This window comes from Equus caballus, chromosome 2, assembly GCF_041296265.1.
Source record: "Equus caballus isolate H_3958 breed thoroughbred chromosome 2, TB-T2T, whole genome shotgun sequence".
Classification (NCBI taxonomy): Eukaryota; Metazoa; Chordata; class Mammalia; order Perissodactyla; family Equidae; genus Equus; species Equus caballus.
In genome coordinates this window covers 112,669,802-112,813,980 of record NC_091685.1, presented here as the reverse complement: position 1 = coordinate 112,813,980, position 144,179 = coordinate 112,669,802, and the positions used below count along the sequence as shown (strand labels likewise).

At 38.9% G+C, this 144,179-nt stretch overlaps 1 protein-coding gene across 7 annotated transcripts; it reads right to left on the bottom strand.

Annotated features, from left to right (window-relative positions):
• Positions 1–33,398: 33,398 nt before the first annotated feature.
• Positions 33,399–133,641, bottom strand: TNIP3 (TNFAIP3 interacting protein 3). 7 transcript variants are annotated; one of them, XM_070259690.1, is made up of 14 exons: positions 133,543–133,641; positions 120,362–120,447; positions 83,931–84,039; positions 67,299–67,385; positions 64,007–64,087; positions 62,180–62,245; positions 60,653–60,784; positions 58,252–58,380; positions 53,080–53,199; positions 50,103–50,228; positions 46,226–46,276; positions 45,239–45,337; positions 42,126–42,186; positions 33,399–34,000 (listed from the first exon to the last, which is right to left on the bottom strand). In XM_070259690.1, exons 1-14 carry the CDS (start codon positions 133,543–133,545, stop codon positions 33,969–33,971), a joined length of 1,182 nt encoding a protein of 393 aa, XP_070115791.1. In that variant the 5' UTR covers positions 133,546–133,641; the 3' UTR covers positions 33,399–33,968. The 7 variants fall into 7 exon arrangements, with proteins under 7 accessions (XP_070115791.1, XP_014593483.2, XP_023492391.1 ...); XM_014737997.3 differs by lacking the exons at positions 120,362–120,447; positions 133,543–133,641 and adding an exon at positions 101,590–101,751; XM_023636623.2 differs by lacking the exons at positions 83,931–84,039; positions 120,362–120,447; positions 133,543–133,641 and adding an exon at positions 72,192–72,527 and having other exon boundaries at positions 45,239–45,352.
• Positions 133,642–144,179: the final 10,538 nt, after the last annotated feature.

Genomic DNA, 144,179 nt, shown 5'->3' with positions numbered 1-144,179 from the left:
AGGAATCCTTCAGAACCTGCTCATTTGGATGACAAAATGAGTAATTTCATGTTTACAAAATGTCCTATGTCTAATACTTCCCTTTACAAATTTTATCTAGTCTATTCTGTAAAGATACAGTGAAAATCACATATTTTCCACATTTCACAGATGAGGAAACGGAGGTTTGGGGACACAAGTGGTCAGATTGGCCTGAGAGTCCCTCTGCCTGCCTCTAAGGCTTCTCCTCTTAGCCAGTTTGCCAGGCTGTCCGGATATGTTACTTTTTTTTTTTGAGGAAGATTAACCTTGAGCTAACATCTGCCACCAATCCTCCTCTTTTTTGCTGAGGAAGACTGGCCCTGAGCTAACATCCATGCCCATCTTCCTCTACTTTATATGTGGGTCGCCTGCCACAGCATGGCTTGCCAAGCGGTGCATATGTCCGCACCAGGGAATCCCGGGCCACCGAAGCGGAATGTGTGAAACTTAACTGCTGCACCACCGGGTCAGCCCCTGGATGTGTTACTCTGATACCCTCTATCAACTATTTTTACAGATTCCTTTTTCTCTTTTTTGGTGCTGTAGTGTTAATGGGCAATATTAAAAAGAGGATTTTACCACAGAATTTGATTTGGTGGTGGCTCCTTGGCACTCTATAAGAACAAATTTAACCACACAAAAGTGTAGCAATCCATCAGTTCTGGACACAAACCTCTCAGGTCACATGTCTGGAATATTAACCCGAGGGAGATGGAGTGTCCAAACAGATTTAGCTGCCTGAGTCTTTTACTCAAAAACCATTTAATCTTCATCCCATTGACACAGCATGGGTCATAATAATGGTATATGACAAACTAGCTTGCCAACGAAAAAAGGGTGGATAGGAGGACTGACATACTTTTAAAAATCTTAACATGCGTGGCTTATAAAAAGTAGACATATGGTTATATATACCTTTGATTCAACCAGTTTCCATTACAAGGAACTTGTTAATCCTAGAGCTTAATTACTTAAAAAAAAAAAAAAAAACCATCCCACATTAACATTTTCACTGTTTATCCCTGTTATTAATTGAGTGGTTCCTACATGCCTGCTACTGTTACTGCCCACTAGCCCCATAAGAGCCATCTTCAGTAGATATCGTTATGATGCCCATTTTAGAGATGTGGTGACTGAGTCCTTCAGAACTTGTCATATGTCTTGCCAAGAAGAAATTTGAGCCTAGGTGGCGGTTTTTGCTATGACGTTCTCTCCTGCCGTTTTGGAATGGATTCAAGCCACTTCCCCACAAATGTGGGGAATGGACTAAAGAATTAAAGAATAAGCCGAGTACAGTCATATCAACGTCCGTTTTTAACTGTTTCCTAGTAGTTTGGCATATAAAAAATTTCCCTTTGAGAAAATAAAACCTTTCTTGAATTGAATATCATTATTTTACTATTCCATTAAGCTTCTTAGTGTGTGTTATCAGTCTCAAATATATTAAATTCCTTATTGGATCAGACAAGTTAACACTAGATTTTGTCACGTTTCTACTTTTAAATACCACAACTAGAAAAGAAATGTATTAATATTTACTTCATTGTGCCAAATCAGATTCTATTATAAAACTAGATCAAATATGACTCACCACTCTGTAAAATTCAAAATCTGTATGTGCGACGTAATGAGAAACAGAGGTGGTTCTCATTTTCTGAGCATAACTTCTCAACTCTCATTAATGCTTTGTTGAAGAGAAAAATTGCAGTACTTTGGATCATTTAAAAGGGATAAAGCCGTTTTTTCTGGATAATAAGTTGTAACTGCATCACTGAAATTATTTTGGGAAAACAGTCTCCATTCCAATAGTGTCTGATGTGACTCTGAAAACTCTTGGTGTTACAAAAGAAAAATTTGAGTTTTGCTGATGTAAGCTTAGATCGTCTGGTCTAAATCCTCTCCTTTCCTTCAGATTAATCCTTATATGTCGTTTTCTCTGCATAAAATATAACCAGGATGGAATTTTGTATTTTTCTCTTTTGTCTTCCCAGCCTTTTATCAGTAGCTCTCTAGATTTCTAAGTCCATAAATTTCTATCAATGCGGTAATGATAGTGGTATTCTATCACTTCCAATCCTTAAACCTTAAACTACTCAGTCAACTTGGAGGAAATTCCTATTGTGAAAAAACTGCAAATTTAGGGGTTGGACATCTTTCTGCAATTAGAAGAGAATAACGTCAAGAAAGTTCAAGTAGGTTGGAAACTCAAAGGTCATTGGAAACACTAAACTCCAAAGAACTCATTTGTACGTCTGTCAAAACATAGGAAAATCATTCCGATTTTGAAAGAACTTTTCAAAGACCTTATCTATGTGGAAAACTGCACACTGACCTATGAAGAATATGTAATTTGTGTTAAACAGAGTCTCATTCAAGAACTAAACATAATCTTATATCCAATCAATTCTAGGCCAGAATTTTTGTAATTTATTTTGAGTGAGAATGTTCTTAAGGGAATAAGTGATACATATCAAGCAGGATCCAAGTGCAGAAAGAACTTGAAAAGGGCTAAAATGTCTGACTCTCGTCATCTTTACATGAGCAAACACATTTACAAACCTCCTACTTGCTCTTCCTCTGTGTTTCCAGGCAAATCAAGCAAGACATATGTAGGAGAAGAAACAATAAAACGACGAATAAAGGCCATGGGAGATGGGAGACAAAGAGGAGAGGAAAGAGTGAAGAGAAGAAGAGATGGTGGTTAAGAACTTAAAATAGACAGAGATAAGATAAAGGCAGAGTTAAGGATAGACGGTGGAGGGAATGGAGGCAGAGGATCTGAGAACTGAAGAAAGAAGGAAAATAAAGAGAAGCAAGTACGTCAGAGGAGTGTAAGTCCAAGAGAAAAGGAGGAGATATGACTTAGCACGAGATCTAGAGGTAACATCCTAAAGCTAATATTTGTACAATGAGAAAACATAATGGAGTAGGGACAGTGACGTTACTGGGGGGCAGAGTAGCATATTTCAAGAATTCCCATCTTGTTACCAGTTAAGACATTTTCAGAGAGTTGCTTGATTTTCATGGGCAATTTGAGTGCAAGGAAAGATGACAGAAAGCTGAAGCAGGGAGGATCCTGAGGTCAGAGTGGTCCTCTTGGTAAAAGGAGAGAAAGTAAATAGGACTGTGCATTTGCATCAAGTGGGACTTGAGCCAATATGTCTTAAAGCAGAATTTCCCAAAAGTTTTCCATGTTTAAACACAGCCTCTACTATTACTTACTTGATTTGTTTAAACTGTAGACCTTTTTTACTAAATAGCTTATTTAGAAAGGAAATTAACAACCTAAACAGTAATGTCTGTTTCATGTGCTGCTTATGTGTTTTTTTTTTTTGTCTCACATGCATTAAAATAAATAAAATATTTACTATGGAACCGCCTAAAATAATATCTCATGCCACTGCTGCTCTGTATGCACAAGAAGTGAGATAGTCCTAGGCTATGAGGAAGGCAGGAGGGATCTTGTCTGATCCACGGCGGTGAGAAGCCCCTGAAAGATCCTAAAAAGGCAGGAAATACAGGAGAGCAGTGGGCAGTGAACCCCAGGGCCTGGAATGGATCAGGGCTGGACAAAGAGGGCAGAGATGAGGACAAGGCTCCTTGAGGTGTGACATGGTGATTGCGCACTGTCACTTCTGCCTCATTTTATTGATCAAAGCAACTTACAAAGCCAGCCCTGATTCAAGAGGTGAGGAAGGAGATTCCACAGCTTTTTTTTTTTTGGTGAAGAAGATTGGTCCTGAGCTAACATCTGTTGCCAATCTCTCTCTTTGTTTGAGGAAGCTTGTTGCTGAGCTATCACCTGTGCCAATCTTCCTCTATTTTATGTGGAATGCCACCACAGTGTGGCTTAAGGAGCAGTGCCAAGTCCATGTCCAGGATCTGAACCTGCAAACTCTGGGCCTCTGAAGCAGGGCACACAAACTTAGCTTAATTCTGCATCTTGATGGGGTGAGCTTAAAGAATTTGTGGCCATTTTTAGTCTACCTCAACTCTTATAATTGCAGGCTCAAAAACTCAACAGAGTCATCAATGTAATTCAAAAGAGGTGATATTGATTTGGAGTGTCGTTTTCATGTTCTTTTGAAGATAAAACATCTCTGGGGCTGAGTTTTACAGAAGTAGGTCAGGTAGAAGAGTAAGTATATGGATGGTATTATTTTAACTCTCACTTTTATTTTGGGATGCCAATTCTCGTAGATTCTGCTTGACCTAGGTACACACATTCACATAAACACGCACACGACCAGGTCTATTGTAGGTTTCTTGTATTATCTTTGTTCAAGTGAACTAGCAAATCATTTTTATAATATGAATGGGAAGAACCAAATTAAAGGCCAACTTAGTTTATTTTAACCTGACATAAACACAAAATGTCTCTTTTTTTCCTGGGGAAGATTAGACCTGAGCTAAGATCTGCCACCAATCCTCCTCTTTTTGCTGAGAAAGACTGGCCATGAGCTAGCATCCATGCCCATCTTCCTCTATTTTGTATGTGGGACACTGCCACAGCATAGCTCAATAAGCAGTGTATAGGTCTGCACCTGGGATCCGAACCAGTGAACACTGGGCTGCTGAAGCAGAATGTGTGACCTTAACTGCTGCGCCACTGGGCCAGACCCCCAAATGTCTTGTTTTTATACAGCATCTCTCAGTGGATGAAACACCTGATTCAAATATCTCAAGAGACAAATATTCATTTAAGGTGGAGGAATAGTTCCACTGTCAAGTGAGATGGAAAAGGATTTATATTCCACTTACTTAATTCTTAACTAAGAGTAATGTTATGGTGTTTTATTGAACACTTCTTGTATGTTATTGTTACCTCAAAATTATAGAAGAGGCCCGGCCCGGTGGTGTGGTAGTTGAGTTCGCGTGCTTCACTTCAGTGGCCCAGGGTTCATGGATTTGGATCCTGGGCGCAGACCTACACACTGCTCATCAAGCCATGCTGAGGCAGTGTCTCACATACAAAGTAGAGGAAGATTGCTGCAGATGTTGGCTCAGTGACAATCTTCCTCAAGTAAAAAGAGGAAGATTGGCAATGGATGTTAGCTCAGAGCCAAACTTCCTCACACACACACAAAGTTCTAAGAGAATAATTTATAAATTCTATTGACCATTTCACAGGCCTTCCTAAAACAATGAGAGACTTTTCATTTTTTACTTCATTGCTATAGTTTGGGAATGATTCTTTTTGTTTTTGAAGTCTAAAGATGTATGAGGTTCCCCTTTGAATATATAAATATATGTTATATATCCATATAATATATGTGTCATTTGGTGCCTGGTGTTAAGCTCTTTCCATTCCGTTTTGTAGCCACCTCTTTCTCCCTCCCCTGCATTGTGGTGTCAAGGCTGGGACCTGGAAAAACCCATTTCTGCTTTGCCAGGTGCTCCGGGTTAGGCTCTGCCAGTGGGGTGACGGAGGGAGAAGGCAAGGCTGGAGGAGGGGAGGGAATCTTGATCAACTTCTTCCCTCAGGGCTTCCTCTTCTCTTCTGGCTGCTTTCCCTTCCCGTTCCTGCCTCACCCAGCGCTGCTTCTTCATTGGCAGTGGTGGTATTTTGCAAGAGCAGCAGTTGACTCCAGATCACAGCTTTCCCAGCCTGCAGAGCCAGCCTCATCATACCTCCTTGGGGACACCAGCATCCTGTCTTCAGGGGTCTGGGTCGCTGGCCAAGAGGCCCTCTTTAGCAGCTCAGACACAGCAGCATGAGCCTAATGTGCCTCATCCTCCGAGACTGGAGTGTCGGCCACGCGGGGCTCCTCCGTGCTTCTAACGCCAGGCTCCCGGGTCTTAACAATTCCACCTCTTCTCTCTGTGCCCAGGGGCACCCACGGCTCCCTCAGTTGCTGCTTCTGAGAGACTTCCGTGTTCCCTTTTTGCCCTTAATGAGCCCTTTTCAATTCTTCCAACCCTGGTTATAGTAACTTCTCTCTCCTGAAGGAACAGATATGGTTTCCGTCTTCTGACTAGACCCTGACTGATACATACTGTTTCTTATATGAAAGAAGTCCAAATTTCACATGGGCTTCATTCTTATCGAAGAAATTTTATTAATAAGGTGACTAAAGAGTAACATAGATGATCAAGTAACAACATAACGTTAATCTTGATCCACTTGGGTACGATCTGGGAAGTTCAGGCTGTACCTACAGAAGGCTTTAAAGAATTTAATCTTTAAACACTCGTTTGAAGTCATTTAAGATTAGAATCTCTCTAATATTAAAACCACGTACTTAACATAATGTAGACTTTTCACCTAAAGTTTTGGAAGAGCTTTGTAATATTGACGTTCTTGGTTAGTCAGCACAACAATCTTGTGAATATGATAGGAAGTAAGTATCACACAAATAAGTCAGCCGAATATTAAGATTGCCTCATGTAGACTTGTTTCAAGCGAATATTGGGGAAAATCCAAATAAATCGTTTTATATGCATCTAAGTTAAGCAAGGACATGTCAAAGAAAAAAGTAAAAGATTGATTTTCAATGGATTGCAGCTTCCGTTGGAACGTGTGAGAATAGGGACCATTTAGTTCTTATGGCTCCGAGCAGAAGATGTAGCAACTTGGGCTTCACTAGGCTCTGTGCTCCCTGGGGGGATTGTTTGCTGAGAATGATGGCTTTTTCAGACTTGTGACAGAATCTTTCTCAGCACCCGAGTGACTCTTAAGAGTAAATACAGCTAACAGTGCAAGTAGGCCAACTGTAGGTGTCAGCCCTGGGTATTGCTGGTGTTAAGTGGAACCTTAGGCTGGAGGAAGGTGTGGTGGGCAGCTGGAGAGTTTTGTTAAAAGTTACATAGTAAATCACATATAAATATAACGTCTATGGAAGGATAAACAAAAAAGTGATAACATCTGTTGCCCGTGGTGAGGGCATCTGAGTGGCCGGGGGACAAGAGTGGGAGAAGGACTTGCCTTTCTCCGTATACCTATCTGTATTTTTCGAATTATGTGCAAAGTTTATATATTACCTATTCAAAATAAAAATAAAATAACTGAATGTTGAATTCATCTTTGTATTGCCCTTTGCAGTTTCCAGATGACTCTCACTTCTATAATTCCCTCTGCTTCTCACAAAAAGCCTGTGAGGCAAATATGGCAGCATTCTTCTCCTTTTAGGCATGAAATGCCTGAGGATGCAAATGTCTGACTTCCTTAGTATCATGCAATTATTTAAAGCTTACGTTAAAAACAAGGTTTTCTTGCTCCAAATTGTTCTTTCCATCATATCGCACTGTCTTAGGTGTACTGAGGACCACAAAACAGATTGGGTAGAAAGAAAAATCTTCCTGTACAGGATGGAGTCTACAGGCCAAGCTCTGGGCTGTGTGCCTACGCCTGTAGTATCTAGGCCTGGTGGAAAGACTGTTGCTGCAGACCGAATGCAGGCCAAAGCTCCCTACTCTAGGAATTCAACAAATACTGCATTAAGTAGCCATAGACCTCCTTTACTGAGGGCCTTGGGTGGATTATCTGCAATCTTAACGAAAGTATTACAAACAGGCATTCTCCCCATTTTGTAGATGGGGAAATTGAGATGCAGAAAGGTTATATAACCAAAAAATTAGGTTAAAAAAAATCATAAGGCTAGAATTTTGTCTTCAGTTCGTCTTTCCCAAAGCCCAGTCTTTTTTTCAAGGCACTAGGCCAATTGTTCTGGTGGATACAAAGGTAAGTGAGAGAGCAGCTGTCTCAAAAATAAGTGTGCCTTGCGGGGTGTGGAGAGGAGTGGATGGTGGGCAGAGAGGGGACAAGTACTGTGAAAACTGTAAAACTGATGAGCCCAAGTGCTATAAAAGAAGCCTGAGCAAAATGCCATAAGGCTTTAAAGAAGGAATCAATCTTGGCTTCCTTTAGTTGAGCTAGACATGGCTTCATGAAAGAGCTGGGATGTGAAATAGGCATCGGAGAATTACTAGGAACTCGAAATATGGAGTAGACTTGGAGTCATAAATGGGAGGAAAGTAAAACATTGCAGATGGAACATGTGAATGTTTTCGTGACTGGCCAGTGTCTGGAACATAAACTATATTAATTGAAAAAAGCTTGTCTCTTGGCTCCCTTGGGTCAAGTCTCTAAGCTGCAGGAGCATTAGCTGAGATACTGGTGACCAAAGCCCCTCATGGGAAAATAGTACAAAACAATAAATAAAAATGTAAAAAATTGTTAAAGGAATATGTGTAATGTGACAAAGATGGCAAGAAAGCATGAGAGGCCTCTCTCCAGATTTTATATCATTTTGTCTTGGCTGAGCTCTGAGTTATATTATTATCTTATCGTACCAATTATTTAGTGCTTGATTGTGGTAAAAAGAAAACCTCGACACCATTAAGACACAAGAATGCCCAAATAATGCCTCACCATGTCAGCTGGCTCTTGCCAAATCCAAGGGGAGTCGCGGAATCTAGAACTCCTGCCACCAAATATCCACTCCAGAGGAGTTTACCAGCTCTGCTGTCCAGATGGTTTGGACCTTTGAAAGGGCTTTGGGATTCCACAGTCAAGATTTAAATTGCCTAAAAATCTCATCCATTGATTTCATCTGTTTTTTATATTGTGGTTCCAGATAAGATCTCATTTAAAACATTGTTTTACAATCCCAGCTAGACAACATGTTTCACTGAAATATGTTCTCAGTGTTGCAAGGCTTAGAAATTCTGAGCTGGGATGAGGGTGTTCACACAAGGGGCTAATGAAGGGCAGTGAGGGCGGTCAGCCCCGAGAGTGGAATGGAAAGAGTGCCGCGTAGGAAGTCGTGACGAATGGGTTCTACTATGTCCTACCAACAAGATGGGAGATGTGCCTTTAGATTGGCGGTGACCTCAACAATGAAGCCTGACTTCTCAGGACTCCTTTTTCCTCATCTGTACACTGAGGGAATTGAAAAACCCTGCTCATCCAGCTAGTGCCAGTTAGGTACTGAACACTTTCTAGGCTTAAAGCTCACTGCTATTTATTTATTTCTCCTATGCACGTAGCCCTTGGGACAGTTAAAAATGTTCCATTTGATGTGAATCTATCAACTTAGCTAAAGAATTCACTTCAATTTGTGAATCACTAGAATTGTCCAGCACAAAGTAGTGATTTCTCCAGTAGTTCAGTATAATCTGTGATAAATTACTCCTCAAGATAAATTTTAGAGTGTGTAAATATACACACAGACTGGGTTTAAACTCATGGAGTGTACAGACTTTCCCTTGACCGACTCATTTATTCTAATCCTCTTAAAGGTCAGTGTTGATTACCACAGCATAACCGAATGCTATGATGTGGCCGTCTATGTAGATGTGAAAATACAATTTGATAGAATTGTCCTACTGTTTCATGATATGGCTTATGTGTATGACCATGTCATTGGCTTGCTTTGAGGAAATCATTGTTATCTTATAGTTAGTCACATGACCAAAACAAAACTGTCTAACCAACCACAGGAGGCTTTTTTGTCCCCAGTGTGGTAAGTTTGATTACTTTTCAAAATTCATCACACATTATGTACATTATTGAGCACTTATGATTTCTTCAACATGTATCGGTCACTGCTATGTGCCAGGCACTGTATTAGGCACTGTGGTTATGGCTGTGCACAAAGTAGACACAGTTCCTATACACCAATTCCTGAGCATACAGGTATGTAAGCAGGCAAGAACAATTCATTAATATATGATCCATAGTGTAAGATGCCACTGGAGTTACATAGGACAAATACCTGACCCAGGTGTGGTAGGTTAGTGGAGATTTGCTGGAGGAACAGAAGTATGTAGGTTGAGAGCCTAGGTAGTTGAGAAGGAGTTAATTTTGCAAAGGGGTTGGGTTAAGAGGTGGGAATAAGGGTGATTGGGATACCGGGAGCAGCACGTGTAAAGAGTTCAAGGTGAGAGAGCATGGTATGCTGAAGGAACTTGAAGACATTAGAAGAGCTGGAATGTCAAGTTTGAAGGAAGTGAGACCATAGATGAGGCCAGGAAAGTGAGCAGCAATGAGATTATCCACACTATTGTAAACTATCTCAAGGAAGTTGGACTTTGTCCCACACGGAGTCATTAGAGGGACTGATGTGTCTAACCAGGGAAATTATCAGATTTGTATTTGTCAAGTTTACTCAACCTTCAGTGTGGAAAACGGATTCCCAGAAACCAAGACTGGAGGTGGAGTGATAAGTTAGAAGACCGTGGCAGAAGTCCAGGTGAGAAATTATGGTGGTCTAACCACAGGATTGGGAGAGAGATTGGAGAAGAGCTACTCAAAAGCTTTGTAGTTGACAAAATTAGCAGGAGTCAGTGTTGGACTGAATATATGGAATAAGAGGTTGGGACAATCCAAGGAAGAAACTCTGGTTTCTGACCTGGAAAACTTGATGAATGGTACTATTTTTCAGTATGATGAGGAACAAAAAAACAAGCAACAGATTTGAGTGAAGTGAGAAAATGTGATAAGTTTGTCTTGGGATATGTTGGCCTTCGAGTGTATATGGACTATCCGAACAGAAAAGTCTAGCGAGCAGTAATAGGTAGATATAAAGCTCAGAAGAGAAGTCTAGGCTGGAGATAAAACAAAGATACAAAAGTCACCAGTCTGATGGCATCTGAAGCTGTGCTTAGACGACCATTCAGGGAAAGTGCGTAGACTTAGAACAGAAGAAGGCCAAGGACAGAACTCTGAAAGTCCACATTTTAAGAGATGGGTTGACACACAGGAGGAAATCCAGGAACATAAAGCGTCACAGAAGTTCAAGGGAAGAGGGCACTTGAAAGAGGAAAGAAAGGTCAATAGTGTTAGGTGATATAGAGAGGCCAAATAAAGAAAGGTTTAAGAAGTCCCCTTTGGATTTAGCAATCAGAAGGTCATTGATGTCTCTTGTGGGAACAGTTTCCTTGAGTGATGGGGATGGAAGCCAGATCGCATAGGGTTCAGAAGTGAGTGGGAGTGGTGGAAGTGGTGACAGCATGTGTAGAAAACCCTGTCAAGAAGTCTGGCTGTTAAGGTGAGGAGAGAGATAGAGTGCTGGTTGAAAGAGTGTCTCAGATTGAAAAGAAGGCTTTCGGAGAGACTTAAGCATGTTTGTATGCTGATGGGAAAAAGCCAATAAAGAAAGAGAAGAGAATAGCCAGTGGCAGGAGATCCATAAAGAGGTGGGAAGGAAGGTATAAGATACAGTGTCCTGGTGAAGCTCTAGCCTTTCCCAGGAAGCGGCAATCCCTCCAAGTAACAGGAGGAAGGAGTAAGGATGGTCCAGATGGGCACAGGTTGAGTAATGGGAGATAGTGCGATAAGAGCTTTCAAGATGCAAAGATGAATGTGTCAGGATCCTATTCCTCTCTCCATTTGAAAGAGGGAGATAAAACATGTGAAAATAATCCTGTTATTAAGTACAAAGTGATGCATGACATGAAAGACTTAGACATGAAAGACAGTGAATGGTAGCTTAGCAACAGGAAAGGTAGTTTCTGATTTGGGATGGAGTCAAATCTCGTAAAGGAGGTATGTCTTGAAGTATGTGAGGAACTTAGAGATGTAGACCGTTATATAGCAAGAGAATAGTTTAAGTAAAAGGGAAATATCAGTAAAGTGAAGGTGATGTTTAGGGAATGGTGAGTAGATAGGTTTGGATGAAATGGAAAATGCCTGGAATAACAGGCGGTAAATCTCCAAATGCAAGCTGGAGCTGAATTGGAGAAAACCAGGCTCTCAGGCCAAGGAGTTTGGACTTGGGCATGTTTTCAATAAGCAGTGGGAAGTTACAGAAGAAATTTTTTTTTTTAATGTTTAAAAAGCAGAACATTTGGGAATCAAATTAGAAAGGTATGACAGCATACAAAAAATAAAGACATGGAAAACTTTGAATACTAAAAAAGGTATCTTAGGAATTTGATACATCTTGATTAATGAATAAAGCGGTTATTGGATGGATGACCAAAGGAACACACCATCATTCTAACACTGGGATTTAACGCTTACACTGTTTCGCATTTACTACTGAAATAACTCCAGGAGGCTAACTTCAGTTCCACCTCTACCGTTTATACCGAACATCATCATTGCACAGTCTTTTTCGTAGCACGGTGGCCCACAATCACCTAGTAGACTGATTTAGTTGTGTAGTTTCAGGACTGGAATATGAGCTTCTAGATGTTTCAAAGTACAAAGATTTTATAAATAAAATTTACAGGGTGTGAACTGCTTTTGTATTTGTATGTACAATACAATATTAAATCAAAACCTAATGTTTGAGGGGCCGGCCCAGTGGCACAGCGGTTAAGTTTGCACATTCCGCTTCTTGGCGGCCCAGGTTTCACCGGTTTGGATCCCGGGTGCAGACATGGCACCGCTTGGCACACCATGCTGTGGTAGGCGTCCCACATATAAAGTAGAGGAAGTTGGGCACAGATGTTAGCTCAGGGCCAGGCTTCCTCAGCAAAAAGAGGAGGACTGGCAGTAGTTAGCTCAGGGCTAATCTTCCTCAAAAAAACCAAAAAAATCTAATGTTTGAAACTTCCTTTTGACAAACGATTTAAAGGAAGAATATAAAGTGACTGCTGGTTTTTGAAAATCTTGATTTATTTGCTAAATTTTACAGTTAAGCAAATTATGCAACAAAGAACATTTGCTCTCAAAACTTTAAAAAATACTTTTCAATTGTGAGGGCTTTGAAAAAAACTTTAAGAAAATATTATAACTATTTCAATTTCATTTAGAAAACCTCCCCTCAACTTTCATAGAGAAAAAAGGAACCACATCATTTTCAATGACATCATGGTGACCCAGGCTTGCTTTCTTAAATACTCTCGGACATTTCCAATTATTACCTCAAAGAGTTTGCCCAGGGGCTGGTCGGTTTCTCTTTATCAATTGTTGAAAGTACACACTCGTGGGAAGACATGTGGAAGAAGCTTGTCATTAAGTTGGAGATTTGAAGCCTCCAATGAAAATGCTTTAATATTGCATCATATCTTTCCTTCCCCAGAACTGTACTTTCTAAGGATGATAAATTAATAATTGATTCCAAAGCCTGTTTAATTATAAAACGTAATATGCTGTAAGACATTAACTAAATACTTTAAAAAACATTAGTCACAAACATTATAGTAAGAAGAAAAAATTGCTTTAGTAGCTGCCTTGAGTATATCAAACTAAGGGCAAACCATGACAAATTTCAGTTAAAGAGAATTTTTACACTCATGTCAACAACTGCAACAGGAATGGAATGTAATTTGCAACTTTACTATGCTATTTGCACTAGCAAGTAGTAAAATATGCACTTTAAATACAGTTGTGTGTATTGGGCAAAAACGTGTCAATACACAATGATATTGTTTCTTTGAGAACTTAACAGACACACCTAATAGGCACTCACATTTCATCTTTGTGTGTGTGTTTCCACACTTGAGCTTTTATCTTTTTGTTAAGTACAGTAGCCTTAGGGTTTTCATTTAACCTCTATGAATTGTGCTTTTTATTTCTGACTCATTAAGCAAGTTCCCAGCACTCTGATTTTAAGGCACATATTATAGCTAAGATATTTTAATTTGTTGTCATTAAACCTGTGAAGTATACAGGAAACAAAAAAGTTTTAGAAGGAGAAACCCCCATTGAGACATCTTAACCAATTCAAGTCTTAGAAATGCAAAAGTTTTCAGAATATAAGCTGTCAAATGGCATTCATTTTAAATGCTAATGTCATTTTTATAAAATGAAAAAAGCTAGTAAAAAAAGAAAGAAAAGGCCTCATCTATCAGTTTTTATGATGTAACTTTCAGTGGGAAAGTTTGAGAGGTGGGTCCTTTCCAAGGCATCGCCCTCGTTCTTTTGAAACAATAGTTCCATCTAGTGGACATTTTACTTAGAAACAAACCTTTGATTCCAAATGTCAGAAAGAGTGTTTCTTTTAATGAAATCAGCGTTAAAGGAAAATGGCAAGGATAATAGCAGAGATAATTTGTTTAAAATGTTAAATTCACAATGAACAAGCTATGAACCAAATGATTAAGTTGGAAAACAAACAAAAATATTTACCTGTAAGTAGAACACTTTCCGATGTTTAAGAACACGCTAGAAATTTGGTAAAAATTTGGCTAATTTGATCAGTGTAGAGCCAAGCTAGCCGACACTGCAGTGACTGTGATGAGAAACTAACTACAACTTGATTTAAAAAAAAAAAAGATCTGGTACAAATGTTTTAAAAAACACGGAGTAATAGAGATCATTCATTCATTCGTTTATTCATTTTAGCAACATTTGTTGGGCTTCAACTTCAACTGCATGCTGGTCTCTTTCTACAGCTGTGACACTGGCCATTGCTTTCGTCATGTAGCGCGAGACGGGCTGCCTGTCCACATCAGTGGTGGTCTGCAGTGGACTACTGCAGATACGAAAACCCGCCCTCTGATGATGGCTCTTATTGGCAACACAATAGCACAAATCTATTCAAGGTTTCATTCAAATATTAATCATCTGGATGATTTCAAAATATTAGCATGGTTGGATTTTTTTATTCACTTGACAGAGTGTTACTTTGTTTAGGGGAGAAATAGAAATAGAAAGTTATTGTTTAATGAGTACAGTTTGGAAGGATGAGAAATTCTGGAAATAGATAGTGATGATGGTTACAAAACGTTGTGAATATACTTAATGACATTCAACTGAACACTTAAAAAATGGTTAAACTGGTAAATTTTGTGTTCTGTATATTTTACCACACACACACACACGAAAGAACAAGGGAGGCCTTACTGAAGATGAGAGAGATTCGAGGAATGATCGAAGATTCTGGATAAACTCAGGAGCAGTGGAGGGGAGTTCACTGGGGGCTCACACATCCAGAAAAGTCAGGGCACGGATCCTGAATGTTTCTGGAAATGAGCTGGGATGGAGGGACTCCTCCAGGTCGGGGTACAGATAAGCTATGAAGCGAGGGGAGACAAACGGCGCATCAGCCTTCCTGAGAAAGGGCACTCACCCGTCTGTTAGGATCCTGACTGAGGGCTGAACCTGCTCCCAATGCACCGCAGGAACAGGAGACGTGTTACTTTGCTTTCCCATATATTATGAGCTGAATTACATCCTTTCCAAGTTCATCTGTTGAAGCCCTAAACCCCAGTGCTTCCAATTATGACTGTATTTGGAGATAAAACCTGTAAAGAGGTGATTGCTTTAAAATGAAGCTGTTATGGTGGGCCCTAATCCAATAGTATAAGAAGAAAAAATTTGGATACACAAAGAAACATCAGGGATGCTCATGTTCAGAGGAAAGACTGTGTGAGGACATAGTGAGAGGCAGCCATCTCCAAGCCAAGGAGAAGAAACCAAATCTGCTGATGCATTGATCCTGGACTTCCAACCTCTAGAACTGTGAAAAACTAAATTTCTGATGTTTAAACCACCCAGTCTGTGCTGTTTCGTTATGCCAGCCCTAGCAGACTAAAATACCATATAAAACTCATTTCTTGAGATATTCTTGTTCTATGGTAGAGTAGTTTTATAGATGTAAGAGCTAATCCTCCATATGCTGTGCTGAAGAAGCGCACCAAGGAGTATAACTGATAAAAATGGTCTTTGGGGGGCTGGAGACGCAGTTGCCTAGACAGGAGGGTGCTGGGACCATCTTTTACAGCTGTCATCCCTTCTCTCCCCTGAGCTTCACCCGTATGAGGACAACTTCCCATGTCCTTAGCCTCTTGCTGCTGACTGGATCTGCATCTTAAGGATCCAGCTTATTCATTCCCTGGTGCTGTTTCCATTAGACCTAGAAATGAAAATAAATGCTGCTCTTGACAAATAACAAGTGGCCTAAATATTTTAATAAACAAATTTTGCTACTAAACTGTGAGTCAGCAAAACAATCGATCAAGAGGGTATGGTACATTATTTCAGGCACAATAAGGAGAGATCTTGTGAGCATGGGTTTTTGAATTGATTGGAGTTTTTTACAAAGAAAACTTCTAGCCCAAGGCCCTCTGGGGAGGTGGCAGTTGCCGGCCTGCTGACTGCTTTACTCTCTGCCTCTTTGCTGGTGTGCACCTTCCTCCTTGGTTTCCTTCCACGTGAACTGAGTCCCTACTGTGAACCAAGCACTGTGCTGAGGGTACAAAAATGAAGTCTGGTGAACACAGTTCCTGCTCTCAAGGAGCACCAGTTTAAGTCATGGAAAGAACTGAGTCGGTCAGTGATTTCCTGCGGTGCATCAAATCCCATTGCACAGTGATGCAGAGGCTGTGAGAACACAGAGGGGGCGTAGCCAAATGAGGGGGAGGCTGGCGGAGCTGTTCTCAAGAGGAGGAGGCTTGACCTTAATTTTGATGGAGACAATCATTTATTCATTCAACCAACAAACATTTACTAAGTACCTATATTATGTATCAGGCATTCTAATGTTTCCAAATTTTCGTTTGCATCAGAATCACCTGAAGGGCTTGTTTAAACACACATTGCTGCTTGCTGAGGCAGGAGGTCTGTAGAAGGGTTCAACAATTTGTGTTTCTAACATGTTTCTAGGTGATGGTGCTACTGGTCCAAGAATGGTACTTTGAGAACCATTGCTTTAGACAAAGCAGTAAGAAACGAAAATGAGAAGCAGTGCCACGGGTCAGGTTGTGCCCTTTTAGAACGAAGCAAAGGCCCCAGGATGGGCTGTGACTGGAATCGACCTTGAAATGCAGCCCCTGTTGCACTTGTTAAGCCCTGAGGTCTACATCAGCCCAAGGCAAGGGCCACCTGCCTGTGTTTTGTCCACCCAGAGGGGCCACTTTATAAGATGTCTGCCCTGTGGGTGTGTCTTTTTATCACTGGTCTGTCCGAGGGACCATTTTTTGAAACTTGCACAAAGAAATGGGGAATGCCAGAGGCTGGAAGAGACACGCACAGCAGGTGTGTGCAATGGAATTGGAGATGGCCCAAAACACACAAGTGATGGAGAAGATATGGCTCCCAGCTGGCCAATCCGACTTCACCTGGGGTCTCTCATGCTCAGCAACCTGGACCCTCCTCCACAGATAGATTCTTTATTAAAATGTTTTGCCCAAAGGGGACTGTCTTCATCTCATCCTGTCTTGGCTCCATCCTGTCACTCTGGATAGCTCCTCAGCTTACCTTCTTACAGGCCAGGTGATGCTGTCAGATGGTAAATAGATGCCAGAAAAAGGCAAAAATAAGGGACAGGAAGGACCAATGGAAGGAAACTAATAAAATAATGACTTGGGTGGAAGACAATGAATGAATAAAGAGAAGACCACACAGGATCAAAAAGCCTGGCAAAGGTGACTGGAGGACGTGAGGGCTCAAGACATGAACTTGGGGATTAATGTGAGAAGATTAAAGGAAGTTACGGACATGTCAAATCAATAAACAACACCAGAAAAGATGATTAGAGTGGCTGTATTTAGAGTTGACCTGAGAGGATTAAAAAAAACTTTGCTTGAGAAGAAAGCCTATTAGGAGAAGGCTAGAGTCCTTGGGCAAAGTAACATTCTGAGTAAGAGATTTAGCTTCAGTAACGAAGAAAGGGAAAATCCTACAGATGAAGACTCTTATTTTAAAAATATTTAAGAGGCACACAGCCTGCACCTTCTTTCGTGGGAACCATGCTTGCTGCACACATCCATGGTGTCTCCACAGCCTAGTATTGTTCACTCCCTTCTTCTCAACCGGGCTTTCGGTTTCAGGGAATATGATAAATGTGTAAGGTGGATTTGGGTATGAGAAAGAAAATGTTGAAATTTCAACCTTTCTGTAGTAAAGGCAAAAGGCTTAGGAAAGATGATTTACGGTCTTCTATATAGTGCTGTGTTAAGATGTTCAGCAGCCTAAGAGAGATTCTTCTCTGCATTATTCAGTTAATATGCAGGTAAAATCTGCTGTGTGTTACGCATCTCGCACGTGAAAGCTCAGCTTGCACCAGCACCCCGGGAGGGACTGTTAAAACAGATCGGCAGGCTCCCACCCCCGGAGTTTCTGATTCAGCCTCTGCGATGTGACCTGACAGTTTGCCTTTCTAACAAGTTCCCTTCTGACTCTGATGCTGCCGGCCTGGAGACCCCCACTTTGAGAACCACTGTTCGTAAACATTACTAGTGTCATTTCTTGCAATGAGGAAATCAGGGTTTTGACGGCAAAAGTCACAGCTTTTGGACAGTTCACCAAGGTTTGTGTTAAAGCCACTGAGTTGACACAACACCTGACTAAATGTGTGCACCTCTCCCTCTGCCCCAAAGAGACACTGCCAATTTTGCCCAGCCTGCTGACGAAAGACTCCATCCACAAAGTGACAGGTGCCATCTAGAAGTGGTTCACAGATTTTACCTCTGTGGACGAGAGTTAATTACAATGTTAGGCAAGGCTGACTGGATTGTGCCAAGTAAGTGGAGGATGTGAAAAATACAGACAAGTTGTGCATTTTCTATTAAATAATAAAAAGATTCCCTCAAGGTAAATTTGAAGGCATATATTTGCTCCAATCACGAATCAGAGCAAGATTTGTGCTTCACGTATCTTTGAACATGCCACCACCTATTTGAAGAACGCTGTCGTTTAGAAACAGGCACAAAAAGAACAGCAGAGAATAGACTTCCTAGTGATGTCCACCAGCATGTCTGGGAACTCGTGCGGATCTTAAATCAAAAAAGCCACCACTGAGATTCAGCAAGCGACAGCGCACCCGTGCATCATTTAAGCACTCGTAGATTAAGTGCCTTATTTAGCCGCAAATAAATCACTGAAATAATTGGAAGCAGGACTAGCTTTTGCATTTTGTCCTTCTTTCTTCGACTGCTGAACACATCTCTTCAGTAACCAGGTTTCACCCAGTGAAATGATAAGTGGCTCTGAACTACTATGGAATGAGCTCAAATTGGTCAAGGGGTTTCCAACATTTACCAGTGAGTGACAAAGCGTCTCATTAGTATATATAACTTATATAAATTAGTCTATTAATATGTAACCTTCAAGCTACAAGCTAATTTGGGAAAGCAGTAGATGATGGAGTCCCGTGTCAAGTGGGATAAGTTTAACATAATACTGTTATTCCGAAAAGTAGCACTGTTGGTCCCGAAAGCAAAAACGGGTAGGCTCTGAATAAGTGTCATAGGCAAATGTTACTGAGTCTTATTAGGAATGCTGTTGCAAGTAGCTGTGGTGGGAGGGTGGAGCCCAGTTCCTTTAAGAGGAAGGTTGGGACTATTGAGTTCATGCTCAGCTCCTCTCATTAAAAGGTACTTAAATGAAGACTCCTGACTGCGAAGGGGAGGCCAGCCAGGCTAGGTGAAGGAGGGGGCTTCTGCTAACAAGCCTGGTATGGGGCCTTACACAGAAAATCAGCACAATTGACTTCCTTTGTTGTTTCTACGTGGACTGATGTGTGGGAGAGAGGGCCCTGATGGGTTAGTTAGGGATATCCCTTTTGAGGGGCCCTAGAAAAGGAGCCAGATGGTGAAATAAAGACTAGCTGAGATCAATGTGACACAGACTGTGCAGCACCCTTTCGTTATGGCTCTGTCATACTGGAAAAAATGTGTTTGTTCCCCTCCTCGTTACATGCTATGCTTGTGTGGTGTGAGTGTGTTGAATGTGCCCATATAAATGCAAAATGCCAAGACCAATGTAGAGCATGATTTAACCACACACACAAAGTGCCTCAATTAGCCCTCTTCCCATGATGTCAGTATTTTGATGGTTGTCATTCTCCGCTCTGCCTATGGGGTACAGCCAGGTAACCACGAATCCCAGGTGGACTGATAGGGAGGGACTCATCATAGCCCACTTTGGTCAAGTAGCTTGTGTTCTTTCAAGCACTGGATGTGCTCAGCACCCTTATGGACTCAGGGTTTGTCAGCATTTGGGCTTCCCCACCATGGAGGATGACCTTGTCCCTAAGGTTTATCCCCTACTGCTTGGCCTTCAGAAAGTGTGGTCATTGTAAGTGAGTCCAAGGAAAAGATCAGATGCAAAACTGGATAGTCATTATTGCAGGACTGTTTTCACAAGGAGAGTCTGAGGAAATCATGTACAAATTTGTTTCTCTCTTTTAGACCAAATAATATTTTGAAAAGTGCTGTGGAACCAATGGGATAGAACCTGGAGCCAAGCTGCAGGAGGAGGGCCCTGGAGGCTGGAGATGACACAAACAGTGAGGGCGATTTGCAGAGTCCACCTGGATAGCTTCAGGATTTTTCTTGCTTTGAAGGGATTCCCTAAAGAGATTTGTGTATTGCATCAAAGCAAGACAGCTGACTTTTCAGAATATCTATTATCTACACTAATACTGACTCTTCAATTTGCCAAACAAGAATTCTTGCCATATGTTTGGCATCTGTAAAGTAGCTTTTCTCTTTATCTTCAATCAGTGCCAGGAGTTCAGTGATCTGATGCCAATTCATTACAAAGCTGTAGCGGTCTTGGTCTTGGTCTTATTGGGTAGTATTGTGTCCAACCAGCCGTGTTTCCTCTCTGCTTCCATTTCAACCGTCTTTCAATGAAAAAGTTATTCTTGACATTGCTTTTTTAAACAAACTGTCTTCAGCTTTTTGGGGGTCAGTCTTAAGAATGTCATTCATGATTCTGTTTTGGGAAAGCAACATCCTGAGTCATGACATTGTGTATTTCCCAGGTAGACTGCTTCTCAGGACCCAGGAATTATTATCCATCTTGCTCTAGACAAACCTGAGCATCTGCAAAGGAAAACCCCCACCAACACAAAATACTAGCTAGGGAATAGGGAGGTTTCAAGGTCATGAGCTAAAAATAAACAAGCTATTCCAATAAGAAGATTCTGGAATGACTGAAAACAAAGTATTGGAAAAAACCTTGTTTTACATAACCTACTGTCACCAAAAGTCCTTATGGCTTTTGTTTCGTACTTCAAAATATCACTTTAAGCATGAAGATCTTAACTATTTGTTGTTCCAGCCATTCCTAACGACATCTGAAAAGACTTTAGGATGGAGTCTTTAGAAATGAAGCTCAGAAAGTTCAAATGTCAGGATCACATTGTCTTGCCAGGTGGTCCATGACAGATTTTCTCAACATGGTTTGGTTAACTGTCCAATATGAGCTGGACCAGCGATTCCCTGAGTCATCACCTTGAGAGCACCCTCTGCCCCTAACCTTCTCCAGCCATCACTGATTGACCTTCCACGCTGGCAGGACTTCTGCTGAAGGGAGAGCCATCCCAGCTGCAGGCCTGCTCCAAGGCTGTGTTCCCTGTGGTGTTCACTAGGGGTCTTAGTGCGTTTAGGCTGCTCTAATAAAATACCACAGACTGGGTAGCTTATAATCAACGGAAATTTATTTCTCACAGCTCTGGAGGCTGGAAGTCTAAGATCAGGGTGCCATTGTGCTTTGGTTCTGGGGAAGGCCCTCCTCTGGGTTGCAGAACTTCTGCCTACTTCTCACTGTGTCCTCACGTGATGGAAGGGCGAGCTAGCTCCCTGGAGCCTTTTTTACAAGGGAACTTACAAAATCAACTCCCAAAGGCCCTACCTCCTAATATCATCACCTTGGACATTAGATTTTCAGCATATGAAGTTTGGGGTGACACAAACATTCATACCATAGCACCAGAGTATCTTGAAGCCAGAAAGGGACACTGTTACGGGTTGAATTGCGTCCCCCCAAATTCACATGTTGAAGTCCTAACCCCCAACACCTCATGATATGACGGTTTGAAAATAGAGTCATTGTAGATATAATTAGTTAAGTTAGGATGAGCTCGTACTGGAGTTGGATGAACCTCTAATCCAGTGTGACTGGTGTCCTTATAGAAAGGATAAATTTGAACACAGGCATGCACACAGGGTGAATGCCTTGCAAAGATGAAGGCAGAGATGGAGTGATGTTTCTACAAGCCAAGGAAAGCCAATGATGGCCAACTAAGCACCATAAGCTGAGGAAGAGGCATGGAACAGATGCTTCCTCACAGCCCTCAGAAGCAACAGCTCTGCTAACACCGTGATCTCAGACTGCTAGGCTTCAGAACTGTGGGACAACACATTTCTGTTGTTTAACCCAGCCTGTGGTCCTCTGTTACAGCAACTCTAGCAAACCAAGACAGGCGCCAATACCTAGCAGTGCCTCGTTCGTGCTGATGCTGTGCTTTGGATAATCAGCCACACGTCAGGACTTGCTCTGCTCATGGTGGCTGTGACTTGTAGCATGTTGGGAATGATACCCTCAGGAGCAGGGGGCAGGGTTCTTCCTACTCACCTTGGTCAGTCCAAGGCTGCTAGGAAGTTTCTGAGGCAGCCTTATACGAGGATGTCAGCTCTGCAGGTGTTTTTGTTTCCTAGTTTCTCCAGGTCTGGGAAAAATTCTGTGAGGAATTCTAGACTGGAGCTGTTTACTAGGCCAGGGCCAGGGTCGGGGCGAATATTCTTTTTCTTCATTCCTTCAGCCCTCTAACTTTGACCCACATTGATGCCCAGTGACCCAGCCGGGGGGCTCCTTGGAGCAGGAGCACATGCACAGAGCGGTGGAGGCCTATTGCTTTGAGCACCATTTCTTCAGGCATGTTGAATTAAATCGTCATTTTTCCTGCCCCCAAGTTCTGCCCACTAGATTAGCTAATCTAAGCACATTTTCAGTTTCCAACTAGAAATTAGAAAAGTTAGGTGGAATTTGATTTGGTATGGAAATATATTTACCTCTAAAGTGTTAGATTCATAGTGCATTAGAACAAATTAAAATTAACTTTAGTATTACTGCTATTAATGTTAATACTCAACACTACTGTATCTATGCCATGGTGATAGCGTGGCTTCTGAGGCTTTGCTGAAACATGACGACTGCTAATAACTACTGTGTGTTGATGCCTACTATGTGCCAGGTGACTTACATACATTATTCATCTTCCAAAAATTCTATCAGATATATAAGCCTTTTAATTAAGATATAGGGACTCGGGGCTGGCCCCATGGCCAAGTGGTTAAGTTTGCACGCTCCACTGCAGGTGGCCCAGTGTTTCGTTGGTTCGAATCCTGGGCGCGGACATGGCACCGCTCATCAAAGCACGCTGAGGCAGCGTCCCACATGCCACAACTAGAAGGACCCACAACTAAGAATAGACAACTATGTAATGGGGGGCTTTGGAGAGAAAAAATAAAATCTTTAAAAAAAAAAAAGATGTAGGGACTCTATGGCTCCCCCTCAAAAGGCAAGTAAATTGCTTAAGGTTGTTCAAGTAGTAAGTGGAAGCGCTGGGCTCAAATTTAGGTTTGTCTGACTCCAAATCTGAGGTGTTTTCCACCACAGCACTACTATTATTATTAGGTTTTTTCTTTAACATGAAGAGAGAAGTGTGTTAATATATTTGAAAAGGGTCCTAGCTTTTTATTTTAAAAATTTTCAAGGCTGAATAGGGACACAATCTATCATAATAGCAAGTTTGGTATCCAAAACTCCAGGAAAATCATGGCTGCCTTCCCAAAGGATGCATCCATCATTCCCCACGGATTTCACATAGCCTTTCTTACAGCAGTCATCTCCAGAATCAAAATTTTTCTAGATTCCTAGTGGAAAATACCCCTATTTTAAATAAAACTACTTTATGCATCTCCTACATTTATGACACCAATTTTAAAATGTACTAATTAGTTTATGGATGTTGACTAAGGAAGTTTTCACCTTCTGGTAAATTATGTTAAGTGGTGGCACCTACTGACGATCTATGATATTGCAGTCTAACATCACTAGAAACAAATTCTTAAGATTTTAGAATAGGAGGAAGCTGTTTTGTCAAGTTTTGAAACTACAGAATGCATCTTCCTGTAGAAATATGGTATGTCTACAGTATAAGCAGTCACAGGATATGCATGGCACGTGTTTCTCAATTTTATTAAATATTTATATATGAAAACAAATATATATCATGACTTAGATGGCAAAATTGGCCTGAACTTTTTACCTATGATGGACGTCTTCCAAAAGCTTCTATGATTCAAACACGTTCATTTTGTCTTGCCATTAGAGACTCTTAAGTGGGAAACTTCTAGAAAAATTGGGTCGAGCTCATCCCCGTTGTGTGAGAGAGAAGAAAATGATGTCCCAGCTCTGGGTCTACGCTCGGAGACAAGTTCAGGGAAGACAGAGTTCCAGACTTATATTCTATGTTCTTTCCATCTGAATTCACCACAGGATCCACATTTGTATAGTATATACCCAATCAAAAATAGAAGAAATGTTCAATTGCAGGAATCACAAACATATGGTCAAAAGAATTTGGGGAATGTGAGAAGTTCCATAACCTGGGGGTCACTGAAAATTGGTGGCAATGCTAGAATAAAAATCTCCCAAGTGAGAAATCTCCACAGATTCTCAAACAGCTGTGAACACCTATCGGCCCAACAGCACGCACGTTTTTGAACTTGCTAATCAGTCTCTTTTTGCTGCAAGTTTTTAAATTCAGTTCTATTTGGAGGAGTTTTGGGTTGGGAATATACCTTTAATTTTATTATGTAAACCAACAAATAAGTCACCAGCATTAGCTTTATAACAGTCAATATTCTGAAATAGCTCTAGTCCATATAATGAAGGATACTCAAATTTAGGCTAAATTTTTAAGTTCAAAGAATAGCTTTGAAATAAGACCACAAATGAGTCTATTTATTATTCGATTTGTAGCTAGTTAGAGCTCCAGATTTTTTCTCATACATGCCTTTTGTGTTCTGCTTTGCTTTATCAGAAAGCAAAGGGACTTCGATGTAGGCTAACAATAGACAGCCCACTTCAAAATTTCCAAGTGATTGCTCAGAATGCAATCATAGACTGAGGTTGGCAAAAATAAGAACTGAAAACATGTAATTTTGCATTACCATAGCAAATAACCAAGCCTGGCTCGAAATGTGCAGATTAGCTGCTACCATGTTGCTGAAGAGGATGCCCTTGGCTTTTGCTCAAAGTGGCTTGGTCAACATGGAAACTTTGTTGTCAAACATAACTGGTGTTTCAGACATAGGGAGGCTCCAAGGTTTGTTAATTCAGCAACTCAAGAATGCCGTTAAATACCCAGAGTCATTGTTTTTGTTCTGTCAGTCTTGCCATCTTGGATAGGCCCTTTAATGTTTGCAAAATGACTGTCTGCAAACCTTACATCCTCACACATTAGTGTCCAGGGGCAAAACAAACACAAAAGCCCTCTCTCATCTGTTTCTTTTTTAAGAGCTTAAAATCTTTCATCAGAAGCTAATCCAGCAGATTCCCACTCATGTCTTAGTACTTAGAATTGGATCAAGCACCTCTCTCGAGCTCAATCTCAAAATGGCAAGGGAAATGGAACTACTATGTTATGATTGGTTGAAAGTAATCAAGATTTCCTTGGGGCTTAGACTGGGGTGGGACTAATCTTCCCTGAGACCTAATCCCACACCAAATATGAGTTCTACATTAAGAAAAAGGGCTCTTGGTAAACAACCAAATGTCTCCTACACAGAACATCATAAAGCAACAGAAACTAACATCCCCAAAGACCAATGGGGTAAAACTTATAGCATAGAAGGTACCAAGCTAAAATAGAAGATACATGCAAAATATACGTTTAGAGGGTCTAAAGAAAGGAAAACACATCAGGTCATTGTTTCCATCCATCCTTTCTGCTATCTGGAAATTTTATTTCTGACTCCAGATCACCAAAGGCAAAGGCAGCCTAACATCTTATGGCCACTTTCCACAGTCAGTGTGTACAAAAGTGCAAGAAGGATAAAGACCTGTCCTGCAGATACTGGGAGAGCAAAAAGGGTTTTGATCAAGCTGCTTCGTCCCCCAGCACAACTCCATGAGTTCTTTGTTCTTACACATACGCGAATCCATGACGGCTGTATCTGACATTACTGTGTGCCTGATCCTAGGGTTGTGGTCTCCTGTGCATTTGTTCTCAGGAAGGAGTCATGAGCTCTTTGGATTCCATGAACTCAATTTAAGGGTTCTGTCAAACAACGTAGATTATGTATATAATATAACGGAATTTTGTGTAGATAATTTTTTCCATATTGCATATTTTTATGATGTTCTCCATTATCCTTGGAAGCTAGATTATAGGATTTTGTTTTTCTCAGACAAGATTAAAAGGGTCAAAGTGATATTATTTTAATAAATCATTAAGCCAGAATCACATGATAAAATCATTATAAGGAGAGTTCCTAATTTTCTCTGTGGAAATGAAAAACATAAAAGAAAGGCAAAGCTCAAGAAGATTTTCTATTGGAAAACTGGTTATAAACATTTCTTAGCATAAGAGAAATCCTGTACTTGGATATCCAACTAATAGTAATTAATGTCCTAAAGTCATATTTAGCTAGGCCATATTTAGAGACACTAAAGAGAGCTCGGGCTCCTTCTAGATCTGGCATGATCCTGAGAATTCTGGGATCCTATGTATTACTTACTGCTGTTGTTCTCTTTGTTATTGAGGATTTCAAAATTATATCAGATCCATTAATTCAACAAATATTGATTTAGTGCGTAATATGTACCAGGCAACTGTTCTGAGTGCTTGGGATATATTTGTGAACAAAACAGAGGAAAGACCCAAGCCCGTGTGAGCTTATACTCTACTGGGGAAAGACAGACAATGAATGACAAACATAATAAGTTAATAGATATACTCTGATAGAGGGTAAGAGTGCAATGGGGGAACAGAGCAGGGGCAGAGAATCTAGAGCATGAGACATGTCACCTTTTCAAATGAGGTGGACAGGCCAGACCTCGTGGGGAAAGTTGTGCACATATGTTATAAAGCTGTGTCTCTCTACATAATATAATATATACTTACACGGGTATAGAAATGCAAGCTAAATTAAAACATTAACTTATATATATGTATATATGTATTTTTACACTGAAAATCCATTAATATATTTCCTACTAATTTTAAATTTGTGATAATTCAAACCCTACATTCGTTAAAAAATTTGTCATTGTGTTTTCCATGAAGAGCTTCTAATAGTGTAAAATCACTTCAAAAATAATGTTTTTATAATATTTTTTGTTTTCCATGATTCTAAGAACTTGCTTATTTTAGAAAATTCAGAAGATTAAAAAGAAAATAAAAATCACCCATAATCCCACTGCTCATAGATAACTACTAATATTCTAGAAAAATCCCTCCCTGCCTTTGTGTCTGTACCCCTTCCTCTTCCCTCCCTCTCTCTCCCTCTCCCTCCGTTTTTCCCTCCATTTCTTCTTTCCTTCCTTCCTTTTTGTTTCCTTCCTTCCTTCTTTCCTTCCTTCCTTATATTCATCTGGATAGGATTAAAAATAATTATACAAATAGATTTTTTTTTAATTGAGGCTATTCATAGGTCTTCAATCCATTACCTGAAAACTTTGCAAGCAAAATGTGTTTGGGAATTGCAAAATGATTGGCTATTACAACGTAATTTAGTATAAACTGTATGTTACATAATACCCATAGTGTGATCTGTGGCAGGACTCTGCCATCAAATACATTAATACTGAAATGTCTGACTGATCACAATAAATAAGATGAAGAAAGACTAGAAATAGCCCCATATGAGTTAAGGTCATATTTTACTATTAACTGAGTTACAAAATGATCTTTTCATCTTCTGAGCTTGTTAGATTTCAGAATTGCAGATAATGAATTGTGAATCTCAGTACATTTTTTAAAATGGTGTTTTTTCTTTACAGTTACATTAACATTTTGTCATGTTAAATTTTTGTAAACAATTTTGACAAAATAATGATGACAAAATAGCTCATTCCATGGATGTTTCTTAATTTATTTAGCTATTCTCATATAAACCTTTAGATTCTTAGAAGTGGACTTTACCAGATCAAAGAGTAAGAACGTTATTAAGACCTGGTGTCAATTATGATATGATACCTTGCATTAATTGCTTTCCAGAAGAAGTGAGCTAATTTACATGTGATAGGATATCACATGATGTAGTATATGAAGTATGGCAGATAAAGTAGATAGTACTATATGAAGACTCCAGGCTCATTTTAGACAGCATAGAATAGAAATAGGTAAGTGCTTAACAAATACTTGTTAAATAAATGTGTTTTTAAAACTTTATGAAGACTATTTATGTATTAAGCATGTTAGTCAATTGTCCGTCATATTTGATGTATGTTTTCCTAGTTTACATTTATGTACTTATGTTGCTTAAAAAATAGTATATGTATTACATGAAAATACCACATATGGTGTTTGTGGTGTTTACATATATATTTTTCTAGTTTATATTTACATATTATGGTTCTATCTTGTAGATCAAATCTTGATATTTCCAGTTGTTGTTTCTTCCATTATGTGAAATCACTTTTAGGGTTTTATATTTTTCTTTTTATTTTTTAATCCATCTAGAATATATTCTTCAGCTACAATGTATCTTTAAAATGTTTTTGTTTTAGGGGTTGGCCGGGTGGTGCAGCCGTTAAGTGCGCACATTCCGCTTTGGCGGCCGGTTCGGATCCCAGGCGCAGACACGGCACCGCTCGGCAAGACATGCTGTGGTAGGCGTCCCACGTATAAAGTAGAGGAAGATGGGCATGGATGTTAGCTCAGGGACAGTCTTCCTCAGCAAAAAGAGGAGGATTGGCAGTGGTTAGCTCAGGGCTAATCTTCCTCAAAAAAATTAAAAAAATAAAAAAAGATTTCTCTTTAAAAAAATAAAATGTTTTAAAAGTACATTATAGCTATATACATATCTATATATCTCTATATTTATGGCGCTATATATATATATTGGCACATGGTGTAAGATTTTGGCAAGTACATTGGTTCACAATATTTTCTCTTCAAACCTTTCTGAGGATCCTGACTTTTGGGAGTGGGTCTGGCTCAGAGAGGTGCTCTCAGGCATGAGGAAGGCTTAGGAAAACAGCCCTGACCCTGAGGAAGGACCACGTGGTCCGACATTGCTGGTACTGGGTCAGCATGAGAAGGTCCTCAGTCAAGAATCATCTTCAAAAAACCCAAGACAGTGATTGTTGGTGGATGAAAAAGTGAAGAAAAAAAGCAGCTTCTTTCTCAAGAAAGTTCGTGAAGAGTAAAAGAAGAAAATCCAGTGATTTCAGTGAGTGCCAGGATAGCGGAGCAAAGACAGCCCCTTTTTGTGTGGGCTCTCAGAGCTGACCTGATGTGAGTGAAGAACACAGAGAAACTTCTTAGGCTGTGAACTAAGAGAAACTCCAGAAAAGATCTTGAGGACTCTTATTCCATGAGGAGACATAAAAGATGGCATTTCTCAGAAAAGTGTCCTCTGCTGGCCTGGTTGGTGGTCATGATAAGCTTCTAGTGGCTGCTAATTTACCAAAGATGACCCCAGCGCATCAAAGACATTGATACTTAATTTGGCTTCTGGCTGTGATGTTCCTGGGTTCCCGGTGAAGTGAAGTTGATTGGTTTTGCTCACGGAGTGTCAGATGATGGATGTTCTTTGATGTCATCCTTCCTCTATCTCACCAATCAACCCCTTACCTTCCCTCTTACTCCTTACTTCTAGAGCTGAGTAAAATCAGAATATGGTGAAGAGGCCAGCTTAGATGAGAATGGGAGAATAACTTTTTGAAGCTTACCACTCTATGAGTTCTGCTTCTTATTCTAGGAATCCTCAGTCCCAGAACAAGTGACTGCCACACTGGCATGACTATTGCGAATTTTTACAAGCTGACAAGTGGCACATAACATCCTTAGCCATCAATTGGGCTGTCCCTAATAAAGAATCTGAAACGCACTCGAGTGGCATGTTCATTGGTGCAAAAGAACTTTCAAAAAGTTAGAAGAAAAAAAATTTTTATCTAAAGCCTAGTTCTTTTTTCATTGTTAAATTTTTGTTAGACTACTTTAATTGTCCATCTATTTTATGCTATACTTAGTAATTTATATATATATGATTTAATATGTATTAATCATATGTAAATTGTTTTCACAGATTAACTATGAAGGAAAAACATTTGGATTATATGCTTCTTACTCTTAATTTCCTGTTACTTAAAGAAATCACTCCAGGTGTATCTTTAGAGTATTTGTGCTTCCAATTTTTGAAATAATCTAATTAGAAGCTAGGATGCATATCCTGTTGAAACTATTGGAGAATCTGTCTGTCTTTTGGGAATTGGAGGCATCTTGCAGACATTAATATCAAGAACGTGCCCGAAGCTGCTTTACTCTGGAATATTGTCAGATCTCCAAAATTTCTCTACATAAAGTGATGTATGTAAGTTTAGCTTCATCAGGATGCCTACAAACTAGGATACGATCTAAAAACTTGTCATTCTGCAAATTGCTAACTCAACATCCACACTTGTGATTTAGCTTCTCCTTGAGTGATATAATTTGTTTTTCTAAAGGAGATAAATGTAAAAAACAGGAATCTGAGTTTTAGTTGAAATTCTTCAGAACTGCAAGATAGAACAAAAATTACTAAAAGGATTTTGTGCAATAGCCAAAATGTGAAAGGCTCTTAGGTTTTAAAGGTAAACCCTTTTGACTCAAGTAGCCCTCGGCTTTGAACTGTGATCCATATATCGTGAAACTAATAAACCTTCAGATTTTCAGAAGTGAAAGATAAACTCTCAAGGAGGTACAGGCTCCTTGCATTGTACCATTGCTACAGTCTAACTAATCCTAGACGTAGGAGCACTCTTATGTGTTTTTTAAAATGCAGATATATATTACTAAGAAATAAGGTATTTATAATTGCTTTATTATAAATTAAGACATTATAGAGCCATCTATATAAAATTTAACGTAATTTAATTTCAGTATATTATTTATACATTGATGTCTGAAAGATGACTGATAAGGTAAATGAAAAATAAAAGTATAATGTCAAAACAAGACAAATGTGGCTCCATTGTCTTGTGGTATGTTGAGTGTCCAGCACTGCTTGGTGTCCCTCTAGTGTTCCTTTGCAGACCAATTGATTTTTTTAGCTTGGAAACTTGCATGAGAATCTTTCTTAAGTTTATGATTATTATCTTTGTAATACAAATTTTTTTTTCAGAATGTGTCTGGATAGTCTTCTATTTGGATTCTTTCTGCCTAGAATGAAATGTGCTCTGTCCCACCAGGGTCTGTATCACCCACCCTATGAATGTACTTCCTTTTCTGTATTTCTAGCCTGTCTCATTCTACTAAACCCTGTGTTTTCAGGTAATATATGATATGATAATCCTTTCAGTGTTTGGTCTAATCTTTTTGTGTGTGTGTGAGGAAGATTGGCCCTGAGCTAATGTCTGTTGCCAATCCTCCTCTTTTTGCTTGAGGAAGATTGTCGCTGAGCTAACATCCATGCTAATCCTCCTCTACTTTGTATGTGGGATGCCACCACAGCATGGGGTGATGAGTGATGTGTAGGTCTGCCCCGGGATCCAAACTTGCAAACTAGAGCCACTGAAGTGAAGCTCATGAACTTAACCACTACATCACTGGGCCAGCGCCTAGAGCATTTTTTCTTTTCAAAATATTTCCTCCTAAGAAGTATGCTCCTGTAACGCAATCTGATGAAAACCCAAAAGAACCATAAAAAAAGTAGAACTTGCTGGGAGTTATCCAGAAAGCAGAATTACAGCATGCACATAATTGGGAGGCCCTGGTTCAGATAGTTTTCAACCCTGGCTCTGCCATTTTGTTGCTGTGAGACCTTGGGGGAAATGAGTGAATCTCTCTGTGCCCTAGATTAATCATCTGTAACAAGGGGATGATTACACTCCCTTGCTGGGGGATGGAGCTCAGTAAATAAACTAAGGGAAAACCATCTGGAAGTTAGTCCATGCTTAATAACAGCAATTTAGTCCAAATTATCTTTTTTGTTGATAAGGAAAATGAGCTCCAAAAGACATCTATGCTGGCAAGCAATGGAGGCTGGCCTAATTCCCAGACCTGACCAGACTCCAGGAAGGTTCTCTTCATCACAGCCAGGACAAAGTGAATACACCTTTCTTCTCATGTGATACCTTCAAGTCAAAGACCAGTCTCCATGGTCATCAAACACCTAAAATATCCCTAGTCTTACATTTTCTAAGTAAAAGAGACCGTGTGGTGGGACTTCTCCTATCAAAGGGAGACAACTATTTCCCACACTATTTCCACAAATTGTGTGTGATGATGAAGCAAGTGCCAGTACTGAGTGGTGTGACCCTTATAATGAGCTGAGACAGAGAAGGCCCCAAACAAATGACACGGGGAGAGGGACACAGGAGGGCCTGGGTGACTCTCAGATGAAGGTTGCAGAAATCCGTCTTCATGGAAGGGCAGTTGCATTCTGAGCAAGGGGTCTTCTTCTCACATTTGTCATCATGCACTGGGAGTTCAAATTAAATTAGGTCTCACTGAAATTGGATTTTCTCCCATCATATTAGCATTTGCACAATCTTGCCAATTTTAGTCATAGGATGACTTCAGTAACAGTAATATGTTGGTTGAATCATGTTTTCCTGCTGTTGAATTGACCCATAACAAGCCTGCCAAGGTGTACTTCCCGTACATATGTTCAGTTTTTATTCTGGTGGGCACACCTCAGTTGGCAAACTTAATCCACCACTAGAAATTGATATTACAATGAATTTTTTCACTAATCTGAGGAACTGGAAATTTAAAAAAATATGCCAAAACGTTTCAATGCAACTGATTTGTTAACTCTGCTGTTTTTCTGATTCTCTTACACTGAAGTATTGCCCAACGATGATTCGTCTGCTTAACAAGTAGTGGCAGGAACAAAGCTTTAGAGAATTAACGCAAGAGGAGGATAATTCTTTCTCAAGAATTATGTTCAAGTAGTTGAAGGCTGAGGCTGAAATTATTTAACTTTTGAAGGCCCTTTCACCTTTCCATTACAGGAAGCTTCAAGTATTTCGGGAAATTAAAAGAAAATAATCTGAGCTGGAATTAAGCAGCATAACTTCTGGAAGTCGGAGCTGGATAGTCTCAGTGGTGCATCTGGAGGGTCTTATTTCACGGCAGCTTCAGCCGACGCTCCTGGTTTTCTTTAGGTGCTTCCAGGGGTACGGATCGCACACTCCTGTTACATAACTCCTCACAAACAGGATCTCCAGTTGCTCTTTGCAGAATCTTTATTAAACGGATGAATTTAGTACTTTTAAATCTGCTTAATCTTTAGACATCTGTCATGCCACTGTGTAATTTAAGTGCAATAAAATTTGGATACATTCATTTTCCATTTTAATCGGTTTGAGAAGTCAGAGTTATGTTTTTCAGTAATAATTACTCGAATTCATAAGAAGGAAAAGTACAAATTTAACTTCAAATCGATTTATCTCTGAACGACTTCTGTAAGTATATATGGATACAGCAAAGCCATCACCATCACATTAGGACTTCCTCTCTCGTAATCCAGTCCACCTGAAAATGAAGTGGGCCCGCAATTTCCCATCATCTTAAAGAAACGACTTGTTTAAAGAATAGTTTCAAGTTTATCATTTTATTCAGACTGAACCACTCATTTAGTTTAAGGAAGTATATACACTCTTGCAGCCTATTTATAGGCTCACCAGGCCAACAACTATGAACATGCTATGAAGTTAAACTAGCTAAAGAACTAACCCCCTTTCAATATAATGGGAGCAAAAATTTACAACTCCAGAAACTGTTCCCCCAGGGAATATACAGTGAAATCAACATACAATAGCATTGCACTAGAAGTGGAGTTGCTGAAATCGTGAAATCATCTCTGCAAATCCAACGGCAATGTGCTGAAGAGAGTTTCAAGAAGTGGCGCATAATCCATCTGCCAAATCTCATTTCGTGACAACTGGAAGTTGCGTTTGGTTAGTAATAGTGGCTCCTCCGACTGGATCAGGATCTCAGTTGTCACAAGCCTTTTCCTCTATTCATGCCAGAGTGAAACATTACCAGACACAAATAATGCAGTAGACGATGTGCAATTGTGGCAGACACAGCCACAGTGAAAAGAAAAACGAGGGCCCTCCGCTGAGCTCTCCCTCTGTCCGCACGCTCCTCCGCTGTGTGCTTCTACTGATTGACTTTCTTCTCTGAGGAGAAACCTATGAAAAACAGCAGGAAAATGTTTCAGATTACAAATTCAAAATTCATTTCTCTTCTTCTGGCTTAGGGCTAACATAAACGTCGAGGCAGGCAAAAAAAAAAGAAAGATTTTATTCATGAGCTCCCACAAGTTTACACTGAGAAATCAAGAAGTGGGAAATGGCGGGTTATTATTTTAAGCATTGACATATGCTTACCATTTTGTGAAATCAGTTGTGGCCTAGTTCTAATCGTGCCTGAAGAGGAACATTCTATAGGACATCTCGTTCTGGCTGGCATTTTGTGGCTCAGGCATTTGCTTAGGAAAGTAAGTCATGTATACTGCTAGTTCGTTTGGTGCTGACCCCACGGAAAGATAACTTGCTGACTGAACTAGTTTTAAAACATTGTATTAGGTACATAATTGTCAAAGCCATAGAAAAGATCACAGTTCTTAAGAAGTGTTAGTGCATCTTGAAGATTAATATGAAAAATAGGGCATGTTTTACTAGGACCTGGATAGAGTGCCACAAATAAATACCACAAGGAAGACAAAATCAAAGACATCTATTCATGGCAACAGAAAAAAGTCTTATAAATGACAAGAAATAAAGTTTTTTCCTTATTTATGAAAACAACTTAGAATACATTAAATGTTTTATACTTGCTGCCCTGCATTTGGTATTTCAAAAACATGCTAAACAAACAGTTTGGTAATAGGAAGAGAATAAGTTCTTTTCCAGGCTTAAAAAATAGCTTTTGAGAACTGTGACCATCATATTAAAAAGATATCTAATATTAGGAGAACATAAGTTTGGGCCCAGAAGCTTAATCCACTGATATGACCAATTTGAAGTTTAGATTTACTCTATTAATGAAACCTACCACTAGGTATCTTAAAACACTGAGAAAAATCAATTCCTTTGCAGTATTTACAGCACCCTTGTGAAACAGGTATAGGGGCAAGGGCCATCATCCCCATGTTTTAGATGGAGACAGACTTTGGCCCACAACATAATCCATGGCAGAATGGAAATCTGAGCAAAAGCAAAGACAGGTCTTCATTTTTGAAGGGAAGGCAGAGTGTCCCCATACAGTGACGGTGGGAAGATACTTCTGTCGTGGGACCGGGCTCCGTGGTTATAAGGTTAGGACAAGAGAGATACCCCAAGGGAATCGTGGGTCCTCACAGTGCTAGCGAGAGTCGGCTTTGCCTTACTGGTCGGTGAGGAATCCCACTCACTAGCTGTGTGCCTGGGTATTTACTGATGGTATCTGTTACACTCCATGCTTTCATGTTCATGAGAGGGCAGGTTACGTAGCATGATGCTGCTGTGATCTGCGCAGGACCCAGAGATCTACATGGTGGCAGAGGCCATGTCTTGAGACTACACTCAGGATCAGCAGAATCGGAAGTTCAGTTGCTACTAAGAAGGAAGGCGGCACCGATGCAGCAGAGTGGTCAAAAGCATGGAGGGGCTCTGCTCTCGAGGAGCGCACTGACCTCTTAGAATGTGGGCGCTGAGGCAGGAGTGGTAAGGAAACCCAGGTGAGGAAACATTCTTCCCAGCTTGGATGCAATATATTCTATATACCTTGCTTTCTTCCTCTATAGATGTCTATCTTCCATTTAGAGAATTATTGCAATTTATTTACCTGGTGGAATTGTGACTAGTCTAGATCTATTGTGTGCATTTTTCTCATCTAGGCTCTATCTATCTGTACATATATATCTGTATATATATTATATATGTATAATATGTAGTATATATACACTATATACAGCGCATATATATAGCATATAATACATACACATACATACTATGTGTATGTATTGCATATACACTTATACTGTATATATACACTATATATAGCATACAATTTATACAATATAAATATACAGATAGATCCTAGATGAGAAAAATGCATGCAATAAGTCTAGACTAGTCACATGTAGTCTATATACATATATAGACCATATATATAGTTATTAATTAGAATGTTTAGTATTTGCTTATAAAATCCATGTTTGAATAGGAATATATTTACCACCTATATTTTCATATATTCATGTACAAATAAATATACTTTTACACTTTAATATTCCCTTAGCAAAATCACTGAGTTTACTAAGAAGCTGACCTTTCTAGCAGTATAAGGTGAGAAGGCATTTCTCCTGCAATTCTTCTCTAAAAATCTAGAAATAGGCATAAAATTATAACTCTAAATTTTGATTCATATTGTCTATTAACCACTGGAAAAATAATTAAGAAAGTAGTGTATTTTATAAAAGAAAAATATTCTTAACTCTTTGTCCATCTGTACCGAAAATTATCCTAAGTATGGTTCCTAAATTTCCTCTGTCTATTATATTTCTTAAGCAGCTTTTACTATTTGCCCTGGTTCCTTTATCTCCTCATACTACTAGGAACTGAAAATTCCAACTAAGGCAGCCATTTTGACAATGCAATGTTTAGATATAAAGACAGTTATAAAAAGACACAAACTGTGAAATAAAGACTGGCTTTCAGGACAAGACCATCAGAGTTTATTTGAATAAAATACGCAAACTATGATACTATTATATGTTGCTCCACGTACAGCACGGGGTAGTCCATATTGCTTAGGGGTCATAGCATGGGCTTGGAGCCACACTGCCTGGGCTGTGTGCGTTCCAGCTGATAACCAGCTGTGTCGACTTGGACAAGCTACATTCTCTATCGGTGCCTCAGTTTCCACATTTATAAAACAGGGACAACAGCAGTACTCATTTCATAGGCTTGCTATAAAGTTGGTGAGAAAATATACATACAGCGCCTAAGATAGATTCTGGCATACAGTTAGTGTTATGGGTTAAATTGTGTCTCCCAAAAGAGATGTTTATGTCCTAACCCTTCCACCTGTGAATGTGACCTTATTTGGAAATAGGGACTTTGTAGATATAACCAGGTTAGTATGAGGTCATACAGGATTAGCCTACTCCAACGTAACTGATGTCCTTATATGGAGAAAATTTGACACAGACAGACACAGAGGGAAGATGGCCACATGAAGACAGAAGCAGAGATTGGAGTTATGTGCCACGAGCCAAGGAACATCTGGGGCGACTAGAGGCTGGAAGAGGCAGGGACGACGCCCCGCTAAGGGCTCTGGAGGAAGCGTGACCCTGCCAACACGTTGATTTTGGACTTCTTGCCTTCAGAGGTGTGAGAGAGTAAGTTTAAGTCTAGTTCGTGGAGCTTTGTTATGGCAGCCACAGGAAAGGAATTCAGTCAGTATTCAATTACTTAGTTATTAGTAGACACTAGTAAAGGCTAATTATAATAGCTGGGCTTTGATCTTCTATATTGTAAAGAAATAGTTATGTTTGCTCACAACACAATTTCAATGCCTACATTTCATGCCTTTCTGAATATGTAAGAGTCAAGCTCCAACTTATTAGACAAAGGTCAACTCTGCACCATATGAAAAATCTGGAAGATACAGAAGTGACTGGCATGCAATATAGTCAGAAAACACAGATTTTTGACATTTCACAAAGGAAGCAAACAACATGTTTTCAAGGTTACATGAACTCTACTATGCCGCAATTGTTCTAGAAACATGGAAGTCATTTTGCATCCCATTCTGATAACAGATGAAATGAGGTCAAAATGTTCTTTGTAAACTCACACAACTGTAACCTATTAACATCTGTGGACTTTAATTATAAAAACACCAGTATTTAATGCTATGCAGAGAGAAAGCCAAGCAAGTCTCAAATGCCTTGAAAACCTTTATTTAAATCTTTAGGTTTTGAAAGAATAGTTGATTTTCAATGTGTCTCCAAAGCACTCTAAAATAACCACAGACAGTAACTGGCAGCAAAGATGGAAATTAATCGACCTGCAACTTGTTCTATGTTGTACTCAGTACCTACCGACGTTAGTCCCTGGCCAGGGAGACCTTTACCGGGTCCCCACTCTTTAGAGGACCCTGCTCTGCCCTCCTCCAGCCATACCTTCCTTGACAATGTGAGCCTGTCTTCCCCTCAAACAAGCTCCTGGTACCTACACACAGACCCCAAAAGTTTCTGCCTAAGTGACCTTGGGTCTGCTTCCAGGCCTCATGTGGTCCTCTTCCCCAGGCCTGAAGGCTGGCCAAGAGGTGCTGTTTGTAGTGTGGTGAGGGGTATATGGGTGAAATTGGAATGTGCCAGCTGGGCTGTCCTCAGATTCATACTCAAGACCCCTCACAGTGGGAAGGTGAGAAGACAAGGGGGTGAGCCACAGCTCAGGTCTCCCAGTGCCCTGTGTTCTGGCACAGCAGTGGTTGGAATCTAAATTTTACTCTGAACTTCCAGGTATATTAATCAAGGTAGGAGGACAGACTACATTCTAACAGTTTCTAAGCTTGATTCATAAAGTTTAAATATTTACACATAGAGGATGCAGTTCTCCATGGATTCTTGGTCCAGGCCCCAGGAATGTTAAAGGTGGGTCCACTGGTGTCAAAGAAATTTAATCATCTGTTACCCACCGTACCTTTTAAAAATCACAAGCCTGCTGCTCTATAAACATTTAACATATAGACATCAGAGCCACTATTCCAGGTTAAATTGTCATAAGAAGAATAATTAAAAGGGAAGATACTAGGATAAAAATATAATGTGCTACATATAATGGGGTCAGAAAAGTAAATTTCTCAGAAGTGATAAGAAATTAATAAAAAACTGAGAAATAGAACAATCTATAGAGCATACAGATTAGCTAAAATTAATTTAAATATCCACAATGCTGAAAAGGGTCATTTTCATTTAAATATAAATATAAAGTAAAACGTCTTAAGTATTTATTACAGAAATAAAATTTGCAAGAATTTTAAGAAATACTTCCTGGGGGCTGGCCCAGTGGCATAGTGGTTAAGTCTGTGTGCTCTGCTTTGGCAGCCTGGGGGTCACAGGTTTGGATCCCGGGTGCCGACCTAGCACCGCCCGTCAAGCCGCGCAGTGGCGGCATCCCACACAAAGCGGAGGAAGACTGGCACAGATGTTAGCTCAGGGACAATCTCCCCCCCACACACACACAAAATACATAAAAACAAAAAGAAATACTTTTATAGATTTTATAAATTTTTTATACTTTTATACTTTTATAGATTTTATAAATCTGTTTATAGATTATCAGCAACAGTCTATTTTTTCCACTCATTTTTCCTTCCATTGCTTGAATTTTGGTATTTCTTGTCAAAACCACAGAGTCTATTGGCTAGCAGTATATTTGTGAAAGTGGAGAATAAATATATTAGTTATACAATAAACCAATGACTAGTATCAGAACAAAAATGTCTGTATAATCAAAACATTTCTAAGTCTATATCTGCTTAATAATCAATACTGCAAAATTATTTTTAAGAATTCTGAGCAATTGGGTTGGATCTCCAAATTAAAAGGAGGTTTCCAATTAAATGAAACAAAAAATAGCAAGAATCACTACTGAAATTAAATAATGGCACACGAAACCTTTGTGCCAAGGGTGATTTCAGAGCTTCTCCCAATTCTTAGGACCTGACTTGAGCTTTGAAATAGCATCAGATTTGGAAGCTAGAAGAGTAGCAATAGGAAACCCAAACTGGTAGATTTCTGAGCAAGGAATTTCTTCCTGTGGTGGTCCCCTAGCCATGATCAGTGCTATTCTGTAGACCAGTCGCAGTTAGCTGCAGAGCTGTGCTGGTATGGAGAAGGACAGGTTTCAAATGACAACATAGCCCACCAGCGACCACCAGGGCTGCCCAAGCACAGATTAGTTCACAACGTATTTATTACCTACTTATTCTTACAGAGTCCTGTATCTTTTCCCTGTGATGTTCTAAATGTCAAGCGAAGAGCACAGATAATAGATGTTAGGAATTCACAGGAAGAAGACATTATTGAGGGTTAGATACTAGTCATATAATAACAAGCTAAAGCCCTCATTCTCATTTTTATAGCTAGAGTTTTAGAAAATTTTAATATAGCAACCGGTGTATTTCAAGGGCACTATAGGATGAGACTCAAAGCACAGGTTTTGGAGTCCTGTGCATCTGGAATCTAATGCCAACGCTAAATCTTACTAACTGTGGAATTTAGGCATGCTACTTAAATTCTCCAAGCCTCAGGCTCCTCATCTGTAGGATAATCTAAGAATAAAACCTACTTTATAGCATTGTTGCGAAGATTAAAACAATGGTTTAAAAGTACTTAGGGTGGTACATTTTAGAGGCCTTTTTTTTTTTTTTTTTTTTGAGGAAGATTAGCCCTGAGCTAACATGTGCTGCCAATCCTCCTCTTTTTGCTGGGGAAGACTGGCCCTGAGCTAACATCCGTGCCCATCTTCCTCTGCTTTATATGGGTGACACCTACCACAGCATGGCCTGCCAAGCGGTGCCATGTCCACACCCAGGATCCGAATTGGCCAATCCTGGTCCGCCGAAGCAGAACATGTGAACTTAACTGCTGCGCCACCGGGCTGGCCCCCAGAGGTCCATTTTTTATTGGGATTTTACATCTGTAGATACTGTCACACAGCATGTTTCTACATGGCAAAGCTCTTATATTTCTCCCCAACTAGACAAAAATCAGTAGATCTTATACACTGACTATAAAATTCTAATTGTGCATACTTTATTTCGTTTCTGAAGGTCATCACGATTCATTTCTATTTCATATAATTATTAGCTTCTGCAACATTGGTTCTGGTAGAATCCAATGGTGATATATAAATGGCCTTATGATATTACTGAATTCTCCAACTCGGGGAGAAAATATCTTTAATATTCATGACAGACCGATATAAAATGGAAAATTATAATTGGGTGGCAACTTGGCTATCATATAGCAATAGATTGCAAAAACACAGATATGCAACAATTATTATGATTAATAGTAAGCCTTTCTAATAAAAGCTCTCCATTTTAGCTGGAACCCAAGAACTTCATTAAAACCAGTGGTTGTGTTTATAATAGAAGCAAAAGAAAAAGCAAGTCGCATAGTTTTCTGATAAACACCTGGACATTTTATTATAGAGTTCTCACTTTTTATCTTTATTCTCTATGATGCTACTGTAAGCTGCAGACTTTGCCACTCCCAGTGCTGTCATGTGCAGCTGTCCAAGCTGTGTACTGCACAACCCTAGGAGGCTCCATTTACATAGACTTGTGAAGTTCACCATCTACAGAACTATACATAGCATCCCTGGCTCCTTTCCTCTACTCCATAGTGGACTCCTTGTACTGAAAAGTAGAATTCTATGATCTCAGATCTGAACTAAATGAGATCAAATTTCAAGTATGGCCTAAAACTGGAATATGGCTCATCTTCAGCTTTTCTGCATAGATTCAAATCTCTGGATATTAACAACTGAGAGTCCCAGGTGAGTGTCATACTGATTTTTAAACATGTAGCAGACATTGCTGACTTTTGTCTATATGTGATGAGAATAGAAGTGGGATTATGGTCATAGTCCAGTTTATACAGCCCACTCCTGGGTGGCGTCATGAGACCATAGAAACAAGCAGTAGAGAGTTTAAGCAGATTCCAGAAAGAAGGAGGAGAATGCTAAACCAAAGAAAAACAAAATAAAAGAGTATTCTTGATTGTGAGTACTTTATAGAGGTGACTTTTCAGTCTTCCCCAGCATACTTGGAGGTGGGTTGTGGGCAACCCTGGCCTAGCTTGGAGTCTGACATTTAGTCATTAGGGAACACAGTTCTGAGCCTTTGGTTTCCTCTGTCTGTCTGCCAGTGACATTTAAAACATCTGTCTAGCAAACGCCACCTGGAATAGTGGCTGTGCATCTGTCCTTTGTAGGAGAACCCCAGAGCTTTGTTGTTGTTGTTATGATACAGCTCTACTTAAAGTTTTCATTTCTAACCCCAGATGGAATACTCACTCTGAGGCTGGAATAGGAACAGAAGCCAGAACTGAGATGCATGCATTTCTGCATTCAAAAGTTTTTTTTTTTTTCTTAAGGAGTTCAATTTAACCCCAGGTGCATCAAATTAAAGTTGTGTACGCAACTCATAGCAGGTCCTCCCCGAGTCGGAATGAATGTATGCTGAATAAACTTCCCCAAAAGATCCCAGTAAAATGTAAACATGAAAGAATGCTCCATACAGCTGTGGCCTTACCAATTGCCTTCTGCTGCACATCTGGCGGAAACTGGTCAGGAGCATACCACTGATAGTCCGGCTGTGTGGAACAATAAAACATTATTGTAGCAATATGGACTTCAAACAGGACATGGAGGCACATTAAAAATATAATTGTCTCGGTGGCTTTTACAATGCAGACAACACAAAAGTAGTTTCTACCCAGACGTGTGGCCAATCTCGCTCATCTCTCTTACCTCCCTCATCACTATCACCATCTCCCGACCCCCTCCTAAAGCTGCTGTGTGTTGGCCAGGATCTCTACTACTTTGGGATTGTGGCATATTTTCTTTCTTTTCAAACAGATGTGTTTTGGATATCTGCAGAAGTATAAACACTTTTGTAAAACTTACTAGAGCCCATAAATCAAACAAAGCAATTTACCATCAACAAAGACTCTTTTTAAAACCCTCACACGGGAGGCAACAGGAAAACCAGGAAAAAAAGAAGAAGTTTAAGGTTTTCTGGTGGTTTAACGAAGAAATCCAAGCCAGTAAGTGGGGACATGGCTTGAGAGGCTCAGGATGGTGAAGCGGGACAGAGCTTCCCCTTGGTACTGTTCCTCTGCAGAAACTAGTCTCTAGATTGCTCTGAGAGTTTAGACTAGAGAGGCAGTGAGAGGGCAGGGCAGACTGGATTCTTCTCTTGGGATTTTCTTCTAGGTTTACACCAGTTAAGAACAGCTGGAGGGCTGGCCCAGTGGCACAGTGATTAAGTGTGCACGTTCCGATTCAGCGGCCAGGGATTCGCCAGTTCGGATCCCGGGTGCAGAGCGGACATGGCACTGTGTGGCAGGCCATGCTGTGACAGGCGTCCCACATACAAAGTAGATGAAGATGGGCATGGATGTTAGCTCAGAGACAGCCTTCCTCAGAAAAAAGAGGAGGATTGGCAGATGTTAGCTGAGGACTAATCTTCCTCAAGGAAAAAAAAAAAAGAACAGCTAGATATTGAACATCAGGGAATATGTCAAACAAGTTGCATGGACTAAATCATAAGCTATAAACTGGAATTTCAAGATACACTTCCAAGGCCCGTATCGCTGCATTTAACCACTTGGCATGGAGCAATTTCAGCTTTACCTGCCCGTGAGGTAGTCTGTCTTCCTGCTCCCAATGCCCCCCTCTGCCTCCTACTTGTCCCCAAGACACAGAGAACATAGACCTTTTGTTCTATTATTCAATTACTTCTTGAAAACAACACAGGAAAATTTCTCTGACAATGAGCCAATAAGGAGCATTTACAGGGCCACCAGACCCCCGAAGTTACCCCTCAATTTCCATCACCTGACAGGACACTAAGGGCCGCTGTATTTAGTACAGTCTGACCCCACTTCACCCCAACTCAGACACCTAGGCTCATGGCTCCTTTTGTCCATGAAAAAGCTAGCAGAGGAAATGAGATCACCTCTGTTTTCTATCTCTTCGTTTATTTTTAGATGTCTCAAATAACACATAGTATAAGTGACGTGAACGTCAGTTTTATATTCCACAAGAGTTGCCAAAAGAAGGTGAAAATACTGTAATTTTACAAACACTATTGCAAGTGCTTCCATTCTGCCTTAGAAATAAGCGTGAAACGTGAAATATTCTTCTAAAGTTAACCCTGGGAGTTTTCATCGATTCTACTGTTAACACCAAGATTTTGTGTAACTGATGACTGCTTGAAAATGTAGGCCATTCTACATGGCTTGGAACTTTTTTCAAATACATGATCTTACAAGTCATAGGGCAAGTTTGATGAGCTTTTATAGTAGGCAAATTTCTGCCTCCTTTCCACAAATGAAGATTTGAAGAAAAGAGTTCCTTTTACTTCTAGATAAACTTGAATGACTCGTTGGTTTTATAGTTAATCTTTGACAAGAATATTTCTCCAATTCCCCAACCTGTGGGAGCTAACTCCTAAGTAAATTTCTATCTCTTTATGTTTCTCACAATCTTAATTTACTTCTACATTCTGAAAAAGAAAAAAATTTAAGGAATGGTAACTGCGTTTGGAGATTCCCAGAATTGCTTCTGGCGAAGACTGAAAAGTCAGCAAATGTGAAGAAAAAGAAAAATGGGGGAGGGTGAGCAGACTGTAGTAACCAGCAACAACACAGAAAGACCCAAATTCTCAGCAGGGCGCTGTGTCACACCAGGGTCAAATAAGAGAAGCTCATTAAATTCTGACATCTTTCTGCCACCCAAAGAGACATTATCTCCTCCCCTGGGAAAGGGCTTGGAGTCACACTCAAATACCAAAGTATGAGAAGTGTCAGGCAACCGAGAGAATCATGCAGTCCATTGATGCTCTGCGAGGAAAATTCCAGTGAAAATCTCAGATTCTTTGCATAATTAAAAATACGATTAATAAAAACTAAGGGGGAGGGAGGTTGTCTGAGCAAATCCAAAATGCAGAAAAATGCATAATTTTTTTCCTGTATAAAGATTCTGTCTATGTAGGCAAATAGAGGGTGGAAACAAGCATCCAGAGCACGGGCAAGGGTGGGCTACAGCTATTGACAAGGAAGGGGCGGGCGCTTTGGGTCTGACTTATTCAGGTTGACTGTCCAAATCAATTCCACTCATAAATAATTGCTCCACTGTTCATTTCATTTTGCCTCGGTAGACACGGCCATAGAGAGCAACTTAAGTGGGTCACATTTTCGTGGATCCTTTAAGAATATCCTTTCAATTCGAAAACGTCAAAAACTATTTTGCACAGAGGTAGCGATACCCGTAGTAGTTCAATATAAGTTTACAACAAAAAAAGGCATCTCCCAGACTGTTTTGCTGGATTCACTTTGCTGTTTTTTATATACAAAAATGTTCTTTTGGTAGAGTCAGGTATGTTATTAAAAACGACACACATAAAATGTTTTATCTTCGTTCAAGGAATTATAGCTCAATTGGATAGCTTTCAGTTAATATAGTGTCCCAAAGATAATTATGGGGTACATTGACCACTGTAACTGCAAATTAGAGGCTGACATGAAAGACAGGCTCTTTCTGTAGACAATATTATGTGCCAAAATCCCAGAATAACAGAGATCATTTTTACCAAAAGAGAACACTAAGCACTTATTTGTTGAAATGAGAGTTCTTACTTACTGGGTGCTTCTGTAGGTCCTGCACAGCCCTGGGCCCCGTTGGAACGCATGGATCCTGCAGGTGGAAACCCAGGCTGCAGCGACAGGTTGGGAAACACATCTGAGGAGAATAAGGCTGTTGATTCATTGGAAGTGGGTGAAACTGGGAAGACACACCGATACTTGCTTCACACAACCCCAAGGTTTGGTTTAAATCCTAAGATTTAGCCTAAACCTGGCATAATCCTAACTCAAAATAGTAGGCGTGTCAATATAGAATCTGGGACTGATACAGGTGGGGCTCACTAGCCAGATTTTACTGAAGATGAAACTACAATTATTTTTCCATTTTGAAGAAACTAGAAACACTTGAAAGGCATACAGAGTTAAGTTTATGTTTCCAAGTTATCTTCACAGAGGGTCCTCGTTTAAGAAGAACCAGCCATTGAGCCATAAAATAAAATAAGCTTCTTAAGTTGCAGCCAGAGACTCCTAAGGCATAACTAAGTCCAGAGAGGAAATTAAGAACTAAGAGAAATAACATTCATTCCTTAAGGCTACTAGAGAACCAGTGGGATAGAATGATTCAGTGCCCAAGAAAATATTCTATTTTCTCAAAAGGCAAACATCTTTGATGTAGTTTCCACTGTAAATTGTGTAAGCAACTGCAGGAAATACCAAGGAAATGTATTTCCCAGGTGTCTGTGGGTCTATGACGGAATCCCCATTTGCATGAACCCACACTAAGGTAACGTTCTGTAAAGCATGTGTTTTTCACGAGCGTTAGGGTCGAGAGGCCTTGGCAGCTTCCAAGCACTCTCTGTCCACTGACATTTTAGTCGAGAATGAAAATCATGGGTTATTCCAGGCCTTCTGTAGCAGAGCCTGAAGATGCCTTTAGCTGGGACCATGGGGAACTGTTGTAATTGGGAATAAACGTGTGGGTGAAAAAGTTGCCATTTCAACCATGACAAGAGGGCTTGGTGAATTTAGGTAAGGATCAACGTACCTGTTTTAATTGTTTTTCTAGTTTTTCTTTCTCCATCTGACAAGCTTTTATCTATGGACAAAATGAAAGCAGTTGTTTATCAAAGAGTTTGAATGGTTAGTTCTAACACTATTCTTGACCCAGCCATCAGTGACCGACTCAGAAGCCCAAGGGGTGAAGCATTGACAGCAGTAATGCCAACAAAAACAGTCAAGTTTGGGATTTTCCAGACATGCATTGGTTCTGTCTTGAAATTCCCAAATGAAACTTGGAAAGTTGGATAGTTTCAAACCGTTATTCCAACCTGTTGGGGCTGTTATAATTCCCAGTTTTAGGCTGATATAGTTAGATACAGTTACAGATATAGACACAGATATGGATATAGAAACAGCTTCCATCATTTAGTGAATGTAATTGGAATTGGTCAGCCACGCTTTCAAAGGCTTCCACAATAAATTTTAGTTTTATATTAACTTTTTTTTTTTAAAGATTGTCCCTGAGCTGACATCTGTTCCCAATCTTCTTTTTTTTCTTCATCTTCTCCCCAAAGCCCCCCAGAACATAGTTGTATATTCTGGTTGTAGGTCCTTCCAGTTGTACTATGTGGGACGCCGCCTCAGCATGGTCTGATGAGGGTGCCAAGTCTGCACCCAGGATCCGAACTAGTGAAACCCTGAGCCGCAAACTTTACTCGGCCACGGGGCTAGCCCAGAAGTTTTACATGTACTTAATACATGCCAGACACTGATCTAAGTGCTTTACATATGATAACTCACTGAATCCTCCCCACACCCCTATGTGATACTTCATATTCTCATCCCTATTCTACAGATGAGGACACTGAGACATGTGATGCTGAGTAACTGGTTCAAAGTCACACTGCTGTACTTTATGGCTTCTCACTATTGAAGGCCCAACCTCATCCAGCAGAGTCACTCACCCTGGGTTCCCTACACACCTGACACACCTACAGAAAGCTGGTTTTTCTTTGACTCTTCAGTCATGCTATTGTCATCCCCACACCCCATGTCCCACACCCTATAAGTCATGGTCAACCGTCCCCTGCTACATGGCACCTTGCCAAGTCCCACCTATCAGAATTATTCTCTCCTTCCTTGGTCGTCCCATTCAGCTTTATACATTTACTATGCAACTTTTTACAGTCCAATATGTACTATGTACAGTCAATGCTCATTATTTGCACAAGTTCTAGAAAGTCACCATGAACACCGAAGTAGTGAATCCTGAACCACTGCTCAAAGGGAAATGCAGCATTAGGTTCCTACCAGCTTCTGGTGATTCCATTTTTCATTAATTGATCAATATATAATCTTATTTTATGTGTGTTGCTGTTAAAAACACCTCATTTAATATATATCGTTGATCCTTTAACATTGAACTCACGGCCAACAGCACTATATTCATCCCTGAATGAAGCTTATCTAACACCTCTGTGTAAGGCACATCACAGCCTTTGTGTGCTTAGCAACACGAGACAGGGCTCCAGCACTATCATTGGGGGTCATTTTAAACAATGCAACCATCGACAAAAAGCACAAAAATGCGAAAACTGTGGCACTAAATAGACCATAAAAAGGACACTTTTTACAGCATGAGAGGTGAGACAAGAATAGCAAGGATCATTTTTTTATTCCCTTACAGCCTATAGCAGAATGCCTTGCAGAAAGAAAGCATCAAAATTACCTTACAAGGAACTGAACGTGGCGTGCTACTTATACAACTAAATGAAACAATCAAAAATGTTCCCTTCCAATAGATGACAATCATTTATGAAATACCTGTGAGACATGACCTGAGCTGGATGTTTTTGTATAGATTTTTTCACTCAAGCCTGAGAACAACTTTGTGGAGTCGTGACGTAGGTATCATTATCTATATTTATGGTGAGTGTACTGAGAGAGGTGAGGTAACTTGTTTTAGAGACAGAAGTTTTAGAGTTATAAGAAACATTTTAGAGATCATCTAGTCCAACTTTGTCACTTTACAGATAAAGAAAAGGAAGCACAGAAAAGCTGACTAACTCTCTCAAGGTCATCATCGATTGTCAAAGCAGGCACCAACAGGGGACTTTTACCCCTAAATCCCTCCTACCCCTGAGTATCCCTAATTAGTTTTTACTTCGCCACACTGCCAACTTATAAATCATTGGCTTAAAACGTCCTTAGTGATAGAATGAATAAACTCTGGTATGTAGGCAACTAGTACCAGAATAATTTGACCTAAAAATTCCTTTTTGGTCAAATGGTCCATTTGGACCACAGATAATATTCTATTCAAATAAGGTAATGCCAATTCTACTAGACTATGCCATTTAATCTGCTGTTAATACATTTAACATGGATTGTTAAACCATCTACCACATCTTTTTGTGAATTCTGTCATCCTTTTACCAGAGTGAAGGAGACTTTTGAAAAATAAATGTTTGGACTATCATTATTTTAAAGAAAATTTTGATGGTTTTAAGATGTCACCAAGATCTTCCTTTAGTTTATAAGCACAGTTATACCCTAGTGTGCTTAGACGATACATTTATTTTGTTGATATCAATCAAAAATTATAGATGACACAGGAATGAAAACTATTTGTGGAACATAGTCTACAACATAAGTAGATGGTTACGTATTCCTGGTTATGTTAAAAACTTCTATAATGGCAAGGACACTGCCAATCTTAGACACAATTTATCATCAGTTTGAGCTTAATGTAATAGAAAGAATAAAATTAAAATATGGCAGGAAATAAAATAATTTCTGCAGTGATAACAAAATAAATTAAGGCAGCTTTGCAGGTAAGACATAAAAATTGAACCAGTAATTTTCTCACCCAGAGTAATCAGAACATTTTCTCACCCACTGTTTTATAAAGTAGGTTGCATGAATTATTTTCAGAAAAGAATTTTATTATATTTTACCACTAATTGATTCCTTCCAATTTCTTAGAAAGGAAATGGTTCTGCCAAATAATTTTTCCATGTAAAATTAGGAATTTCAAGTCAATCCTCGAAAAACATGTCAGAGAAGAAATTAAAGTTAATTCACAATCCACTTTGTATTAGGAAGAAGAAGATGACAAATAGTTTAAAATTTCTTTTAAGACTGAGAATCTTGAAGCTACAGAGCTGTCACAGCATGTGCCACAACAATTTCCTATTTATTGAAAGCTTTGCATGATTTTGCAAATCAAAAATTTTGTGGTTCGTTTTCTTTCCTTAAGCCAAAATTGTGTTAGGTACATTTTTCTCATTAACATCAATATTTATCCATCACGGCAATTTCCCAAGTCTACTTTTAATCTATTCTATTACACTTAATTTTAGTATGCTTACATTTAATATATCCTATTTCAATAAACTGGCTAACATTATCTGGCTTCCTCAAGAGTGCTCCAGGAACATTCAATCTGGGAACCCACTGAACAAAATTCTTGGTTTCACTAGATATATAAATGACATTTAGAAATATGTATGTTTTTAGAAGACAGGAACTTTCCAACACAGCCCTTCAAAGAAAATGACAAGAACTTACAAACAACTTCACTGTACTGGAGTGTTTTGGTTTTAAATTTGAGTGTGAGGTAGTTCAACTCCCATTCCACCAAGATAAATATGAGAAAAAGATCAAAAGAATTGGATTTTATAAAAGACTTTGGAATCCTATTTCTTGTGTAACTACTTAATACACTTAAGTTAAAAGAAATCTCCAGTCATTTTCATCTTCTTACAAGATTGTTTAAGAATGATTTCATCCCAAGTGCTAACCTCTCCAAAAAAAGCCAATGTCAATTAACAGAAGCCGAAAAGTCTTGATTTCCTCTTAAATGAGAAAATAAAAATAAAATACACACGTGCTGGCAAAGATTATTTTGTTTTGACTTATACCTGAGAATTCAGCCTGTTCAACTGGGATTGAGAAGTTTGATTAATTTGCTGTAGCTCCTCCTTCTCTTGATTGAGTCTTTCTCTGTCTGATCGTTCCTTTCTGAAGTCTTCTTCATATATTTGTACCTAGGAAATATTAACTTGCTGTTACTGTCAGCGTCCTTTTCTCTTAAGTCATTGAAATGATTTCAGAAGAGGTGCTATGCAGCCTTGTCCAATCTGAGGCATTCCTATCCTCTTTTCATGAATATTTCTTCATGGTGAGATTCCATCCTGATACATATGACTATAATTTTATCTTTCACATTGTTTAGAGTGGCAGTTCTCAACTCTGGCTCCTTGAGCATGTATCAGGGATTCAGAAGTAAAGTAATAATATGGATATTTTGAAAAAAATTCCCCTCACCCATTATTCTGCTGCATATTCCATTACTATGATAACCCTTACCCTCCCAACCCTGTCCTAGCGTTAAACGTCACTGTACTGTTTGGGAGCTAATTATTCATGCCCAAAACAACACTTTGACATGTGAATACTGCTTGAAGTTCTAAAACACGGTTCACTGACAAGAGATGTTAAGTGAAGCCACTAAATGTTGACATGCAAGGTTTCCAAATATAAATTATAGGTTGAACACAAAATAGAAATGAAAGGCTCATGTATGTGAAAAAGCAAAGCATGATTGTTAAAAGGTATTCACAAGTGTTGCCCTTTATAAGTAATTTTGGGGGTATGTCATAAAAAAAGAAAGAGTAATATTTTAGTGGAATGCATCTCGAGAGGTACTCCAAAGAAACCAGACAAGTAACCAAACCAAAAAGAAAAACAGATTTAATTATTGTTGATTTGAATTGACATAGTGTTGACTGATGGCTTGGAGACCACTACGTGGAGCTACGCAAACAAACGAAACTTAGGGAACGAAGCAAAGGAATTTCTCTAAAACCATGATTTAAATGACAACTTACTTTGGAAACTCCTAGCTGCTTTTTGTCTATTCACACTAATGCATGTTGTACCATCATCACCCACAGTGCAACAAATTTTAACTAGAGGTTTATCACTTTTAAGTCAATAAAAATAGAAGGAAATGTAACAGGCAAGAGAGGAAGAAATGCAACATTTAATATAGATGTAGATGCAGATATAAATATTGAATTTTAAGGCTTTATCCACCAGAAGCATTGCAAGGGAACTATACCCAGCCAAGCTCACATTTTGTTTGGGGTTTTTTTTTTTGGTTGAGAGCTGAGGTTCAATTCCAGACACAGTTAAACTAATGCTCTGTAAACAATTTCCAGAGGCATTTGAACTGGGAGAAGCCTATCTGATCAGAGCTGAACACTTTATCACACACAACAGTGATAGTGATCTCATGACTTTAGTCAGCTGGCCAAGATTCTAGCTCAGTTTCTTCATAAATTAAATCCTTTAGTGTTTCACATGGTACTTAGTGATGTAATGATTGTGGGTGCCCAACTAGAAATGTGTGTCGTTAAAATGTGTACGCAGAAAGTTAGCAAAAGAGCCACACAAACACTAAGGAGATGGGTTCTGGTAAAAGAATTCCTGTCATTGTCTGTATCAAATATAAACTAAACCATTACCATAAACTCCATGTCTAAGAGTGACTCTCTCACATGTGGTGTGCATTATGTGAGAGCATCGAAGATGATTCAAGTGTCTGAACATAAGCACTGCTTTTTTTGGAGGAATCCTGGCTAGCATCAATGGTACTTTAGGGGTGGAGAATTTGGCAGAGCTTTAACACTCTGACTACTACCCCATTCCCCTAAAGGGTTTATTTTTAAGCTATATATTTGATCCTGAATGTAAGAGAGCAGATCATTCAAATGCAGTTGATAGAAAAAGAAAATCCACCTTTACCATCAAGTGCTCTGACTTTTTTAGATTTACAGATAGGCTATTTCCTATGAAGTAATAACTAAGTAACAACAACAGTATCACAATTGCTCAATTCTTCCATGTATTGCAGCAAGAATCCTTGTCATTGGCACTTGTTCAGAGCAAAACAGCCAATGAAGCATACCCAGGGACATCAGAAAAATAAGACTTCCCAGCCCTGTGTTCTATGACACCCTCATGCCCATTGCTAATGTATTACAGACAATGTGTGCTTCACGGATCAGAATTCCTACATATATCCCATATTTATCGATATCACCACGAACTGTTCCAGCCCTTTACCTACACTGCTTTATCTAACCTCTCACAAGAAAGGAGATATGATATGCATGGGTGGCCCCTCAGCTAAGTCAGCTCCAGCTGGTTGAACTAAATTTAGACTCAAATAGTTTAGGCAGGGCTCTATCCCCACAGCCCTGTGCGGCTGATACATGCAGAAGCTAAGAGAGGGCAGCCTTTATTCTGGCTGTCCACTTGACAACAGTGAGTGAGGTGGAGGGGGTGGGGAGGGCGAAACCATTGCGCATCAGTAAATTGCTAGGTGGTGCCATCCATGAGTTGGGTAGATGAACAGATCTGTCTCTTCAGTGATTATGAGCAATGCAGAGTATTCCCTTTAAAACTGCCCTCATTGTTCAAAAGCCTGGAGGACAGCAGCCACAGAATAACAGCCAGTTGCTACCATTTTCTGAAAAGGTCCAGACTTTGGGTTAATAGTATTTCCAAAATAAATCACGTCTACACAAATCTCTCTAGACCCAGTGTCAAGAGAATCTCAAGGAAAGGTTAATTAATATGCCCTTCTTTTAACTGTATGATCTTGGGCAAGCCATGTAACCCATCTGAAACTCAATTCCCTCTTTTATAAAGTGTATGTTGGGCTAACTGATCTATATTCTCCCATCAAGCTTTAAAATTAGATAATTCTAATGAAAATAAATGCAAAAATCTGTGACATATTTTGAACAGCAAAGCTTCCAAAATGTCCAAAGGAGCATGAGCAAAGGGATCTACATTCTCCACATGATCGTGCCACTTTCAACTTCTCACCTGCTGTTTGAGAACTTCCATTTCTGTTCTCATCTCCTCATGGCAGCACTCCATTTCAGACTTTCCCAAACAGTCCTCAGGACATGAAGAACACTTGATATTCAAGGCCTCCTGAAGAGCCTATGTTTAAGATAAGTACATAGTTGATCTAAGAGTTACCACATCCTACGAATTCCCCTATAATTCTTGCAATCATCTCAAATGCACCTGCAAAGTAGAATTTCATTTTTAATGCTACTTTCATGACTGAATAACTTTCTTCTTTCTGATTTTCTAGCATAGATCTATTTTTTTTCCCCAGAATCTCTGTCTTTTCTTCATGATGATGCTTATGCTATTCAGCTCTCATTGGCTTTCAAAAAATGTTTTTTTCTTTTAAAGATTTTATTTTTTTCCTTTTTCTCCCCAAAGCCCCCCGGTACATTATTGTATATTCTTCATTGTGGGTCCTTCTAGTTGTGGCATGTGAGATGCCGCCTCAGCGTGGTTTGATGAGCAGTGCCATGTCTGCGCTCAGGATTCGAACCAATGAAACACGGGGCCACCTGCAGCGGAGCGCGCAAGCTTAACCACTCAGCCACGGGGCCAGCCCCCTCAAAAAATGTTTTAAAAAACTATTTTATTGAGGTCATATTGGTTTATGACATTGTGTAATTTCAGGTGTATATTATTATATATCAGTTTCTTTACAGATTGCATCTTGCTCACCCCCAAGAGTCTAGTTTTTTGCCATCATCATACATATGTGCCCCTTTACCCCTTTTGCTCTCCCCTGCTCAACTCTCATTGTTATTTCAGAGGGCTCTGACGTCGAGCCCCCTCCACCGAACCAATCATGAAAGGAAAACATATCTTCAGGCTTTCTCTAGATCTTCTGCTTCAATCAAATATACAGTCTATCAATAATGCTCAAACTTTAGGGAGCACCAGAATCACCTGGACAGGGAGCAAACGTGCCCATCTCTGGACACTATCCGCCCCCAGAGACCCTCAATCAGGCGGTCTGGGGATAAGGTCGGAGAGTCTGTCTTCCTCAAACGCTGATGCTGCTAGTCTCAGATGACATTTTGAGTAGTATTTTGCTATATAACCATGTCCCCAGTCGGAGAGGGAAACCCACAGCAATGTGAACCCGACAGATTCACTATCCGCTAGAGATGCTGCACTGCTGCTCCTGTACCCTTCCTCCTCGCCATCCCGTGCCTGCCCAGCTACAGTCACATTTACTATCCAGTAAAACATCCATTAACTCAAGACAGGGTGGAAGGAGTACTCTGCTTTCCTGACATCCAGTACAACCTGGTGTTTTCACCTTGAGGTGAGGAGGTGAAAGACATTAAGAGACACTTAGATTCACCGACAAGATTATCATCCTTCTCATTAGCGCATGGTGGTCTTACATATACTATAGTTTGACAGATATAAAAGACATTTCCTCTCTTCAGAAGACCTTGGTTCATGATGAGTTCAATAAAATGGCTGCCAAAAATTGTAATACAACACACCACATCCTGGTCCGGTCCCAGAGCCCACCCACGGTATGGCTACTTGCTCATTATCGAATGAGTCTTCTATACAAATAGAAAAGGTTCACTTTCAGGGCTCCAAGAACTCATTTCCTTGGTGAGAATTTCTTTAATAGTTTCAATGATGTTTGTTTGATGATACTATTAGTAACTCACATCCCTGCATTACTAAACATCATGTTCATAAAGGTAGGAAAATAAAAGCAAATTTATGGGCTCGAATATGTGTAGACAGACTAGAAATTTCCCAATAGAATATCTTATAGTCTACGGATACTGTCTAGCCTGATGTAAATATCATTTTTCAGGAAGTTGTGTAAGAGAAACAAGAACTTTCTTCCTTCTCCAAGAAGAATTTAAAGAAACAACAAAAGTTGTTTAACAATTTGTTTTGTTAGAATTTGTTGCTAAGCTATATAGTTATAGAAAGTATCGTAAGAGTTATAATTTAAAAAAACGTGTTAGTATTAGCCGAGAGAATCTAGGGTGGGGAAGCCAAGCGAGTCAAGACAATTAAATATGCTGCTTCTGTATCCTATACTTATGAATAGACTATTTTTGTGGGTCTTGTCATATTTGAATTTCCTGGTGTACTTTTCATGCTATTTAGGCTTCTAGTAATTTTGCAAATGAGTCATAAATGAAAGGTGAATCTAATAGACGTTTATTCCACCTTGGGGTTTTCCAATTTCCTTGAACAAACACCTGTAACCTATTCTAGAACAGTAATTTACCATCAGCACAGATATGCTAAACAGATCTACACATCTCACAGTGGTGAGATGTTAGACAAATTACTTTTGCCCATGGGTGGCACTGGCTGACTAGCCTCAGGTAATTTCTCTCACTTTGGTTAGACATCTGGCTTCTCTTCAAGAACTTGATGAAAACAATGCCCTTGGGTATTTCCTTCAAAGCAAATATGTTGAATTGAGTGCACATAGTTGTGTGAACTTCTGAGAACCATATGTTAATTACTAAACTGACACGCTACAAATTTCTGCCGAGTGAATGGGCCAGCAGACAGTCCACTTGTGCAAGTCGGGTGGGCCCCGATTTCCACGCTGTGATGGTCACTGAGCACAATCAGCTACCCAAATCGACATTTTGAGTAACTTCTATTTATTACAGTGGTAAAAAAGAAAAGAAAAATCTACAGTCTAAAATAGAAAAATAATTTCTTACATTTCATTAGACACAAATACATGAGCTAAATGAGAAATAATTCTTATCCTAGCTCATCACTTTATATCTACGTTTTCTAAGTGACAGTTTAAGGTATAGATGTCTGGGATGAAATCTTTCTGGCTTGAAGCACCTTTTTATTTTTCCTCACTACTCATAAGTAATGTCTTATGCCGGTTAAAGCGTGAATCTTAGGGCCAGAATTGACTATTGCACACACTATGTACTAGCTAATTTAATTAATTAATTGATTCAACCATTCACCCGTTCAACAAATATTTAAGGACATACTATGAACAAGGCCCTGTTCTAGGCACTTGGAATGCAGGAGTGAACAAATGAGAAAAACTCAGGGACACATTATGACAGTTGTCTTTGAGAGTCCCTTCCCCCAAATAAATATATATGAAAATTATATTTTTTAACTGCATTCTCTTAAAGATGAATATATTAATATTAATATGAAAATTTGTTGTTGTTGTTGTTGAGGAAGTTTGCCCTGAGCTAACATCTGTGACAGTCTTCCTGTATTTTGTATTTGGGTACCCACCACAGCATGGCTGCTGATGAGGGATGTAAGTCAGCACCTGGGAACCAAACACGGGACACCAAGGCAGAGGGCACCAACTTAACCACTAGGTCAGGCCAACCGCAAAAACGTTTTTTCAACATCAAAGTTCATTTTTTTCTTCTGATTTTAAGAGAAATGAAACATATTAATGGGCCACTAAAAGTATTGTGGGCCCTCAACACTGTGCCTACAAATGCCTGACAGAGAAGTTGACCCTGCAAAAAACCTATCCTCATAGAGCTTACAGTCAAGATGGGGAGACAGGAAACAAATAAGATAATAAATATGAGATATTAAACATACATTAGCAATAAATTTCAAAGAAAAATTAAAAAAATACTAGAGGTGGAGTCCTTTATACAAAAATCCTCTTTGGGAAGGTGACTTTTGTATAAAGATCTGAATTTTGCTCAAGTCAGTTTTTCTCATTGAGATTTTATGATTATAATCATAAGAGTTATAAAATTTTTACTAACTTCCAAAAAATTTTTGCTGACTATAAATACAGATACACAAAAATGAAGGGTGCATACGGACATGAGCAAAAAACCAGAGTTCTTGGCTGTTCTAATTTCTACAGGCCTTATATCCTTATGTCTACATTTAAAGAAGTAAATTAGAGGATAAAAGAAAGTTTATCAAACAATATATCAAAAATGGGAGAGATTTCAAATATAATCTCAGTAAATGTTAGTTCCTCTGATTGATTTGTGGAGAATTTCTAGCAGAGAATAAAAGGGAAAATTCATTTGCCCTGAGTTTGTATCTCTGAACGTTGTTTTTCTCTCTGAGAGGATAGAGAAGTAAATTGTTTTCAAAGTCAGTCTCCACTTTCCCATTTTCTTCTGAATAACTTGTCCCACAAACAGGTCAAATACAGCATTGCATTTGTGAAGCACCTTGTCAACTATACACATACATGCTTAACACTTTGGGGATCTTTAAATGACACCTGTGATCACTAGTTAACTACAACATGGCACAGTCCAAAATACAGGCATTGAGCACGTTTTCAAGGCCAGTCAATCACCTACTCTTGTTTTAGAAGCAATTTCTATAACTTTGGTTAAGAAATATCTAGCTATCTAGATATCTCTAGAGATGCCTATCTCAACTCAAGCATAAGCTGCAAGTACTCCTGTGGGCCACATATGACGTGGCTCTTGGAAAGGCAACAGCAAAGGATTTAACTTTCTCCCTGAACAAGCCAGTGATCGCTTCCCCAGAAAATTAAGCTATTCGTCTGTAAAACAACACGTATACACACAGACACTCATGCATCATCCTTCTGCAGCATTTCACAGGTAGGTCCTCTGAATAGTTAAATTGGAGCAAAGGCATTAAACCACTTGGGTTTTCCTAATGGACGTACTCCCCCACCCCCACCCCGGCCCTCCCTCCCCCCATTAAAGGTGAGTTTTAGGCTTGTTCTCAGGAAGGCAGCCCTCTCAGCCTTGGGGTTGGCATTTAGCATGCTTCCATAGAGTATACATCACGCCCAGCTCCAAAGTGACGATTTTAAAGAGCAGCCTGTTTCCTCAGGAAACTTCTGCGGTTGACCAAGAGATACGCTACTGTTCGAAAACACCCACTTGCTTTATGTGGTTCTTCGAACTAAAAAAGTGTTCTTACTGTTTTCTATAATTTCTCCTCATGTCTCTTTTCCATGATGATTCTTTGCATGGGCATGGATTCCTGAAGCCTCCTTAGCCAAGTATGGCTGAAAGATGCAGACAGGAGTCATTTATAAAATTATCGAGAAGCTCCTGCGCAAGTCCCCGGGCCCGGGAGCCACACTGCAGCGTAGATTTTGTCGTGACTCTCAGTCAGGAATGTGCTCCTCATACAGGGACCTCTCCCCCGATCTCCCAGCCGGACCGGGCCTCATACCTTATTGAGGCGTTTTATTTCACATTCATAATGCTCCTTCTTCTTGTTCGCGAGAGCGTTTTTTTCCTTCAAGAGCTTATTTTCTTTCTTCAATTCGTGTAATTCTTCATTGAGACTCTCCTTTTCCTTCTGAAGTAAAGAGCAAGAAAACAAAAGCAAAATCAATAAAATTCACATGAGATGATATTGTAGGAATACTTCTGAAATACAGTAAGAACAGGACCTGCTGGATTTTCATACAACATTCCATCTGAGCAATATTCTGTGGGTGGAGGATGGGGTTAGGATAGAGGAAACCTTCCTTTTATCCCTACTGCCACTAACTCTTGTGATCCCAGAAGAAGATACCAAAACCCCCAATCTTCTCGTTCAAAGGTCAAATGGGTCATCAGAACAAGCTAGCTCCCATGTACAAGGTGACGGGTAAGTGACTCGGTAAAAGTAACTGAAAGTTGTAAAAAGAAAAAAGTGTCATTGCAACAAAAAATACTAAATATCTTGCACCCCAGTCCTGCATCCTTCTGGAATGGAGAGAGGGAGAAAAGAAGGTAAAACTTCAGGCAAAAAAGACCCTTTGGAGCACTGTTTTGTTGTGATCATTACTTTTAAAAGGCAGAAATCAGCTAGGCCAACTGCCACCAGGCTACCATGTTTCAGATCACCTTCAAGGAATCCAAGGGCAGCCTGGTGACATAGTGGTTAAGTTTGTGTGCTTGGCTTTGTCCGCCCAGGGCTCACGGGTTTGGATCCTGGGTGTGGACCAACCGCTCATCAAGCCATGTTGTGGCAGTGTCTCACATACAAAATAGAGGAAGATTGGTGCAGATGTTACCTCAGGGACAATATTCCTCAAGCAAAAAGATGAAGATCGGCAATAGATGTTAGCTCAAGGCCAATCTTCCTCACCCTCCACAAAAAAGTGAAAAGAAAAAAGGAATCCAGTGTTTTAAATAATTGAAACAAAGTTAGTTGCTCAGACACTAACAGGCTCTGGATTCAGACAGCATCTGAATATTTATATATTATTATATATTATTTTACATATTATATATAATATATATTGTATATCCAGTTTTATATTCTGAATAGAAAACTTTTTGTGGAGTGAATTAGATTCTTAATGAGATGGAGATTTTAACCTGGTAAAAGAAATATTCCAGAATTTAGCTAAATCAAAATGAGAAAATAGTTAATGTATATGTTAATGTATGATATTTTAGTAATTAATATTTCCCAATACAATAATGAGATTTAAGAAATCTACTTTTGGGGATTCGTTTCCTTTAAAAGTGAAAACATTTCTATTTTCTTTTATTTAAATAGAGAGCCTATACGCTTAGAAAATGAATCAATCATTTTCTAATTTAGCATAATTTAAGAGAAAATTACTTCAACTAGAAAATGGTCCCAAGTGCATGAGGGAAAATTGCCACGATTCCTGGTCAGGGTGAAAATGGAAAAGGAAAGGGTGGCTGCATGGCACAGAGGGAGGGGGTCAGCCTCGTTTTCCTCTGACTCGCTGTGGCAAAGATGTCCTTAGCAAGATAGGAAAACCCGGACTGACACCGTCTGAGGGTTTTAGACACTGCCTTAAGATTCGTGCCAGTTTTAAAACACAGCCAAAACCTGGCAACGTCAGTCATAAGACTTCACTCGAGAATATTCACACTTCTTGTTTTTTCTTAACATACCTAAAAAAATGAGAGACCCTTAAGGTTTTCCTCCCACTTTTTTTTTTTCTGCAATATTCATTAAGTCCAATAACTGAAAGTAAAACCAGGAATCCTCCTTAGGAGAAACTGCCTCCTCAGCGGCCACAGTGCATTTTCCCATGTACCAAGTTATCAATTTTTGCAAGCCATCTGACCTCTACTCCTCAGCTTTCTCATCTTTAAGATGGGTAAAATATTTTCCTTCCAGGTGGGCTGAGAATGTCAAATCAGATGGTGAGGCTGAAGTACTTTATAAAATGTTATACTTTTACGATTACAAAAGCAATAGCTATTTGCAAAGCTCTCTGTAACCTGAAAAGCAGCTATACGAATGCAAGGTATTGCCATATTACTATTAACTAATAAAAATAATAATTATGAGTAAAAGCAAAAGAAAAAAAATTAATTTCCTCCTAGGCTGAAATGCCCTGGAAAGATAGCAAAGCTACGGATCAGCTCTCTGCTGGCGGTGCCCGGCAAAGCGTGGCTTGCCTGTTTGTGCAACAAAGGAGGAAGCGAGAGGGCATCTCCTTCCCTTTGACTCCAGAGAAGGGGCCCTTATCTACGGCTTTGGGGCCTTGCGTAACCACTACACCCTCGCACAGTGGTCTCTGCTCGGCAGACTTGATTTTCCTAACAGTAGGTTTTGAGCAGCAACCCCGCCCCCGGCTGGCGCTCGGCCCGCCCACCTCCTCGCGCCGTCGCCGCTCCCGGGCCGCGTCGCGCTGCCCGTCGCTCTCTCTCTGACTCTGCTGCCGCTCCTTCTCGTGTGTGCTGAGGCATCTTTCTGCGGCGACCAGTTTCATTTGCAGCTCTGCGACCTGAGGAAGTCGTTCACAGGCAGTTGCAGGTCCCTCTTCGGAAGCCCACACACCCCGAGATTTATTCCCAGACCATGCCCTTGGGGACAGAAACGCCCCACACCTGGGCGTCCCCAGAGGAGAGGTTCTACTTTCCACCGCCCCTAACAAAGATCAGGATATTTGCATGTAAAAAAGGAGCTTCCGCTGCCGGATAAATCAAACACCAAACAGCCTCCAGCTCTTTCCTCCCTTCTCTAAACCCCACCACTTCCAGGGAGTATAGACTTAGCCCCTAGACTGGGGAGCTTCCATGCTTGTCATTCTCTTCTCAACCCTCAAGAGGCTCCGTGCCTGATCTGATGCTAGGGGTCGGGGATAGGCAATGTGCCTACACCAGAGCGGACCTGGCCTTTAACTCATCAGTAACCTGCAGTGCTTGACCTGCTACTAAAGGCCAGATTAGAGGTCAGAGTGACAACGTCCAGTGAAAGAAGGCTTGGAGACGGTGCTTCATCAGAAATGAGAATTACACCCATTGTTAACCCCAGGTCTGCACACATCTGCAAGTCATTCAGGAAGGCAGCTTCGACATTTTCTCTGGGATCATGGTCTTTAAAGTTGGAGACCCCAGAGCTGCCCAGACTGAATATTACAAGGTGGTCTGACCATGGCCTTCTGTAGTAGGAACAGTGTCCTGCACTTTCTAAATTTAATACTTCTGTGTATCAAAATGGGGAAGAAAAGAGCAATACTGCTATATTACTCACTTGTGGTCAGATTTCTTAATGCTGAATTATTTAGGAGAATTTACTTTCTCTTTTCTCTCTTTGAACATGGAATGATTTAAGATTATAAATGGATTTTTACATATTAAAAGATATTTTCTCCAAAAAATTTCTTTCTCATCTGCTTCTTGATATTGGACTTGCTTTAGAGAGAAGCTGGGACACCCGTTTTCTCTCCCACTTTCACTGTTAGCACTGTTGTTTCTTTATCTGTGGGAAATAGCCCTTGCTGTCTAATTAAAGAATTAGAACTAGCCTGGCATAAAACATTGTGAACTTTAAACCATATCTCACCTTGCATGTAACCTTGTGTGTTTATGACACTAGCAACAAGGCCGAGGCCAAGATACTCTGTGAGCTGTGATAAAGGTGCATAAAAACTCTAGAAACATCTCTAGAGGCTATTTTTAGTATCTTTCTTTTGCCAAGCTCAAGATGATTCACTGATACCGTTCATTAATCTTCAGCACCAAGAGGCCAATAATGCACTCAGCAGCCTCCCCCCCATCATTTTCAGCGGTTGTCTACCCACAGATCTCCTTTAGCTGAAATCAACGAGAATCTTCACATACTTGGCCCCACCAGATTATTGATTAAAAACAAATACCCAACAGAGAGAAGTTTTTACCTTTCTTTTATATAACTCTTTCATACTTCTAAATTGCTGATCCCATTGCTGGTTAACTTCCAGGAGCTGAAATTATCGAAATTTGGTAAATCAACAAAGGATTCTGTCCATTTGGAAATTTGGCCAAAATGAAGTCACTTTTTGCGGTTGCTGAGATTTTGGAAGCCATGGGTGAAGACAGTATTCCTTCCACCAAGTTCTGGCTGGGCTGAGATGACTTAACTGAACACACTCTCCCCTTTTCATAATTGATTCACATATGAAAAACTATTAAGTCTTAGGTATATCCTAACTACTCAAATGAAGGGTTTATCAACAACATTTAACTTTGCTTGGTTATTGGAATTTGCATCTTCTTTGTTTAATCCAACCATAATCTGGTAAAAATGTGTAAGTACTGATGATTTTCTATAAGATTTATTAATATACAAAGGGTCTTTTTCCCATCATTTCCATATTTTTCTATGTGCTTACACTGATGATTTCAATGAACTATTTCTTCCAGCTTTGGAAGAGTAGTTTATATTAACAACTTCCAAACTCCATTAACTGATCATCATTTGTTTGCAGTACTGTGCTTTTTAAAGTCAACACATGATTTGTAATATATACTCAACAAATAGATAATATCACCCTTTTGAAAGTACAGATTTTCAAAGAATAATAGTTTTGTCATAAAACACTGTTTAGAAATAATGTAAGTTGCAACCAATTTGGAAGTTTTTAAACTATGTGCTAAATAGAAGGAAGAAAGAACACTATGACCTGTGTTGTAGTTTTGTCGTAAGGGAAGTCTGCAACTTCCTACATCAAGAGAAATTCCAACACTTTTCAATATGGGACAGATGCTCAGAAGACAGTCAAAATGACTAAAAAATTTCAAGACTTTCTCCTAATTACAAAACAAAATATCTAATCTAGAAAGGCAGTTACTAGGTAAATCTTTTTTTTTTTTCTGCTTTATCTCCCCAAACCCGCCCTGCACATAGCTAGGTAAATCTTATATTGGAAATAGACATGGGTATTTAGTGTAAGACTATATAATATTGTTATATAAAGATAGCAGATCTGTTGGCATTTTAGAGATTAAAATTTCTTTGCTGTGGTAACATTACTCTGCTACAGTAGAGTAATTTTCCAGAAAGGCACAATACTTTATGCAGTATCAAAGAGAAGTAGAAAGCATCATAGAAGAGAACATGAAGGATGTAATATATAGAATGATTTAGAAGAATTACAAAGTCGATATCATAGTGCTAAAATCCTTACACTTTTCACCTCTTACTCTGTCAAGAAGAATAAAGAGATTCTAACATTCTTTTGACTCAGAAAAACAAATTCAAAACAACACCCATCACATTCCCAATGATATTTTAGAAACAAACATTTTTTATGATAAAGCTTCTTAACCCCTATGAGGTTGGATGCTTAACTCATGAAGTCATAGCACCTAAGTCCACTGAACTTAAAGTCTTTGACAGTATAAGCTTCAAGGTGTGTCAAGTTGCAAGACATAAAGGGCACAAGTGATAATCTCATATGGTCCAAGTGGAGGAAACATCTAAGTTTTGAGAAAACTGAGATTATAATAATCAGATTTCTGACTCTGTCATTTTTCATTCATTTGCGCGAACACTGAGAGACTAAGTAAGAGATATATAGGCGAATAAGAAAAAAGCATGTACTCTCAAAATAATGCAGTCCAGTATCCTAGAGATAAATACTGTGATCCAAGAACAAAAATAAAAGGTACCAGGTGATTCACTCTGTTTTATTCTCAGCATTAATCCATGGCACATGTTGCTTTAACTAATATTTCTAAATTACCTCTTTTCTTTGTTTTTCCAAGCACCTTATCTTTTCCTCAAGAGGATTTGTCAAGTTCTTTCTTCTTGATGATTGAGTCCACTTTAAAAAAAAAAAAAGAGTGAAACAAAATAGTCTAAAAAATAAACAAGAGAAATGCTGCCCTTCACAAGCTCCATGTATTTGGTCAACTCTCATGTTGTGATTTATAAAAAATATCTTATTCTAGCAGTAACAATCTTCATGATATAGCCCTTCATACAGACCTGTTGATGAATACGATTTATATTATATTTTAGACTCCTTTATATGAATTAAGTACCAAAATAATTCTCTAATAAATTATAAATGTATCTATATAATACTTAAGCAAGAAATGAGGATTTCATGAATTTGGATTTCAATCCTTTTCCAAGAAAATGAAAATTCAGAGTATAATGCATATAGAAATTGGGTCAGTTTCATGGACATTTGTTAGGTATTTACATAGTAAACATTTCTTAAAAATCATTTTTGTAGGTGTGCCCATGATCTGAAGAGCGGTCCTGGGGAAAGTCAGAGGAGTGATAGAACCATCAAGAAAAAAAAGACTAAGACATACAACTAAAAGGCAGCAAATTGATTCTAAAACTACAATAAATTAGCTACCTCAATGACAATCACACAAATATGTTATAGAGGTGGGCATAGATTATCTGGTATTGTGTAATTAATGTTAACTAGCCCTTTGAACAAAGCCACTAGGTTACAAATTTAGGTTAATGATAAATCATTGGCACAGTGAAAAGGTTAACCAACTTTCTTCTCAGTTTCTTTTTTTTTTTTTTCAGGGGTGGGAGTATTCATTTAAAGAAGCGCAAAAGCTCTGGAAACTGCCTGCCATCTGTCGAAATGGACCACCCACAAAGCTCACTTAAGTACTGTTTTCTCTATTTTAACTCAAGAGTCTTGTTACCATCTCATCTCTGAGTCATACAAGTAATACTATGAAGCGTTTGAAGAGGTTAGTTCCTGAATCTGCTGTTCAGTTTCAGGCTCAGTAGTTACTGTGGACCATGAAACTGCTTAAAGATATTCACGAACAATTAAGAAATATTTTCAAAAGATGTTGGCCTTTCCCGGAAACGTTTATAGGAAATGCTCTTTTGCAATCAAGTTGGGATTTCAAGGACTTTTTTCATTAGAAATGATTTACAAAACGATTTTTCTATCTTTTCTCTACTTACCTACGTCTCGCTCAATGTTTTAGAGTTTGATGATATTTTACATCTCTATAGATGCCATTCTGGGTTGTCTGAGCTTCTTTCTATTCAGACCCATGTATATTAAGACCACATTTAAAAAAAAGACATTCTTCTGTAGGTCAACAAATTCAGAATGTTTATACTTGTTTCTGACCTCAAGCTGGTTTGGCTAAGTGCCAGAAGTGACATCAAAATCCAGGGAACAGGTATAATTGGGTTCTCCCTTCTTTAAGAAGACTTTCAAGAGACTGGACTCATTCTGGATCAGAAGACTAAGTATTAGGTATCTTTGACCTGGAAAACACTGTGAGCCAATCCTACTTGGTGTGTCCTGAGCTTAGCAAATCAGAGGTGCAGTGAGACTGGATTCTACACCAGTGGTTCTCACCGCAAGAGTGCATCAGAGTCTCCGTGAGAGCTTGCTAAACATAAGGTACTCTGAAACTGAATCAGAATTTCTGAAAAGGGAGCCATAGCAACTCTGTTTTCTTTTTAATAGACTTCATTATTTAGAGCAGTTTTAGTTTCACAGCAAAATTGAGTAGAAGTACAGGGATTTCCCATATACCTGCTGCCTTCACACATGTGTAGCCCTCCGAATTATCAACATTCCCCACCAGCGTGGTACATTTGTTACAAGAGATGAACCCACAGTGACACATCATTATACCCAAGTCCGCAGTTTACATTAGGGTTCACTCCTGGTTGTGTCCATTCTATGGCTCTGGGCAAATGTATAATGACTTGTATCTATGATTATAGTATCATACAGAATAATTTCACTGCCCTAAAAGCCTCTACACTCCACCTGTTTACCCCATCTCTGTTTTTAATGAATTTCACAGGTTATCATGATTCATGCTAAAGTTCAAGATTCTCCCATTGCACACCATGTTTGGGAACATGGATTTGGGGTCCTCAAAAAGTCTTTTTTCTATTTGGGATATGAACGAAAAATCTGTGACCAGCAAACATTTGTATGACCCTGCCTTCTGGGAATCCAGATTAGGAGTAATCAGAGAGTGTGCATTTTTTCCCCATATATAATTTTCTCTGGAAAAATTATGAAATATTTTGACCTTTGATTTTTATTTTATAAATAAGAATTATCGAGAAGTTAGACACTAAATCTGCAAAAGAGAGCATGTGCACATGATAATAGGAATGGATTGTAAGCCATAACTGTATCACCAGGGGCTTCTCTGGAGATTAATCAACATTTTCCCAAGGTTCCTATGATTTAGGTGTGTATTAAAATGAAGCAAAATCAATTAAACACAAAGTGTGGGGAGAACTTTTCATTTGTATTTGCTTTCTTTCCAGTTGCTAATGAAGGCATCTGATACTGCAATAAATACAAAGATGTTTAGTCACTGGTCCTACCAAGGACCCAATTATAGAACAATTACTCCCTTAAAATGCAATCTATGTTCAAAATATCTGGGCATTTCTTTCTCAATTACCATAAGACCCAGACCAGCTTCTAAGATATTCAAGTTCTGATACTGCTAAATTAAATACCTAAATGAACAAAAGAGCCTCGTTCAGTTTCCTATTATATCTTGGTTATCTCTGAAAAAAAAAAAAAAAAAAAAACTTGAAAGAAAGCACTTTCATTCATTTATTCATTTAATTAGTAAGTATCTGTTGCAGTAACCAAACAAAGACTATGGTATTAATTGTAAGTATTTTACTATGGATACTTTATTGCTGTAATATATTTATTTCTAACCACACTAATATAATATTCTTTTTAAATTTTACATCGAACCAAATTCCTCTAAAACAAGAGCCCAATATGAAACCCGTAGAATGGGGAAGCTGAAAGGATAGGATTTAGTTTCTCACTTTGTAAAAGAAGAAATGAGGCTCCGAAGTGTCAGAGGAAATGCAGTGGTCACCAGATATTGTTTCTTTGCTGAATAACATTGTTTAAAAATGTAGAGAAGATCTTAGCTAAGGAAAGCAAACCAGCCATTTCTACTCTTACTGATCATCGCATAATTAGCCATTAGAAATGTTGTCGATACTAGACATGGTCAATTAATCCTCTAGAAAAGTGTTCTTACCTCTGCGTGCTCCGTAGAATTTTCTGCTGCACTCATTCTAGTTGGGCCCTGTCCAAAATGTGCCATGGAAGCTGTTTTTCCTGGAGTCTTAAAAAGCAGAAAGAAAAAAGAAAGAAAATGTCTCTGACGGTGTCTTTTACAGTGAGACCAAATATACAAAACTTTAAGAAGACCACACAGACGGTTAAGTCATGATAGAAAATAATAGCAATAGTTTTTCATTAAACGTGAACAGAAGTGACTCTGGGTGTGAATTACACAGAATAAGGTTATAGGCGCAGCAACTGTGATTTTTAACTTTTCTTCTCTTCCAAATAGGGATTTCCCAGGATGTCCCAAGCAAGCAGGCTGTGACTAAGACACAGGCACACAAGCCTTGCTATGGTATGTAAATTGTCCTTCCTTTACTGGCAGTTTCTCCAGCTGGAGGAGGAAGTTACTGCAGAGAGCCTGGGAAAACCAAGTCTTTCCTCAGTAGCCGAACTGCCATAACTTCATTGTACTTCCCAGAGCAATTAGGTAACTGTTGACTTTTTGACAACTAGGTTACTTGCTTCTCTAAAGGCAGGATTTTCTGGCAATGCCTTATAAATGTGAGCTTAGCTGTGTGAAACTGAATGAGTCATACATAATTCTATAAGTGCTACTAATTCTTATGGAACTAAAAGAGAAACAAATCCATTACAAAGAAAATGGGCATTGTTTGCAAAACTAATCTTCTATTTTGGCAGAAAGTTTAAACTTGCTTCTTGAGATTAAGATTGTCTTTTCCATAGGTCAAGTCCAGATTTTTTCCCACAACTCATTGGAAGTTAAATCTTTTTTTCCGCACTAACATTTTAGCTTTAATTAGTTGCCTTGTCATTTTACAGCGCCTTGATGTAGTGGAGCACTCGATAGGGAGTGCAGATAAAAGCTAGAAAGACGGATGCTCAGAGCTACACGAACGGGCCAGGATGGAGCAGGAGACCTCTCTCTCTGGACTTGGAGGAGAGAGAGCAAAAGAAAAGGCAGGAATACAAAAAGGAAAGAATGTGCTCTGAAAGGAGAAAGGAAAGAATTTACAGTTGATCATATAACTTACATTTTTCTTTAAACCTCCCTATGAGATATCCACGTATAAGCAGGATAAATCCTAAAACTCCTGAAATTCAAACTCTTTAAAAGGGAATGAATGGGTGTCCAAGATTTGGCCCTCCCTTTCCTCCTTCGTGTCGTCCACCACTCTCCAACACTCCCTGTGCTCCAGCCGTTACTGAATTCCCTCCCTTTCCTGAAATGAGTCAGGCATGCTTAATACGTGCTGCTCTGTCTGCCTGGAACATTGTCCTCTCTGGGCCTCCCTCCTATCTGGTAACCTGGAACACCTAGCTCATGTCTCTCTTGCACCCTGACTTTATCTGACCTCCTCTAACCAGCCAAGCAGAGCTTATTTAAAACAGCTTATTTACAATAGCCTATTTACATGTCCATGTCTTCACCTCTGTGTCCACAATACCATGGCACAGAGTAGGTGTTCAACACATTTTGCTGAAGGAACAAGTTGATGAATATCTGCATATCAAGTTTATGGACTTTTTGCTGGTTTGTGTGTGTGTATGCGTGTGCGTGCGCGTGTGTTTACTTTCTGCTCATTTCTTGGTCTGTTTTAGGGGTATGCTTGAGTGAAATGGAGTGATGTTTCCTTTAAGGCAATATCCAAAAATACAAGTGGGAATCAAATTGTTCAGAGTTGTACAAGTAAAAGTTATGACTCACATATGATCTGATTTTAGGGGATATAAGCAGAGATTTCCTGGAGACTGACACTTCATTAACACTAAAATCTGCTCATCAGAAAAGAAAAAAAAAGACAATAAGGTAAAAATATAGTTCAAGGTTCCCTTCAGCCTTATCTGTGTATTTGGTAATAGTAACCCAGTGGATGTGGTAACACTGACCTAGAGAAGTGGTTTGAAAGAACACTTTCTTGCCGGGAAGTACTGTCCTTGCCACTGTTGTCTTCTGGGTCTCCTCCGTGAGGGACCCTGACGTGTGCTCAGTGTTGCAGCACGTCATGGTGTGATGGCTTCTATTGAACGGAAATCCTATATCTTTGCATTTTCCATTACAAGTTCTTTGCCTCTTCTGCAATGCAGTTTAACAGCGAACAGATTTTCTGTTAGCTCCAGAGAGCCATGTGTGATTTATGAATAAACAATAACTTCTGAAGAGCCCCACGTTTGCTTTGAGAAAAAAGGAACTTGCACTAGGATAGTTCTAGGAATACAGCGGATATTTTCTGTTACATGTGCCCCCATCGCCTCACTTCCACCCCCTCACATGTGCTGTATACTTTGAGAGTCTGGCTTGTAGTCAAGCATTGTTTCATGAGAAGTCTTACTAGCTGCAATAACTCTCAGAGAAACAGACGCTTCACGCCATGATTCCAAGGCGATTTTGAAGAGTCCTCATTTCTCAAGTGACTAAAATCTCATATAGAGCAAAATAACCAGCAAAGAGAAATATGGTGAAGGAAAGGATGAAGGAACTGCCAATCTCTGGTCTGTAACTATCATTCGAGTTGATAGTTCTCAAAATTAGTCCAGGAAGAGAGCATCACATTTCTGTACATACTTGGACGCATTCTTTGGCAGGTAAAATAAACATGGCTTTTTCTTTAATTTTCTTTTAGAATGGGGGTTGAAAAACCTCCTTTGCTTCCTGAATCTATTTGTATGAATTTTTAGGTGAATGTACTATCTAGGTCAGAGAGAGGGTATCTAGTTGCTACTGAAAGACTAACTCTAGAATCAGGTCATCTGGATTCCTATCTCAGTTCTGCCATTCTCTATTTGTGACTCTGGGCATGGTGTTGAAGGCCCCTAAGCCTCAACTTCCACATTTGTAAAATGGGGAGAGTAATAGTGTCCTCTTCCCAGGGTTGCAGTCTGTGATAATACATATAAAGAGCTTAGATATTAGTAATAATATGACCTTAAAGATAGGACCATCAATCAAATTACTTATGCAACAAATAATATGACACATGAGAACGGTCATCAGTCATTTATGCCTCACTAACTATGTGCTTGGCACCGAGTGGGTTCCAAATGAAACTAAGCAAAAGTTCCTGCCTCCAATGAAATTAATATAGATATACCTATACATACACAAATGTGTGTGCATGTGCCTGCCTGTAAGAATTCAGAGGCGAGAGAGCTCATTCTCAGCTTTAATCGTAATGGGACAAGTTGGAGTTTCTGCTGGGCCTTGAAGGGTGGATAGGATTCTAATAGATGGTGAAAGCTGAGGTATATCGCCATGAGGGGAGCACCTAAAAGGGAACAAAGAGGGACAAACCTAAGTACAAAGGATCCCAGTAAGCCCAGTGTAACTAGAGTAGGGTCTATGTGGCATATCTAAAGTTGATTGGGATCAAGTTGTTCAAGGCTTTAAATTCCAGATGAAGAAATTTAGACTTTCTTCCATAGGCCATGGGGAACCACTGAAGGGGAGCTATCCCTTGAACAAAGGGATTACATGATCAAAGTGGCTTTTTAGTAAAAATAAACCTGAATACGTGCATTGTGTACTAAATGGGTGAGGTTGACAACTGTAATACCACTTAATGGATATTATCAAAAGGAGTATTCGAAATACTTACCAACTCGTGGTAACCAAAATATGGTAACGACTTGTGGTAATCGGTTCACCTGGGGCACTCAAAATGGACCACACCTCTGAACCCCAAACTCCTGTTTTAATTGCCTACTTGCTGTCCCTCTTTGGATGCGTAATAGGCACCTCCTTCCTCGCTTGCAGACAATCTATTTCTTGATCCCCACAAAACTCGTCTTCCCGTCAAAATCAATGACAACATTCATGCTCCAGGCTCAAAATCTTGGAGTCATCCTTGACTCCTTTTTTTCTCTCACAGCCTGTATCCAGTCAATCTGAACATTTTGTAGGTGCTTTGAAAATACATCCAAAAGAAGAACAGTACATTGCCGCAAGAGCTTGGCGCTTCCCAGTTTAATGAGAGAGTGGTGAGGTGAAATAAACATGCCTTTTAATGACTTTTTCAAAATAGGAACTTTAATGTTTGCTTCTTGATTTTGTTCACATGAAAATTTGTAGGAGAGCATCCAGTAGTGACTGATATCTGTCTCTGTGTCAAATCCTAGTTCCATCATTTACTAGTTTTGTGACCTTTGGCGAGATGCTTAGCATCCTTGGACTGACCAAGACACCATCATTTCTTATCTGGAATATTGCAATAACCTCATGGCCTCCCTGCTTCCACTCTTGCTCCTCCTCCATCTATTATCAATACAGTAGCCATTGTGAGTCTTTAAAAATACATGATTTCATGTCACTCCTCTGCTCAAAACCTTTCAGTGGCTGCTCCTTTAACCTGTCATACACACTCCCTGTTTTCTCTGCATAGGTCTTCCGCTAGATACCCACGTGGCTCAGCCCCTCACCTTCAATAGGTAATTGCTTACACATCACCTGTTACTGAGTCCTTACCTGGCCTCCCTGTTTAAAATTGCTCTCTATCCCAGTACTTTCTATCCACTCTTCCTGCTACATTTTTCCATAGAACTATATAAAATACACTATATGCTTTTTCTTTGTTCATTACCACCCATCATTAGACTATAAATTCCATGATAGCAATTTTTGCCTGTAAATGTTCATTCTATATTTCTTGAACCTAAAATAGCACCAATTATTTTAGAGCCTATGAATGTACACATAGTGCTTAGACACATAAAACCCCCTCCCCACCCAAAACTAGATCGATAATGTTGTTGAATCAGGTACCTTCTCAAGAGATCTTAAAAGATCTGAAGACCAGAAACTTCACCTTCTTGGCTTGCAAACTAGTAAATCACTTCTCTTTCGTACCTGAAGCCTGGACTTGGACTAGGAGAGTCATGTGAGAGGCATGTCCCCAGTTCTGTAGCCTCATGGGGGATGTAAGCTTGTGTCCCTGCAGCTTGGAGCTCTGAAGCAGCTCTCCCATGCAATACAGAGATGTTGCTTGCAGTCTGTTTCCACTACACGCTTGTAGTTTTCGTGCACATCAGATACATTCTAGGGCAAACTGGCTTTCGCTGACTAGTCTGTAGTCTTCATGAAACTTCCATGTCTAAAGATTTCTCAGCGCTGCACAAAGCAGTAAACAATCTGACCCAACGTAACCATCAGCCCTTCTGTGAAGTCTTCTTGGTTCTCCAGAGCAGAGTACTTACTTCCTCCTTTGTGATACCAGGGCGCTTTGTGAAACACCAATTCCAGCATTTATTGTAAAACAGTCATGAATTCTATGTAACTGTCTCTCCTGAGAGGCTGTAAGCTTCTTGAAGGTAGGGTCAGCATCTATCGTTTTAGCCTTAGGAACTAACATAGTACCTTCAGAGTACAGAGTAGTGATACACACATTTTTATTGAATGAATCTGTTTATGTAGGAATCTTAAGTAGGAAATCATAGCACATCTCTGCTTCTCAGGACACAGCCAAGAGGAGAATGACCACAGAGATACAGAAAGCTTTACGTTTTGTTTCCAAATCAGGAAGGATCAAGTTGGAGTACCAATCCATTTTTAAAAACCCATTCTGTTTCAGTGTATTTTCTTTTTGTTCATTTTATAGGTAGATATTTCACCCTTTCCTATTTCGTTTATGTGATCAATATTATTTCGTCTCCATACAAAGCCCCTTAGAAGTTGCTTTTCTCCTATTCTTGGTTAACATTTAATGAATACACAATATAAATAATTATACATGCCATAGGGGAAATTTTAAAAGGCATAAATGTGGTCTTCAATAATATTGCCTATATTTGCACAGTGCTTTATTACATCTGAGATAAGCGATAGGTTAATATCTTGAAATATTAACTGATGACCCTCCCTACCCCAAACACACACTGCCTTTCGTTTCATGTAACTATTCCTTTTTTTTCTCAGTGGGAGATATCTTTTGCCTTGGGGCTGTTTGTCAGAGAATGCAAAGGGAAAAATAGCCCCTGTTCAGCCTTTGAATTTCAAAATAGACTCTCCAAACACTAGAGACCACCTTGAAAACCAAAGCTTTGAATTGCAAGAGCTGGTGTTTCTAAAAATAATACATTAAAAAAATTTTTCTTAAAGACTAATTCCTTTTGTGCAATTTATTTTGAAATGGATTGATGGATGAAAAGAGGGATAGGTGGATGGATAGATATGTGGCAAACAAGCAGAGGAAAACATTAATGGTAAACTCTAGGTGGTGGGTGTATGGGTGTGCATCACAAATCTTTTCAACTTTGCTATATATATATTTGAAATTTTCATGATAAAATGTTTGAGAAAAAATCAGAATCAAGGCATAAAAACTTATACCATAAACGACTGATAGAAAAGAGGGTAGCTGAATCTATTCCTTACCTCTTCCACAACCTCTCTCCTTTAGAAGAGCAGGTAAAGGTTTGATGGCCTGAGAGAAAATGAGAAAAGCCTCAGGGAAAAAGAGTATTTGAACATCCTGAGTCCTTGTGAGGAAACTGAGCCCTACTCCGCCACTGCTGGGGACTCATCCATCATCTATGGAACTGCCCAGACTGAACATGGAAGAGCAGAGGGAGTTTCAACCTCACCCCCGGGGTTAAGTGTGGGGAAGGGGCATGCCTTGAAGAGAATTTCTCCATGCCACCGTGGTACACAGCTGAGACCTGTGGATGTCTAGTTAGAGAGGTTCTGAGATAGCTAAACCTCAAAGTGGTGTGGAACAGGCCAGAAATTTCCTATGTTCCTGAGAAGGATGCCAAGGTGGTTAACAGAGGTTAAATAGATTTAAGGAGGCTTCACCATCAAATTGAGGAGGATGCAGTATTTACCACATGGCCTGAGGTCAGGAGACAGGATGAGTGACCTGGAAGCTTCAGTGATTGCCAGTAAGGATATAGGCCAATGAAAAGACCATAAGGAGAAGATTACATCAATGCCAATGGCAGTGTGAGGTGGTAGATTATTGTAGCCCAGATGCCTTTACCCTAAAGTTGCCAGAAAAATACAGGACATCCAGATAAATTTGAATTTTTGATACAGTGAATTTTTTTTTTATATAAGTATGTCCCAAGCAATATTAAGTTGTTGATCTGAAATTCAGACTTAACTGGGCATCCTGTATTTTTACCTGCCACATCTGGCAACCCTACTTCACCTGGGTTTCTTCACAAAATCTGCTTCACAGACCCTAGCTGCTGTTATGGGAGAAGGAGAGAGAGCAGAGAATTCCTGAGTATGACTGCCTGGAAAATATAAATTGCCTGAGAAAACACTGAAGTGACAGAGATTTCCTGCAATCAATAGATTCGATTATCTTTTAAGTGTCAACATGGGGGTCCTCGACTGAAACGAAATTCAGTTTAGAAAACAAAGAAAAATCACAATGTAGCACACATGAATTCTGTGGTGTGAAACTTTTCATCTGCTTCAATTTGAACTTTATAACCACTCTGTGAGCTTGTTAGGAGAGGCAGCTTTGATGTTAGCAATGATTAAGTTGAAATTCAGAGATGCTAAGTGACAGACATGCCCAAGTGGCATGACGAGCGAGTGGCTGAACCCATGCCAGAACTCACTTAGTCCCCCTGGCTTATTCCCCACAAAGAACCTTTCACCTATGCGGGCAGATATGAGTAACACAGCTAAAAATTATTGGATAAAACATCATTTACTCATTTGATGCAGGAGCCTGAGCCATTAAGGAATATAATTCAGGAGAGTTTCAAGGGGACTGAGCTTTCCTGAGGGCTAGATATGAGCTGATTCGACCTCCGAGGTCACACCCGGACAAAATCGTACCAAGCCCTACCTCTATTTGCCTAGAGACTCTACTCCCAATGACTCGTGGTCAGAAAAGAGAAATTGAGCCTTTAAAAACGTTCTCTTCTCTGCAAGGACAATAATCTCTGATCACTCAGTATCGATGCAGATCACTTTGCTTTTCTCTTGTACTTTGCCGTGTGCTGACCTTTCCTTCCTTCATGTGTGCCTTCTTATAATAACTATTCATGGATTATGGATTGGGATTGGGTTCTGTGCTAAGTACTAGGATATAAAGATGAGCCAAACCAGACATGTGTTTCTTGTATTTTCTGCCTTTTGAGTATAAAATCCGAAGATTCGAGGGGACTACTCCATTGATGATAAAATCCTTTCTGCGTCATTTCTCCTGAGGGGTTAACTTAGGTACCTTGGGTGAAAGAGACCACTTCCTTCCTGAGGCAATACATTTCAGCATCGTATCCATGGATTTAGATATGTTTAAATAACAAAAGATTATAACTATGCATGATAATTAAGAAAGAGCGTGTGCAAATAAAGATGATGTAGGAATAACAGAGGCCTATGGTGAGGACTCAGTGGAAACAGGTGATACAAAGAGTGTATATCAGCAGTGTTTTGTCTGAAAACAAGCCTGATTCAAAAGAAAATCTCTCAATGTGCTAACTTGAAAAATTGCAAAGATTTGCTAACTGAGTTTTAATGATTTAAAGAAAATTTATTTTAAAAAGTAAACCTTCCTCACTGGAGAAAAAAAAATAATTGATCTCATTTTTGGCTATTTATCTGGAATCCCATAGAAAAAGCTCTTTATCAAGTCTCATTCTCCCTACAAGTACAAGATAAGGTAAACAGAGTCTTAAAATACTTTCATCTGGAAGGTAGACATTAGAAAGATATGAGCTTTCTTCAGTGAGAGCTGACAGTGCCCATTTTGCCAGTACTTTCCCACACCCATTAGAGAAATTGTTTCCGACCAAACTGGAAATAGGAAGGCTTGCTTGAGAAAGAAGGCTTATAGAGGCATCAGATTCCAAAACCCAGCTTGGGTTTGGAAGTCCTTATCAGAGATTCACATGCTGTCACAAAGATAAACACATCAAGAACGTAAAGAACACATTTGCTAAACAACTCTTATGAACATATTATTCATAATATCTCCCAAGGCACATATTTTGCTTCCTTAATATTGTCACGAGTTTACAAATTTCTTAACCCAGAGGCTTATGTTATTCTTCTTCTTGCATAATAAAGAAGACATAGCTAAAGCTTTTTCAAGTTTACCTTCAAGCCATACGAGTCTGGGAGAAGACAGTCAAAGGCAGAGTAACAATTCCAAAAGTAAGCATAACACCTTTGACTTCAAGTGCCTGTTCAGTAGAAACCTTGAGACTCTGAATCCTCTTTCTTCTCTGTACAGACTCCTGGATGCCTTATATTCTTTTAATCAGTTAAAATTACAAAACCAATTATGATTTCCACCCAGTTGTCGCTGTTCACTTCGAGACTCGGTGGCTTCCTCTTCCAAGCCCTGCATAGTGTTGTCATGCTGTGCCACCCAGATGACCTGAACTGAAGCTGCCTTTCAATGAAGCAGAAGGAATCTTCTTCCTCCTACTGCTTACATCTTCCGAAGGACAACCTGCACTTTCCAGTTTTCTGTGAATCCTCTCTTGTGGAACTTGGGGCAAGTCCTCCTAGCAATGGAACAAGCAATCTTTGAGTATGAAAGAAAGTGTTCTACTCAAAAGTGTCCCTCGCTTATCAACCAAGAGGGAGCCTCAGTTTACTGCATCGTTTCTTCGATGCTGTAGACGTCCTTCTGTCCAACAAGTGGATGTCTCTCAAAAGTTAGTTGTTATCTTCCTTCTTTTTTGAGTTAATTCTTGTGTTTTAGAGGGCAATTTTAGCTTACAGACTTGTGTGTCTGTTTTCCTGTGGTATCTGATGGTATACCTTATAAAATAGAGTTCAAGTTGGGCATACTCAGCAAGATCTCCGTACCTGGAAATATACCTGGTATTCACGGATAGTGGAAGCCCTTTAAGATCCTTGTAATGTATGGAAGGAAGAATATGTCATAGATTAGCAATGCGATCAACACTGCTGATATACTGGTGATATCTTGGCCAACACAACCTGGCCCCTTTACCCACTAATTTTTAGAATGAGGAGACTAAAAATAAGTAGCTGAACTTATAAATAAGAGAAAGATAACAGCTCTTTTAAAGGGCTTCACCCAGGTTGCCAACTGTGATCTTCAAACTCCACAAGTGGAGGCAGCTGAGCCAAAATAGGCCTTCTCGTTGGCTGAGAACTTGCAGGCAGAGCTTTTTTAGCCAATTATTCAAATGCTTCCTAATGAAGAGTGAACAGATCCTTACACGATAATGCAACATTTTTTTCTAACAGAAAAAAAAATAAGAATCGAAACATTCCACAGTTACTGAAATTAGATAATGGAATTCAAAGTGGAAACCAGTAGTTGTATGAGAAAAATATTAAAGAAAATTTTCATGCTGAAGCTAATCCTACTAGTATTATAATAATGATAATGATAATAATGATGGTGATGAAAATAAATAGCATTGTGTTTGTTTAGCCCTTTATACTTACAAAGTGCTTTTACATTTTCACTCACTTTATATTTGCAACCCATTTGTTGATGAGAAATCCTCATCAAGATGAGGAAACAAGATTTTGGTAATCAAAAGTTCATGTTGGGGGCCGGATCAGCAACGTAGCGGTTAAGGTCGCACGTTCCGCTTCGGTGGCTGGGAGTTCACCGGTTCGGATCCTGGGTGCGGACATGGCACCACTCAGCTAAGCCATGCTGTGGTAGGTGTCCCACATAGGAAGTAGAGGAAGATGGGCACAGATGTTAGCTCGGGGCCAGTCTTCCTCAGCAAAAAGAGAAAGATTGGCAGCAGATGTTAGCTCAGGGCTGATCTTCCTCAAAAAAGAAAAAAATATCATGTTGATCAAGAATAGCCAGCTTAGCTTTCAAAAAAGAGAAATAAGGAAAGGGAAACTAGATCTTTTTTATTTTTAACACTGTGGTTACAGAAAACCTGTGTCAATTTACTGTAGTTTGCAAGAAGTTTTCCCTTCATAATCTTTCAGTGTCATAAGTTCATATTACTCTCTGAATCATCTAAAGCATTTTGCCAAGGCTTTTTACCTTGGAAAGAATTTCCAGATCTAGAATTTGTCCTCAGTTGCTGGGAAATCCTACCTCAATTCGTACCAAAGTTATTAAAAGCCAATTTCGGGTACTGCTTCTTATTTAAAATCAGGAAAACAAAATAGAGTACAAAGATAAGACAAGATTCTTAAGCAAATTCAATTCTGGTGGATCTGCTTAAAACTGGGACACCTTTTCTTTTCATTCCCAAGGTGCATCCTTGTTTCCAAGCGTTACTGGAAATGTATTCATCCAAAAAATACATTTCAAGCCTCCTATCACTTTCTTTTGTATTTGAAGACATATGATTACAGGGTCATAAATTAACGTTCACATACTAATTTTCTCGTAGTGTTAGGACCACGTCTTGGTTTAGTGTAACCTCCATTTGACACTCGTTTCAGAATCTGAATGTTATTCTCACTTTCGCAATTATTTTTTCTTTGCCTACAAGATCTTCAATACCCTTTGTCCCCCAACTTTCTACTTCAACTCTCTCAGAGTATTAAAGTACGCTTTCATACGGATGGAGTTCCTCATGTTCATCAATAATGTTTTCCTGTTTTCTCAAAGCAGTGAGTCAGTCTGTTCATTTTCTCTTGTAGTAGTTTTCCTCTTTGCTTTCTTGGCAAAGGTAGTTGAGCAAAAAGGGAACTTGACTTATGTCTCAGGCCTTTTCATTAAATCATATCTCTTTTTTTCAGCTGCGCTCTTCCCATGTCATAAAGTCATAAAGAAATTCATTTCCTGCTCCTGGAAAGGAAGTCTACCTTACCGTTCTTGTGCTTACTTCATTCAGCGGGAAAACGAGACGCCCTCCACAGTCCCTCTGTCATTGGCTCACCCTTGTCTTACCCAAAAAGAAATTTTCTTCTACTTTTTTCAGTTCTATCAATATCTCAGTGAGAATGTGAAAGTTTTTTTGTTTTGCAAGTAGGATTTCCTTCTGCAGAGTGCTATTATGTAAATAGTAATTCAGTAGAGATTCCAGCTGGAAACTAAGCTGTGTTTACTTAGGCGATCAAATATTTAAAGATACCTTCAGACAACAATTGAGGAGGATATGTAAGAAGTCTATTGGGATGAAGAGAGACTCCCAGAGGTTGTATCTGGGAGAGAAAGGAAAGGCACAGTGGCTTGATCCAAGGGTGATGCTTTAAGTCCAGAGAGGAGGGGTTGTTTGGAAAACAGCATCACTCCTGATACCAGCTGAGCTCTGGCTCAGTCACCAAATGACTCTTGTGTGAGGGAGGGGGAATTAAGAGCAGGAAGTATAGGGCAATGGTTCAAGTCAGCCTCACAGAACCTGTTACCCCATCTGTAGAAGGGTAAGGATTAAACGGGCTAATGTATAGAAACGCTTTGCAAAGTGCTGGCCCACAGTAGTCACTCAATAGATGGTAGCTAAAACCCAAACCATGGGAAACTGAAAAGACTGTTACACATATCTCTAGCAAACACTGGATGTATAAGGTAGCATTGGGGGTTTCTGTAGCCACAACTGGAAAAGAGAAAAATCTCTCCACTGAAGTGCAGAGAACAATAGTGTTTAGTTGCATCTGGGGTTCTGGAGGACATATCCCATACTGAGCATACTTGGGGCAGGGGGTGGTACCACAACAGTGTTCCTATGACTGGTACAGCTCTTTATTCTTTACTGAAAACTTTGCCTCCTTGCCCACTGGATGAACTATCTTTTTTGCCAACTCAAACCTTTCATGGTATCTTTAACCATGCTTTCTAGTCCCACAGAGTTTCTCAAGCCACTTCCTTGCTCTGTCCTAAACCTTTGCTTTCTTTATGCCTCATTCATAGGCAGGAGTGAAGTGTGCGCTTGTGACAACCATTGACAGTCAATAATTTTAGAGACCGGAATGGACAAGACCAAATAGTGGTTTCCACACAAGAGATGAGAGACTGGGGGAGTATACATTTGCTATTCCCCTGTAGACTGTGAGAATTATTTGTGGAGGGATTCTAGAGATAAGTTGATTGTAAATCTACCTTTACCATGGCTCATGAAATCAAGCACATTATTTAACCCTGGTGCTTTTTAGAAAAATCCATGTTGTGATACTTTAAACATTAATGTGACATTTTAAACCCCCTCCTCAAGAAGTCCATGACTAGTGGGGAAGGCAGATCTATACATAAATGATTACAAAACCAAGATGAAAAAGCCTATGAATGAGGCATAAAGAAAGCAAAGGTTTAGGACAGAGCAAGGAAGTGGCTTGAGAAACTCTGTGGGACTAGAAAGCATGGTTAAAGATACCATGAAAGGTTTGAGTTGGCAAAAAAGATAGTCCATCCAGTGGGCAAGGAGGCAAAGTTTTCAGTAAAGAATAAAGAGCATGTGAAAAGATATAGCACATGAAACTGCATGGCCTGTTAAAGGATTATGTGATGGCTAGGACATAAGTTTCATTTGGAGAAGTGGTATAATATATAGAAGACAGCATGACATTGTAAGAAAAATATGCACCAGCTTAGCTTCCTATCTTGAGACTAGAACTTTACAACTTTATGAATTTAGGTAACATTCAACAATTTCTGGGAACCTTAATTTCCTCATCTGAAAAATGAAGATAAAGATAGCTATATTTAAGTATTGTTGCAGATATCGAACATAATATAAAATATTTACCTCCTTACCTGTTATGGCAGGTTTCCAACAAATATTAGATCCTAATGTTTTGTTTTAAATGTAGGCAGGGGCTAGATCACGGAGGATTTTATATAATAAGCCAAGGCATTTGGACTTTATGACACAGGTAAAGGAAATCTACTTTTAAGTTTTAAGTACTTTGACATTAGCAAGATCTATGTTGGTAAATATGAATTAGTGTGTAGCAAAACTGAAGGTCAGCCAGGTAAGCATCTCCTGGGGATAGTCTAGACAAGAGATAACAAAAATCTGAACCATGGTACAGTAGTAAGGATGAAGGAAAAGGAACAAAGTCCAAAGATATTATGAAGGTAAAATAGGCAAGACCCTGAGGGTCCAGGGTGAAGGAAAGATGGCACTATTCTACAAATGGTGCCCCCTGGAGTTGCGCAACATGGTAGCCCTAGGGGAATACAAGATTATGTTCAAATTTGGATGACTGGGTGAATAATGATAATGGTCTATTAACCAATGTAGGAAATGTAGAGGGGGGGAAACTAATCAGATTTAGCAGGAAAGATATTGAATTCACTTTTGAAAATGCTGAGTGAAATTGATGTGCGTGTAGAAAAGAACTCCACGTTTAGTAAGTAGATGTGTCTGCAGTCATCAGCATGTATTTTGTAGTTTATTGAGCCAAGGACTATGTAAAGATCTCTGGATAACACTAATATAACACAAGCAGATCATGTAAGACAAGCCAATGAAGTTGAGTGAGAAGGAACGATCAGAGAAAAAAGTTGGGAGGAGGTTTTGAGGGATTAATTTTATAGATGTTAAAGGAAAAAGACATCTTAAGAAAGTTAAATTAGTGAATAATGTCAAACGCAAATGAGAGGACAAGTGAAAAATCAGATGCAAAATGACCGTTGGATTTATCAAGGTAGAGCTTATTAGTGGTGTGATAAGGGGCTGGAAATTCTTGGATGCCATGTTCAATAAGCTTGGCTATGATGTGTCAGAGTGAGTTAGAACATTACCCATGAAATAACTTGGGATCTTAAATATATTTAAAAGTGCAGGAGAATTGAGCATATTTTAAGCTGGTGATAGGTGATTGAAGACAGGGGTGCTCAAACGCTATTTAGTGATTGGTCTTATCATGAAGTAGTAGCTTTCAAACTCAACTCCATCCTCACTGCTACTCAGCAGCTCTCTTCTGTCTCTCTATCTCCCAATGGCCATTTCATATCTTCCCCAATTTCCTTAAACACAGGATCTCACCTCTTACCTTCCTGTTCTCTATACAGGTCTTTACTTCACACTTTACAAGGAAAATTAAAAAATCAGCCAGGAACCTGCTCTCCTTTCTCTGGATGTGTGGAGTGTAGAAAACAAGTAAATTTCATCATGGAAGTGGTAGGAGAAGCAGTATCTTAAAAGAGAGATACAAGTGTCAGTTAAATCCCCACAATAGAGGGAACTAATTACCAAGAGGATGGCAATGAGGATGTCACAGAGGTCTTTACCATATAAGGAGGAACCCAGAAGGCAAAAAGAACAGAATCAGGAGAGAAGTCAATCACGAGCAAAGGAGTCTTGGGGCGAACCAGAGACTACAAAGGTCAGGGTACTGGAGAGGGTCAAAATTCCCATCACTAAATTGCTTTCTGAGATTAGACAAGAAGCCCACTAAAGAAAAGCATATGTATCCATGAAGGGAGAAAGTCCTAACTGGGGTTTAGATGTATATGTATGAGAATTGGAAGCCTGGATGAGAAGAGAAAAAAGAAGGGGAGATAGAAGCCTTCCTGGGCTCCTAAGCTTTAGCAGATACTCATTTCTAACTTTGAAAATAAATACTACTTTTTCAGGAAGAAGTGAGTTTCTAAACAGGAAAAAGTGCACAGAACACACGCAATACTATGTGTTTATTAAAGAAATGAAAGAAAGAGCTACAGGAGTATCCACAACATATTATTAAGTGAAAAAAGGTAGGTTTAACAAAACAGGGTGTGTGCATACGTGTGTGTGTGTGTGTGTGTGTGACAGAAAGAGAAACACAGAGAGACTAGAAATGCCGAAAGATGCTCTCTACGGGGCGGGGGAGCCTAGAGAGAATTTCAGAGGCAGATCTTTGTTTATGAAGGCCTGAGGTTTATACAATCCTGGGGCCTCCTTTAAGAGAAAAAGATACAAATTCATGAATGCAAATTAGGTACAAAAATAATATTTGTTTAGGGGATCCAAGCTTCATTAGCTCCACAGTAAATCTGTCTCTACAGGATTTTGTAGTTTTCTCTGTGCTTAGTATAACTTATCCACAATGAGCACGAATTCCTTTGGAAGTAAGAAACCAAAGTAGAAGTTATGTAAATTTGTTTATGTCAGCCATGCTCTCAAACTTACATTCGATTTTTTTGAAATGATCAATAGAGACAGTTTCTAATCAGGAAGGCCACAGAGCTTAAGAGTTTATGTTGTCATTTATGATGCATTTCTAGAAAGTCATTCACAAAATTCCCAGCTCGGGCTTACCCTTGAACTTTATTTGCTTACATAAAGCATCATACACAAATATCCTGAATCAAGAGGAAATTCAAAGTCGAACTCCTTTAATCAGGAAAGTCTCATTTCTTCTTTAAAAAACGGACATGAGTTGTACTGATTTTAGTAACCCGGTGTAAGTAGGTTTACATAAATTGGGCTATTTCCTCCCCGCAAAAAAAGTAGTGTCGCTGTATTACACATTCTTTCTAATAGCAGGGGCTCCTCCGCGCCTTCCTGTGGTCGCAGTCGCCTGTATCACACTTTAAACTGGAGACAGCTTCTGCCCAAGGGTTTCTTTAGTAACAGGAAGTGACTGTGTGAAAGAAGTTTTATGCTGGTGCGCTTTATCCTCTTAGCCATCAAGGAAGTACGTTACCGTAAATGATCTGGGGACTGTCCCCATAAATTCTTCTTGGTGAACACACTTTTGAAGGCTGTTTTGAGAAAAAGTAGAAAGAACCCGTTTTCTTACCTTCGGAGAACACGAATTTCTGTGACTCTGCATGGCCGCTTTCAGATCAGGAGAGGCGTTCCTCTCAATCAGATCGCAGATTTTATCGTCCAGCTCCATGCTTTCACATCTGCCCAGGGGGACATGGGAATGTCACATTTTACAAAGGTAATTAAAAGGTATTTAAGGGTACAGTGAGTTTGTAAATGACATGGAGGTGTTATTTGGGTACAATACCCCTCTGAAATCTCCAGATGGCTAATCTCATTTTGTATTCATTAGTTCATGCCACAAGAGCACTTTAAAGATATTAGAGTTTAATTTTCCCTTACTTGAACATTTATACAGAGCGATAAGTAAGAACAGACAATTTCAGGGATTTTTGCAGTGTGATACAATGACCAGAATTGAGCACTCACAGTGAGCCAGGTGACTTACATCCATTTTCTTATTCAGCGGGCACAACAGTCCATTAAAGTGGTCCTCTTCACTTGCATTTCACAGGTGAGTAAACCTGAGCTTGGGAAGTTAACTAATTTACTAATTAATGTGAAGTCAAACTGCAAAACATTAGCAGGGCCAAGATCAAACTCAGATCTGTGGAATTCTATAACCTGTCTCTTGTTCGCACGCATGTGTGTGTATGTGTTTTTTTCCTCCACTTCTATTGAGAAATAATTGACATATATCACTGTACCAGCTTCAAGTGCATAGCATGATAGTTTAATTTACATATATAGTGAAATGATTAGCACAGTAGGTTTAGTTAACATCCATCATCTCACATAGATACAATAAAAAGAAAAGAAAAATTTCTCCTTGTGATGGGAACTCTTAGGAACTACTCTCTTAACAACTTTCCTATACATCACAGCAGTGTTAGCTGTAGTCACCATGCTGTACGTTATGTCCCTAGTACTTATTTACCTTATAACTGGAAAGTGGTACGTTTTGACCCCTTTCTCCAATTCACCCTCTTCCCTACCTCTTGCTTCAGGTAACCACAAATCTGATCTCTTTTTCTATGAGTTTGGTGTTTGTTTTGTTTTGTTTTAGCTTCCACATATAAGTGGTATCATACAGTATTTGTCTTTCTCTGTCTGACTTATTTCACTTAACATAGTGAATTCAAAGTCCATCCATGTTGTTGCATATGGTAGGATTTCCTTTTTTTTTTATGGCTGAATGATATTCCATTGTGTGTACATATATCACAATGTCTTTCTCCATTCGTTCATTGATGGACACTTAGGTGGTTTCCATGCCTTGGCAATTGTAAATAATACTATATAGTCTATCTCTTAACCATTTTTGCTGTCTGTCTTCAATTAACCTGAGAACAAAACCCTAAGCAATTGTTTGCCATCAAATGGAAATATTACACTAGAGTCAAAGAGTATCTGGAAGCCACCCTAAGGGGAATCTAGTCCAACTGCATCATTTATCTGAGAACCAGAATGAATTGCTCACATCCCATGACCACTAACTGATAACGCCAAGGTTTAAGCCAGATTTTCTGACTCAAGTTCATTTTTCTTTCCCGTTTCACCATGGTGGCATGATGGAGAAATTTTCTCAGTAAAAATACAATTCACAAGAAAAACGCATTCATTGTGTGACTTTTCTGTACATAATTTTTGGCCTGCCTTGTTATTTCCCATCCCAAAAAATAACCCCTTGGACTGGGATAGAAGGTCTTTCAGGAGTACTTCTCAAAGTTGTCTCCAAATAAAATCAACATATAGGTGGAAGACCCAATGGTATGCCCGTGTGGCAGAGGCTGCTTGGGTTGTCTGCCCAGCTACTACCTTCTTTGAGAGTGACTCCCAGGAGTAGGCTCTGACAGCCATGCTTGTTGATGCCACTTGACATCACTTCCTTGGTTATAACTGATTGGACCAAGAGTAAACAACGGATCCTGGCTTGGCCAATGAGATTCTCCTCTGTGTGCAGAGGGAGCTGGGAATGAAGCAGATGGGTAGGGAAATGCAGACAGTCTTGATAATCTTGACAATCTTCTTGTTCTGAACAAGTCCTTTCTGAGGCATAGCTGCCTTCCTACCCCTACATTTTGTGAACCACCATATGCCTTTTTAATGAATGATCTCTTTTTTTTATAAGCTAGCTTTGCTTGGTTTCTGTTATTTGTAATATAAAATCCCTAACTAATACACTTTGACCTTCATATTTATATTTATGCTTTTGTTCAGGCTCTGAAGTATCTGTACCTCATGTCCCACGTATTATGCCACTGGAAGTTACAAGCTACTAGGTCTGCAGTAAATCCTTCATGGTTCAAAAGGTTGCATTTGGATAGCGATGAGTCTGGACTATCTTCAAGGTTTCCCACAATCCTCTGAGAAGAGTCGCAAAATTTCTTTAATAACTGACCCAAATCCTTCAAATTAATTAGATTCTCAAGTAGGACTAGAATTGGACTGGACTGAATGTTAAGCCCCTGAGGCAGTTTTCTGACCAATTTAGAACCCGACTCGCCTGCCAACAGGTCACAGTACTTTCTGGTACTACATTCCTCTGTGGCGAACATATTACCGAGCCATTTCAAGCCCCAGAGAGGATCATTTTGATATGACCCACTATGACCTCCAAGTCTCCAAATGATCTGGCTCCCTTGCTTTGTTTCTGAGCTCATCTTCTCCTCCCCTCCTCCCTGCTTTTTGATTCCAGGCACACTTGCTGCATCTCAGTTTACAGAACATGCCAAGCATGATTCCCACTCCAGGGCCTTGGTGTCTGCTGTTACCTCCCAAAGACTGCTCGCCCATGCCACTCAGGTCCTGTCTCAAATGTCACTTTATCAAGTAAGTCTCTGACTAACTTACATGAAATAGCTTTCTCACAGCCATCACTACTGTCCCTTAATTCTGTTATATTTTCTTCTTAGAATTTTTTAATATTTTGATTTCTTATTTGTTTACTGTTCTCCCCTTCCCCCATATAGGCCCCATATATGTGCCGTAAAAGAAGGAGGACATTTGTCTGTTTTTATTCACTGCTCTGTCCCTTGACATATAGTATGACCTCAATAAATATTTGTTATTGAATAAATGTGACTCCATGATGAAGTTTAACTCAAAACATTAACTCAAATCTAACCATTAAATTAGAAGCTTATTTAAAATGCATGCAAATAACCTCAAACTCGTAGGACTGATGAAGTTGGGACGCAAAACATTAAGCAAGGAAACACTAACAGCGACTTTGGAATGGATGTTTGAGCTCAGTTATTACTGCCCTCAGGCTGCCTTGTTCTTTCATACTTGAATTATGTGTGTTTTTCAATATTCAACAATAATTCATCGAGTATCCACCATTGCAGGGTACTAATAGCCACACGCGGTGATGGTTCTTGAACTGTTCCAACATTCGTGGTGAATGCGCTTAGAGGCCAACAGCCACCCTTGTCTTTTCCGGTTGGACAAGTGAGGGAAGGTTATTCCTCAGAGTTGGGGAGTGCTCCCTCCCTTGAGAGCGGGGCTAGGCACATGTCCCTAGAACGATGGCCAAAAAGGAAGGGGCCTTCATGGGAGGGAGGAGTCCTGGACTCGGTGCAGAGTGAGCCTCAGTGTGGTCACCACAGTTTGGTGACTTTGGCCACTACAGAAAGAGGAGAAATGTCAGCAAAGAGGAAGAGAACCATGTGGTGGTGATTAGAGGTGGGAAGCTTCTGGTCACAGCTATGCAGATGGTGGGTCTCAGTGTTGACCACGGTGTCAGGGACAGGGCTCGAGCCCTCAGGAACCCAGCTGGGAACTGAAATGATGCAGGAGGGGTGGAACTCCAGATTACACCTCTCTTAGGTCTTGTGCTCACTTTCTCTTCTCAATGCCATTGTTATAGCCATTGTCCTGTCACTATAGTGAGTTTGCCTCAGAACTTGCATCTGAAGCCTCTGAAAAAGAAGCATTGAGATGCAGTAGAAAGTAGCAAATGAGCTTTTAGAGTTGAACATAACAGTGGGACCTAAGATAAGTCCCTTAATCTCTATGAACCCTATTGGCCTGGTTTATAAAAAGATGAAAATGATGTTATATTGTGAGGCTGTGAGTAGGATTAGTGATAACATATGTACAATCATCAGCACAGGGCCAGGCATGCAGTGGGTGCTCAATAATTGATACCACTGTTACTATTCTGAGGGTTTGGCACAGTTACCAAATGTTCCAACAAATGAGTTTGGAGAGTAGGAACATGAATTTAGCATTATTGCTGAAAAGAAAAATAATTCAAAAAGCACAAAAAAAATTTCAGTTTGGTTCAAAAAATAGTCAAAAAGTTTAATCACACCTGGGATAAAAGACAGCTGGGCCACCTACTTGGGTTTTATAACGTTCTTAGCAAATCTTTAAGATTATTCTTTAATATAAGAATTTAGTGGATGAAAATAATTTTACATTATATTTTTAATTAGTGAAATTCATTATATTTCGTGAATTTCAATTGGTCTTAGATTTATTTTATAAAAGGAAATGGTATTTGTCAAGGTTTATTTCTTTACTATAAACCTCAAAATTCTGACAATTGAGAGGCAGAATTCAAGTTTGTAAACTGTGCTTTTCTCCTTAGATCACTAAATAATTGCATGCAACATCGTTATATTCTTAACATAACATTGTGACCCAAGGTTTGGAGTAAAGAAAGAAAAACACTCTACCAAACTTTTAAACACGAGTAGGACAATCCTACACAACCTTGCATTAGTTTTACTAGGATGTATTAACCTCGCCTTGGGATCTGTTCCTTGATTCTACTCAGATGATTAGGTGAAGGTTATGGCTCCAATGATCTATGCTCTGGGCCCTACCCCTTAATCATCTCTATTTTTCAGATAAGAAGCTTGAACCTCAGTGAGGTCAAGTACATTTTCCTAAGGTCACATGAATTATAAGGGGCAGGGTAAGAATGCTCTCTGAAGCCCATGACTCTACCATTGGGCTAATAGTCATTTTAGGAATTGTCAATACATTAGGACCACAGAGGGCTATGTCATTCCCAAAAATTGGGTTCAGGTTTTCCACTTTGATTGGCATTTCTGCTTTGGTTCCAAAGAAAATAATCTATTGGTGCCTGCAACTGAAATATAGCTGACTTACAAAGTCAGGTGTTAGGAGAGGCCTGGGAGGCACACTATGAGGATCAGGTGTTTCACCCGTGGTCTGTCCTTTATGTGGCTCCTTATTTTTCTAAGTTGTGAGTTCTTGATCAGGGACTGGGATGGGTTCAGGGGGCCCATGAGTCATCCCAAACGAAATTAAATACAAAATAACATATGTGTTATATGCTCATTGTTCCTTTCTGAAGAAAGTGTCTATAGTTTTTATCAAGTTCTTGACCTCCCCAAAAAGCTAAAAATCACTGACCCAACTTAAGTTAGTGTCATCTGTGACTACTTTAAAGATTTTATTTTTCCTTTTTCTCCCCAAAGCCCCCGTGGTACATAGTTGTATATTTTAGTTGTGGGTCCTTCTAGTTGTGGCATATGGGGTGCCACCTCAGCATGGCTTGACAAGTGGTGCTATGTCTGTGCCCAGGATCTGAACCGGCAGATCCCTGGGCCGCTGAAGCGGAGCGCATGAACTCAATCACTCAGCCACTGGGCCAGCCCTGTGACTACTTTAAAATCGAATCTCATTGTGGTTTTCTTTGTTTAAGAGTACACTTTAATTTTAATTTTTTTTTTACCTTGGAAGAACTATGAAAATTCAGAAATGACTCTTTGAATCAAGCACTATTACTAAAATCTTTATTTGGGGTAGCCTCCTTACTAAATTGCTAGTGAACAGAGAGTTATAGAGGCAATGCTATGAGGCCAAGAGTTCTCCAAGATGAAGGCAACACAATTCAATGAAATCCAGGAAATCTCTGATTGACCCTTGGCTCATTTATTGCTTATTTTAAACTCATATGGATATAAATCTCCTTCCTTACTATCCCTCCTTCCTACCCTTCACTCACGAGAATAGGTCAACATAGGAAGTAAATAGAAATGATATTAATATGAATTAGATTTTACCAACAGGATGGTAGGTTAAGCCAATGGAACAATGAAGGTTATTTAAAATAGTTTCCCCTAAGTTATATATGATGTGTGAGCTGTTTTCCCGAGACTACCATTGGGAAGCAATGATCTGCCCAGCAACCCAATGAGCAACTGAGAGAAGAGGGAATGAGGTGAATGGGTTTCAGGTATGTTTGGAGCCTCCGACTTTTATTATGTATTCAAGGGTCGCCAGGACAGAAGCCTCCAAAAAATTATCCAATAAGACATATAGCATGTCTTTGAATGTCGTTGCTTAATAGGTTTATCCAAGGATTATTTATTTAAATTTTATTTTATTTGATTATTTATTTAAAATTTATTTGATTAGAACTTAGACACTGTTAATTTGTAGAATCCTCTGTAGCAGAAAAGATGATCTCAAAGCTTATGGTTTACTGCCTTGTGGGGCATTGACCAATTTTGTATCTAATCTAACCATATCCTTCTAACATTCCTTTATCGAATTGCCTGTAAATACCCAGCTCTTTAAATGCTCTTTGAATGAGCCTTCTTATCTTTCTGGATACCTCATTAATTAATGAGTTGAATTAAAACCTTTTTATTTTATATTTGTATGAGAGTCATGTTTTAACTTTTTGTGTATTGTACATTAACACTGCTGGATATCTGTATTTAAGACCATTGAACTTCCAGTTGCTGATAATGACTCATGGTGAGCATGCAACCCCAAACCACCAGACTTGGTTTATATGGTTACAAGCTATGGTTGCCTCATCAGTATTGGCAAGTAGTGTAAATTCCTGAAGAAAAGAATTACACTCAATAGGCAAAACAGATAACCACAATCTTGGAAATAACCTGAAGATCATGTAATTCATCTCCTGCATTTAGAAGACAGAGAAATGAGGCTCAGAGGGATTCAATGACAGATACCCAAGTCAGGGCAAAAATTAAGGACACTTGCGTTCTTCCTTCCTCCGCACACTCAAATGTCCACAATTTCCTCCCAGCCTGCTGCCAAGGTCTCATTTTATGCTTTGATCTTATGTCATAAGCCAAGTCTTTTTAGGAAAGATTCTGGAGAACAAAGCACATTTTCAAATATAAGACAAGGAAAAATCAGTAGCAGGTTCTTCTCTAATGGACATGCTTCTAGATGTTCAAAGACGAGGAATTGTAACCTTTGGTGACCTGAAATGAGAAGTATTGTCTGAAAAACTATAATCAAGCTATAATTTTTAGGTTTTACTTTTTGTTATTATGATTAGTTCTCTGAGTATGCTCCTGGCTATTTTGGTGAGAAACAAGTTAATAAAGAAATTACTCTGTGCATTAGATCAATAAGTCATGGTGTCTTAATTATTTTAGTAATTTGGAACTTTAACAGTTGTGACCTAAGAAGATGGTGGAAAAGAAAAGATTTGCTCACAGAATTTTCAAAGTCGCATTGGCTTTGGGAAGAATGAATATCTCTAGAGTTTAATCCAAGGCTATGTGGTTTAATAATTTAGATATGTGTCTAAAAATGGTCTTTGCATGTCTGAAATGAAAGCCCAGAGAATGGGAGCTATTTCTTATAAACATGGTCTCTGTTATTGCCCACAGTCCACATTCTTGGCGGGATCCCTGTTTATTTCCTCTCAGCTCGTGTGATGTGCCAGGTCGCTGAACTGCCGCTGCACACCCCAGCCACCCCTCTCGTGGCTGCGCCCAGGAGGAACATGCGGGTGGAGGAGCCAGATTGGGGCAGAGATGCTGCAGGTGCTGTTCAGGCTGTGAAAGGTTACCAGTGAGCAAAGTTCTGTAGAAACCACATCCTCCTACAGCTATCCTCCTGAGATGGGTTTGGCCTCCTTATTGGAACGGTTCTGCTCAGGTGAAGCAAGGGCAGAGACACAGAGAAAGGATATAGCGTCTATGAACACACACTGTTTCGACAGAAAATATTCTGATACAGGCATACCCTGACCTTTTTGCCTAGCTAAATGTTAGTCATCCTACAGTTCTAATCTTAAATATGGAAGGGAAACTGAACCCTTGATTGCATGAGATGTTCCAACTATGTATTTCCATAGCAACCCGTATTTCCCCATTACACAGCTTATTACACTTAATTGTAATTGCGTGTTTACTCGTATGTATTCTCCATTAGATTATAAACCCCTGGAGTCAAGAACAGGTTTAGCATGCTTATCATTGTATCTCCAGAGCCTCTCAGTGATCATTAAATACTTGACAAGAGAACAAATAGTCAAGAACAACTAGCTTTGAGGTCAATAAGGACACAAGGTGCCTGAAGGAGGAGAAGCTTATAATAAACAGGAGGGTGTAGGTTGCTCCTCTGTCCTCTTCAGATGCATTCTCTCCATGGTATTTCTTCCTTCCTCTTCTCAATACATCTGCCTCTGGGAAAAGGAGCCTACAAGGCTGAACAGCTTCGTGTATCGTAACAGGGGACACATCTTTCTGCTACAAGCCATAGGGTCTCAGGCATCAAGAAGCAGGGGTCTGGGGGTATTTCGGATTTAAGTTCTCCCCAGTTCCCTGGGATTAAACCTATAGTCGGGTTGATACTTGAGAAGAAATATAAATAAGGATAAAGCCTTATCCAAAGGCAGGTATTAAGCACGATTCTCTTCTAAGGAGCTCTCTGAGTTTTTATTAAGAGAAAAATGACACCATATTAGATCTCATGGACAGGCTGAGCCCAGAAGACCAAGGTATGATAAGATGTGAGTTTCTCTACTCCAGGGAGCAGGGACCCTAGTAGAAAAAAAGGAGAAAAATAAAGTCGTGCAAACTGGTTCCTCTCCCACCGTTTATTACAATGACACCAAATGCCCCCTCTGACAGAGATACGGGAAGGACATAGCTTGGTAGCTTTATGGGTCAATAGGGGTAGATTTCTTGATGTTTTTGTTATTATTATTGTTTTATTATGGCATCATCAAGGTTGATTTTTATTTAAAATTTCATTCTCTTGAAGAAGCAGAGACAATAAAAAGTGAATAATCTTAAAGATTGAGGTGATAGGAAACCTAGTTCCTTACCAGCATTATGAACAGGTTAAACCCCTACTTTTAGGTTGAGAAAACCTTGGCAGTTACTCTAGCGTTTGTATCACCTGATTAAGGCTTTTGCACCATTGTTCTTCAGTGCAAATATACTCAGATTGATTTATTGATGAACATCTGGAAGAAAGCAAAATTAAACTAGCCATGCATGTACCGAAAAGTTGTATATTTTGTTGTTAATGTTGAAGGGTGGCAGAATATGCCACCCCAAAATATGCCACCTCAGCATCAGGATTATTTTGAGCTAAAGGCACTTAAAAAACAGCAGATGCAAGAGCGCTTTGATCTCCCCTTTTTCTTCCTGAAAACAGGAGAGAAAACTGCATGTGGAAGATGCCCTCCCTATACTAGGAGAAAAGAAACATTCTTTTCATCCAGGACGGGAGGTTAAGACCAAGAGAATTCTGCACAAACAGACCTTGTTAAAATAATTCGCATCTTCCTTTAGCCTCCCCATATATTTTACTTTTCCACAAAAACTTCTCTTTGTTCAACCCAGTACAAAAGCATTTAGGTTTTGCCACTTCTTTGGGTCTTTATTTGCGTGTGAGGGCTCCTGTGCTGCAGAAAACCTAAGTGTGTATGCTTTTCTCTTGTTAAGCTTTCTTTCATGACAGAGCCTCAGCAGAGACCTAAAGTGGGTGAGATTTTCCTCCCCTACAGCGTTACGGAAATAAGTATTTCAGGAGGAACATTAAACTATATGTTTTACCGTGGAGACTATATCAAAAAAGCAAAGTAGTTAAGTTAGATCTGGTATACTCATTTGATATAACCACATTCTTGTGCCAACTATAGTTTTCCTCTAATTTGTCAAAATGTATCTCTCAAATCTCTATTTTACACAATACCAAGTTGCAACGTTGTTTAGGAAGATTAGAAGACTAAATTTTGAATCATGTCCAATAATCATAATATTTAATATTTTTCATAGTATCTTATTGTTATTTATTGACTGTGTACTTAGGTAAAAATTATCATCAAACAACAAAACAATATCATCTTAAAAGCATTCTCTTAACACAAGTCAATATTGTTAAAGCTGAATTTCATTTCATCAGAACAAATATTTGAAAGAACTTTTTTTAAGGAACAGCCATTGGTAAAATAATTTTATTCAAATTCTTTTGAATTATAGAACAGATGGTTAGAAAGAGATGCTTTTAGTAACTATATCTGAGGTATTAAGTAATTTATATAACATATACTTGAGAGTTGTTATAAAAAATTTATAATAGTAGAAATAGTTTACCTTTCTATTTAATTGATCACTAAATAATATTTATTTAAACTGTATCAGTTTAAATGTCAGTTTTTCACATCTGTTTTGGAGATTCATTTCAATATATGATTATGTTTCTTGATTTTAATTCATCAGCAGTTTTCGAGTTTGTGGCAGTTTATACAAAGGTACAGAGCCGAGTTAAGGCTGAGAAGTGAGGCGGGTTGCCAATCTAAATCTACACCTGATTCGTCTGCGGATGTTGAAGAAATAATGGAATAAATTAGGAGATACTCCTTCTGCAGGAAATTTTTAGGAGATGTCATAACAGCTTTACCGAAGGTCACAAACCGACCCATAACAATTTAATATCTTTTTTTTTATCTTCCCCTGGCATGTTCCCAGTTCTTTCCTCTAGATGATAAAGTGTGAGACACTTTTTCTCGGATCCTTTGCATTAGTTTTGTTAGAGCGGCACGTAATATGCCAAATCAAATCAGGATCCGTTATTATTACATGTAGTGTAATTCCATGTATTTAATGAGAATTGCTTCTGAAACCTTCTACAGAGAATTGAATATGTTCATTTGCAGTTGGAAATACTGCGTTGATGAGATGCTGCCTCTAGAGGGCACTCTGCATTCAGTTCAGGTAGGAAACAGTCTCTGATGTTGCTCACATTTTCTAAGGTTTTCATTCTGAGTTTTCCAGGACAGAGAGAGAAATGTGTGGTGTATATGTGTGTAATAATTGTAGCTAATATTTTTGTTTTATTTATTTTAAAACATAATAAAAATTATGTTTATTTTCTAGTTTTTTTTAAGTTGCAGTCATTGTTAATATTTATGTAGTAGACATATCAAATAGTTTTCCTCCTATAGTGTGGTGAGTAGATTTTATTAAAGATTGTAGTAGTCCACATTCATTCATTTTTTTGCCGTGTTCATATGCATGTGAAATGGATAAGCTTGAAATTTCTTTTTGTGCCAGAAATTAGGAAGAAACTGGTTAAATAAGGGACAATTTCAGTATCAAAATAAATAATAAGAGTGTTTATAGTTCACCAAAAAAATAGGAATTTATTTATTTATCCTTATAAAAAATTTTAAAATAAACATAAATGGGGACAGGAGAAATCTTTTCTTTACATTGGGATGCTTACTAACAAATGCAGAGGAAATTAAGGTATTAGAAAATCACTATTTGGCAGCCATCACAGTAATAATTCAAATAAGAAATATCAGTGGCTGCTAAAACTAGTAGCTGAAGTTGAGGAATGGGCTGTTTACATGATGTCACACGACCTCCCTCCCCCAGTGCTTAGTGAATACTAAAGGAGGTACTAAAGAGTAACTTTATGTTGGAGAATCTAGGCAGACTACACCTTAATAAAACGATCAAAGTTAAAGCCACCTGTAATAAGGAAAATCCAAAGTTTGACAATCTGATAGGATGCACTAAAAACCACAGCTTCCCATCTGTGGTACTCCTGCCCCAAATACATATTCTGAATCTAACTATGAGGAAACATTTGGTGAAAGCAAATGGAGAGACAATCTACTGAATATCAGGCCTGTAAACTTCTAAAGTGGCAGGTCACGAAAATCAAGCAAAGACTGGGGAACTTTTCCGATTGAAAGCGACTAAAAATTATGAAAACTAAATGCAACTTAGGGCCTGGATTGGGTCCTTTTTTTCTATGAAGGGCATGAACAGGATAATTGGCAAAAAGTTGAAGAGGGTCTGAGGATTAGAAGGCAGTGCTGTATCAATGTTCATTTTCGGGTTTTGACGTAAAGGGGATCAGGAGAGGCCACTCCAAAATACGCCTCTTTGACAGAAGGATTATTTTGAGCTGAAGGCAATTAAGAATCAACAGATACAGGAAGAGTTCTCTGCCCTCCCCTGGTCCGCCTAGAAGCAGGGTATCAATTTCTTTTTGTGAAGTGGCATCAGTTTGGCCCCTCTCCTGTACTAGGATGAGGAGAGTGACTCTTCTCACTGCAGATGGAGAGCCAGCGCCGAGATGAGTCTGCACAAACAAACCTTACTGAAACGGCCCTTATCTTCTATCGATTCCACATAGATTTCCTAGTCACTTCCTTATAATTATCGTCACTTGAAGCCCAAGCCCTCCTTCCTTTGTTAAGAACGATATACAAAGTCTCATGTCTAGCTGTTTCTTTGAGTTTCACTGCTTTCTTGTGAACTCTTGTGCAAGTAAAAATATTAATTAATGTGTATTTCTTATCTCCTGCTAATGATCTTTGCCAGTTAAATTAGCAGGCCCCCAGACACTGAACCTAAGAGGGAAGAGGAAAAGCTTTTCCTCCCTGATAGATGGTTATCTTGTGGTTCCAGAGGAGAATGCGCTTGGTTGTAGGAAACACACAGTAAGTCATCCAGCCGTAGCTTATTTCTGAATGGATCTTTGTACACTTCTTAGAAATTTGGGGTGAGTTTCAAATTATCTTAAAATAGAAAAAAAGTACCCAAACACTAAACCTAAAAAATAAAATCTGATTTGATACTTAAATTATCTTAGGCTCAATATAGAAATCATTTTATAAAAATGAAATAAGCATTTCATTGTGTAGCAGAAACTAAGATGCAGACCAATAAGTCTTTGAGATTTGTGAAATTAGTACAAACCAAAACAAAGCAAAGACGATTTTGGGTTTTGTCTTGCCTTTCTAAAAGAATGTGGAGGAAGAGCATTTGTGTGAATCAAATTACTAGATGGTCTGTTCTAGCCCAGGGATTCCAGAAAATGACAGAAGCTATTTGCACTGTAATAATTGAAGCTCTAATAGGAAAAACACAAAATAAACAAAGAAAAACGTCAAAGCTTGAATGTCTTCACTTTGCTCTGCCATGGCTGGCATTTTGCCTCCCTGTGCACTTATGATAAACATAGAGGCTCTGCTGAAACCATCTCAGATTATAGAGGCTTGCCTTTGGACATGCGGGTTAGTGCTAAAATCCATGCACTATAGAAAAAACCAAGAACTAAGAAAGGCTTTTTTTCTCATTTAATTCAACAAATATTTCTTTAAAACTTCTTTGTTCTAAGGCCCATTAATCTTCAAAATCCACCAAACCCGTGTCCTCTTGATTTTGGATGAGATTCCAAAAGAAAAATGTATATAAAAGGGGATTTTTTTTTCTTTTATTAATTACTTTCTTTTAGACAATGATATGACCTTTGATGTCAGAGAACATCACGGGGGTTTAAAATGGATTTTTATCACAGTATTATTTTTAGATACAAAAGCTATAAAAGGAAACTATTATGGCCCTCGTCTGTTTATTTCTGAATATAGAGAGTGATCATTTATTCCTAGGTGAAATGGAAAAAAACACTGGCTCCTCTTTGTTATAAAATATCAAATATTTTTCAGTGAATTCAGATGGGAATTGTCAAGGGTCATGATTGTGTGAGAAATCAGCAAAGTGAAACAGTTATTTGGTATAAAATTGTGTTTTGTGCTTCATACATCTTTACAGATTGACATAAAAGCCCCTCTAGTATTTGTATAAGTGTGACTATTCAAAGACTAGTAGAGGGATTCCTGGAACTGAGGGGGTTAGAGCACTTGGCAGCAGAAGCGAGTCTCACATTTACCTGGCACGTCTGAGATCAGGTGGGAAAGGGTACTCTCAGAAGCCGAGGTAGATTTCTACAGTAAAAACAAGGACCAGCAGCGGGGTGAGGTGACAGTGTTTTTATGAGTGATGACAGGATGGATGGGAAGCAGTCGCATTCTACTAAGGAAACGGCATTCCTCATCACTCAGCTGTCACTTGAACTATGTACAAACACACAGTCCTGGCCAGGCTAGTCAGAGCGGTGCAGCCTTTCTCGAGCTGGGCACTGCACTGAACACTGTATATGTGTTATCTCGTTCAATCTGCAGATGGCGCTCTGGAGGGAGGAACTGCTCGCCGCTTTTACAGTTGAGGAAACTGAAGTTCACAGAGACGAAGTAATTTGCCCGGGCTGAGCTCTTCACCATTGCACTTTATTGAGCAGGGATTGTGTGTAGATCACCAAAGGTAAAGAATTAGAACAGATCAACTAGTGAGACCAGTAGAGGTAGATCTTTTCAATAAATAGTTCTTTTTTCTATAACAAGTTTTTTTTTTTTTTTTAAGTAAGAAAAGAAAGGGCCATATACAATATTTGGTCCCAAAGAGCTGAAACTCCGGAATTGGTATGGGAAGTAATTGTGTGTGGTGGACTATGTAATGGAGATCATAACACAATTAAATTTAACATTCCAATGAGATTTGGAATACCAAAGAACCAATCAGACTTATTTTTAGAAAATGGAGTTATAAAATACTCAGGGGAAAGTACTTAGTTTTGAAGATGAAAATAAAACTAATATTGCTTAAAAATATACATTCATACCAAATATGACTATCACACAAAGTCGAGGCTCAATAAATGCTGAATCAAATATTTTAATCTTTTGCAATGAATATTTTTATAATAATTATTATAATAATACAACTTTAATGTAGAAAATTTAGAATAAAATTATGGTAGAGTTACCCTACTTTCTTTATACACACATGTATATTTTTGTAAATTGGGATTAGGGGTATATAAAGTTTTATATTTTACTTTTTCTGATTAATGTATCATCAGAGTATGAAAGGCCTTTCTTTTGTAAAGAGATCCATGAGTAGAATAGGAATTCAATTTAAAGCATTCGAGAACAGACATGAACAGATGTGGCTCAAAGTGCAAGGCTTAATGAACTTTAACAAAATATGATACATTTAAGTACACCAAAGACAGACAAAAAGCAGTTAGAAAGCAGTGGGCCTATCAGAGCCACGTAAAAGTTGCACTCACAAAGGACAAGCAGAAGGCTGTTTAGAGTTAAGAAACTTGATTTTTGACTTTACTCATAAAGATGTTGGGTGTTCCTTCGCACCTAAATCCAAGCTCAAGCATGCACAGGATCTACTCTAAGCCGAGTAATAAACCTAAACATAAACGAAAAACTGGGATTCACCCGAAAATTCTGAAGGAATTTGAGGGCAAATTTAGGAATCTTCCTCAAAATATTTTAGCCACCCTGAAAGAGAAACGAGGATTGCTAATATTATTTTAATTAACAAGAAGAGCCACATAAGAAAGTCAAAGACCTTATCAGTGAGCAGTGGAATTTCACGACGTAGATTCACTAATATGTAAATAATTTAAGCTGTGGAAACAAAAGTTTCTGTAAGGACACATCGTGCTTGACTGAATCAATACATACATGAAAACTCCACCAAGATTATAGGCAAACGCAATTTGAAAAATTGAGTTAATATGAAAATGTTTTGTCATGTTTTAAAAAATAGATTCTAGACAAGAACAAAAGGGTATAGATAACAGACATATTTCTGGGTGAGTATAAACATTTGGTTTCTCTTAGGGGTCTGGGCTAGGAAAGATTTCATTTTGGTTGTTTGTAAACTACAGGAAAGAAAAATTAAACAATGACAATGACATTTTTAAAGCCTTTTCAAAGCAAAATGCTAAAGCAAAAGGAATGACCGAGAGGAAAGATACACAAGCTTACAGAAATAGGCTGAAAAAATAGGGCATATACATGACCTTCATTGTAAAGAATTGTATTCGGAGGAAAAATGACCCCAAACATATGAGTCTCCTATCTCCGGCCTAAACTTTCAGTTACAAAGAGGTTCACAAGACATTGTAGATTGTTTGCTTATGAAATCCTCCTCACGGTGCCACAGAGGTGAAAAAGCAAAATAAAGAAATGACTGGATTTTATCATTCACCCATTCAGCAAGTAATTATTGAACACCTCTTATGTGCCAGACAGGCTTCTCGGTGATTGGTCCATTACATCAATGAATAAAAAAGAAAATAATATCCCTGCTCTTGTGGAGCTTACATTCCAGGATTTCTTAAAAACAACAACCACTGCAACATTATCCTGCCAAGAACAAACTTACAGTGAATTTGCCGTCAAGTTCATTCATAAACGTGGCTCGGAAGATCTAGTGAAGACCGACTACGATAAGGTAATTAAAAATTTAGTGTATCTATTTGGAAAATATAAACAGTTTCCAAGAGAGGGCTAACAAAATCGTGGAATTTGTTATGAGAGCAACCCCTCCTCTCAAAAGTGGCTATGGGCAGCAATGTGACCCTGGAGTTTTACATCACGAAATACACATAGAGCTCTGAGGTAATTCAACTTTTAAAATAAAAACGAAGACTTAGAGAGTAATAAGAAAGAAATTATCTTTAACATGTGAAACTTTTAAAGAGATCTTTCGAAAAAGGTATAGATCCTCGATGATGGTTAGAGATAGAAAACTGTGAAAAATTAAGAAGATGTTTAGTGAAACTCCAAAACAAAACAAACAGAAAGACTTTAGAAATCCCAGATGCGACATGGCAGGCCTGATTGAAAGCATCGAGCAAGGACAAAAGAGAAGAGATGGTTCAAACAAAAAAACAAAACCAGAAAAAGAAAATCTGGAGAAAATCCAGAGAAAAGGAACCCCGGGAAGTCCTCAGGGAGATGGGAGGAGGCACAACCTCAGGAAACCAACAAGGGGTGGACTCAAGAGCTGGGAAAAGTCTAGTGAAATATTTGTAATATCTATTAAGTATTGAGCTTAAAGATATATCTAAAAAGCTCACTGTTACTTTGACAGCAGCTTTTGTTTAAAAATAAAGAAAGTCGGGCATGAAAAGGATCTTGCTGCTCATGTAGCTTGGAAATACCCCTGCCTGGCAGAGGTTAATGGGCAGGGAAGACAAGGACTCCACATGTCCTGGCTATGAGGAGGGGGCAATAGATGAGAAAAGGAAGCCATAACTGGGAACCATTGATTAAAGATTTCAACCCCTGACAAGCTGAGAGATGTGAGATGAAACTTATAACTGAGCTGATTTTTATCTGCCAAATTCCCCTACGCTCAACTGGAACCGACTATCTGTGCCAAGCAGCAATGGTTAGAGAAGAATGTCCCAGAGAAGAGAAAATGGATCATGTAAGCCCAAATTCATAATGTCCAGAGGTGAGGTATCCCTTTGAAACCCTCACATAAGAAAGGAAGCTTAACCTTTTTGAGGTGACATCAGAGCAGGTAAATTGTCAGGGTCACAAACTGAGTACAGGTGTGTAGGGTGCAGTGTAAGAGCACTTGACCCAGGAGGGAGGGGGAGGCTGAGATCTCACCCCTTCTCCACTTGCCAAGCCCAGAGCCCTTGTGTGGGGCTGTGTACACCCAGAAGTAGGAGCACCTGTTTCTCAGTTACACAAAGGTTCTCTAAGGGCTAGTGTCCCTGCCCAAAACCACCGTCAGAGGCAGAGCTCTTACCTGGCAACGTTGGGGTGGGTGGCATTTGGCATTTCTTCTGTTTGTATGTTGAGATGTTGGGACCACTTTGAATGGGTTCCTTTACTGTCCCCAAATGGACACAGACATGCTAAAGGAGCTTCCTCTTGCCTTTGTTCTCACCCGAATAGGTAATACGACCACATCTGAGAGTGCCAATGTAGTCCCCATTTATCCACGTTTTCACTTTCCACAGTTTCAGTTACCCAATCAACAGCAGTTCAAAAATATTAAATGGAAAATTCCAGAAATAAACAGTCCCTAAGTTTTAAATCGCATGCCGTTCTGAGCAACGTGATGAAATCTTGTGCCATCCTGCCCTGGACGTGAATCATCCCTTTTTCCAGTGTGTCTGTGCTATATCCGCTACCCACCCCTTAGTCACTCAGCAGCCCTCCCGGTTGTCAGATCAACTGTGGCAGCATCGCCGGGCTTCTGTTCAAGCAGCCCTTATTCTACTTAAGAATGTCCCCAAAGTGCAAGAGCAGTGATGCTGGCAATTGGGATACACCAAAGAGAAGCCATAAGTACCTCATTTAAGTGAAAAGGTGAAAGTTTTCGACTTAATAAGGAAAGAAAAAAATGGTATGCTGAGGTTGTTAAGATCTGTGGTAACTTTTATTACAAGGTATCGTTATAATTGTTCTATTTTATAATTAGTTATTGTTGTTCATCTCTTACTGTGCCTAATTTAGAAACTAAACTCTATCATAGGTTTGTAAGTAGAGGAAAAAACATAGTTTAGATAGGGTTTGGTACTGTCCGCTGTTTTAGGCATGCACTGGGGGTCTTGGAACGCATCCGCTGTGAGGAAAGGGGGATGACAGGGCTAGGACAATTGCAGAAGAGTTTTTAGGCAGAAGACACTATAAAAATTACAAATTCCCTTTTCATAATCTTAAATTACCAAGAGGACACTTAAGAGTCCAAGTTTTCTCAACGGCTTCATAGTAGACCCCTCAGCAGTCTTTATTTAGACCCAATTTCTCAAAACTGTACCTAATTAGAACTTGTCAGACTGAGGGGGTTTTCCACACTCTGAGCAACGTTTTTCATCTTTACACAGAGCTTTGGCAGTTGGCAGCTGCTGGGCCACTGGCGGTCTCTGGGTGCCTAAGGAGACCCCTGAGCACATGCGCCCTTACCAGACGGCTCCCAGGTCCCGTGGTGCTTTTGGTAACTGCCAATGAAATGCTGATTAGCAAACGTCCTTTTCCTATGACAGAACATTCTGGTTCAAAGAGAACGGTGGCTGACACTGCATGATTGATTTAACGATCAGGGAATTACTGCCAGCAAACCAGCTTGTTTGGCTATCCTTTCCTCACCCGATTTGTTTGTTTGTTTGTTTTTGCTGTTATTCCCTCAGAGAGCATTTTTTTTCCTTTTCATCCAGCAGGTTTCTGGAACCCCAGCCCAACTGGCTATTTCAAGTCTTCTGCTCAGGCTCCAGTAAGAGAAAAAACAGAACTGTACTGGAAAATAACGTACCTTAGGTGGGAATGAACCGGGAGGGAAGTGTCAGAAAGTGAAACTGGTTCTTTGGATCTGCTAGGTGAGAGTGACAGTAAAGGTCACTTGTTGGTAAGAGACTCTGAATGTTAGTGAAACTGGAACTGTGTGGTGGGGAGGAGAGTAGGAGTTGAAGGTCAATGGGGAAATTTGGTGGCTGCAAGAGCTATGGTTAATTTATGAATGGACCCTAAGCCACGTCAGTGGATACTTCTGAGGAGCCTGAATGAGTAGGGGGCAGGAGAGGAAGTTTTGGGGTGTGAGGAAAGTCCAGAAAACGTGCTAATGAAATGTTCCACACAAAGGAACAACAGGGTAGCCATATTGATGCTTTACGTAGTGCTTGGAAGGACCAGAGGAAGACTCAGCCCAGAAACCACGAGGCCCTTCCATGCCAAGATGGCGTGTGGTCACTGGGCAGCGTCTGACAGAGTGGCAGACTCCAGAGCAGAGCATCTGGTTATTAGGCATTGCTTTATGTACCATGTGTTTAAAATTAGTTTCTAAGAATTATTCTGTATGCTTCAAAAAACAAAACACAAAACCAAAACCAAAAAATAATAAGATTTCTAAGAGGAAAAAAAATATGGGTCTTCCCTGTGAGCATCATGATTTTTGCCTTAGGCAAATTTAGAGCTGGAATGTTTATAAGAGTGTTCCAGGCAAGCCTATCATTGCTTCAGGCGACACACACGTCTTTCTCCATGTTGCTCTCGCAGGCCTATGTCGTCATGGACATGGACGTCCCGGACCTGGAATCGGAGGATCTGGATTCACGATGGACCTCTTCCACTAACTAGCTGTGATTTGGGAGTCACTTAGCTCATTTTTTGTCTAGTAATTAATATGTCCATTCATTTCTCCAAGGCCATATGTTAAGAACCCACAATGTGCGTGCGGATCTCATTTTTCTCAAACATAAATGAAAGAAACTCTCCTAGATCAACTCAACGTGGAAATCAAATAATTGACTTTAAATGTCACTTTTTTTTTGAGAATTGAGATAAAAATCTAGGTCTTCTGATATGATACATAAACTTATTATGGTTTGTTTTTTCCTCTCTTTTTTGGTGAGGAAGATTGACCCTGAGCTAACATCTATTGTCAATCTTCCTCTTTTTTTTTTTTTTCTCCCCAAAGCCCCAGCACATAGTTGTCTAGCCTAGTTGTAGGTCATTTTAGTTCTTCTATGTGGGATGCCATCACAGTATGGCTTGATGAGCTGTGCGTAGGTCCATGCCCAGTACACAAACTGGCAAACGCCAGGCCGGTGAAGTGGAGCATGTGAACTTAACCCCTCAGCCATGGGGCCAGGGCGGGCCTCTTTATTATATGTTTATCAAAGTTTTGGGCTATGTATTTTTAAATAATAGCCTATTTTATTTTTTTCTTTATTGGATACTTTTACACTATAAAAGTACATCTATTTTAACAGGCAAACATTACAAAGATAAAAAGAAAAAGTTAATACTCTTTTTCTTCCCTCAGTTCCACCTTACTGTGACAATTAGTATTAACAACAGTAATCCACATTTTTTCTCCATGCTCATACAAATATAAGTATATGTATATGGTATATGATATTTCTCTTCTTTTTTTTAAAAACAAAAATATAGGCATATTATACATTACTCTGTTAATTATTTGGTTATTTTGCATTTCTCTGAACACTCCTCCAGGTTCATACGAATGGCTCTAGCCAATTATTTTTAATGGCTGAATAATATTTGAAAATTATGAATGCACAAAATTTATTTAATCATTTCTCTATGATAGAATACCAAGTTGTTTCTAATTATCTTTTCTTTTTAGTGTCACTATAATCAATGCTGTAATAGAAATATTTCTCTGGATATATTCTTACATACTGGTACTTTATTTACATAGAATAGATTTACCAAAGTTAGATTGTCAGGTCAAAGGGTGTGAATGTTTAAACTTTTAATAAAGCTTCTCTGTTAGTTTCCAAATTGGTTATAGCAATTGTCATTTCTATCAGCTATGTGTGAGAATTCTTATTTTCCCACAACTGACGTCAGCTCTAGATGTATTAATATCTTTGCCAATAATGGATATTCCACTGTTGTTTCCATTTGTATTTTCCGAATTTCCAATGATGCTGATCATATTTCAGTACGTTTGTTAGTCATTTGCGTGTTCTCTTCTGTAGTTAGTTCTGGTTCTTGACTGACTTTTCCTTATGGGTCTACTTTCCTTTTCCCATGTGCAGTAGTTCTTTGTCTAGTTAGCATTTGAATAGGTTATAGAAAAACAATGTTATAGAATAACAGTGTTATACAAAAAACACAAAGTGAGGTAAGTGGATCAGGACTCTAGGGTGTTGGCTTGGGGAGGTAGCGATTGCAATTTCATACAAGGTGATCAAGGGCAGGGCTCCCTGAGACGATGACATTGGAGCAAGCCTTGCAGGAGGGGTAGGAGTGAGCCACTGGAGTTCTGGGGGAACAGCATTCCCTGTCAAGGCAGCCGGTGCCAAGACTCTAAGGCTAGAGCTTGTCTGGTGTGTCCAACAAACAGCGACGAGGAGCGTCTAAGAAGGAGAGGGAGCCGGAAGGGGAGTTGTAGCCGATACGACCAGAGGTAGAAGGGAGCAGCTCAAGGAGGGCTTGCTTGGAGGTATTAAACAAATCTTAGCTTTTACTCTGAGGAGATGAGGAGCAGTGGGGGGTCCATATGGAGGGAAAAGTTTGGATTCTGGGTGTAATCTGAATTTAACCAGTAGGAGGGGAAAGAGAGAGAGAGAGTTAGTTCAAGGATGCCTCTAAGTTCCCTCAGACTAAACAACTGGGAAAATGGAGTTGCCCTTTATGGAGACAAGGAAGACTGAGGGAGGAGTAACTTTGGGGTAGTTAGAGAAATGAAGAGTTTTTTAGAGCCTCTTATTTGGGATGTCTTTTAGACATCCTCATAAAGACATCCCCTAGACATGTTGAGTAAGCAGAATATGCAAGACTTGATCAAAGTAAGCTTTTTGCTGAACACTTAACACGTGTCTTCTCATTTAATCCTCATGTTGACACAATGAGGAAACTGTGGTTATTGCCTGATCTGACGGTAAGTTAAATACAACGATGATCAACTCCTTCCTTAAAAATAATCTACAAATTATTCGTTATTGTCAGAGGCATTTTATCATAGACGCATTACTTAGTGTTCTGCCTTTTTAAATGCAAATTTATTTAGAGGCGTTGAAATGTTACACTTAGATATATCCTGGATTTTTTCTCGTATGAAGCCCCTGACAGTGTAGAGCTAATTTTATATTTCTGGGGGTTGCCTCTTGACATTTTGACTCGAAAGAGAAATCAGCTTAAGTATTAACTCCAAAGGGCAAAGAGCTAAGAGCAAAAAGAGGTGGTCAGGTAGAGGAAAATCTTCTCATTGGAAAAGAATAGTCATGGAGGGTCACTTCAGTGAAAATACCTTGTGTGTGGTCTGGGGTTTTTTGTTTTCTTTTGTTTTGTTTTGTTGCTCTTTGTTTGTTGGTGGTGTTAACTACTGGCAATTGAAGAGAAAAGATGAAGGTACCCTGAATGTTCAGAGACTTGTTCAGAAGTGCGGAGAAAAATAGCCTCAAGATCAACAAAAAAGGATGGTCAATGATGTATTTTAACTCTGAACAGAAAGAAGACATTAAGCTTTGACAGCAGTAAAGCAGGAGCTTCTAAATCACAAAGAGAAATTAACAAATCTCGGGAAAACCAAAGAAAGTTCCATTAAAGTTAAATCTATCCGAGTTTAGTCGAAACCAAGATACATCAATACGTGGTTTACGTAGATGCTATATTTCTTTAAATCTCAGTCTCTACACTACTTCATAAGTCTGGTGATTTTTTAAATGTTCTATTTTACTGCTCTAACACTGAGTTAAGGTATTGTTGAATGAAAACGACAAAGAACATGCAGATTTGCGTCATAGTTGACCACAACAAGGAGCAGGGCAGTTTAGACCAGGAGGCCAAAAACTGCGCGTGGTATGATAAAATATATACTCGGTCCTTGTCCCTTGTTCTTGGCACAGAGCTTCTCAAATTCCTGGAATGTCCTGAGTGATAAGAATGTCTTTTTATTCACAAGGAGCTCCTTTGGCCACACCTAAGTTTATGTTAAGGAGGTGACTCCTAGATAGCTTCAGGCTGGTGTCCCCAGAGAGAGCAAGGAGGCTCACTGCCAGCTTCCCCCTCGAATACCTTGCCCTACATCTCTCTTCCATTTGGTTGTTCCTGAGTTGTATCCTTTATAATAAACTGGTGAATGTGAGTGAATTGTTTTCCTGAGTTCTGTGAGATGTTCTAGCAAATTATTGAACCTGAGGAGGGGCCTATGGGACCCCCAAATTTATAACTAGTCAATCAGAAGTATAGGTGTCCCCTAGGACTCCAAGTGGGGGCAGTCTTGTGAGGCTGAGCCATTAATTTGTGGGATCTCCAGGTTACCTGTGCTAACCCCAGGTAGCTAGTCTTAGAATTGAATTGAATTATTGCACATGAATTATTGCACACCCAGCGGGTGTTGGAGAATTAACTGTGGGAAAAAATCATTCATTTGGTGTCAGAAAAACGATGTCACAGCGGGTATAAGGGATGCGTACATGAATCCAAGCAGCATTATAATGCATAGAAGGAATAGTGAGCCCACAGGAAATAACAAATGCATAGAAGGAATAGTGAGCCCACAGGAAATAACAAAGCTCCAGATTAGCCTTGTAAATTCAGAGTGATAGAGTTATAGCAAGTCTCACACATATTTCTTTGTGGCTCTGAAGCTCCACAAAATAATTGCAGAAGAACCAAGATGCTCTATCCTTTGATCCCAAATGGGGTGAGAAAAATATCAGTTACATCATTTTATTATGTGATTTTTATTCACTGCCTCAATAAATATTTATCGAAGTTTACTATGGGCCAAGTACTGTCCTAGATGCCCTTATAATAAAATTTCTTATTGTAAGAAACAAGTCAGTGACACATTTTTGGTCAATATATAAAATTGTACCTAATTTTACATGACTGCTTCTAAATAAAGAGACAATTATTGAAATTTGAAATATTTTTAAGACAGATCATTTTCTATAGAATAACCTGAATTGGTTGTTAGTTGGTTATTTTAAATACACCTGCGTGATAATTGAATGCTAACTGTGTGTCAGGATCTCTATATGTATCATCTTTTTTAATCCGTACAGCTATTATTATCCCCATCAGGAAGATGAGAAAATGTAGGTTTTAGACAGATTAAGTAATTTGCCTAAAATGTGTAATTTGAACTCAGGCAGTCTGACTCAAGAAACCACACTCTTAACCACAATACTGTTTCTAAGTGGTGCCATTGACATAGGGGATGCTCTGTACTTGTCAATAAATAAGAACTTTTGCTATCAGCTTTGCACAACAAGATAGGTGTGAGTTACCCTGAGCATTGATGAGAAGGGGCTTCACCGTCCTTTAATAAATCATACCATATAATAAAGAAAGGAAAGATTACCACTATTTAAAGATAAAATAAATCCTTGTGCTCTGGAACATTTCTAAGAGGCTTGAATTGAAGCAGGTTTGGTAAACATATTTTTGATAATAGAAGTACTTGTGGTCCTCTCGCGGAATACTTCCCAGTATGTTGTGTGGACTTCTAGATGTCGGTTAGATATTAGCAGCTGCCTAATCTGGATTTCTCCACGCATCCTCCAAAATCCTTACAGATCAGCAAGAAAAGCAAATAAAATCCATAATAGCAACTGTAGCGTAAGTAAGTATCTTAGCCAGCTTGGGCTTCCAGAACAAAATACCACAGCCCAGGTGGCTTAAACACCAGAAATTTATTTCTCACAGTTCTGGAGGCTGGAAGTCCAAGATCAAAGTGCTGGCAAAGTATGTTTCATTCTGAGGCTTCTTCTCTTGGCTCATAGATTGTGCCTTCTTGCTGTGTGCTCATGTAATCTCTTCTTTTTTGTGTGTGTATGCACAGAGAGAGAGAGAGCCAGCCGGCTCTCTGGTGTCTCTTCTTCTAAGGGCACTAATACTATTGTTTCAGGGCCTCACCCTCATGACCTCATTTAACCTTAATTGTCTCTTAAAGGCCCTATCTCCAAATACAGTCACATTGATTTAGGGCTTCATTACATGAATTTGAGGGGAACACAAGTCAGTCCATAGCACTAGGAGACAGAATACTGCAAATTTCAATCCCAAACCCACAGAGTTAGTTTTGGAAACCATGCCAGAGTAGGGTCTGGTGAAGACTGGGTTGAAAAGAGAAGCATACCATGGGGGCCTAGTGGGGATGAATATCAATAAAATCTCCTCTAGAAAGAAAAAGTCCTCATTATTTAGAAAACGGTACATCAAAGAATTAAGTTATTTATACTGTCTCTCCTATATAATCTGCATCTCAGGATAGTCTTATAGTTTTGGGGGCAATTTCTATTTATAGAAGTATGCTACATAATAAAAAAGAAATGGTAGAATACTCTACTGCTATTTTATACTAATTATAAAGAACTGATAGATGTATGCAATTATCAGAGGCCAATAATGTCACAAAAAAAGAGATGAACAAACATTGTGTTCTGGGGGAAGTACACAACCCACCTATAAACTAGCCTTGCCAAATGAATAAATAAAATCTAATTCTGATCAAGCCTCTAGATCTAAGGAATAATTTATCATAAATACAGTGGAGAGAGGAACATATATTATATGATCAACATGAGTGCAGTTGCCAAACTCTACAAATTACCCAGTTTCTTCAATAAGAGCAACAATGATAGCAAACAACAGCAACAACAAAAACCGCAAAAAAAAAGAAGATAAGAGGAGGCTATAGACCAAAAGGTAATTAACAGCTAAATCAATCAGTTGAAATGTTTGATCCTAATTCAATAAACTGTAACTAGAAATAAGTCAATTGGAGGGGCCAGCCCAGTGGTGTGGTGGTTGAGTTTGCAGGCTCTGCTTTGGTGGCCTGGGTTTCATGGGTTCGGATCCCAGGCGTGGACCTACAGACCATTCATCAAGCCATGCTGTGGTGGCGTCCCACATACAAAGTAGAGGAAGACTGGCACAGATGTTAGCTCAGTGACAATCTTCCTCAAGCAAAAAGAGGAGAATTGACAACAGATGTTATCTATGGGTCAATCTTCATCATCAAAAAGAAAAAAGAAAAGAAAGAGGTCAATTGGAAAAATGTTAATACTTCCTGGATATTTTGTGATGTTAAGGAGTTGTTAATATTGCTAAATATTTTAGTGTAGTCATGATATTGTGGGGTTTTTTAAGAAGAAATTTTTATGTCTTAGAAATACTGAAATATTCACAGATGAAATGATATAACATCTTGGATTTTCTTCAAAATAATCCAAAATTGGGGGAGTGAGTGTGGATATAGATGAAATAAGATTGCCCATGTATTGAATATTATAAAACTGCTGTGATGGTTAAAATGTTCATCATAATATTCTCTCTGCTTTTGTGTACATTTAAAAATATTCATAATAAAAAAAATTTTTTAAAGAATATACTAGATATTTTGGAAAAAAAAGGAGGAGAGAGTAAGTCCATTTTGAATGGGAAAAATGCTCAGAACATGTCTGAGAACTGGCTCCTGGCGACCCAAAGATCAAAAGGCACCTGCTAAGAACTGTGAAGCATCTGATCTAGCCTGTTGGCTAGCTAACAGTTTAGCCCAGCCAGGCGGGCGGCCCTTGCAACCAGGTGCATTGCTTTTCAGAGGAGGAACCCTGATCTTAGGGAATCTGAATATTTTATACTGGAGTAAATATGCCTGTCCTTGCTACAAAGGGAGATACTGTATTCCAAGACTATAAGCAATTGTGTCCTTTAGTCCAGAAAAAGACATTACTTTTGTGTTCCAAGAATTTTTAAAATAAATATCTTTGGTATTCCAGAACAAAGGCAGCCAGTGCCTCTGCTTGTAAGACATGTATGAACGTGAGAGACCAATGGAGAATTGTCTCCTAACCGTGACAGCTCCGGGAGGGCACCGCTGTGGAGGAGAGGGTGAGACTTGGAAGGAGAAGCATCCTACGGGGTCTGCTGGTGGAAGGATATAAGAAAGCAAGCTGTGGAGTTGAACCCCAAGGAAGCAGAATCAGAAGATACATACCTCAAATACGCCAACCACCAAAGAAAAAGCATTTATTTTTACCAACAGAGGAGGGGCCTCTTGAACTAAGAAACCTGGTAAGACACTCTCACCCCATCGTCATAGAAACACCTATTATTCTCAGTTCAGGAAAATGATTATGAAATGACAGGCAACATCCATTAAAAACGATAAGAACAAAATAGGAAATAAGAATCAAAAGATTTTAGCTGATGAAAATATTCTCTAAAAAACCAAACATGAAGCAGAGGAAAACTGTTACAAAATATCCACCCAATAAGCATTAAACATCTCTAAATAAGCAATATTAGATGTAAAAGAGGACCTTAAACCATAAATTCAAAAACCCAGGACAGGAGTGGACAAAAAGCACAGTTTAAAATGAGATACGACACAATTCAGGAAAGAAATTGAAGAAAAATATAAAAATCATCCCATAGGTGAAGGTCAAATTACAAAGTATCCAGGGGAGAATAGATGCAAGTGCAAGTCTAAGAAGACGTTTTAAGGAGAGGAGCAAAAATAAAATCAAGAAGTAAATAGAATCAGAAAGAAAGTGCTGGATACAGAACAGCAAAAAAGATCTAATATGCATGGGATTTTCCTGAATAAGAAAAATAAAACAGTAGAGTAGAACTACTATTAAAACTATAATAAAAAAAATGAAATCTTAATCTTATTGTTGAAAGTACCCATCATCTACCTTGGAGATTATAAGACAGAGCCTAGTAAAATTGTTTAATTTTAAAGAACCAGAAAAATATGGTCCTCTGGGAAAAAAAATACCAAGAAACTTACAGAGTTTCTTAAACTGAAACCTACACAGCAAAACGAAAATGACACAGTATGTTTTTTAAATTTTAGGAAAGTATGAGTAAAGAATTTTGTATCCAGCTCAGCTGATTTACATGTATCAAAACCAAAGGAATGCCACAACTAGAAGGACTCACAACTAAGATATACAACTATGTACGGGGAGGGTTTGGGGAGATAAAGCAGAAAAAAAAAAAAAAAAAAGGAAACTTTGGCAAAAGGATTGCTGATGAGTATTAAAATAGTAGATGTAAGGCTATATCCAAGACTAAAACAAAGGTGAGAACAAGTGTGACACAGTATTATGCAAATAATACATGTTCTGACAAAGTAAAAGGAACTTAAAAAATTGGAGGAGAAGGGGAAAAGTAAAAATTAGAATAAGTCCATTGATTGCTGCATGGGTTACAGATAGGAGTCAAAAAATATCATTTAAATCTAACAAACCAAATAGTAGAAGCCTAATTAAGGGGAAAAAAAAGATCAAGGGAATTTTAAGAGTTATTGGCATAGAGTTAGGCAACTAAAACATAAATACAAGCTTTCTTAAATGCAAAAATAAATACTAAAAATAAGCAGAGACTACAGATCAAGAAGAGAAAGAAACATAGTAAATCTAATGTTAATATTAACATCAAATAATAAGGCAGAATTAAGAATGAATACACAGGTCGTATCAACAAATGGAGATGGGCTTAACTTGGCTATTTAATGAACAGGATTCTCACTGTGGCTTACAACGCCAAATCCAGATCCACACTGAATAGCAAATGCACTCCCAAACCAAGCAATTCAGAGGCTAAAATAAGGGCTTGAGCTCAGGCACAGCAGACAAATGAAAGCAACAAGAAGAATGCCAAAGTTGAAAGCAGCAAGGTAGAATTCAGGGCGAGAGCATTCGATGAGACAGGTTAACACTCTATGAACTGGAGTAAATACACTTGATGATTTGCCAAGTCTCTGGCCATTAATTTGAAAATATCAGAAAGCATTAAGCCTCAGAGAGTATCAAAACACCAAGTCTCACTTACAAAATAATTCTTCAAATTGATCTTGACTTATTCTGTTTCAGTAATAAGCAGATCATTAAATCAATAAAGTATAAAGCACATAGGAATTTAACCCTTCTCTTTTTCTTGAAGCCCTGTGAAAATCCCAAGAAATGAATCCTTAATATAAACTATCATTAACCCAGAAGAACAGAGAGAGTTGGGAGAAGAGACGACAGCAAATGAGGTTTTTTCAATCAGTTTCTGGAAGAAAAACAGAAGTCAGAACTGAATTACTGGAGAGGAGGAAGTTAAAACCCATGTCTTTCGAGAGGGAAGCCACCCAGAAGCGAGGACAATTCGCCCCACAGCATCTCCGAGGGGCTGAGGACTTGAAAGGACTAGAGAAGAAGTTGAAAACAAGGGAACTGATTTGCTGTCTGATTTTGGAGTAGTTGAATCCCTGAGGTCTCCTCTCACGTGCACCCGTGCGGCCAGGCAACTATCTTTAATACCCCATGCATGGCTAGAGGCTGATTCTTCACAGAAGATGAAACCAAAAGCTTCTGGATTCAGGGACAGGAGGCACAGACAGGGACTAGGGTGGGGGTGGGGGCTTGCATGAAAATCTATGCAGTAGGCTGTGGTGGTCTGAGATGTCTTCCCTCACTTTTGCCCTAAATACCTATAGCCGGTTATCCATCTCAAGACTACAAATTGGAAAAATCCTCGCTAGTAAAACTGAACAGCTAGAAAAGGACCCATGATCGGAAGTTCCGAGACAAAGTGAAGAAAGTTCTAGGAAAAAAGCTGCACTGTAGGCCCAAGAGTAACAATTCAGAGAGAAGGACAGAGAACTCAAGAAGTGAGGGTGTTAGGAGAAAAGTAACTGATGGAATTGATTGCAGAGAAAATACTATAGGTAGGAGTCTCATTTGATGAGAAGGACTTCTAGAAAGCCAACCAACTCAAGTAGCAAAGCAACTTTTAACTCCAGGAGGGATTAGCATTCTTAGGAAAGAAATTTTAACCAGAGTGAAGTGCTTGGTTCAACAGCAACTAATATTTGGAGCAAGAATGATAATGTAGAAAAACATTATTCTCTCTATTCATGGAAAGAAGGTAAGCGGGTATTATTTTGCTGGAGTGCATTGTGAAGTACGGATCAAAAGTCTTAAGTTTTTCTATACTTTCACTCAACAATTCCAATTTCAGGCATTTACCCTAAGAAAACAGAAGTGAATGTGCACAAAGATTTAAATGCGAGTATGTTTGTTGCAGCATTGTTCCTAATAGTAAAAGACTGACTTCAACCTAAATGCCTCAAATAGGGAATCAGTTAAATAAATATTGATACAGCTATATAACCGGATACTATAGAGATAAATATTTACTTGGGAAAATATTCATAATTCACGTACTAAAAAAAGTTTCAGAAACAATCTTTTCACGATGGTCCCATCTTTAAGAAAAAAAATAAAGAGAGGTAGAGATCTGAAAAATTCTATCAGTAGTTATTTTGCATGGTGGGATTAAGCATGAGGGTTTTTTCCTTTCTTTTTGTCTGTATTTCACAAACAAATAAGCATTTGCATAAATACTTTTGCATAAATATAGCAACTGTTAAAGTTGCCACACACAGAAAGAACTGACTTGTAACTCATGGTTTAATATTCTAAATAGAAAATAAAAACTACTTTTAAAAAAGAAAGAGAAAGACAAGGAGGAAGAACATGGCGTGGTGGCAGGTTAATCTGTAGTGATCAGAAAAGTGTCCTGCTTGGAGAGAGTGGGTCAAACCTTATAGGCTAAATTAGTCCACTTATCCACTCATTCCACAGACATTTTCAGAGCACTAGCCATGTGCTGCTCACTGTGATCGACCCTTTTCCTATAAAGAACAACTAACCATTCAGCAGGGAAGACACAGAAACAATTGGAAATAACCAAGAATCACAGACTGAAGTTTACTTTTCTGCATAGCTTTCAATCTACTTTAAATTTAGATATCAGTGTGAAAAGACTTTCCAACCTGTCTAAAATATTAAACAAATATAAGCCTGATTACGAATAGTTGCACCCCCAACACTGTCATAGTCAAGTATTAATAATAATGACTATGGTGTGAAATTCATCTAAGTTTTGTCACCACAGGTACATTTCCCTTCCTGTTTGTGTCTTAAAATAAAGTGTGATATAGTACAGAGAAAAATGAAAATTTAAAGAAAGGTAAATCACCCAAATGCTTTGAATCTTAAAATAAATTTTATTTTGCTCTTTAATGAGCTGGTATTTTCTGCAACAATTGAAAACAATGGTCTGGTACTATACAGAGAGTAATGGAACTTACAGGGTGAGAACAATGAAAGTAACTGCGTTTGGAAAGCAGATGTTCCTGGCCTGGAAATATTTCCCAGATGCGAAATGGAAAAATGATTCTCTGGTCCAGTTGCCTTGGAAAGTGAGGTGATGTGTGGCTTAACTAATTAAAATACTATCTATTTGAGCACTATATCCAGAACATAAAGTGATGGCTAGAGTCTTATGTCTACAATAAAAATTAGCAAATGATATAAATTACAAAAAGCAAGGAATAAAAATTTACTTCAAAGAAATTCTGAACATAACTTGCCTACTCTCTAAAGTAAACTTATGTTTGAACTGAGACATAGGTAGTATTTGAAGCAGATGCCCACCAGAGATGAAAAAAAGCCAAATCACCGACTATATTAAATGTAAATTTTCAACTCATATGAAGAAATCAAAGAGAAAGATCCAAACCAAGACCAAACTGAATTTCCCAAACTCAAGTCCCTTCATTTTTTCCCCCCTTTAGTGTATTTACATGACTCCCGGTCAGAGCAGCGTTAAGAGAGTTGCGAATTTGTTGTTTCCAAATTGCCCTGAAAACTGGAAGTTTGCACATGCAGTATCTTCCATCATGTTAATTGACTGTGGATTCCATCAATTCAAGCTCTGGAAACTGAATGTCCTGCCTTAGAACAGTCTGTGTATTTACCACGTTGGAGGAGATGCCTTTAGCTTAAACTCTGAGGCCGTCTGCAAAAATGGCAAGTCTCAGAGTTGTCACATACGGAAAGAACAGACTTACAACTCGTTCAGCTGGCTGCCTGTTGTGTGAGGCCTGCCTGGCGCCTAGGACAGACCTCCAAGCAAGCTCTGTGCCTCCACCGTTAATATCAAAGACATTTCCACTGAGGTAAGAGCTGCAGATCTAGTCTCCAGATACACAAATTTCGTGCTGGGAGGCAGAACCAGTCATTCCCAAGTAATTGTTACGTTGAATGAAACAAAGAGTTTATGCAGGCATGAAGTATTAAAAGCAGATATACTGTAGATATCTTCTTGGGCATTCTGTATAAGCTAGCCCTCAAAAAATGGAAAGTCTGTGTTTATTCTTCGGACATTGTTTGCACAGAAGCAGCTTTTCTGAAACGTGCTTTATAGTCTGGCTGAAAACACAAGTTTTCCAAAAACCTCTTATCTTAAATCTCTGAATTTATCCATCCAATAAAGCTTAATTTTATTTGATATATTATACATAAACACATGGTTGAAACGCTACTTTCTTATTTTGGAAAGAGAAGAGACTTAGACTATTGTCCAGAAACTCAGTATGACTTTGATGTTTATTAGTTTGAAGAACTACAATTTCTGAAAAACTGACAAATTTGTTTTGAGAAGTTTAATATTGAAACCAGATTACAGCATGACTAAGAATTAGTAATATTTATGAGAAAAAATGATAATGATCTATGACGTTCTGTGAGTCATTAAAAATACTTATTCAGCATTTCAGGATCAATTTCTCTTCTACCTGATGAAATACTATGAATGAACACAAGATAATCTATGTCTGTCTGAAAAAGTAGATGCTATCATTAACTTCTCTGAAATGTGGACAGCGATTATATAAGTGTCCGTTTGTTCTGCCTTTCCAGAATAGTTTAATTTAGGGTCAGGTAAGAAGAAGGTTAAAAATAAAGAGGCCAAAACAATTGTAAAAATGCTGATGATATCATAAAAGAGATCATTTTAGCTTTTGCTTACCACATACATAGTCTTGCTCCAACGAAAACATCTGCCTGTCACCCCATAAACGTCCCTACACTTCTCTTCCCTTTATGAGCAAAAAATGGAGTTTTAAGGGGCGTTTAATAGCCAGCAGCTGTTGGGCTGCCAAATACTGCATCTGGAGGAGAGTGTGCTCTTCACATGGAAAAAAATCTGAAACTATTGTTTAATTTTCTTAAAGTGCACCGACGCTTTGCATAACGACATTTGAATGCTTTGAATATGGGGAAAGACACAGGAGCTCCTTAAGTGCATCTGAAACCAGTATATTGTTCCCAGAAGGCAATGAATGACTGAGATTGTATTTGATCATGTTTAATACACAGCTTCAATGAGTGCTAACGTAAACGAGTTTAATGCCCGGTAACAGCGACACTTGATGAGAACTTAACATTCATTTTATTCCTCTGAGATCAGCTCTATTGAGGCTGTAATGAATCATAATAGTTTCCTTGTTAGGTTATAATTGTAATTTTCTGAACACATAATTTATTTTTAAGAGTACTTAACATTTCTTGAAATAAACGTTAGGACAGGGAAACATCTGCTTTACAAAAATGAAAATGAGGAACTGGCATTATAAGACTGCTTCAGAACAAGGATGACCCCAGGATCATAACGTGTTGAGTGGGGCTGCTTTTAAAACAATGTGCTTCAAGATTCTGTTAAAGGAGAATATAAAAGCTATGAAATACTCTATTTACTTTAATAATCCCCTACTGGGATCAAAGTTATTTCCTCCATTTCTTTACTTGTACTTTGAAAGGAAGCTTGGTATGACAGACATAATATCAATACATAATACTTCAAGAGATGGTAAGTTTTATCCCTGTAAAACCTAAAATGGTTCAACTAGAAAGGAGTCAGTTCAGGAGAGAAAGAGAGAAGGATGACTCAGCACTCACTATTGCGTCCCTGCCCTGTTGCCTCTCATCTCTCTTCCGTCTTTCTCACCTCCCCTGAGACAAGATAACGGCTGCAACATTTGCCTCATCCACTCATCCTTCCTTCTGGACCACAAGTCATATACACCTTAAAGATTAACTTGAAAACTCTCTCCTCAGTTTTTTAAATCACTACCAAAGGACCTACCTCTCTCTCTTTCTCTCAGAAATACAAATATTTTACTACTGCAGAAAAAAAATATAGCTATTAAATTCTGTGTAATTTTCATAATTGGTCAATGGAGAGAATCTAAACATTAATATGCATTGCTGAGGAGAGGAGGCAGTAGAAGGGGACCCAGGAGCTTAGAGTTCCTATATTCTCCACGTGGAGGGAAATGGTTTACGCTGTGCATGTGCTGGGGGGGCGGGGTGCCGGCGAGGGTAATCCTACCTCTTTGCGGAGCGGCTGTACTGAAGAAAAAGCTAAGGATAGACATATCTTTAAAAAGCATGAGTTTGCTTGTCTGCCTTCCTTCCTTTCTCTCTTTTTTTCTTTGCTTTTATTTCATTCTTCCTGTTTAAAACTGGTAAAGTTTGCCAGATATGGACCTCTGCTACCAAAGGAGAATGGGGTATCCTCTTGTCTAGCAATCATTCAACATCATATGTTACCTTCTGTCCCATATCTGTAGCATCTTAGAGGTTGTCAATATGATCAGTTAATCCTCAGACTTCTCCTGTGATGTAAACTTATATTTTACTTGCATTTTATAAAAATTTATGTGAAATAGATCAATGCTTATTGTAGACCTATTGTTAAAGTGAGTTATAATATTTTACACTGAGTTCTTTCCCTTGAGAGAGATACAATCTTATCAAAGAGACAATACTTATACCCACAGCACAGTTAAAGAATAATAAAGAGTGGTGAATAATAAAATGCTAAATTTATGCAATTAAAGGCTAAAATGCTTTTTTATGGACATTGAATATGGTTAAGAGGAGTGGGAGAATCCAAACATTTCTGTTTGTTCAAGCTTCTAGTCTTCTCCCTTGTCAATTTTAAACACTGTTGCCAAATTAGCCTATTGTCAATGCCCTGTTGAAAATTCTTGATGGCTCCCCTTGTGCACAGTCATGATTCTCATATTGCAAGTACATATGGGCCCCTTTTACTGAAAAGATTTTCACAGACCAAGAACCCTGAGACTATGTCTCCAAATCGACAGGTATGAGAATCCTAGTTTGAGAAACACTGACTGACTTAAGAACCTGAGTTTTATTATTTCTTTAAATTATCTTTCCCTTGAAACCAGTTTTGCCTTTAAAGACAGAGAAACATTGGCCTATAGAATAAGTTCTTAGCTATTCAGTCTCACTTAAGATGCCTTTTGTATTACATGCCAGTTATGGAAGCCAAACTGAACTGCTGTCTTATTCCAACACAGGTCCTCAACTTTCCTACGAAGACATTTTTGTACACACTCTGACATCAGCCTGGAATGCTCTTTCCTTCTCCTTTTCCATCTTTTCCTCCATTTTCTTTTTAACAGAAATTAGGTCAAACAACTCCTTCTTCATGTATCTCTTTATGCTCACAACAAGGAATCTCACCTGCCTCTGACTTCCAAGGGAAGTACATCTGTGTCTCTTCTACGGCACAAAACATCCGATGTGTATTATGCTTAGGTATGTGCATAGCTTTTCTAAACTGCAAGCAGCTAGAGGATAGGGTCTGTATCTGATTCATCCTCTGCAAGCAGCTAGCACCATGTCTCGCACGTGAAAGGTGCCAAGTAAGAAGTCAAAGAAATAACTATATGGGTCAATGAGTAGAGTGAAGCTTGAGAGAAGCCATTAAAGGTTGATAGAATGTGGAAAGTGGCTGAGGGAGGGATTTTGGATAAAGAACCTAGGAAACTGCTCCTCCAATCCCTGAACTAAGGATTTAATAACACAGGAGAGAAGATATATAATTACTTCTTCACTTTATTAATGAAATAGAGTTGTTTCCTCGGAGAATATTTGTGCTATTCAAGAAAAATTATCTTAAGGGCCAAACTTGTCAAAGGATATTTACCAAATACTTTAAAAATCAACCTCAATAACCTATCATGATTCTTGCCCCTTGGATAGCGATGAAAGAAAATGTATTCAAACGGTCCACGCTGTTATCCACCATCTTTTCTTATTCACTCTACTTGGTTCTATCTAGAGAGGTTCTCGTCTAGTCTTAATAGACTCATCAAGCAGAAGCGCTATCATTAGAGTATTAGTATTAGAGGTGTACGTTCTTTAAATAAACGTCATTATTACCTTTCAGAATCTTCTGACTGATTGGTGAACATTACCAGTTTCTCTTCATATTTCTCGTTTTTGTTTATGAGTTGTCCACATGGAATCTAAAAGAAAAAAATATAAAGGACATGAGGTGTGGACGTGTCTCAAGGGAAGATAACCACGTCAGTCGCCGGAGGAGAAAACCACCTGTTAAACGCATTTTTCATCAAAAGCCATGTTTTTGTTCTGCTGTCTTGTTTTCAACACTGCCAGTTAGGAGAAGACAGACCACAAATGTGCCTTCTGCCTAGTTTCAGTCAAAGGTACAACACTGGGTGTAAACACACAGACTCCATCTTTCAGTAAAGGAAGAGCCTCGTGACAGGGAGAAATTGTCCAGGAGCAAGCCAAAGAAAGCTGGACATTCCAACATTCCAGTCAGAAACTGCTCACGTTGTCAGAATGACATGTTTGTACTTCAATTAGCGGCAGTCCATGAATGACTTTTCCAGGAGTCCTTAACGACCCAACGACATGACAGCTTTCTTCCCAGAATGCCATCCATTCTGCTTTTTCTCCAATAGGAGTTAGTGATTATTTCCATGATTTTCAGGACAACAAGGGAACTGGTAATGTGACCATTAAAAGAGAAGGAGGAAAATTTTAAAAACTGTGTTTAAGACACAGAATTTTTTTCGTTTCCCTTTTTTTTTTCTCTATTTCATATTAATTGCAACTTAGGCACCAAATTGTGGTCAAACATTACACAGACCTCATAGCACCTCGTGGGGCTTATAGTAGAATGTTGAGATTGAAGCATTTGAAGACATGTGTCTGTTTTAAAAGCCAATTCCTGAAGGCACTTAACACATTTCAAATCCATCTGGAAACCCCTAATTGCTGTGATCCCATTAGAAAATGTGGGCAGTTCAGGTCTGTGGGAAACATGAGGCCAGCTTTGTCTGAGTTTCATGATTTAATGGTAACAACAACCAAAAGAAAAGTTTGTTTGTTAAAATGCTCCAAGAAGGATTTGTTTCAGCTATTGGCAAGACGTCTGCACACAGCGTGGGAGGGTGGCTTTTTAATTTTGTTTTGTTTGCAGCTTATGACAGCTGTTTAAAAGTCATCTGTACCACCATGGTAGCCGGGGACTAGATGAAAGCAAATGCCTTCCAGGACTGTGGTAGGAAGTGGACCCCCAACCTGCACAGCCATCTTTCAACTACGCAAAACTGCACAAGTGCCCAGTTCTTTTATGTGGCACCCCGGAAAAGTGACACAGTTCTGCAAATGCACCAAAGAGGCAGGCAATCGAGGTACCACCTGACAATGAGTGACTCGGAGTAAGTGCCCATACTATAATTTCTGGAAGATGAGTTTTTAAAAATTTTAATTAATTACTATGAAATAAATTTGTAGTAAAGTTTAAAAAAAATGTCTCCGATGGTTTAAAAAATTACTTTTTAAAAAATGCTTAGCATTTTCCCCCGCAGATCTGAAATGACACACGGAGTCGTGGAGTATCAGAGAATCATAGAATTGACACCCTCGAGAACACTCAAAGGATTATGACACTGTCATTTTACAAGAGAGGGAACAGAAGCTCAGACAGCACAAATAATTTGACTAATTAATGGTTGATCTAGGACGAGACATCAAGTTATCTGACTGCTAGTCAGTAATTTTCTAATGTTGTTCCATAATTGAACATTATACAGATGAAATTTCAAGTTTGAAATAAGGCAAGATCTAACGTTAATACAAAAATATTTTTTAAAGTAATATACAAAATTTTTACATTATAAATGAAATCTCATGAAAATACATTTCTTAGGCAATGACACTGTATTATTTGAACTCTGGTGGTAAACCCCCAAAACAGCATGTGGGGAGGGAAATTTCCAGACTTAAGTTTTATAGTATAAGATTCACAGAAATGCCTCTGAGGCACTGGGAACAGACAAGAGAGGTATTGCCTCAAAGGTCTTAGTTTACTAGACATTGTATTTCCTTTCTAAATAGCCTTTTTATAGGCTGGAATTTTACACTTCTTACTATTCTATCTAGGAAGTCAAAATGTCAACTAGTGATAACCAGAAAAGTCGATATCCCAGGCATAATTATAATTTCTAATAGTTTATCCACTTCCACCAATGGAGATGTTTTTCCAACAGAACAGTAACAAAGTAAACAATCAGGAGAGATACTCAGCAATTAAAATGCTTCCCTTTCAAGTGGAAGCAAATAAATAAAATTAAGCCAACCTTGAAGACACAGGGCCTTTGTTTCTCAATACTACTGTTTCTTTTTTTTTCAAATCTTAGAAAAAATAGACAACTTCAGAAGTCTCATAAGACTTAGTAAGCATTTATGTGCCTTTCCGAACTTTATCACCACTAATGACAAGTCAAGTTGACATTAAACCATAAGATAAGCAGTTCTACTGAAGTTCTGTCTCCAAAAGTTTTTCACTGAACAAAAGCACAAAATCACTCTGGAAGGAGGGGTATGGATCTTTATTGGCTGGTGTGAAGACATAAAAACAGGCAAGAGCAAAGTTTCCACTACAACAAACCAGGAGACACTGGTCAGAACTCCCAATTCTAGCAGCTCGCTATAGTTCCCTTTGATGGTGGTTGATTAATTTCTTGTAAAATGTGTAATTCAACATTTTTGCTTTGCACAACATTTTAAACATTTGAATCAGATCCTAAACGGGACAACCAAGTGAGACATAAGAACACGGTTGACTTTCATTAAAGCAAATTGTATCTGAATACCAAATAGTGGAAAGACAAAGGAAAGATGGAGTACGTGACCCCTCTTAACCTTTGCCCACTCAAGGTGAATTTCTCAGATCTTTCATCCTGAAGTACTTAAAATATAACTACTCAAGTTTTTTCTGCTTGATTGTGGTGTCTGCCTCCTATACTCCTATTTCTGTTAGCTTTTAGGTAAAAGTCAGCAGATTGTTCTTTTCTCTCATGTGTGTGAGGTTTACACTTTACCCCGCAGGGTCATCTAGAAAGCCGTTATTTTGCCCAGATATGTTCATGTATGTAGTCCACGGGACACAGAACCTTCGCATGCTATGATCGTTGATGAGAGGAGGGACCATAACACAACCAGTCTATACCAACAAAGCTACTACCAAACACTGAGATCTCTCTTCTGAAATTACTTCTGGAATCTACGGCACATTCTTTTGAAAATTTTTGGAAGTTACCTAAATTATCAGGTTAAAATTTTGTAAATAAGGTGAAGAAAGTAAAGCTAAGGAATACCAGTGGTTTAAAAAACATCGTAGGGTGAAAAATAATAGAGCTGACTTCCTTTCCTTATTGGTAAACTTTTAAAACAACATTTCTTTAGATCTGCAGAAGCAGGATAGCATAGCAATTAAGAGCAGGCTTGGTGGGGGGGTCCACCTGGTGGTGCGGCAGTTAACTTCACACGTTCTGCTTCGGCGGCCCGGGGTTCACTGGTTCGAATCCCGGGTGCGGACATGGCAACGCTTGGCAAGTCAGGCTGTGGCAGTTGTCCCACATATAAAGTAGGGGAAGATGGGCACAGATGTTAGCTCATGGCCAGTTTTCCTCAGCAAAAAGAGGAGGATTGGCAGATGTTAGCTCAGGGCTAATCTTTCTCAAAAAAAAAAAAAAAAAAAAAAGAGCAGGCTTGGAAAGAAGACTGCCACAGTACAGTCTTTGCTCCTTTAGTGACTCTTAGGGGAGGTTATAACCTTTCTGTACCTCTGTTTCCTCTTTAGTAAGATGAGGATAGTAATAGTGTGTGTCTTATTAGGACTGTAATGAGGCTTAAATATGTTGATATATGTAAAATTCATACACTAGTGTCTGGAGCGCAATTAGTACGCTGTAATTGTTAATGGTTGTCATTTAATGGAGATTTAGGAGGGAGGAGATAAATAATTGTGGTCAGTTCACCATCTTGACTCATGGTGAATGAGGGAGCTCATATTGGGATGGCATGGTGTATGGGGAGTTAATATAGCTGATTACTTCTAAGCCACTTTGACTCAAAATTCTATGGTTCTAAGATTCCAAGTAGAGAAATAGGTGTTTGCCTTCAAATAACTCATCATCTTGTTGAGAAAATAAGATGTGTTTTTTATTTTCATATCCCCAGGACCTGGCATGGTACCTAGCTCATAGTGAGGACCTAATATAACAGTGAGGACGTAATGTTTGAAGAGCAGAAGAATGAAGGAATGATACCTAAGTGTATAAGGGAAATGATGTTAGGGGCTGGCCCCATGGCCGAGTGGTTAAGTTTCCGCACTCCACTTCAGTGGCCCAGGGTTTGCCAGTTTGGATCTTCGGCGCAGGCCTGGCATGCTAAGGCGGCATCCCACATAGAAGAACTAGAAGAACCTACAACTAGGATATACAACTATGTACTGGGGGGCTTTCAGTAGGAAAAAACAAAGAGGGAGATTGGCAACAGATGTTAACTCAGGGCCAATCTTCCTCACCCAAAAAAAAGAAAAACAAAAAGAAAAATGATGTTAAATGAAAAATAAACAGTATTGACAATGAAGAGTTTGAGGATAATAAGACTTAACTATGGCTGACAGCAGTTCCTCAGATACTTTTAGATTATTTATATTGTTTTATTTTTGCCTTTTTTTTATATCGAGGAAATTTGAAATTAAGACAGCTTAAAATTTTACCTCAAGTGTTTTATAATTTTCTTTTCCAGGGGGAAGGCTAGTGTAAACCACATGTAATTTCTGGGAACCAAAAGATTTACAATTAAAGACCACAGAAGTAAGGGTACCTAACTGGCTGACAGCATTTCTTTCTTTCCATCATTTGGTTACTTTCTTCTTCCTCTTCCTCTCCTCCTCCGCTTCCTCTTCTTTTTAAGGAGTTTCTTACTGCTCGAGAAGCAGCTGTTGCTTTCTGTTTAACTTAACCAAAAGATGTCCTGACTTCTTGGATGGATTTCAGTACATCAGTGAAGATCATAAGCTGTTTGATTGTTTAAGCAGAAGTTTACACAATCCACAGTTCCAAAATAACCCAACTTTAGAGGATAAACTTACTTTTGGAAGTAAACCAAGTTTTATGAACTTTTTGCCGTTTGTGGTGACAGCTCTGAATACGCTTGAATTTCTAAAGTCAGGTTCAAGGGCTAGGGTGTGAGTATTACCAGTCACAGTCAAACTCTGTAAAAATAGGTTTTACAGACCTTGAGAATGTCATGCTAAAAATTACCAAAGAATTCTTCTACCATTGTATAAGTTTGTTATGTTGGTCAAGTCTATGTTATAGCATTGGAATGCATCAAAATATATGTGCAATCAAAGCCACGACAGCTTTACTTAAGCCAGAAAGAACCTTAAGCTGATTTTTATCTACAAAAAATGCTCTTCTGTCTGGGGCATACAATTTACAACTCATAATCCTTACCTACAAACTCTGTTTCATTCCAGTATCCACCTTTACAAAATTCAAAATCAAATGTTAACCAGGTCCAACATATTGAGGATGAAGTATACTAGGTAAGTACTAACCATCATGAAAATTATTATCCTTATATTCATATACATAGTAAATAATAAAGATTTTATAAGATAATATGCTTTAAAAACATACGTAACACTTACATATATAAGAGCACTTGTATTGATTTTTTTAGAAATGATATTTGGTATCTAATGCATAAAAAACTTTATCAATCACATAGGAGACCTATAGTCAGTTAATCCAAAAACTGTTAAACCTGGGAGTCAAGAAGAATCACACATTAACAGCATAGTAATTTGTTATAACTTAAGATACGTAAGCGCACATCAGTTGCCAAGCCCCCTTTTCCAAGTGGCGATCTGCTGATGCTGTTTGATGTGGACATTCCGGCCCATAACGAATCCTCTGTGAATTCCAGTTTTAGTTTCTTTACAAAGGAATGAAAATTTTAAGATATTTACAAAGCCGTCTGAAAACAGAATGCTTTGAGATCTTTACAATATTTTTCCAATCTTTGATATTCTCCTCACCCAATTTAAATTTGTCAACTCACCTTTATCGGATATTTCTGAATTACTCAAAATTAGCTTACGTGGAAACAACGGTTTCTATCTTTTTTGTGCTCAAGTTCCATTAGCTTATATAAGTTTTATTTAAATTATGTAATTGCAGAAAATGTAAGATAATCATAAATAGCTTGGGGGAACAAAGAAGACTGGCTCTCAGCAAATGTCCCACTCAGCTTTTGGAGACAGAAATAAGTGACTGCCCTCAGCTGCCAGCATTGAGCGTGCCTTGATTGCTGGTCTGTCTGTTTTACAGAGAGAAGGGACGGCATGGTTCGTCCATGCTGAGTTGCTAAGTGGAGGTGGGAAAAAGAGCAGTGGTTTCAGGCAAGAGTGGGAAAATGCCTGCAGGGTAGGCGGCTGACATAATTGGTGGCATTATTGGGACACATAAGGAATGAATGTCCCACCTAACAGCTTTAGAATTCAATTTTTCAAAAAAGCAAAGTGAACAAACAAAACACAATGTTCTTAACAAAAAAAAATTTCTGTTTACTTTCAGCAATTACCAAGAGTCTATTTTTCATAGCCTTTTGTGACTTCCATAGCATGAGCTTATTTTTACCAATATGCAGATAATAATGCACAACAGTTTTGAGATCTTTGCTATTACTAGTAAGAAAGAAATGCGAAGGAAAAGAACCCCCATAGATTAGAAACCAGGAGTTTTTTTGTTTTTGTTTTATTTATTTATTTATTTATTTTTGGTCCTGATTCCTAAATTAACTAAATGTGTGATCTTGAGCATATTATTTTCTCTAGGTTTCAATCCTCTTCTGAAGAATCAAGGCCTGGTTGGATTCTCTCTAATACCCCTTGAATTCTAAAATTTATGACTATCACTGCCAAATATTGACTGTCAGCATTCGGGACAGTGACCAGGATTACTATTGGGTTAATGCTTAAAGCAGCAGGGTGACAAGGGTGCTATTGTCCTCCAAGTTTGGCTCTCCTTAAAACAGAATGAAATGACTTGTACAAAACTGGAAAATGAGCTGGGGAGCTGAAGGGTCAAACAGCCTTTCTTTATGCTTAATGTTCTATTCTGCTGGCTGGGAAGAAATAACTTCAAGCATTTTATAGGTTCTCTCCAATTCTTAGAAACCATCGACCATACCATTCACTTATCCCGGGACCACTAGAGAAGGGTCCTAACTGGTGTGCCCCTTCCCATTCTTGGCTCCCTTTTATCTGCTCTCCACATTGCAGGCATAGAGTTCTTTTTGAAATACGTTATTTTATACGGTCATCTCCACTCTCTCCATCCCCACAATAAAAACACCTTCGTAGTTTTCCATTACAGTGACCAAAGTCCTTATCATAGCTGAAGGACTCTGCACATCTCAAACGGGTCACATTTGGATGTGGGAAGCACTGTTTCTTTGTTTTGTGAGAACTCTTCCCATATGGCAAGATGCTTAATGTGACCGGCCAGCAATCATTATTATGACCAAAAATGCTGCCCTCTCCCCCACTGATCCAGAAGCACCTTCCAGCCTCTTCTCTTATCACACATCAGCCTTTTTGTCAGTTCTTTGAAGGTGCCATCTTCCTTCTGCTAGTCTTTGAAGCAGCTGTTCCTTCTCCTTAGCATGTTGTTCCCCTCAAAGTAAATCTCCCCTGGCTTCCCATATTATACCACTCTTTTTAATATACACTCTTACAACCGTATTCATGTCCCCTTTGTAGTGTTTATCATAATTGTAATTTCACTATTTTGGTGCGTGAGTGATTATTTGCTTAAGGCCATTCTTCTCCCCTAGACTGTAAATTCTGTGATTTTACATCCGTTTTGTTCACAGCTGAATCTCCAGAACCTAGTGCCTGCCTGTAATACACCCAATGCTCCACAAACATTCAATGCATGAATGGAAGAATATTAATTACGCCAGCACTTACTTGAACATGGAACTGTAACATTTTTAATACAAAATCTTGAATATAGTTTCCCAGTAACACCTTAGTTCAGTCTGACACTCTTTATGCCAGTTCGTATGTTCCAGAAGCTTTACCCCTAGAGCTCCCTATCATAGTCGTAGCATCTCCAAAAGAATTTAAAAAGAAAAAGGAACCCATGTAGCCTAGAAACAGGAAATATAAAGCATATCAGGTGACTATAAAGCCAACCTAAATTTGTTAGCACAGAGCTAAGATACCATTAAAATGTTTCAGATCATTTATATGCAAAATTAGGCAAATGTTCAAGGCTTTTAAGAATACAATAATATCATTCAAAACATTTAAGCCTATATTCTAAGTTTTTGTTCATTTATTTCCTCTAGCAAATAAGATTCCTGTATCTAACAGGTGCTTAAGGCCCTTTGATTGCAGTGTGGAAGAAATCGGAGGAGAGGAAAATTACACACCACCCTCATTTACAGTAATGGCTTGAGGGAAATTGAGAATAAGAAAGAGATTTTGGCTACATATCGTTTGGCTAAACCAAAAGAAAGAAATACCCAAGAAAACTGCTCTTTTTTTTTTTTTTTTTTTCCATTTCATGTTTCTGAGAAAGGTGTCAAATCAGGGGACTTTTATCATCTATTTCCTTCTAAGAAGTCTTTTTGTTTTATAGCAATAAAGTAAAATTCTTAACACCACAGATTCCTGATTTGCTCAATCACATCAGGGCACCGGCACTGCTTCTATATGAAAAACTGACATTTGGGGACTAAAATGGGAAAAGTTCCTGAACCAGGAGGCAGGAGACCAAGATTCTGTCACCGGGGCTGTCATTAAACTTGTCTTTCCCTAGATAAGGTGATTATTGCCATCTCTGAAATGGGAAGAGATTGACTTTATAACGGCTAAGAGCCCTTTCCACACTTAGGTGCTGTGAATATGGCAGTATTGCTCTCGATGCCTGCGTCTTAGAGGCTCACTGAAATATGATCAATGGCCAACTCTTACCCTGCAAAGAATGTATTGTTGTCCATAGAATGGTCCCTCATTCTGCAACAAGACAAGCATGTGATTACTCTGGGTCTTTATCCAGCTCTATTTTGGGAGATATTCTGGTACTGTGGATTTCTACTGAAGAATTTCACTAACGTCTCCCAAATTACAAATTTGCCTTTCTTAGCATCAGTACGGGAAAGATGATTGAATTAAGAGTCAAAGATGTGGGTCTCCATCACTCTCTTAGACTCAACAAGCTATGTGACTTTAGGCAAATTATTTAAACTCTCTGAGTTTCTCACCTGTGCAGTGATATGTCCTTTCGTCAAAGGGAATAATACAGAGATTAAATAAGAGGTTGCATTTGAAAGCACTTACAATTCACCGGCACTACGAGATTTGCCTGGAGTTACCTAGTGAATAGTAAGCTCTAAATTAATATGGTGGAATTTATTCTTTAAATTTTTATTATTTCTTATATCAATTATTTTTTTAATTGAGTTCTTAATAGTGTACGTCAATGTGAGATTTCAGTTGTACATTATTTCTTGACTGTCACCACGTAAGTGCTCCCCTTCGCTCCCTGTGCCTACCCCCAGCCCCTTCCTGTGGTAACCACTGAACTGTTTTCTTTGTCCGTGTGCTTGTTTATATTCCACATTAAATATGGTGCAATTTAAGTCTTGTTTAACATTGACGACTTACTGGAAAGCCTGCAGAAAAAGTGATTTTTATGGGACATGAGTGTTATAATGTGTGTTATTATTTATGAACGTTGATTGTTTTGCTGATAAGTGTGAAAACGTGAGATTAAAGGTGTATCATTTATCTTATTGGAATATGCTTCAGGTGAGTGTATTCTGACCAAATTTTTAGCAATAGAAGCCATGTCAGAGACTATACTTTCAAAATAATAATAATATATTATTATTATTAAAATCAGGCAATTGTGATAAATCAAAATACCTATGACTACATGGCATGGAAATTACCTTGGAACTTTAACATCCAGGGGATTATCCCCAGATTAACAAACATATACATAAAGAACTATGCCATCTTAACAGGACTCAAATGAAAATAAATGAAAGACTGTTTAATTATAATGAGTATTAATAATTACTGAGCTCAGCCCTGGGATTTCAGTAAACGCTTTCTGTGGGTAATGAAAAGTTGAGATAAGACTTGACCCCTGGACACTGGAATTTCAGATACAGAATTCATCCTTTGTTTTTCACATGTTAAATTCAAGATCCTGTCAGACTAATTCTATAGTCTCTGCCTTAGTCTTATCTTAACCTTGATGTTTATGGTTACATTTCTTGATACTTTTTCTTGTTTTTAAACAAGCAACAGACAATTCTCAAATTGGAAATTCATCTTTTGTTTATGTGTGTGAGGAAGATTGGCCCTGAGCTAACATCTGTGCCAATCTTTCTCTATTTTGTATGTGGGATGACACCACAGCATGGCTTGATGAGCTGTGTGTAGGTTTAACCTGGGGATCCGAACCTGTGAATCCTGGGCCGCTGAAGTGAAGCTTGGGAACTTAACCACTACACGACCAGGCCAGCCCCTCATCTTATTTTTCAATGTGTATTTAGGCAGGATTAAATTTGTCTGCCTTAAACACTTTAAAGTTGAGAGTCTTCCTAGTCATTTTTTTCAATTATAAATCAAATTTGATTTGCTTTGATACAGTTCCAATAATTTATGTTTCTCTCTACAAGAAAAATTCAAAGGTAAGCACATTTTCCTGTTGTTTAGGCTGAACAATTTTTTTCTTTTTTTTTAATCTACTGTTATTTTGCCTTTTGTAATTCAAAAAAATGTAAGCTATCTTCCCAGAAGACTTTTGAACAGCTTCTCCTGATAAAGAGTTTGTGAAATGATAACGTATTCTCTAAAACTGAAGAAAAAAATGGACGTGGCAATCTATGTACACTGATGTGCCTTGTCAGTATACAATCTGTCTTATCGTCATCTGGACATAACTTCTTCTTTTATCAACATTTATTTACATCAAAGGAAAACATTTCACCATATTTGTAATTTAAGATGTAACTTAAAACTGTGAAAGGGCTAATTTACCTTCAAAGTATTCTATGAATTGCACTGCTTAATTCATTTCTTCTTGCAGAATTTATACATGTCAGCTTAGCGAAAGAAGAGAATAATTAACTCTGATTACCTACCATAATAATCTATTAACTGTGTGCTGCCTGCCCCATCGTGAACTATTTCTCTGTTATCCAAGCTTTTTTACATTCTTCAATCAAGGGATCTGTTTGTTAGAACTGTGCTTTGCAGCCACAAGAATAATTTTCACCCATATGTTGTTTTTATTTTAAAACCATGGGGATTTTAAATCTTGGCAGTATTTTCAAATAAAATTAATTTTTCACTCATGCTCTGTGCGATTTCAGTAGAAAGATTTTATCCTTGCTTCTTTCTTGAAGACTTGAGGACATATGTTTATAAAGTACATTTCTTTTATTTGAAATCCTTCACCCTCATGAAAACAATGCTTGAAAGATCCAATTTATCACAACCCCAAACAGATGGGAGAACGACTGTGACTAACAGGTTTTCCTCTGAGAGTTTGTCAGTATCTCATCTTAATGAGGAAGCAAAGTTTAGATATTGATAACGTGCTAAAGAGTAGAGCATTAAAGAGCAAATTTTAAAAGTTAACAACTAAAACGAAGTCTAAGGTTTTATCCTCAGCAGGAAGTATTCAGCTGATGAAGAACTTAGTAAGCATCTTCCCTCCCGCCCCTCCCCGCGCCCCTCTGGATAAAGACGCCTAACCCCAGTGGAGGAGGATGGTCAAGGAATCAGACCTTGATTGATTAGGCCTATGGGATGCTTGCCTGTCTCTTCTACACTGTTCCACAGGCCATTTTGTCACCGATGTGTTTCAGGTTCCTTTAACAGGAGGAACTGAGTTTAATACTCAGTTTCCCATGTTTAAAAATGATTATTTCTTCCTCATTTATCTCATGAAAACTGGGAAACAGTATAGCGGCTGCAAATTTCCATGGAAAAGTTGTACTGGAAACCAATGATTTACTAACTAAAGTGTAAACTTAGTGGAGAGAGAGAGAGCAGAAGCAAGCTGAGAGAGAGACAGAGAGAGGGAGAGAGACAGAAAGAGCCAGAGTGAAAAGGGAAGGAGAAAACGAGAGGACAGCTTTTCCCTTATTTTCTGGACTTTAAAAGTATATTACAATTCTCATTAAAAAAAAAAAAAAAAATAGCCTCCAAAAACTGAGGAGAGGATATCTGAAAACAATCTGTTAACATTGACCCATTCTACAAATACCTGCTTGTCCCCCATAGCTTTAAGGGCCTGTGAAGCCTTACACCACGGGGCAGGTCCGTGGATGCCATGCCATTTAAAAGGGGGCTTTCGGAGTTTCTGCAACAGGGCATTGCCTGAGATTCCCAAGAAGAATGAAGTCCCTTAGCATTTCACAGCAGGAAATTTTGTGGCTAAGCCAGAGACTTAACGTTGCTAGATCAGTGAAACATTGTAACTCTGCTCAGGGGTGTCTAGTCCCCGTTCGTCCGCTGCTGGCTTTTAAAATGAATCTTCCTTGGATGTCACTCGGATCGCTTATACTTAAATGATCCCCGGGGAAGTTGATTTCCCAATCTCCTTTTGCAAATTTGACTATTTAAATAAGACAGTCCAGTGACTTTATATTTACAGATACATTCTTTTAGACCTTTTTATGCTTCCCATCAATGTGAATATGTAGCACCATGCAGGACACCTGTAGCAGCGACACATCCGCCTGGACCCCAGCCGTGCTCATTGCTTAAGCAAATTAATAATAGCCTAAGAGAGCAAGCAGAGTAAAACCACTCCTACGAGATTTAGTGATTCATATTCAATTTAGTGATTATTTACAGAATTGTTAGAAATAATAAAGTAAATAGAATAACATTCATATAGTTAACTGCGTCATTTCAAAAGCTTATTTTATCTGACGCGGACGAAGGGGCTAACCGGTACAACCTATAGAAATTTTAAAGGAGAACATCGCACATTATTACACTTTGTAAGTTCTGTCTCATTTCCTACCTGGAATACATGAAACCATATCTCAATTGCCAATACTACCAAACTCATAATCAATCCCATAGGCCATTTTAATAGGAAAACGTTAGGCATTTTAAAAAGAAATTAAGTTACAGCAAACTCCGTTAAGGAAGCGAAATGAAAGTAAAGGCAGAGCGCTGTGTTACTCACCATGTTCTAGACTGAAAGTCCCTCTCAGATCTAGGCAAGCGTACTACAAGGTCTAGGAGAGATGTGGAGAGGCTGTCTTTATGACTCTTTGAATCAAACAGTAACTAAGTGGTTTAAGTAGAAACATGTATTTTGAAAGGTTAATCCACCCATGCACAGGGAAACCCCTTTTTTAAGAAAGTCACTCTGCTGGCTATTAATATTCACCTCTCGGATACAAATACAACCTACAGATAAGAGATTCACGACCTATGTGAAAATACCACAGAGGATTCCCTCTTAGTCTCTATGCTGTAATGGAAACATAAGAAAACAATATACCTCTTCAGGCAATCGGGGGTACTACAGGAAATCCACCTGCCCACTTAATGGAAAAGTTATATCAGCTTAATAGGACCACAACACAAAAACATAAATGTAGAATTAGCATAATTTACTGTAAGGACCACACAGGTCACACACTCATTTCTAGGAATGTTCCTCTGCTTCATCTTCCTATTTCTTTCCCTGAGCAAGCTAGCACCCAGGTTAACATTTAAACACTCATCCTTTAAAGTAATTTAGAAATAAGCCCACTACATTTAAAAAAAGGAGTTGCTGAGTGTTTTCTTATTTAGAGGGGAAATTATATTTATAGTCTCTCTATTGCTTCCCCAGCATTACAGTATATGAAGCATGTATATTTTTCTCATCATACTAGAAAATAGTCTATGTACTTATTAGCAGTGGCAAATCTCTCTGAAGTAATAAAGAAATTTGTACCAGTTTAGGAATGAAATCATTGCTGATGAAGTACCCAATAGTGATCGTTAATGATTTTTACACCACTCGTTTATACTGAGGTATTCAGTATTTAAGTAAACAGCAAATAGCATATTGGCAATCTCCCGGAGAAGATAGATTGTATCAGAGTTTGTTTGGTCCACTTCAGCTGTCATGACAACAGGAAGTGAACTGTAGAAAAATGGAGTGACACTCTGAGTTAAAGATGATCCCACTTCTGCAATTCCACTTCTACAAAAAGGCTTTGGAAAAATCAATGAATCACAAAGGGAACTTATTTTAAATGACAAAATGTTATAAATATCAATCCTGGGTGGTGAAGTCATGAAGGTTTGTTATATTTTTCTTTATGCTTTTTTGTATTTTCAAAAATTTTTCAGAAGAAAAAATAGTCCATAACACAATGTAGCTTGCACATGCAGTCAACCTAAAAAAAAATGTAAACAGAAACTAGGAGGTAAATAATCTATCCTTAATCTGAGTTATTAAATATATTTGATATGAAAATACTGTTGTTTTAAGATCTCCTTAAGTCTTTTGATTGTCTTTTAAAAAGTCTTTTGAATTAACACAAAATGACATTTACCCTGTTAGTTTCTTTTCATGTGAGAAAAAGATTTACTTAATGTTTCATGAGAATATGCCATTTTAGTGTGATACCAAAAAAGCAAGGAGAAATTCATCAGCCAACAGCAAGAAAGTGGAAAATTAAGCCATTCTTATAACCTGGAATCTTTAGATCTAACTAATGTCTTCCTTTTTCAGAAATTTCTTTTAAAATTACAGAGTGCTATACAAATGCCTTATGTAATTGCCATTATTACAACTTTGAAGTGTTCCCAAAGTGTGTCTGAGGACCAGTCTTGTCTCAAGCTGTGCACCTCTTTATTTGACAATCACATAAATTAAAGACAGTGGAGAAAGCACAGAAGTTTGTTTCAGAGTCTACTGAAGGTTAAGCAGGAAGATTATTCAAGTTAAAAACTATGGGATGGATGGTGGGGGTAGTGATGCTAGTCAATGGAAAATGGAAGAAGACATCATTTTTAATTCACCTTATGGAAATACTGGAGAAGAGTGTCTATAAAACACAAGGACAGATCTTGTTATTTCTACCTCCTATCATTCTAACTGTAAAAGCGAAGCTGGACTGTCTGTAGAACACCACAGTGAAATAAAGCCATTACTGGTCCATCAAGCACTGTATCACCTCTAGTCTACATCTAAGCCACTTCACATCAATTGGAAGCAAAAGCTGGCTATCTGCCGACCAAATGATTTTTACTGTTCAAAAGAGAGCATTTTGTCTATTGATTTACCTTCAGGGAAAAATAAGGAAATGAGTTGAAAAAAAATTTAATAAAACTTGAAGACTAGTGCTTAAAGTGATTGATCCAAAATTAATTTCATATGGTTGAAGGTACAAGCGTCTGAGGGAAAAGAGGGAAAAAGGAGAAAATAAGAGCCGTGAAGTAAGACAAGCCCATTGAGAGTTGAGTTTGGGAGAAAGGAAGTTACATTCAACGTTTCTTCCTTTATCCAGAAGTAATATTAAGAGTATCGAAGAGCCTAAGGTAAGAGATTTCCAAGCTTCAGGCTCGGGAAAGAGAACATCCAATCTGTCTCTAAAGATGGGCTGAATGTTATTTGGTAATAAGGCTCTCATGGACCTCAGCTGCGCCTTGTGTGTAGGCTGTGTGTCCACAGGCATCCTCAATCCTCAGGAAGACAGGCAGAGTGCTTCCACATGCTTGCTTTCTGGCACAGTTCCAGGCCTCTCCTCTCCCTCTCTGCCGTAAACTCAGGCTCTCTTCCCTCTCAGCCTTCCAACATCTAAGATTCCAAATTATAGGTAAGAATGGAGGTTCAAGAGACAATACTGTAGATGCCACAGTAGAGGAGTTTGCTTTCAAAGGCTTCACCACCATCAGGTTTTCTAGGAAATGTGGTAAACCTAATCTGGCAATGGTGGTCCCATCAAAGTACAGTTTTCTTGGGAGTTGTTCAAACTAGATTCTGTCTGTTGGGTGAGAGCTTTCTGTGGATTAGGGACATCTGATGGCCCTCCGGAGTCCTTCAAGAGGGAGGCCATGGCTTCTTGCCAACTGTGGTCCTTATTATTTTCATGAGAGATTCAAAACAGAGAGTGTATTTCCATTACAATCTCAGAACATCACCTGCAATATTACTTAAAGAACGGAGATGGCTGTGCCAGGAACCTCAGCTAGATGGATACCAAACTAGAAGGGTCATGTCATGATTTGTGCTCTCCTGTCTCCTAGCCTAGTTTATTAGGAATAAACCTTAGTGTTAATTTGGGCTTTCTACTTCATTAAAAAAAATGACATTTCTTTTTCTTTCAGATTCAAACTCCCATAACAACCAGGAGCATAAATGATTTCACAATTTGATGAAATTTCATCTGGATGAAAATTGACATAGAGAATGGACAGTTTGTCATCATTTCGCAAAATTGAATACCCATTCATAAAACTCTGGGAACAGTTATATTCAGGATATAATGGTTAAATTTGATTTTTTTAATCCATTCTTTTTTCCCCCCAATAGAACTGTCATTTTAAGGAATGGAGTAGTTCTCTGTACTTTTGCTTGGTTCTCTCTCATTACGTGTGAGCGAGCACGCCTTTTTTTTTTTTTAACTCCAATATGGACAACAAAGTGCTTAACAGCATTTGACTTAAACCATTAAAATATCACAGTTCTGCTTTTTCCTAAGGACTGGAACTGAATTTTGTTCTGAAAAATTCCTCCAAAAAGAGGACATATCTGGCAGGCAATTGGGAGGGAAAAGGGGCATAAATCTCCTTTCTAAAGAGGATGAAAGGATGGATATGCATCTTGGATGTAGATAAATCAGAAATGCAGCTGTTTGGGAGCAAAGTCCAGTTATCGCTGCAAGCGAGGCCTAAAGATGTGGTGATCTTTACAAGGCACCCCCAGGTGTCGACAGAGTGGAGCCGTCCCAGGAGAGCCCACTGACCCTCAACCCCGTTGACTTTTACCCTCACCATAACTGTATCGATTCCTGTTTTCAATACACGTGAATATATTTTCTCATCCATTCAGGAATCACACCTGCTTTCAACATTAAATTTTCTTTGGATTGTTCCTATCTTCCTGGAATTACCACCCAAAGAGCATTAACTTAGAAGTCAGGTATTTTGGACTGAATTCTGTAAAACCAACATTGAGTAATTTACATGTTCTCCAACTTTGTGAACTCCGAGCGTGGGTATTAGAAGCCTTACGCATCCTACGTGAAGGCCCATTTTTCCTACAGCAATTTCTTGTTTTCGGTTGAAAATATAAAACAGAAAAATAACTTCTGATCTTAAGCTGTGAGTTCCACCCTCTATGACCCTTGTTTACAGCCTGTCGTCTTCGCGTGATCTTCAGATCTTACCTCCAAATCTATAGCATTGTGGGGTTCGTGCACTCGGAAATAGACAGGAACTTTAAAACTGTAAAAACAGTTACTAAGGTGATCAGCTTTATGGATGTTCTAAGGAAAAGTCATTTACTATGCTGAAGTGTGGGAAGGATCTTCACTGTTTCATCCCAAAGGACTCAGAAGATTACATAACAAATGTAAAACTTTACCTCCAGCACCTTGAAACTCACAAACTCATTTTAAAGCTTATATTGGAAATCGTTTTATACACGGAGGAGAAAAATCCGGAGATCTGTTAATAAAAGTTTAATTTAAACCAATGCATTATTCTCCAGTGGCCTTGGTTTTAACAGCTTCATTACAAATCAGATTCATTTAAACCCTGAAGGCTCCTGTTCCTTAATATAAAAATGAGATTGGGACAGATCATGCCTAAAAATCCTGTCTGGGTCAAAGATTCTATAATTTGGTGTCACCCCAAAGAGCAAACAGTACATTTCCATTTTGATTGGTTTTATGGTTTTTAAGTTCTCTTGTATAGTTGAGAAAAAATATTGCAAAAATATGACTCTTACATTGTTCTACAGTGTTTCCCCTGAGTTGATTCTACTCATGGAATTATATTAACTCTTTCAGCTCTTAAAGTATCAAAGACCTGGAAGAGTTGGACTCCAGCACAATTAAAAGGTTATCTACTTTTGAGTGCCTAATTTACTGCCAAGAGGTAACTAGGCCTTAGGAAAAACTGTTCTCATCATGTCCTTTCCCGTTCTGTAAAAACATTTGACAGTAAGGGGAAGTACTTCCCACTTAAGAAAGTTTTCTCTATTTTACAAAGATGCTAGGGTTCCGGGAAGTAAAGAGTAGCCAAGGATGCAAAATAATAATGATTTTTCCTTTAATTACAAATGTCAAACGTAGGAATTATGCAAAGTTTGAGTATAAAACTATTTTATACGCAAAGAGAAAAATATAGAGAAGCAACTTCTGATATTAGGCTGTGGTTTCCAAAGCTGGCAACCATCTTCAGAAAATTTAGTGCATATTTCTCCAATTTTTTTCTTTGCTATACACATAATAATGGCTATCATTATTAGGCATAATATTTTGGATGAAGCTAACAAGTTTTACTATTGGCGGTAATATTTCTGATTGGGTGAAACTAAGAACTCCCTCACCCAGTCTGGTAAGTTATAGTCTCTCCTTTATCTATTAAAATGAAGAGAATAAAAAATAATGTCATAAATTCAAGAGACTTTCATTGTCATTTTCTCTGGTTTTTAAAGATTGTGAATAAATGAGCCATGTAAACACATGGACAGAGCCCACTGATGAAATTAAACCAAGTTTACAATAAAAATTACCATGGATAGTTTAATAACGTATCATCATTGTTGTGTTGCATGATTAAGCATAAATGGAAGCAATTCACGTATTCATGTTTGATGATAGTGATGGTTGGGAATAACGACTAGAAATAATTTCTGACCAACTATTATGTATCAAATGCTTTACATACATTATCTCTTTGCTACTTAAGGTGAAGTCTTTGGGCCGCAGGAAACTTGGTAGAAATGCAGAATCTCAGGGCCCACCTCAGACTTAATGAATCAAAATCTGCATTTTAACAAGGTCTCCAGGTATGACAGGGAATCTCACCAGCGAACCTTAAAGTTTGAGAAGTGCTGCATTATCTCATTTATACTTTACAGGAACTAGCAAGTAAGGTATCACCACCTTCCTATTTCTCATGGGAAAAATGAAGCTCAGAGAGGCAGAGTTGATATTCAAAGTATTTGACAGCTGGTTCAACACAGGCACCAGCTAATAAAAGTGGAAGTCTGAACAAGAGTAGGTGTAAGTATCCAGTATCAGTGCCGCCAAGAACTGAAGTTCCTGTCTAAGCTGCCTTATCCCAGCCAGTAATTAAAATAGCTGGGATTCGGCCCCGGCTTGTGAGTCTCAGAAACACATACTTTTCCCGCTATCCCACACAGTGATTATTATGACTGTTACATAAATAAACCAAAAATTTGTAAGGTCAGTTGGGGTGAGAAGTGGATCCAAAGCTGAACTTAAAAGATTTCACTGTTTCTATTTTCCCTTTCCCCATTCCTTTCTTCATTCACTTTAACCTCTCTGCCCAACCCCTCTGCTGAATCTATCCAGGCCCCAAGTGAGCCAAAATGTGATGTCTCAGTCAAAGACACAAAGCTCTGTGCCCCCGAGGAGGGATAGAATCTGACATTCCACGGGTTGGAAATTTAACTGCAAAGATTCTGCAGAAAATGTAATCATTTTGCTTCTGTGACTGCTCTTCTCACAAGGAGTGATTATGGAGTATTTCTGGTGACACCCCAGTAAAATCTACATCATCTCCTGCAACGAGGAAGTCCATATTCATTTTCCTCCCCCGGGTCCTTCCATTCACAGTCCAGCAGGACCGTCATCCTCTCCTTCTTCCCTGGTCAGTGTCATGTCTCTCAGGAGACTGTGCCAGGTTCAGCCGGCAGTGTCTGGAGGATTCCTTCTTTCATTCCTAGGAGTTGAGGAAAGGGATGCGACCTTTCTAGGGTTGTGACCACAAGTAATGGGAAAAGGAATATTGGTTTGTCTGAAAAATGTCATCTGCCAGTTACAAGCTGTGACTACACATTCCTTCTCAACACAGTCAAAGCAAAGTCAGGGCTATGTCCAAACCTCAATGCTGGAAGGATTTAAGACATATCCCCTTTTTTTAAAAGCTTTTTATTGATGTATAATACATAGAAATAGTGCGTGTATTATAAGTATACAGCCTGATGAATCTTCAAAAACTGAATATACTTGTGTAACCAGCACACAGATCAAGAAGCAGACATTACCAAGAAAGTAGCCTTTTAATTGCCCAACTACGGCAGGGCTTGTGAATAACCAAGGGCAAGTAACCTCCTATTTGTGACCCATCGCATCCCGATGAAGTCAAATTAGTGAGCATAGTCATGAACTAAAGTCCAGGCAGACTGGAGGATATGGAGTCGGAGAGTAAATTGTGGGTAGGGCGTTTGCTGATTAGAATTGGGGAACCTGAATCTAGAACCTGATTCGAGAACCACCAGCTTCTTGTTTGTTGGGTCTGACTTCAGAAGCTGTGGCATTATTCCCAGCTCTCAAAGTCTACTGCATTTTCTGGAATTGGGTCTCCCACGTTTGTCCAGCTCCTGGAGGGCCACTGCCAACTCAACTTTTCGTACTTCGTCTCAATGTGTGAATATCAAGATTGTTCAGACATCCTTGGCTATATACATATTCCACTTGGACCTGGCCGGTTTCTCCTTTGTCAAGAATCTTCCTGTCACTTTTCCCAATTGATCTGTTGTGGTTGCCTTCCAATTGGAATGGGAAGCCATGAGAATGTTACTGTCTACTCTGGATCACTTGTTTTCAGGTGGCGAGGTCGTTCTACATGGTGTGTATGTCTCTGAGTCCATGAACCACATCACAAACCTCTCATTTGGCTGTTGGTTTTTCTCAGGCTCTGAGGCTTCCATCCTGTCTTATGTCACTGCTATAGTATAACAAGACACAACGTCTACTCTTTAGGAGCTTAGAGGCACGTTCTCTGTGAATTTCTCCAGTTGACAGTAGAAGCACCTTATGCCCGTAGTTCGAAGCTTGCTTGATTACAAGTCATACAGTGATAGCCACCTCCATAAGGAATTTGGCCTCTGTTAGGAAACAGAGCACTAAGTCTGTGACAATCAAAGCACGGAGGATACCAACCTAAATACTTGTCATTTCTCGGGAAAATTATTGCTTTGTGGATGCTGGGTGAAAACTGATGACAGCTTCATAACTTCACAAGAGAGAGATTGAATTTTCCTTGTTACTGAAGCAATGCAATAGTGAGTTAAGTTTGGTTCTCTACTTGAAATAGCCAGTTTTGAACCATGCATTCACCCTCAGATTGTAATTCAGATCTCAATGCCATTTCATCAGTGTTTCATTGGTAACTGGTAGAGTTCTGAAGAAAGAGAGCAGAAGCAAACTTGCCTCTTGAGGTCTAGGCTCAGAAATGATACAGCTCTGCTTCCTTATTATATTGGCCAAAGCAACCTGCAAGGCCAGCCCAGACTCAGGGAGTGGAGAAATAGACTCCACCCTCTATTGATAGGAGAAGCAATGTGATTTTACAGTTTTTTCCATCAAGAGGAGAGACCTGTGTCCGTCCCAGGTGCTCTTCCCCCGCCCTCCTCCTAGTTAATGGCTAACCAACCCCCTAAAGCATAATTGCCTATCTTGGCCAGCTGCTAACTGGAAACATATATGTCAGTCCCGTTGAGACTAGAAATGCCTCCCTGAGACCAGCCCAAATTGGCAATCCACGGAATTGTGAGCTAAATAATTGGTTGTTTTAGAGTGATTTGCTACACAGCAAAGACTGATAGAATGCTTTATCAGCTACTACAAAATGTACAAGAGCTGTTTAATATTCAAATTTAATTCTAGTTTATTTTTGTCCTTTGAAAAACATGAAAGGGCATCCAATTCACAGCTCACAGCCCCACTTTCAAGAGAAATAAACCAAAAAACACTAACAATCCTCCATCGTTTGCTCTGTAATCCCTCACGCAGGTCTGGAGCCCTTCTTGCCTTGTTCAGAAGCCAGTCTGCCAAACCCACTGCCCCCCAGGCACCTCTCTTCCTGTCACTCTCAAAGCTGTGCTGCTCTGCCTGCTGAGGGCGTGACTCCAGGGACCTGCCTCTGCCTGTCCTCTCATCCTCACTTGCTCACAAAGACAGCGGTAGCCCGTGCTCCTTGGAAAGCTGAGCTCTTTTTGCACTCTGATTGCTTTTCTTACAAAGAAACCTAAAAATCTTCCAAAGAAAAATGTCTCCACCTCATTACCTAAGCAAACTCTTCTAGGGGTGATCAGTAGAAGTCAAGGAGCCTGGGAGTGTGAGAATCATTTGCATTGTCACATGGGGCGCTGGCCATGCTTTTTTCTGGACATAGTGACAAAGTCATGCCTGAGGAATGTACCCAGACTAAGAGGCTGAATGGGGAAAAACAAAGTGAGGTAATGCTTCGAGCAAACAGAATTTACAGTTAGTAGATAATTTTTTACAAATATACATAATACCCTCCAGTTAGCAAGTAGTTCCAAAACAAGAGGAAATCAGAAAGCAACTGTTCTAGTATTTGCTAGAACTTAACGGGAAATGTCTCAGCATACGTTCAGCTTCAGCTGACAGCACTCCGAGCGTGCTGTGTGGTGCACTGTGGGCATCAGGCGCTCCCTGTGGGAGGCCAGGAGTTCTGACTTGCCAGTTGGTACAGAAAACTCAGCTAAAACTGTGAATTAGGATATTAGGTTACTGGAGAAATTCAGGAACAAAAGCCAAAGGGTAAACAAGCTAACGTATTCAGATAGCGAGCTGGGTCCGAGTCAGTTATCACACCTTGGAATCAGCTATGAGGGTCAGGAGTAAGAAACATTGTACCCAGAGCCCTTTGAGATGAGACACTAAAATATCTTACTTGATTCTTTCCTTCCTAAAAGGGGTCTGTATCTGCCTGGGGGGAAGGTTGTACAGATTTAGACAGTGTGTCCCTGCCCCACCGTTAGGAGAACCTCAGGTGGGGAGTAAGGTGAGGAATAGGCTTGTTGAGTATGAGCAGCAGAAGGTGGAAAGGCCAAAGGCCCTCAGTGTAACCATCCCATCCCAGGGCCTTTCTTCGGGTCCACATCATCACAGGCATGGAGCAGACATGTTGGAGAGCCAAGGTCTTGGCCTGGGCAGAAAATTCTTCCTGTTTCTTTGCAGTGATGGTTATAGTAGACAGCAAAACTAAGCTGGACAAAAAGAAGAGAGATCAAGGTAAACATAAATGTGGCAGTTACAATAAAATAGGCTTAAAAATATTTGGAATGAATCTATGAAATAATTGTGTACTTATGGGAAATTACTTAAAAAAAGAGACGGGAGTGGATTGAGAACAATAGTTAATCTCTGACCTGGAGAAGTTCCCTCAGTGAATAGGATTGTGTTCATTTGCCATTTGTTAGTAATCTTGACCAATTAAAGGATGACTCAAGATCACGTACAATGTGCGGTTGAACAGAAGCTCTAAATTGTATTGGGTCAGAGTCTGGAAAGTTCAGTAAAATGTAACTTCCAGGGGAAGGTTGTTTTAGGTAGAGCAGAATCTAGTGGACATACAGACACTGTTCTCTCAACAGAACAGCTGCTTGGCTGGTGACGCTTGCGCAACTCTGGAAATTCTCTGTTTAAAAGGTGCTCTCCAGCTGCCAGTCTGAGAATTTAGGATTGCGAAGTCAAGTTTAGTTATACTTAGAGGGTAGAGCTAAAATATGCTGTTTAGAATATTTGTACATCTTTGGTAATCATGTTGCTACCCTGACTGGGGAAAAACTGTGCTATCCTCATCCTGTATTAA

Coding starts and splice junctions, on each gene's coding strand:
- TNIP3 (XM_070259690.1), bottom strand. Junction 84,040..120,361: donor CAGTCAGAAGATTCTGAAAG/GTAATAATGACG, acceptor CCCCCTGGGCAG/ATGTGAAAGCATGGAGCTGG. Junction 42,187..45,238: donor AGGACCTACAGAAGCACCCA/GTAAGTAAGAAC, acceptor TGTTCCACACAG/CCGGACTATCAGTGGTATGC.